The 144179-nt window shown below is 44.5% G+C and overlaps 1 protein-coding gene across 1 annotated transcript; it reads left to right on the forward strand.

Moving 5' to 3' along the window:
- Positions 1-123394: 123394 nt before the first annotated feature.
- On the forward strand, positions 123395-126247 carry LOC309569095 (vomeronasal type-2 receptor 1-like; the record flags this gene model as incomplete). The annotated part of the gene is made up of 2 exons (XM_082274859.1): positions 123395-124141; positions 126200-126247. The coding sequence occupies 2 exons, from the start codon at positions 123395-123397 to the stop codon at positions 126245-126247; spliced, it is 795 nt and encodes a 264-aa protein (XP_082130985.1).
- Positions 126248-144179: the final 17932 nt, after the last annotated feature.

Here is a 144179-nt window from a genome sequence, read left to right on the forward strand (position 1 = left end):
CAGACTATCCCCCAATTTAACTGATCCCCAAAGGTTTTTGATTAAATAGCGGAATAGAAAATATGATCCCAAAAAAGTGTATGTATATCACACGTACACAACCACACTAGGCCCCAATTACTATTGTTTGTACCCCTAAAAGGCTAGATGAGGAGTAGGGGGAGTATGGAACAGGCAGCACCCTCAAACCTTCAGTATGAGATTGTGTTCACTGTACCCCACAAAGATTGTGTTCACTGCACCCCACAAAGATTGTGTTCACTGCACCTCACAAAGATTGTGTTCACTGTACCCCCCAAAGATTGTGTTCACTGCACCCCACAAAGATTCTGTTCACTGTACCCCACAAAGATTGTGTTCACTGCACCCCAAAAAGATTGTGTTCACTGCACCCCAAAAAGGATGTTGTTCACTGCACCCCAAAAAGGATGTTGTTCACTCCACCCCAAAAAGATTGTGTTCACTGCACCCCACAAAGATTGTGTTCACTGCACCCCAAAAAGATTGTGTTCACTGCACCCCAAAAAGATTGTGTTCACTGCACCCCAAAAATGATTTTGTTCACTGCACCCCAAAAAGGATTTTGTTCACTGCACCCCAAAAAGGATGTTGTTCACTCCACCCCAAAAAGATTGTGTTCACTGCACCCCAAAAAGATTGTGTTCACTGCACCCCACAAAGGATTTTGTTCACTGCACCCCAAAAAGATTGTGTTCACTGCACCCCAAAAAGGATGTTGTTCACTGCACCCCAAAAAGGATTTTGTTCACTGCACCCCAAAAAGATTGTGTTCACTGCACCCCACAAAGGATTTTGTTCACTGCACCCCACAAAGATTGTGTTCACTGCACACCAAAAAGGATTGTGTTCACTGCACCCCAAAAAGATTTTGTTCACTGCACCCCAAAAAGATTGTGTTCACTGCAGCCCAAAAAGATTGTGTTCACTGCAGCCCAAAAAGATTGTGTTCACTGCAGCCCAAAAAGATTGTGTTCACTGCAGCCCAAAAAGATTGTGTTCACTGCAGCCCAAAAAGATTGTGTTCACTGCAGCTCACACACAGAAAAATGGATGTGGATCACTGACACCTGCCTATCTCCAATCCCACACCACACAGCAATATCGATTGTAGTTTGTAGAACACAGTTTCCCTAAAATTCAGCAGACTCTGTCCCTAACAGGATTGAGAAGAGATCGTAGATCAGGATTGAGTGCAGACCCCACCCCCCACACAGCAATATCGATTGTAGTTTGTAGAAGACACTGACCCTATATAATTCAGCAGACTCTATCCCTAAAATGCCTACAACTCGCCCTGCCTAAACACTCCGACCTGTCCCTCAATTCTATCCGGACACAAATGGTTTTTTCCTGCCTATCTTTCCCTAATCAGCAGCCAGCACGTTGATGTGTGCTCTGTCCCTGAATCTAAGCAGCATAATGACGCCGCTGCGGCTGCCTCGAACTTATAAAGACTTGGTCACATGCTTCAGACGGCCAATCACAGCTACTGAGACATTTGCAGGCATGGCTGGGATGGCTTAAGGCACACCAGTTAAACGATTGTTGATTGGCTGTTGAAAGCCCGCCATGAAAAGAGCGCCAAAGCATGCAAAACCCGGAAATAAAACGACCGAACACGGATTTTTACCCGAACATACAGTAAAGTGTCCGTGTCCGTGTTCGGGTACAAAAAATCCAATTATTCGGTACGAACACGAATAATACAGTCCGTGTTCGCTCAACACTAATAGAAATCTCCATACTTTGTTGTGTTGTTCCATCTGAGTAAAACGCTCCTCCAAAGATTTAGTAGCAGTATCGACCAAAACATAAAAAAATTCAATCTTAAATTTCTCAATGGGATCTGTTAAAGGTTCATCTTGGCTTTCATATTCAAACAAGGCTTTTTTTCTGTGAATACGAGAAGGCTTAAAAACAGGCTCCACATTCACTTTTTCTGCTAGTTCCTTTGCAATTTGAAAGGACCTTTCAAATCCAGACTCTCTGAAATTTATTAAAAAATTGTGACATTTGTGGATTAGGTCTGATACTAAAATTATATCAGCAGCCTCATTCTGCATAGCCTTGCTCACAATATTAACTTGGTACAATATCTCATACCAAAAACACAATGACATTATGAATTTGAACTCCACGATTTGCTGAGCTAGTGTGTTAGCCTCATGACTAATGTTTGGTTCAGTGTGGGTTTCCTCAGACAAAACAATCAATGCTTCTTGTATTTCGCCTAGACTATGTCTTAGTGGTTTAAGACAATTTATACGGCATTCCCACCGCGTGGTGCACAAAGGTTTTAAAGTGAGGCCAGAAACATGGTCAGACAAAATTTTCCATCTCTTTACTGATCCTGAGAATAGAACATAAAGGCGCTGAATGATACCAAATAGTTGCATAGATTCCTTGCATGAGCGTACTGCATCTCCAATTACAAGATTAAGACAATGACAGCCACATGGTACAAATACTGCTCTTGGGTTTATGTTTACAATTTTGGCTTGAACTCCGTTGTTTTTTCCTGCCATATTGGCTCCATTGTCATAACCTTGTCCACGACAATTATCAATATCCAAATTTTTTACTGAAAGAAATTCAAGGAGGAAATCACTTAATCCTTTTCCAGTTGTATCCTCTACTTTATTGAAACCGAGGAAATGTTCCTTTACTTGAAAATTTCCAGAAACTTCTTCCAAAAAGTGAATAGTAAAAGACATTTGCTCCTTATGGCTAATATCTGGAGTGCAGTCAAGAATAATTGAGAAATATTTTGCATTTCTGCAGCATTGTAAAATGTCCTCAATTACCTGTTTCGCCATAAGATTTATTATTTCGTTTTGAATTGTTTTTCCACAGTAGTGGTCTGCAGTTTTTTTTTATACCACCCTGTGTAAGTGTTCTGCCATCACACTGTCATATTTTCCTAATAGTTCTACGAGACCTAAAAAATGTCCATTATTGGATGTAAAAAGTCGATCTGAAGATCCTCTGAAGGCCATATTACGTTCTGCTAAAAACTGGACAATGCTTAACAGCCTCTCCATCACAGATCTCCAGTGTTGCCTTTCACGGTTCATGAGATTTTGGTAGTTTTGATCAATCGCATGTTTTAATTTCAGCCTCAGTTGTGTTTCATGCCACATCTGCTGGGCTGTAAAATGACCACTGGAGGTTTCATGTGATTTCAAAATACCTGACATATGTGTCCAGTCATCTGATCCTCCAAGGGCAAGCAATGTTTTAGGATTCTTATCAAATAGTTTACAAGAGAAACAGAATACTTTATTGGCAGATGAGGAGTATACCAACCATCGTCGTTTTTGCTCTTCACCACTGTCTAATTTCCTTTTGTAGAATGCTGAAGAAAAATGCCTATTATAGGCATCTTTTTTAAAATCAACATCTTGCACCTGTACAGGACCAACCTCTAAAATACTATCAATGTTCTTAGAAATCAATTTTGGCCACAAAGCAGGATCTGTGAAGCTTGATTTTTCACATGTGCTTATTGTTTCATCAAAAGACACTGGGCCAGATGATGTATTAGCATCCTCTTCTTCCAAAGATGTTCTTGATGTTGAAGGCCCACTGAGCTGAACATGCACATCACTTTGGCTACTGCAGCTTTCTTCATCTTTTCTTTCTTTAGTGATTTCATCAAAAGTCACAGGGCCAGAAGGTGTATTAGCATCCTCTTCTTCCAGAGATGTTCTTGATGTTGAAGGCCCACTGAGCTGAACATGCACATTACTTTGGCTACTGCAGCTTTCTTCATCTTTTTCTTCTGTGGTTTGTAAACCACTAGCTGCTGGTGTTACAAAATATTTCTTTATCGCTCCAGCACTCTTTTGGTCCTCCAAATCCATAAGGGCCCTCCATTTTCTATTCTGAGCACCTGACAATTTTTTAGGACCCATAATGCTGCTGCAACACAATACAATAAAAAATACATATGTATGTAAAAGATAGGCCATTAAAGTATGGAGGATACAAGCAAATTATCTGTTTGCAGCGGTCCATGCAAGATTAGCAGCATCAGCATACAGATAATATGAATTAAATAAATGTAGTACACCAACATTTGCGCCAAATAAAGTATACATAAACAAATGACCAAATATCAGAGCTTCACTAAATACCACCACCTAGCGATCAACTGAATAATACATACAAACCCTGTACTGCAGGTATAGATTAACTGTATAACCAGCAGGGCTTTTTTTCAGCGGGAACTGAATGTATGTAATGGCAAGGGGTGCTGGGGTGTGCTATCTATTGATACTGGGTGCTGGGGAATCTATTGTTGCTGGAGGCTACCTATATTTGTGGAGGAAGGAGGTCTATTGTTTCTGGGAAGGTCTTCTGTTGCTCGTGTGGGATCTATTGTTGCCAGGGTGGGATTTTTGTTGCTGGGGGGTCAGTTGTTGCTTGGGGGGATTTAGTGTTGAGGGAGCAGTCTTTGTTGCGGGCTGTTGAGGGATCTATTGTTGCTGGAGTGGATCTGGTTTTGCAGGGGGTTTGTTGCTGGGGAGGTCTATTGTTATTGGTGGGTGATCTATTGTTGTTGGTGGTGGGTCTTATGTTGCAGGGGGTCAATTGTTGCTGAAAGGGATCTACTATTGAGGAAGGGGTCTGATGTTGCTGGCTGCTGAAGGGTCTATTGATGCTGACTATTGGGAGTCTATTGTTGCTGGGCTGGAACTATTGTCACTGGGGTGTCCATTGTTATTAGAGCTATTTTACTGCCTTTCTTATTATCATGAACAAATTCCATACAAAATACTTAGCACCACACTGTATTTGTGCAGCAATTTTTCTAACACTTTTTTTTTTGGGAAAAAAAACGTTTTATGAATAAGAAAAAAATAAACACACTAAATTTAGCCCAATTTTTTTGTATAATGTGAAAGATGATGTTACACCGAGAAAATAGATACCTAACATGTCACGCTTTAAAATTGCGCATACTCGTGGAATGGCGCCAAACTTCGTTACTTAAAAATCTCCATTGGCAACACTTTAACATTTTTTACAGGTTACCAGTTTAGAGCTACAGAGGACGTCTTGGGCTAGAATTGTTGCTCTCACTTTAAAGTTTGTGGCGATACCTCACATGTATAGATTTAACGCCGTTTACATATGCCGCCGCGACATTTGCATGCATTGGCTGGTAAGATTATAAATATATAAGTTTTATTACAGAGTATATCCAATATTCAGGTTGGTTGGTGATTCACTCGAATTAATCCTCCTCAAAAAGGCAGGGACTTTATGAGGTGCATGTAAAACAGGCCAAAATGAATAAATAATGCAGCGCCAAAGTGAAAATAATGATTACAGTGTACAAACGGTTACATACATTACATTACATACATCACTCACATTACATACATACATACATACATAACATACATACATACACACAGTACATTACATACATGCATACATTACATACATAACATTACACGCATACATTACATACATACATTACATGCATACATTACATACATACATTACATGATGCATACATTACATACATGTATACATTATATAACATTACATACATGTATACATTACATAACATTACATACATGTATACATTACATACATTACATTACATGCATACATTACATACATTACATTACAGATGCATACATTACATACATGTATACATTACATAACATTACATTACATGTATACATTACATACATTACATTACATGATCCATACATTACATACATTACATTACATGAAATGCATACATTACATACATATACATTACATACATGCATTACATACATGTATGTAACTGTGCCATTACCGATGCAATTATGTAGAAAAATAATATTGTATTATTTTCTTGTATTTTAATTCTTTTTTTTTTTTCCTTATGTTGAGACAAGTCCCTTATCCTCCCCCTTCAATAAAATAGTATTTAGGCTAATTTAAATAGGATAACGGCACAGGCAGCCAGGCGGCAGCAGCAGCAGCCAGTGACATTGTGTCTTACCTGTTCTGCAGAAGGTGGCTACTCGCTTTGCATTTAAAAATGGCGCCTCCCGAGTCCCGGCGCTTAGACGCCACTGCGCCTGCGCCGTCTACCCGAGTATACCCAAGAGTGTTCCGAGACCCGAGCAGAGCAGCGGCGCCTGCGCAGTGTGTGCCTTTCGGGAGCTGTCAGCAGACATTTTTTTTTTCAGGTGCCGAGGCAGCCGATCCCGATCCGAAGCTGAGTCTTAGCTCTTCACCCAGTCACAGGGCAGGGGGACCTGCAGCGCCTGCTGCTACTACTCATTCAGACTCGTGAGTAAACAGTCTGCGAGCTGTGATGGCCGCACGGCGCCCCTGTTGCCCATGACGCCCCGTGCAGCCGCACAGCCCGCACACCCCAAAGGCCGGCCCTGAGGAAGAGGAGGATGAGGATTTCAACAGCATGGATGTAGAGGAAGAGGATAGCATACAGCAGTCTTCAAGGGATGGTTCTGATTCCCCAGAAACCCCAGGAGTTGTACGTGGTTGGGGAGAGGTTGCTCCTGCTGACAATGTCATCCTTAGTGACCCAGAGGACTCAGAAGCTCATGACTCCTCCTACTTACATTGCATGGGCTCCCTGATTCTGCAAAGCCTGTGAAAGGACCTGAGGATTTGTGCTACCAAGGAGAGGGATAATTACTGGTTGGCAACCCTTCTTGATCCACGTTACAAGGGTAAAGTTGCAGAGCTCATCCTGCTTTCGCAGAGGGAGCAGAGGATGAAACATCTTGAGGAGGCCTTGAAAAAAAAATGTGTACCGCCTTTCCAGACACTGGGAGGTCAACATTCTCTGGACGTGTTTCTGAGGCATTGTTCAGCCAAAGCATTAGCGGTGGAGAAGGCAGATGGCTGACCGATGCCTTTAAACAGTTCTTTTGTCCACAGCAGCACCAAGGGTTATTAGGTTTAAGCAACCATTGGCAGCATCTCCATCATATGGTGCATGATTATCTAGGCGCAAGAACAGACTTGGAGACCTTTCCAGCTGAGCATCCACTGGCTTACTGGGTCTTGAGGATTGACCACTGGCCATAACTTGCTCAATATGCAATGGAGCTACTGGCCTGTCCTGCTTCCAGCATGCTTTCCGAACGGACGTTCGGTGCTGCTGGAGGTTTTGTGATGGACAAAAGAGTGAGTCGGTCAACAGATTCTGTTGACCAGTTGACTTTTATCAAGATGAACCAGTCCTGGATCAACAAGAGCTACCAGGCCCTTGATGTTGATGTAACTGATTGAATTTGCTAGGGGTCTGCCATCACTTGAAGACTGAATATGCTGCCTATCCTATTTCTCTACCTTTTTTCTGCCTTCCAACAATATTTTTGGTTTAGGTCACTACCAACCCCCAAGGCCTAATTTTTCTGCACTTGTATGACAGGTGCATACAATTGAAATATTGTATGTAATTTTTAACAGCAGACCCTGTGTCCTGCTAACTGTGAGGGGGTTACGGTGTTTAGGCACCACCAACACCAAAGGCCCAATTTTTGGCACCTGTATAGTACATGCAATTTCAAATGTGTATGGGATTCTTACCAGCAGGTCCCATTCCTGCACCCAGAAAGAGTAACTGTGAGGGCTTGGTTAAGGTGTTTAAACACCTACTACAGCAAAGGCCCAATTTTTGGCACCTGTATGACAAGTACATGTGATTTCAAATTTGTTTGGATTTTTTAGCATCAGGGCCTGTTACTGCGCCCAGCAAGAATAACTGTGAGGGGTTACGGTGTTCAGGCACCACCAACAAACAATGCCCAATTTTTCTGCACCCGTATGACAAGTACAGTACATGCGATTTGAAATTTGTATGGATATTTGTATATGACATTTTTTGCTTTAGAAATGTCAATATTGCTGCAGCAGGCTACATACATCGTAGAGATGCACTACTTTACAGGCACATTCAGGGGCTCCCCAGGCATGATACTTGAAGGAATTTTTCATTTTTATAGTTTCACTTTTTTTCATTGCTACATGTTCCCCAGGTCAGGGCCCGGACCCCCATACACTTTTTTGGGACAATAACTTGCATTTAAGCCTTCAAAATGAGGCCGTTTGATTTTCGAGGTTCAAGTCCCTTAGACTTCAATGGGGTTAGTTTGTTTGAACAAACTTTTCCTCTGTTCGCGGTGTTCTGGTGTGAACCGAACCGGAGGGTGTTCAGCTCATCACTATTTGAGACTAGCTTAGTGATGTAGCTGGAAGCCAAGTTGTGGCTGAATTTGTAACTTATTGTTAGTATCTTGAATTTAATTTGTTGGGTGAGTGGAAGCCAGTGGAGGGATTGGCAGAGAGGGGTAGCAGATGCTGAGCGGTGGATGAGCCTTGCAGCAGCATTCATGATGGACTGAAGGGGGATAACCTATTTAAGTTCTGGTTCACACATATGCAATGTCAGACATTGCATGCGATTTGCAGCGCACTGCTCTGAAAATCACATGTGATGTCTGTGCGTTGTGAATTCAGCTATACAGACTGTATGGCTTAATATGCATCACATTCAGACCAAATTCACACAGGACCCTTTTTGGTCCGCACCAGAATCAGATCGCATAGGTGTTCACAGCTATGTGATTCGATTTATGTCCGAACTGACAGTTCGCACTGCAATTTGCGAACTAATCTGGGGGTGTGAACTGCCTGCGAGTTGAGTGTGATTCGCAGGGTTCCCGCATTGCATATGTGTGAACCAGCCCTAAAAGTAAGCCAAGGAGAAGGAAGTTGCAGCAATCAAGGCAAGGGATGACCAGGGAGTGAATTGGAAGCTTTGTGGTGTCATTGGTTAGGAAGGGGCATATCTTGGATATGTTGAAGAGTTTGCTACGGACAGTGATTGGATGTTGGGTCGAAAGGAGAGTTCAGAGTCCAGGACCTACACCTAGGACCTTGGCATGGGGGGATGGGTTGATAGGTGAGCCACTTATTTTGACAGAGAAATCAAGGAAAGGGGCACAAAGGGAAAGGAATATTATGAGCTTGGTTTTGGAAAGATTGAGTATGAGGAAGTGGTGTGACATCCAGGCTGATACGTCTGTAAGTAAGTTGGTGATATGTAAGAAGACTGATGGAGTGGGGTGAGGGATAGGCAATCAACTGACCTAGGGAGGAGGTGAATATTGAGAATAGGAGAGGTCCAAGAACATTCACCCCCTCTATAGTATATATAGGCAATTGTTTTCTTTCAACCTTTTCTGTTCAAGCATGACTGTGCCCCTGAGTACAAACCCAGCTCCATAAAGACTTGGATTGGCCAGGTTGGGTTGGAGGAGCTTAAATGTCATGAACACAGTTCTGACCTCAGCCTGATTGTGAGTCAGGTCTTCTCATCCAACATCAGTACCTGGCCTCACTAAGGTTGTTTCAGTTGAATAGGCACACATGACTAGGGGATTAAAGATTATTTGTCTCCATTCTGCTTTAACCATCACTCTCCTCTTCCATTATAAATAACCACATGACCACAGGTTGGAGTTAAATGGCTATAGCAGTCTTTTATTAACAAACTGTATATATAACAGATAAATAACACATTAAACCCATTTTTTTTATGGGAGCCTCAAGTTCCCGGTAGGCATCAAAGAAGGAAGTACCTGTGTCCAACTTAATTAGGCCTCTAGCCGCCACAGCACCGGCTCGGAGACAACCAGTCGCAGGTACCAACATTCCAACTATTGGGAGCCGTACCTCAGACGGGTCCCTACCAAGTATACGTTTTCACCATCAGGGAGCCGTACCTCAGACGGTTCCCTAACGAGTATAAGTTTGTACCATCTGGGAGCCGTACCTCAGATGGGTCCCTACCAAGTATAAGTTTGCACCATACTAACCTACCAGGACCTTGTACCCTGCTTGCTGCCATGACAAAGAACCACCCAAAAAGAAGAAAGCCTCTGTTAAAACAAAAAACAAACAAAAACAAGGACGGGGGACCGCAAAACCAAAAGTCAGAAATAACAAGAAAATACAAGAAAATGGGAGGGAGGGTGGGAAATATTCTCCAGTGCAGCTTTCCTCCAACAGAAGACTTCCTGAGGCCCCTAGCTTGACCTCTCCCTGTAGCTCCACCCTTTCCTGGCCACAACACCAATTGAAAGTCCCACCGCTTATATTTTCTATCATACTGGGCTGAAAATCCTCCTTGTCCCAAACCCCTTTAACCCCTGTCATGCCGGCCCTCCATTCATGTCTCTTCTCTCCTTTACTCCGGCCTCTCTTTCCCACAAATATTGTATAAAATCTTGTAAACAGTCTTCCCAGAAAAGTAGAGACAGTTATATGCACGAAGGTGTGTGTGTGTGTGTGTGTGTGTGTGGGGGGGGTCAACTCCAAATTATTGATCATAATTTTGAAATGAGATGCCCAACCAGCCCATATAGGTGTGATGATCAGGTGACTACAAATGTTTGGTCACATAGCATACTGTATGTGTGGAATGCAATCTCCTGATAAACTTAATTTCTTAATATTGTTTATGTAAACATTTCTACTTATATCTCATTATGCTGCCTGATTCCTTCCTTGTCTCTTTTACAAAGTTACATTCATCATTTCTCAATGTTGAACAGTATGACAGGTGGCCCATACCTGTGAAGATGAATAACACCGTTCAGGCCAGTCAGCGTCCACAGTCCAAGGTGGTTGCTGAACCACGGCTCGCCACCGGGAGAAGCGTGTAAGAAGAAACTGGTCACACACCACCAAAGGATCCAATGAATAATTGATAAAAGGTACAGCAGTGTAGGAAAGTAGACGCTTTTCACACAATGCTTGTTCACTACAAAATGTGTAATGGGAGGCCAACATTTAACATTCAATGGTTTTTATTAGGTTTCAGAGACAAACAAAGAACAACAATAAAAGTGCAATGGTAAGATACAATAATAGGCATCCACAGTTAAGAGATCAAAACTCCAAATAAACATCAGGAAGTCCATAAATTAGTTCCGGGAAGAAAAATTTCAAAAACAGAGGTAGAACTATGAGTACTTCCCCCTCCTCAAAATGGGGGTAGGGTGACATGGAGTGAGGACCCGCATATCTCCAAGTGAGGAGAGGTGAGGGCGATATTGGAGGGTTAATATAGGGACCTCGCCCGACTGGGAACCAGGGCCAGACACCGAGACCCCAAAGAATTGGCAAAACATCCGGGTCTAGGCCAGGCTCCCTGTGGAGATGCCCCAGAGGAACCAGCATCAAAGGAGGAGTACAGGAAGTAAGAAGGGAAGAGATACGAAAGAAGAGAATGAAGAGCATGAGCATGAAAGGCGTCAACTGGGAAGTTAAGTCCCAATTAATAAAGGCAGATTAGAGACCATGAAGAAGATAAAATAGTGGGAAAACAGAGCGAAGAGACGGACAATCTAGTTCTAGATGTTAAATAGTAACTTGTACATAAGCAACCCAAGGCTCCCAGACCAATTCAAACTGAGCTACCCTGTCAGCAACGATGCCGGATATTTTTTCCTGGGACATAATCCATGAAATCTTTAATTTAGTTTCCCTAATGGAAACCTTTGGCTTCTTCCAAGCCCTAGCTATGGTGAGCTTAGCCCCCAACAGTATAAAATGGAGAAGCTTCTGAGAACGTTTAGAGATACCAGGAACCTTGCCATTTAGTAGAGCAGTTTGGGGAGATTGGGGAATGGGATGATTGATGACCTTCCTGGCAATACGCAATAAATGATTCCAGTAGGAACGGATCCTGGGGCAGAACCACCAAATGTGGAGAAAGTCACCATTCAACTCGCAGTCCCTGAAACAAAGAGGAGAAGCATTTGGGTACATAAAGGCTAGGCGGGAGGGAACTAGATACCATCAAGTAAACAGTTTGACATTGGCTTCAATCAAGGAGACATTTAAAATACCTTTAAGGGAACGGTGGAAGCATGAGCCCCATTCGTCCAAGTCCATCTCAAGGTCCCTCTCCCAGGACAGAGCGTATTTGGGTTTGTCTGTAGTGTCAGAAAGAGCACAGTAGATAATAGATATTCCTCCCCTGGGGTCCCTGGCCTCCGAACACCATCGCTCATAAGGCGTAATTTGGGGGGCTTCAGGTTTATTGAGCCATATGGAGTGGAGGTAGTGAGAAATTTGGGAATGGCGATACCTCTCCGTCAAGGGCATTTTAAGTGAGCTGACGCAGTCAGGGAACGACAATGGCCCCATAGAATTAAAAAAGTGTCTTATACGGAATAATCCCTTGCTCAACCACCAACCAAACGCTCATATTTAGTCCGGGAGGAAACTCCGGGTTATGAAAAAGAAGTGTTAATGGTTTCAGAGCGGATATCAATTTAGTATTTTTTTTATCAAGGAATCGTGGAGACAAAAGGAATGTGAAAGGGTAGGAGAAAGGATCGGAGGTCTAGATTTGGGGGGGAACACCAGGCCAGAAAATTGAGCGTGTGTTGAGGGGTAGCTTGTCATTCTATATGAACCCAATCAGGTTTTGAGCCTCGTCTATAAATAGATGAGAATTGAGCCAGTTGGGCAGCTTGATAGTACCAACGTAGATTCGGTAGGGCCAGACCCCCACTGTGCCGGGAATGATACAGTATCCTTTTGCAAATCTATGGCCTTTAGTACCCCAGAAAAATTGGATAATAGCGGCCTGAAGTTCCTCCAAATGTGCAGTCTTGACAGGAATAGGGAGGGAACGAAATAAGTTAAGAATTGGGGGAGTAGGGTCATTTTAATGGAGTGGATTCTTGGAGTGGGAACCCCAAGCGGAGAGGTCCGCTTTTAGTTTTTTAATGAGGGGTGGTTAGTTAGCAGAATATAGGGAACCTATAGAGGGGGTCAAATTGGTACCCAGATACGGTATCAAGGTAGAGCTCCAGGAGAAGGGAAAATTGGACTGTAAAGTGGAGAGTTGAGATGACTCCATAGAGATATTCATCGCCCAGGATTTTGCCACTTTTACAACCAGTCCAGAAGCTTTGCTGATAGCTTCAAGTTGTTTGAATATATTAGGAATAGATACCAATGGGTTGGTAACAAAGAGTAAGAGATCATCAGCAAACAATGCACATTTATGTTCCATATCACCACATCGGACCCCAGCTGTGTCCGGATCATGGCGTAAGGCAATTGCAAGTGACACGATTGCAATGGTGAAAAGCAATGGCGAAAGAGCGCACCCCTGGCGCGTTCCCCTGGTGATGGGAAAGGGATCCGAGTAGCAGCCATGGAGGCACACGTGAGCTGAAGGGAGGGAATATAGTGCGTGTAATATGCCCGTAAAGGGAGGGCCAAATCCCCACTTCTCGAGCACAGTAAAAATATACAGCCAGGAGACTGTGTCAAAGGCCTTTTGGATATCGAGGGAGAGAAGAAGACCCTGCTGGAGTGGGCCCCCATCCCATGCCTAACCCAAGATAGAGATAAGGTCCACTGCACAAAGGATTTGATCCGTTCCTTGTCTGCTCGGGATAAAACCTGATTTGGTCCTTATGAACATAAAGAGCAATGAAGGAGTTCAATCTGTTAGTAAGAAGTTTTGTGAGGATTTTGATATCATTATTAATGAGGGAAATGGGTCTATAGTTGGAGACTTTGTTAGAGTCCTTATTAGGTTTGGGGATGACGGTCAGTAGAGCTGAATTAAGATCCTTTTGCAAGGGTTCTCCTGATTTGAACAAATTCAAGAATTTCACTAGGTAAGGGGCAAGGGAGTCAGAGAAAGTCTTATAGTATAGTGACGGAAAACCGTCCGGGCCCGGAGCCGAAGCTGTTTTCAGATTTTTAATCACTGCCAGTATTTCTGATTCCGAGATCGGTGCTTCTAAACATTCCCGGTGCAAGGCCGAGAGCTTGGGTAGTGGGATCGCGTCCAGAAAATCCTTCACACGTGAAGGGGAGTTCAGCTGCGATCTGTACAATTTAGCGAATAAATCATGAAACGCGGCCATGACTGAAAGGGGATTTTGAGATAAAGCCCCTGAGGGGAGTCTAATCCTGGGGAAGGCATGGGACCGAGGTTTAGGGGATAGTTTAGAAGCTAAACGCATGCCTATTCTATCTTGTTTCCGAGTAAAATCTAGCATTCGTCCAGCGTATATGCTTCTCAGCCACATTGGTGAGAGCCAAGTTCAGGGCAATTCTGGCTGCATCAAGCTGCCATAACGAGTCTGAAGTAGGGTTCCGTTTATGTCATTTACGAAGCGATTGAAAGGAACATTCAAATTTGGTGACATCAGCTTGTCTCTCGCATTTAAGCTTCGAGGCAAGCTGAATAATATGCCCTCGGGTTACTGCCTTATGGGCCGCCCAGAGAGAAACCGGGGAGATATCATCCACATCATTTAGTTGAAAAAAATATCTAATTCCTTTATCAATAATGGTACAATATATGGGGTTTGATAATAGGGCTTCGTTAAGTCTCCATAAAGTTGGACCCGGAGGATGAGAATGTATGAGAAGAGATAGGGAGACAATGGCATGATCAGACAAAGGGGTATCATTTGTTCCCGATTTCAGGGCATTGGGGATAAAAGATGAAGGGACAAAAATGTGGTCAATGCAAGTGTATGTAAGGTGGGGGGCAGAGTAATGCGTGTAATCTCTAGCGTTAGGATGATGTTCCCGCCAGATGTCCACGAGATCCAGAGAGGATATTGTTTTGGCCACCTGGAGACTCAGCCTAGATTTATGCACGCTGAGGTCAAAAGCCAAATTAGAGTCCCCACCCATAATTAGTGTTCCCACGGCATGCAGTGAGATATGGTTAGCAAGTTCAGTGAAGAATTTAGATTGTCCCTTATTGGGAGTGTAGTATGAGAGGAGAGTGAAAAGCTGCCCATCAATGTCCCCTATCAGGAAGAGGAATTGGCCTTCAGGTCCCTCACTATCTTAGAATGGGAAAACATAACTTTTCTAGAAAGGAAAATAGCCACACCCTTTGTCTTGGTGTCAGAATTCGCCATTTAGAACAATGGATATTTAGAGTGGATAAAGGAGGGGTTATATGTAGCTGGGAAGTGGGTTTCCTGCAAAAACAGGATATCATAATGTAAGGTATGGTAATATTGAAACAACTTACGCCTTTTGAGTGGAGAGTTTAGGCCCTGGACATTATGTGAGGCTAGGCACAGCGTTGGCGGTCGGAGATCAGAGGTAGCCATGGAGGTAAGGAACAGAGAGCTAAATGGAAAGTTCTGCCAGATCAGCCAGGGAGAGGGAGCCTGGAGGCAGACCAGAGGGAACCAGACTGTCGGTGAAAGATGGTCAGCTGTGAAGAAAGACGCTAAGAGAAAAGAGGGAGAGAGAAGGAGAGGAGGGAGAACAGAAGTGAGACAGAGTAGATGAGGAAGGAGTAAATTGGTTAGTAACATGATAACAGTATACCATGCAGTATAAATATAATCAGCAGAAAAAAATAGTGGTTACAAACAGTCACACCTGGGAATACCATGGGGAAGGAAAGTCCCCAAAGTAGACCAGGAAGAACATACCGGGACCCTAAAAACAGATCCCGGAGGTGCTCCAGCGGGGCACAAGACAACCATCTCGTGAGAACACAGGAGCAGGTGGAGGAGCATAACAGCCACTCCGGCAAATGCTCGGGGAAATATGAGGACAGCACAGGAGAAGGAAAGAGCCCCCTGCTGAGCTGTCACATCAAACAGTAAGGCACAATATCTAAATAAGCAACAAATAACAAAAAGACCCCCGACTCTCCTAGTAGGGGGCGGGAGATTACTACCGGATGACCTCGTGGGTCACCGAATTCACCTGAGGAACACCCCCAAAAAAGGAAAAGGGGGAAAAAATGGGGACAAGGAAGGGACTACAAATTGGTCACTTGAAAATATAAAAAAGGGGAGAGGAACAAGTCCAAACAAGAGTACAAAAATCCAGATGATACTGGTGGTTGAGCTAACCAAAAAGGGGATAGCAAAAAGGAGGTATAACCCCCCCGGGAGGGGGAGAAACTGGAGACTCAAGGTGGCCTGGATTTCTTAGAGTGCTTGTGTTGCTCCTTTTGCCACAAAGGGACCAAAGGACTTGTGGGTGTAGGGCGCTTGGCTGATGACGGGCGTTGAGAGTATGCGAGCGGAGAATCTTGACTGATGAGGCCTAGCTGGAGGAGCAGTCTTTCACCGTCCGCTAAAGAGGAGAAGCCATAGGTTTTCTGTTGAAATGCGAAACAGAAGGGAAAGGACCACCAATATTTGACATTCTTCTGTGTGAGGACCAAAAGGAGGGGTTTGAGGGAGCGTCTCCGCTAAATGGTGGCAAGTGAGATATCGGCAAAGATTTGGATGGTATGACCCATCAAGGAGGGTTGAGGTGTAGATCTAGAATGTCTCCTTTACCGAATAGTAATGGGGTTTTACCACTATATCTCTGGGTAAGCCATCTTTCCGTGGAGGTTGGAGAGATCTGTAGGCCCTGTCCAATTCAAGACGGTGAGCAGGAATATCAGGGATGACACCCGAGATAAAAGATTGAACCGCAGCTTTAATATCTGTTATGGATTCCGGAAGACCCCGGATTCTGAAATTGTAGCGCCTGGACCTATTCTCCAGGTCATCTATTTTAGATAGCGCTGTTTCAAGTCTTGAATATCTTGGATTCTAAGGGTATTCTGGTTCATCCTAGCAATGGTGTGATCAGTTTTTTGTTCAATGACTTCAATACGAGCTCCCAGCTTTTGTAAATCACCTTGTATAGTGGATGTGATTTGAGTGGCAGTATGAGACAGTCCCCTGGCCAACATCTTGGAGAACATGGCCAGCATTCCCTGCATATTAGAGGGATTAGTGAGGGCATCATGGTGCAGCTCTGGAGTGAGGCCTGGGCTGCTAGTGAGGTCTTCCATAGGGGATAATAGGAGATCTTCTAGGGTCCTACCAATAAATGATTCAGTGGAGGCAGGGAAACAGGGGAGTGCAGGAGAGGTGCTCACAGGATGGCCGAGGGGGGTCCGAGGCTGAATTGGGATGCCTGGGGGGCCAAGATGTCCTCTGGCTCTATTCTCCCGCCGTGGCCTCTGGCGGGGGGGGGGGGCCGCCGCCATCTGGGAGTAGGTAGGCCTCTGTGATTCTGAGGCTAAAGTCCACGTGAGGTCCCGTCGTGCGGTGGTGCCGGGCATAGGATTGTGCCCTGGGGTGTCCGGATGCAGGAGGGATCGGTGGTGGAGCAGTGAGTGCCTTCAGCTCAGCTGTAGGAGCAGAAAGATGCCAGAGCGGTGGGGAGCTCTGCTAGTGTGCGTCCATACAGAGCCGCCGTGCATGCGCACTCCGGGAGGCCAACATTTATATGTTCACCCTAGGGCGAACACCCCTGTCCAATTAGCCTCCTAATTACTCCAACACTGACGCATGCCTGTTTGCATAAAAATAATAAAACTTTACAAAAAGTGAATATCAATTGAATGATTGAACAAAATTACACATACTGTATATATATATATATATATATATATATATATATATATATATATATATATATATATGTGCATAAAATATGCTAAATATGGAAAAAGAAAAAAAAAGAAACGCATATATGTATATATATATATATATATATATATATATATATATATATATATATATATATATATATATATATATATATATACATATATCCACGCTTATGTGCACATATAAACATGCACGTACACAGTGCAAAAATACGTGTACACATATCCCTCAACACAAAAGCAACCCAGCAAAAAAAAATGCTCCTAGATTGCAGAGATGTTGAAAGAGGAATGCAACACAGAAATATATAATGTGAACATTTGTAACGTTGTGTTGCAAAAAAGTGATAAGAAACAAAGATTTCCCTTACCAATTCTATCACCTGGAATAATCAACATGATATAAATATATCCTTGTGCAGACAAGTATTTATATCATGTTGATTATTCCAGGTGATAGAATTGGTACGGGATATCTTTGTTTCGTAACACTTTTTTGCAACACAACGTTACAAATGTTCACATTATATATTTCTGTGTTGCATTCCTCTTTCAATATCTCTGCAATCTAGGAGCACTTTTTTTGCTGGGTTGCTTTTGTGTTGAGGGATATGTGTACACGTATTTTTGCACTGTGTACGTGCATGTTTATATATATATATATATATATAAATATATATGCTTTTGTTTTTTTATTTATTTTTCCTTATTAAGCATATTTTATGCACATATATATGTGTAATTTTGTTCATCCATTCAATCTATATTAACTTTTTGTAAAGTTAATTGTTTTTAAGCAAACAGACATGTGTTAGTGTTGGAGTATTTAGGAGGCTAATTGGACAGGGGTGTTCATCCTAGGGTGAACATATAAATGTTGGCCTTCCATTACACATTTTGTAGTAAACAAGCATGTAGGATTCGTGTGAAACGTGTATACTTTCCTACCCTGCTGTACCTTGTACCAATTATGTGAATAAAGGAACACTTTCTTCATTGGATCCTTTGGTGGTGTGCAACCAGTTTCTTCTTACACACAGGTGGCCCATAACTGCTTAAGTCTAGAGTATTTTCAGAAAAGCTCCTAGTCATCTCTGTAGGTGCAGACACTGTGGAGTAATTAGTCCTTAAATTTTCCAGCAGAAGTACTTTCATTCTGAGCCACCTTATAGGAGTTCGTTGGCAGCCTGCCAGACATCTAATCTCTAATGTAACCATAGATCCGGTACACAGGAAGAGAAGGGAACAGAGTGCTGAGCCCCAAATAATTGATGCAGTCAAGAATTTGAGGATGAATTGCTCCATGGTGCCTTCAGCTACAGAAGTCAGAGAGAAATTGGTTTAACCCTTTCTCTTACACCAACATAAAGCTTATATTAGTGACAGCAGTGACCTGTAAACAGACCATTATATTACCTGGGAGTTTGGTTACATTTTCTAGTCAACTTTCATGTGGAAGTGATTTGAGTGGCTGTCCGGCTGTCCAATCATTTCCACACATAGTGTAAAATGCTTCCCTCCTCCTCTGCCCCCCCCCCCACCTCTGTGTCTAGGAATTACCAGTCCCACCTGGATGCCAAGGTGAGTGTCAGGTTGGAGATCACCTGGGGATGAAGGAACATTCTCCTCATCTTCCTGTGAAGAATGGACCCAGAAGTGATGTGCTCTGATCCCTTCTGGGTTCAGTGTTGTCATTCCTCGGCCTCCATTGCCAGGAATTAAGCTATTTGAGCATGATTTTGCTTTGTTCCTACAGAGTGCAGAGGTCACAAAAAGAGTCTGAAAGACCCCAATGTCTCCTTAAAGAAGTTTCTAGAATTCTTTCAACCGTTTTTCACTCTTATACAGAATATCTTATTCATTCTTATACATAATCTCTTATGCATTCTTATACGGAATCTCTCATTCACTCTTATACAGAATCTCTTATTCATTCTTATATAGAATCTCTTATTCATTCTTATACAGAATCTCTTATTCACTCTTATACAGAATCTCTTATTCATTCTTATATGGAATCTCTTATTCACTCTAATACAAAATCTCTTATTCACTCTTATACAGAATCTCTTATTCACTCAAGGTCTTCTGTACATAACTAGAGTTGAGCGGACACCTGGATGTCCATGTTCGGCGGGTTCGGCCGAACTTTAAAAAAAAGTTCGGGTCCGTGTCCCGGACTTTTTCCGAACTTTACCCGGACACCGAACCCCATTGAAGTCAATGGGGACCCGAACTTTCAGGCACTAAAATGACTCTAAAACACCAATGGAAAGGGCTAGAGTGCTTCAAATGGCAGCAAAACGTAGTTAAGAGCATGGCGAGTGCTCTGCAAACAAATGTGGATAGGGAAATAACTAATCACCTAGGGCACATTAGCATTATCGCTCTGTTTGCCAGTGAGGAGATGGGAAAGATCTTCCTCGGACCTGCTCTGCCATAAGAGAAGTGCCACACACTTCTATTTCACTTTGCCAGCAGGGAGAGTAATGTATCGGGGCCATGTACATGTAGGCAAACACATGCATGTGTATTTAAACTTTGGGGTGCACACCCTAATGCAATAGGCTGCACAAACCTATGGGCGGTGTAGGTGGAAGCGGCGGTGGAGGAGGACGAGGTAGCCAACACTGCTTTTTTTCAGTCATTTTAAATGAGGGTACACCCCAAAAGAGTGAGAAAGAGCAAAAATAGAACACTGGCTGGGTAAGGTCGGTATCCATCTCTATTCTGCACAAGGTACGGAAAAGTCCTGTGGGATCCATGCCTGGTTCATTTTAATGAACGTAAGCTTGTCCACATTGTCTCTGGACAGGCGGCTGCGCTTGTCTGTGATAACGCCCCCAGCGGTGCTAAATACACGTTCAGATAATACACTGGCTGCAGGGCACGCCAGCACCTCCAAGGCGTAAAGGGCAAGCTCAGGCCATGTGCCCAACTTGGAGACCCAGAAGTTGAAGGGGGCGGACCCCTCATTCAGTACGTCTAGGCGTGTGCACACATACTGCTCCACCATGTTGGTGAAATGCTGCCTCCTGCTAAGACGTTCCATATGAGCTGCTGGTGCTGCTGTTTGTTGTGGTGTGCTGACAAAGCTTTTCCACATTTCGGCCATGCTAACCCTGCCTTCTGAGGTGCTGGCGGTGCCCTGGTTGCGTACGCGACCTCTTCCTCCACCTCCTCCTCTGCCTTGGCCTTGTGCTTCCACTGTGGCCCCGCTGTCAGGTGGGAATGCCAGCAGCATCGTGTCTAACTGCGTGCGCTTGTACTCGCACATCTTGCGATCGCGCTCCAGTGAGTGAATTAAGGACGGTACGTTGTCCTTGTAACGGGGATCCAGCAGCGTGGCCACCCAGTAATCAGCACAAGTTAGAATGTGGGCAACTCGGCGGTCGTTGTGGAGACACTGCAGCATGTAATCTCTCATGTGTGCCAGGCTGCCCAGAGGCAACGAAAGGCTGTCCTCTGTGGGAGGTGTATCATCTGCGTCCTCTGTATCCCCCCAGCCACGCACCAGTGATGGCCATGAGCTGGCCTGGGTGCCACCCTGCTGTGAACATGGTTCCATCTCCTCCTCCACCTCCTTTTTTGAAGGAGGCATAGAAGTGGGATAGTTAAGCTGACAACGGCGTCATCGGCACTGGCCATGTTGGTGGAGTACTCAAAACACTGCAAAAAGGCACACAGGTCTCGCATGGAGGCCCAGTTATTGGTGGTGAAGTGGTGCTGTTCCGCAGAGCGACTCACGCGTGCGTGCTGCAGCTGAAACTCCACTATGGCCTGCTGCTGCTCGCACAGTCTTTCCAGCATGTGCAAGGTGGAGTTCCACCTTGTGGGCACGTCACATATGAGGCGGTGAGCGGGAAGGCCGAAGTTACGCTGCAGCGCTGACAGGCGAGCAGCAGCAGGGTGAGAACGCCGAAAGTGCGCACAGACGGCCCACACTTTCTGCAGCAGCTCTGACATATCGGGGTAATTTTTAAGGAACCTCTGCACCACCAAATTCAGCACATGCGCCAGGCAAGGGATGTGCGTCAAACCGGCTAGGCCCAGAGCTGCTATGAGATTTCACCCGTTATCGCACACCACCAGGCCGGGCTTGAGGCTCGCTGGCAGCAACCACTCATTTGTCTGCTGTTCCATGCTCCTCCACAACTCCTGCGCGGTGTGTGGTTTTTCCCCCAAACAGGCAAGTTTTAAAACTGCCTGCTGTCGTTTACCCCTGGCCGTGCTGAAGTTGGTGGTGAAGGTGTTACGCTGACCGGATGAGAAGGCGGTAGAGGATGAGGAAGTGGAGTAGGAGGAGTTAGGAACAGGAGGCAAACTGAAGCGCCCTGCAATCCTCGGTGGTGGAAGGACATGCACCAAATTGCTATCCGCCTCAGGCCCATCCGCAACTGCATTTACCCAGTATGCCGTTAGGGAGATATAACGCCCCTGACCGTGCTTACTGGTCCACGTATCGGTAGTTAGGTGGACCTTGGCACAGATGGCGTTGCGCAGTGCACACCTGATTTTTTCCCCCACTTGGTTGTGCAGGGAAGGGATGGCTTGCCTGGAAAAGTAGTGGCGGCAGGGCACGACGTACTGTGGGACAGCCACCGACATAAGGCTTTTAAAACTGTGCGTCTCCACCAGACGGAATGACAGCATTTCAAAGGCCAAGAATTTTGAAATACTGGCATTCAGGGCCAGGGATCGCGGGTGGGTAGGGGGGTACTTCCTCTTCCTCTGAAGTGTTTGGGAGATGGAAATCTGAACGCTTCCACGGGACATTGTGGAGATGGTTGGTGACCCAGGTGGTGGTGTTGCTGACAGATCGTCTGTTTGCGGGGTGGCAGGTGCCGGTATCACTACAGATGTGGATGGAGAGGCCGAGACTGCAGCAGAAGAGGAAGCAGGAGGAGCCAGAGACATTTCTTGGTTTTGAAGGTGTCTACTCCACTGCAGCTCGTGCTTTGCACTTAGATGCCTGATCATGCAGATTGTGCTCAGGTTGAGAAGGTTTATGCCTCGCTTCAGGCTCTGATTGCACAGGGTGCAAATCACTTGTGTCCTGTCATCAGCACATTTTCTGAAGAACTTCCACGCTAGAGAACTCCTTTGAGCTGGCTTTGGTGCGCTCGGTCCCTTGCTGCGTTGGGCAGTAGCAGGCGTAGTGTCTAGTGCACAGCCGCTCCGCTTCTGCACCCTGCTCCCTCTTCTGCTGTGCTGGTGGCTCTGTGCGACCACCGCCTCTTCCTCCAAACTACTCAGGTCACCTGCATGACCTTCATTCCATGTGGGGTCGAGGACCTCATCGTCCTCCACATCATCTTCCACCCAGTCTTCACCCCTGCCCTCCTTGTCGGTCTCCACAATTCTGAATACCGCAGCAGTTGGCACCTGCGTTTCGTCATCATCTGAGACGTGCTGCGATGGTCCTTCCATGTACTCATCTTGAGAAATAAGTGGTTGGGCATCGCTGCACTCAATCTCTCCCACTTCTGGGGCAGGGCTAGGTGGATGGCCCCGGGAAACCCTGCTGACAGAGTCCTCAAAAAGAAGAAGAGACTGCTGTATGACTTGGGGCTCAGACTGCTTGCCTGATTTGCAAGGGGGTGAGGTGAAAGACGGTTGGACATTGGCTGCAGGTGTCAACTTTGACCTTTCTGCAGTAGACTGGGTGGGAGACAATGTCAAGGAACTGGAGGCACTGTCAGCAACCCAATCTACTATCGCCTGTACTTCTTCAGGCCTCATCACTTCTAGAGGCGCATTATGCCCTACCAAATACTGCTGCAGGTTCTGTCGCCTACTCACACTTGAGGAAGGTGTTTCACTTGTGTGTGTAGCTGGCACAGATTGACCACGTCCTCTCCTTTTAACAGGAGCTCTACCAGCAGCACCACGACTCAGGCCACGGCCCCTATTTGACGGTCTCCTCATATTTCTGTAATTTATGATCTTGCCCTAGAAAGGTGTTTATTGAATAGCGGAACAAAACAACAACAGTATCGCACGGGTGTATCTCACAGTCAAATATGCAAACTATGCCGCAATTTAATGTTTTTTACCCCAAAAGGGTGTATATTGAATAGCGGAATAGAAAAAATTTTAAAAAACGGTGTATCTCACACGTACAAACACAGACTAGGCCCTGATTAAAATGTTTTGTACCCTAAAGGGAGGATGAGGAAGAGGAGTAGGAGGAGTTGGGAACAGGAGGCAAACTGAAGCACCCTGCAATTCTTGGCGGTGGAAGGAGATGCGCCAAACAAATTTAAAAGGTGTATCTCACACGTACCGATACAGACTATGCCGTAATTTAATTTTTTACACTCCAAAAGGGTGTATATTGAATAGCGGAATAGGAAAAATTTTATAATACGGTGTATCTCACACGTACAAACACAGACTAGTCCCCGATTAAAATTTTTTGTACCCTAAAGGGAGGATGAGGAAGAGGAGTAGGAGGAGTTCGGAACAGGAGGCAAACTGAAGCGCCCTGCAATCCTTGGCGGTGGAAGGAGATGCGCCAAACAAATTTAAAAGGTGTATCTCACACGTACCGATACAGACTATGCCGTAATTACATTTTTTACACTCAAACAGGGTGTATATTGAATAGCGGAATACAAAAAATTTTACAAAACGGTGGTGTATCTCACACGTACAAACCCAGACTATGCCCCGATTACTATTTTTTGTACCCTAAAGGGAGGATGAGGAAGAGAAGTAGGAGGAGTTCGGAACAGGAGGCAAACTGAAGCGCCCTGCAATCCTTGACGGTGGAAGGAGATGCGCCAAACAAATTTAAAAGGTGTATCTCACACGAACTGATACAGACTATGCCGTAATTTAATTTTTTACACTCAAACAGGGTGTATATTGAATAGCGGAATAGGAAACATTTTACAAAACGGTGGTGTATCTCACATGTTCAAACCCAGACTAGGCCCCGATTACTATTTTTTGTAACCTAAAGGCAGGATGAGGAAGAGGAGTAGGATGAGTTGGGAACAGCAGGCAAACTGAAGCACCCTGTAATCCTCGGCGGTATGAGATGTGCCCCAAAAATTGGAAAGGTGTATCTCACACGTACTGACACAGACTATCCCGCAATTTAATTGTTTTTACTCCAAAGGTGTAGATTGAATAGCGGAATAGAAAATATGATATCAAAAGGTGTATGTATCTCACACGTACAGACCCAGACTAGGCCCAAATTACTATTTTTTGTACCCCCAAAGGCAGGATGAGGAGTAGGAGGGGTTCGGAACAGGCAGGAGGCACACTAAAGCACCCTCAAATCCTCGGTAGTATGAGATGCGCCCCAAAAATTGGAAAGGTGTATCTCACACGTACCGATACAGACTATCCCGCAATTTAATTGTTTTTACCCAAAGGTGTAGATTGAATAGGGGAATAGAAAATATGATATAAAATTGGTGATTTTTCAATAGCACATGTGAACAGCAGTGTCTTATGTCAGTCAGCTCTGCTGCAGGCCATTTAGGGGAAAAAAAAAAGAAAATTCCCCTTTTCAGTTTGTAATTTTTAACTAGATTAGTACAGACTATGCCACAATTAAATTTTTTTAACCCAAGGGTGTATATTGAATAGTGGAATAGAAAAAAGTGTATAACTTTTGAAATCACTCAATAATAGCACATGTGAACACAGCAGTGTATTATCAAAGTCAGCACAGCAGCACTGAAGGAAAAACGCTGCACACAGTGACTGATAAAAAATACTTTTTTCTCCCTCCTCCTCAGCGGGCAAAAAGATTGTGTTCACACCACCCCACACACAGCAAAATCGATGTGGACCACTGACCCTGCCTATCTCCAGACTCTCCCTAAAAGGATCGATAAGATCGGTCACGGCCGGCACTGCAAACCCCCCCCCCTACACACAGCAAAATCGATTGTAGAACACTGACCCTGCCTATCTCCAGCCTCGCCCTAAAATGCCCTAATATCTCGCCCTGCCTGCACTCCGACCTGTCCCTGAATTATTTTCGGACACAATATGATTTTTGCCTGTCTGTCCCTAATCAGCAGCCAGCACGTATGATGTGTGCTCTGTCCCTGAACTACAGCATAATGATGCATCGGCGCTCCGTCTCAAACTTATAAAGACTTGGTCACATGCTTTAGATGGCCAATCACAGCTACTATTTCATTTGTAGGCATGGCTGGGATGGCTTAAGGCACACCAGTTAAACGCTTGTTGATTGGCTGTTGAAAGCCCGCCATTAAAAGCGCGCCAATACATACAAACCCGGAAATAAAATGACCGAACATGGATTTTTACCCGAACATACAGTTAAGTTTTCGGGTCCGTGTTCGGGTAACAAAAATCCAATTATTCGGTACGAACACGAATAATACAGTCCGTGTTCGCTCAACACTATACATAACCAATAAATCAGATTATTATATGTCAGCCTTGGATTCTCATCCCAGGACACTGAATGAGATCAGAGAAATGATTTTAAACCCAAAGCTGAGCACACAGAAAATGATAAATCACAACTGCATTATTACATACAATCATATCACTTTTATTATTCCACATTTATTACACAATAAAAATCGAACCCCCCGAAGACTGGCAGGGCCCGGCACCCTGAATAACAAATTATCCAAAACCCATTTTGTAAGAAATTAATGTCCTCTCCAGAGCACCAATATCTTCTCAGATCTATATTAGGACACACCCATAATCAGAATAAACCAATACTTTGTCTACGTTCTGGAAAGGGGAAATCCACAAACTGCTTACTAAGTAGGCAGCAAAGCAACATCCAACATAGGAGCCAATCAGCATGTATGAATGAGAGCGTAAGATATGATCTTCGATAACACAGCTTTGGGTTTACCATCCAATTACAAGCATTCCTCTGATCCCATGTCTCCTTCACTATGCTATTACATATGGGTGGCTTGGCCTCTTGGTTATAGCAATAAAGTAAAAAAAAAAAAAAAAAAAATGTTTAAAAATTAATATTTAGTAAAACAAATAAAAACAACCAAAATATGTAATGCCCCGCCCCCACATACACGCATGTATGAATTGTGTGTAGGAATGTCTGCGTACAAAACCGAGAATTGTGCCACACATTCTGTATTACATGTTGCTGCGTCTGTTGGAGTGTGAATAAAAATTCTTCCATCATCCTTTTATTATTAGCTCTAAATTGATGAGCTGTAAACGGCGGAAGCATACACGATTGGACAGATTAGCTGTCACTTTAGTTCGGTTGGGGTTAAGAGGCACGTGTGCTGCGCCTAGTGGCCTCTCCCAGATGACGTCCCTTGATGACAAAACGCATCAGTGGCACCAGAGGCTGTGAACACATGCCCCCATCTATGCCGGCTTTGCTACTATTGCGCTGTTCGGGACACGCGGGACGCCGTGATTGGACTGACCGCAACCTTTTAAGTTGAATGTGCCTGTATTCCGCTTGTTTATGTGAGTGTTTTTCTTCAATAAATGTTTCCATTACACCTTGCAGTATCACGCTATGTTCCTATATATATTTTTATATACATGTGATCCCTTATGAACATACTTGCTGTGGAGACCGGAGCTTCCTTTTTCATTGCCTGCTTTCTGTGCTTGGGCTGGAGTGCATCATATTGTTCTAAGTTTGGTGAGGTCATTTCATTAACCACTTGCCGACTGCCTAACGCCGATCTACGTCGGCAGTCAGCCCCTCACAGGCAAAGTGACGTAGGGCTACGTCACTAGCTTGTGAGGGTCTAGGGAGCGAGCGCGCGCCCGCCCCCGGAGGCGCGCTCCCGCTCCCGCGTGGTCACGGACCCCCCCGCGCGTGTGACCGGCGGACCCGATGTCCGCCGGTCACTCGGCGATCGGCGGGGGAGAGGGAGAATGTCAGGCAGCTTGTGTAAACAAGCCACCTGTCATTCTCCTTGCTGTTAGGATACTGATCACTCGGATCTAGTATGTAGATCCGTTGATCAGTGTCCATACAGCTCAAGCCCCAGCCAATCACAGTTAGAATCACGCCCCTAGGGATACACACAGCCCCTCCCTCCCAAATAAAGTTAACCCCTTCACTACCAGTGTATTTTTACAGTAACAGTGCATATATATAGCACTGATTACTGTAGAAATGTCACTGGTAACCCCAAAAGTCTCAAAAATGTCAGTCAAGGGTCCGATCTGTCCGCCCCAATGTCGCAGTACCGCAAAAAAAATCGCAGATCGCCGCCATTACACGTTAAAAAAAAAAACAACAAAAATGACAGAAATCTTTCCCTTTGTTAGTAAACGCGATAACTTTTGCGCAAACCAATCAAAATACGCTTTTTGCGATTTTTTTTACCAAACATAGGTAGCATAAAACAAATTGGCCAAAAAAGTAAAAAAATTTTGATTTTTAAATTTTTTTTGGGGGAATTTCATATAAAAAAATGTGAAAAATATTGCTATTTTTGCAAAATTGACGCTCTTTTTTTGTTTATAGCGCGTGATCAAAAAATCGCACAGGTGATCAAATACCACCAAAAGAAAGCTCTGTTTGTGGGAAAAAAAGGACGCCAAATTCGTTTAGGTACAGCGTCGCACAACCGCGCAATTGTCCGTTAAAGTCACGCAGTGCCGAATCGCAAAATACCCCCTGGTCGGAATGGGGGTAAAATCTTCCGGGGCTTAAGTGGTTAATTTGAGTGACCACAGTGTTCTGGTAAGCTGCTCTCCATTTGCTGCACTGCTGGTGTCCTTCCACTTACACTTCCTTGGTGGCGTTGGATTTGAAGATTTTATTTGGACTATTCACTACTATTTTCTACTCTTATGGTTTTGAACCCTGATCATCACTGTTTGGGACTTTTTGTGGTTTTCACCATTATTCATTATTCATTATTTTGCATGTGTTTTATGCCATGTGATTATTATTTTTTTCACTTGTGGTATTTGTTCATTTATATTACCTCATTTATATGATTAGCGCTACACTTTTTTTGTAGTTTTTAAAGGGTTAAAGCTTGGTTAGTGCTTTTTAGGAATCTGTATATTATTGGATGTTTCTGGCCTGGCTACAGCTCTACATTACGAGGGTAGAAGAGATCTTCCCATTCTCCTGAATGGAAAAATAAAGCAATAGAGAAATCAGCAATCCATTGTTTGGAGGTTTCTGTAATGACTAGGGATGGCCTTGCGGTTCGCCCGGCGGTCGGTTCGCGGAGAACTTTTCTCGTTCGCAGCCCGCAGATTTTGCGAACACATGGCGTTGTTCGCTGCGGCCATATTAGTTTACATTGGGGAGAACTTTGACCCATGACACAGTCATCAGGTGTAACGGGACAGCCAATTGAAACATTGCAGCACATGGACATACCCCCGTACCCTATAAATAGACCTGAGCTGGCGGCCATTTCACATTCTGCTTTTTGTCAGTGTAGGGAGAGGTTTACTGTGTGCACCAGGGACAGATCGTCAGTGACAAATATCGCTCTGTTAAGGTCCACAAAAGTCATTTTAAGGACTGGTATTTGTTATAGGTGTGCAGTGCACTATATAGGGGTGTAATCCACTTATAATATACTTTGTAATATAGAAAGCATATTATAGTGGATTTGTATTGTGCACTGTGCAGCATTGTGACTGGTGTGTTGAGAGTTTCTGCAGCAATACTATAAACAGTGACAAAAGCACTTTTAAAGTATTATAATTGGATCTGAGGCGCATGCGCGGAGCTCCGATATGGCCGCTTAGACCGGGAGCTCCGCACTGATACGGCTGCATCGCGCCCCATCCAGCGGCATCCGCAGCCATCCAGCACTGCCACACAACCCAGCACCCCGCTCTCGTCCAATATCTCCGCCCGGATCGGCCCAGCCAGAACTTTTCATTTTGAGGCCTACCCGCCCAAGATGGCGAGCGCTTCACAGCCCTGCCAGCCATCCTATATACAGAAGGGCTCCCATATAATATTATATATCTCACATATAATGGACCCCCAGCTGTTCCCTACTACCCAGGGACCTCCCAGGGAAACCTTATCCTCACCCCATCTGTCCCCAGCATCCACGGATTCTTTAATGGAAAACACTCTGGATGATCTCCTCCTAACCCCTATGGAGGCCAGAAATCCCCATGGTTCCCTCAGGGATCCTGTCCCCACAGCTTTACTTGATATAGCCACTAGTGATGGACGAACATCGGCCGGGGCGGTTCGCGAACGTCAGCCGCACATTTTCTCAAAAGTCCCCGAACCACAAGTTTGCGGCGGGCCACATTGACTTTAATGGGAGGCAAACTTTAAAAACCTTTAGGTCATGTTTGCAGCCACAAAAGACATACTAGCTGTGCACAAATAGTCCAAGCACATGGAAAAATTGCCCTAAATGTTTTATTTTTTTTACAGCAAAAAATATATATATATTTTTTTTTTTCATAAATCAGCCAGAACTGACAGCAGCCAGTGAATACATGTCTAATACATATAGGGTCCATTCACACATCTGTAAAATGGGTCTGCATCCATTTCACAATTTGGCGGAACCTTTACAGACCCATTGTTTTTCATTTCCAGTCTGAAAAATTAGGCATTCACAGGATAAAGAAGTAAATGTCGGTTATTCCAGGCCCCAAAAATTAGCCCACATGCGTTTACCTGACAGCTAAGAACGTAGTATTCTGTGACTGAAGGTACATTTGGCATTCACACAGGATACAGAAGTAAGTGTCGGCCAGTATAGGCCCCAAAAATTAGCCCACATGGGTTTAACTGACAGCAAAGAACGTAGTATTTGATGGCTGGAGGTACATTAGGCATTCACACAGGATACATAAGTAAGTGTCAGCCTGTATAGGCCCCAAAAATTAACCAGGAATTGCTGTGGGTGGATGGCGGTCTGGCGGATATTTGTGGCCTGGCATGAGGGATTTCAATGAAACATGGTCTACTGGTCACATGTGTTGTATTCCTCAGAGATCCATGCCTCATTCATTTTTATAAATGTGAGGTAGTCTACACTGTCATGAGCTAGGCGAGTGCGCTTATCGGTCACGATCCCCCCTGCTGCGCTGAACGTCCTTTCGGACAGGACACTGGACGGGGGCAAGCCAACATTTCCATTGCAAATTGTGCAAGCTCTGGCCAGAGGTCAAGTCTGCCCACCCAGTAATCCAGGGGTTCATCACTCCTCACAGCGTCCACTTCGGCCGTTAACCCGATGTAGTCGGACACCTGTCGGTCTAGGCGTTCCCTGATGCTGGATCCGGAGTACAGCTGTCGATGGTTCGGCTAAAAGAAGGATCTAATATCTGAAGTGACCAAGACATCTTCAAACCGCCCTCTTCTTGCAGGTGCTGTTGGATTGCTACTCGCAACTGTCTCTCTGTGACTGGAAATTCCTCTGCCAGCGCACGCAAAAGCAGAATGCAGCATTTCCCGCAGCAAGGCCTGGAAGCGCTGCATTCTGACCTCCCTCTGTGATTGTGGTAACATTTCCGCCATTTTATTTTTGTACCGGGGGTCTAAGTATGTTGCCACCCAGTACTGGTCCTTGGCCTTTATGCATTTTATACGGGGGTCCCCCTTAAAACACTGGAGCATGAAGGCCCCCATTCGCACTAAACTGGAAGCGGTGTAGTGGCCTGCTTCCAGCTCATCACCCAGGATAATGTCATCCTCGTTCTCCTCCCCCCATCCACGGATAACACCAGGGATCCCAGAAAGGTTTAAAGCATGCTCTTCTTGCTCCTCCTCCCCCCCCCCCAGCACCATCCTCCTCTGACTCCTCTTCAGACTCCTGCTGTTGATTTGTCTCAGATGGAGTAGCACCCACTGGGAATTCATCCAATATTGCGACTTCCTCATCTTCCTGCTCCTCAGCGGTTTGATCAATGACACGACGCAATGCATGCTCCAGAAAGAAGGCGTAAGGTATGATGTCACTTATGGCTCCCTGGCCGTGACTGACCAGTTTGGTGATCTCATTGAATGGCAGCAGAAGTCTGCATGCGTCCCGGATGAGCAGCCACTGGTGGGGTGAAAAAAACCCAAGCTCCCCAGAACCTGTCCTCCTGCAGAGTTTGTACAGGTAGATGTTAACTGCACGTTTCTGCTGGAGCAGCCTATCTAGCATATGCAACATTGAGTTCCATCGCATCAGGCAGTCACAAATGAGATGCCTGACTGGCAGGTTTTGTCGCAGCTGAATGTCAGCAAGGCGAGCCATGGCTGTGTAAGATCTTCTGAAATGGTCCAAGATTTTCCTGGCCTCCCGCAAGACGTCCTGGTCCTGGACCCCATGGTATTTGGCAATGAATCGCTGCACCACCAAGTTCAGGACGTGTGCCATGCATGGCACATGTGTTATTTTGCCCTGTTTCAGCATGCTTAGCAGATTGGTACCGTTGTGGCACACCACTTTACCAACTGTCAAATTCAGCTGTGTCAGCCACTGATCTGCCTGTGAACGCAAAGCTGAAAGGAGTGCAGGACCAGTGTCGCTCTTGGCTTCCAGGCACAACAGACAAAGCATAGCATGGCAACGTCTCACCTGGCATGTGGAATAGGTTCTGGGGATCTTGGGCGGTGCAGAGGAAGAGACGGTAGCAGTGGGAGAGGAGGAGTCAGCCGAGGAGGAGAGGGAGGATGGAGGAGGATGAGGAGGAGAAGAAGAGGCAGGCCTGCATGCAATCCATGGCGGTACAACCAAATCTACACGGGTGCCACGGGTTACATGCTTGAAAGCCATCAGAAAGTTCACCCAGCGGGCAGTAAAAGTGATATACCTTCCCTGCCCGTGTTTGCTAGACCATGTGTCTGTGGTCAGATGTATCTTGGCACCAACACTGTGTGCCAGAGATATATTCACTTGCCGCTGAACATGGCCATACAGCTCTGGAATGCCCTTCTGCGAGAAATATTTCCTGCCTGCCTGCCCCTTCCATTGTAGTGTTCCAATGGCCACAAATTTATGAAAGGCCTCCGAGTCCACCAGTTGATATGGCAGTAGTTGGCGGGCTATCAGTTCCGACAAGCCAGCAGTCAAACGTTGGGCAAGAGGGTTATCCGGCGTCATCATTTTTTTCCGCTCCAACATTTGGACCACAGCAGCCTGCCTTTTTCCAGAACAATGTGACAATGGCATCATGGAAGATGGAGTGGAGGACAAATGTAAGGAGAGATGAGAAGGAGAAGGAGAAGAGGCTGGACAGTGAGAGCCTGGAGTGTGGCTTTGTGGGTTCTGACGGTGTTGCTCCCACTGGGCTCAGTGATGGGAGTTCAGGTGCATTCTTAAGGCGGTCAACCCTAGGTGAGTGTTGGGCTTACCGTGACTTATGCGTTGACTGGAAAGGCTGCAGATGGCAACACTGTTGTCAGCAACGGACACATTCAAAAAAGACCACACTGCGGAGCCATGTGCCGGCGTCCTGGGAGCGCCAGATGAGACTGTACATGGTTGATGGCTCGCTCCTGATACATTTGCAGTCTGCTTTGTACCTCTTGTGCAATGCAAGTTCTGCCTGCTTCTCCTCCCTATCTGCCGGTCCGTCTCTTCCTCTGAACTCCCCTCCTCTTCCTTTCTTGTGGCCACCCACGTGACGTCCATAGACACGTCGTCATCATCCACGTCACCTTCCCCACCACTAACATTCGAGATCTCGGAGTAGGCAGCAACAGTGGGGACCAACCTCCTTGGGCTGATCTGGGTACTGTCGTCAGACTGCTGAGTGGCAGCTGTTGCTACCTCCTCTTCCTGATCTGATGCCAACAATGGCTGTGCATTGCAAATGTCTTGTGATGGATCAGAAAATAATTCCAGAGACTCAAGCAGGGGGCAAGTGGTGGTGGTGTTTGTGGTGGTGTCTTTGGGGGTGCACACAGCAGAGAATGAAGAGGGTGCATATAGAGAGGATGAGGAGGGTGCAGAAGAGGAAGGCAGAGTGAGCCACTCAACACAGTCTGGTGCGTCCTTTGACGTAATCGAACGCGCCTTCTGAAACTTCAAAATTGGCTCTGGCCTACTGCTCCTGCCCTACCCCTACCACCCCTGTGTAAGTGTCTGCCTCTTCCTCTGCCTGTCATGTTTTTAAATTACCCTGTGACAAAAGTCTCTAGAGAATCGCAGTATATCTGGAAAAAGGTAGATAACACCCTGCTTCAATCTGTGGTATTGGGGGGCCACAGGTTTATCACACCAGTTCTACAAATAATTGGCCAGTAACTGTTGTCACTGTGTGTAGCACAGTTAACATAGCAAAAGAGGCAACATTTTTGCAGGACTAAAACACAATCTTAGAAAAGTACCCACTTAAGCCCGGAAGATTTTACCCCCTTCCTGACCAGGGCCTATTTTGCGATTCAGCACTGCGTGACTTTAACGGACAATTGCGCGGTTGTGCGACGCTATACCTAAACAAATTTGACATACTTTTTTTCCCACAAACAGAGCTTTCTTTTGGTGGTATTTGATCACCTGTGCGATTTTTTGATCATGCGCTATAAACAAAAAAAGAGCGTCAATTTTGCAAAAATAACAATATTTTTCACATTTTTTTATATGAAATTCCCCCCCAAAAAAAAGTAAAAATCAAAATTTTTTAACATTTTGAGCCAATTTTTTTTTTTACCATATGTTTGGTAAAAGAAAATCGCAAAAAGCGTATTTTGATTGGTTTGCGCAAAAGTTATTGTGTTTACTAACAAAGGGAAAGATTTTTGTCATTTTTGTTGTGTTTTTTTTAACACGTAATGGCAGCGATTTGCGATTTTTTTTGCGGGACTGCGACATTGCGGCGGACAGATCGGACCCTTGACTGACATTTTTGACACTTTTGGGGTTACCAGTGACATTTCTACAGTAATCAGTGCTATACATATGCACTGTTACTGTAAAATTACACTGGCAGTGAAGGGGTTAACTTTTTTGAGAGGGAGGGGTTATGTGTGTCCCTAGGGGCGTGATTCTTACTGTGATTGGCTGTGGCTAGTTGTGTAAGAACAGTGATCAACGGTCCTACATAGTAGAACCACCATTTTTACACAGGGGAGAATGGGAGAATGACAAGTGGCTTGTTTACATTAGCCGCCTGCCTTTCTCGCGGTGTCACGGACGATCGCGATTGCCCCGGTGGGGGGGTCCGTGACCGAGCGGGAGCGTGCATTCGGCGGCGCGCGCTAGCTCCCCAGAGCCACACAGGCTGCAATATTGTTGCAGGACACAAATACACTTATGAAAGTATGCTTCAATCTGTGGTATTGGGGGGCCACAGGTTGAGTTAACACAGCAACAGAGGCCAAATGTTTGCAAGACTAAAATACAATCTTAGAAAATTATACTGTTAAATAACACCTCACTTCAATATGTGGTATTGGGGGGGCACTGGTCTATCACAACAGTTGTTCAAAAAATTGGCCAGGGAGTTTGGCACTGTGTGTATCAGACTGAATGCAGCAAAAGAGGCAATATTGTTGCAGGACACAAATACACTTGTAAAAGTATACTCAGATAACACCCCACTTCAATATGTGGTATTGGGGGGGGGACACTGGTCTATCACACCAGTTATAATAAATTAAAAGTGCCGTTGTCACTGTTTGTAGTATTGCTGCAGCAACGCTCAGTCACCACACCTGTCACAATGCTGCACAGTGCACAATAATACTACTAACCCACTATAATATAATTTCTACAAAGTATATTATACTGTGGATTACCCCCCCCCCCCCCCCATATAGTGCACTGCACAGCAATACCAAAAAAATTGCAGCCCTTTAAATTACTTTTGTGGACATTAACAGAGCGATTTGTGTGACTGCTGCCGATCTCTAACTGCCCCTAAAGCACCGACGTTATACCTGCCCCTAAACTGAAAAGATACTAGTAGACCTATACCGAAATACCAGCCCTGAAAAGGACTTTTGTGGATCTTAACAGAGCTATTTGTGTCTGGCAATCTCTCCCTAATGCACACAGCAGACCTCTCCCTACGTTGGCAAAAAGCAGAATGTGAAATGGCCGACAGCTCAGGTCTATTTATAGGTTAGGGGGCATGTCTATGTGCTGAAATGTTTTAATTGGCTGTCCTGTTCCACCTGACGGCTGTGTCATGGGTCAAAGTTTTCCCCAATGTAAACTAATATGGCCGCCGCAAACAACGCCATGTGTCTCCAAATTTGACAGGTAGCGGACAAGCAAAATTCTCCGCGAACCGACCGCCGGGTGAACTGCAAGGCCATCTCTAATAGCAACTTTATTTGTGAAATTTTCAGAGCTGCTGGATAGGGCACTCTCTGTCACTGCTGCAAAGATTACAGGAGAGATAAAGGATGATTTGAATACTATAGGATCCAGGATTGAAGCGATTGAATCCAAACTTGATCAAACTAGGACCACCCAAAATACTGATCTCATCCAAACTCTGCATGACCAGCTGGACTCTGCATTATCAAAGATTGATGATCTGGAGAACAGAACACGTCGCTATAACTTTCAGATAAGGGGGATCCCTGAAATATTCACTGATACCACAGAGATAGTGCATTCTCTCATCAAAAACCTGATTCCAGAATTACCTCAGCATAACCTCAAACTAGACAGAGCTCACAGGGCTCTCGGTCCTCCCAAATCTGACGGGTTTCCCAGAGACATAGTGGTCGAACCACATTATTTTTCTGTGAAAGAGGAAGTAATGAAACGAGCCAGAGCCTCATCCAATCTTACATTCCAGGAAAAACCCATTCAAATATTTGCAGACCTCTCATCATATACGATTCAGAAATGCAGAGCTTTGAAACCCTTATTCTCTGTTCTGACCCAGAAAGAAATCAAATACTGGCAGGGCCGGACTGGGGATAAAAACCAGCACTGGAAATAATTTCATACCAGGCCCATAGCATTATTATACCGGCCCAACAGCATAACACCATTGTTTTGTTCATAAAAGGGAAAACCATGCATTTTAAAGCAAATTTAAAGAGTGTATTAAAGATAAGACAGGCATGAAAGCACATTGGGCTTTATTATATATATATATATATATATATATATATATATATATATATATATATATATATAAGAAAATTCCGGTTAAAAGTGGTGAAGGTGGTGCAATCCAGGGGGACCCCAGGAACTCTGGGAATGTGTGTGTGTGTGTGTGTGGGGGGGGGGGTAATGATATAAGGGGAGCCCTTATATTAATTACATCACTGACAACCCCCCTCAGACTTGCCTGGTGGCACTGTCCCTGACCTCCTCTCAGGGCTCAGTTAGTCTGCACCAGCTTGGTGGCTCTGGTTTTATCCTATAGTCTCCTCTCAACAGTCCACATACATCTGACTTCTCCTATGACCCCCATCCCAGCACCACTCCAACTCTTGATTCCTCTCCAGACTCCCCCTCAGAGACTGCAGGCATTATAAAAGACAAGAGATAGTCAGAGACAGTAGACATGATACAGGAGATGGTCAGAGACAGCAGACATGATACAGGAGATGGTCAGAGACAGTAGACATGATACAGGAGATGGTCAGAGACAGCAGACATGATACAGGAGATGGTCAGAGACAGCAGACATGATACAGGAGATGGTCAGAAGACAGCAGACATGATACGGTAGATGGTCAGAGACTGCAGACATGATACAGGAGATGGTCGGAAGACAGCAGACATGATACAAGAGATGGTCAGAGACTGCAGACATGATACAAGAGATGGTCAGAGACTGCAGACATGATACAAGAGATGGTCAGAGACTGCAGTCATGATAAAAGAGATGGTCAGAGACTGCAGACATGATACAAGAGATCAGTGCAGCCTCACCAGTGCCCACCAAATACAGCCTCGTCAGTGCCCACCAAATGCAGCCTAATCAGTGCCCACCAAATGCAGCCTAATGTGTGCCCACCAAATGCAGCCTCATCCATGCCCACCAAATGCAGCCTAATTAGTGCCCACCAAATGCAGCCTCATCAGTGCCCACCAAATGCAGCCTCATCCATTCCCACCAAATGCAGCCTAATCAGTGCCCACCAAATGCAGCCTCATCAGTGCCCACCAAATGCAGCCTCATCCGTGTCCACCAAATGTAGAGTAATCAGTGCCCACCAAATGCAGCCTAATCAGTGCCCACCAAATGCAGCCTCATCAGTGCCCACCAAATGCAGCCTCATCTGTGCCCACCAAATGCAGCCTAATGCGTGCCCACCAAATGCAGCCTAATGCGTGCTCACCAAATGCAGCCTCATCCATGCCCACCAAATGCAGCCTAATGCGTGCCCACCAAATGCAGCCTAATGCGTGCTCACCAAATGCAGCCTCATCCATGCCCACCAAATGCAGACTCATCCGTGCCCACCAAATGCAGCCTCATCTGTGTCCACAAAATGCAGCCTCATCCGTGCCCACCAAATGCAGCCTAATGCGTGCCCACCAAATGCAGCCTAATGCGTGCCCACCAAATGCAGCCTCATCCATGCCCACCAAATGCAGCCTCATCCTTGCCCACCAAATGCAGCCTCATCTGTGCCCACCAAATGCTGCCTCATCTGTGCCCACCAAATGCAGCCTAATCAGTGCCCACCAAATGCAGCCTAATGCGTGCCCACCAAATGCAGCCTCATCCATGCCCACCAAATTCAGCCTCATCCGTGCCCACCAAATGCAGCCTCATCCATGCCCACCAAATGCAGCCTAATCGTTGCCCACCAAATGCAGCCTAATCAGTGCCCACCAAATGCAGAGTAATCAGTGCCCACCAAATGTAGAGTAATCAGTGCCCACCAAATCCAGAGTAATCAGAGCCCACCAAATAAAGCCTACCTGTGCCTGGATCACACACATCAGCAATCTCCTGTGGTGTCTGTCAGGGAGCTTGGATTTGAATTGCCCAGGATGCCATGCCACTGTAAGAAAGTTCCGCCTCCTAGACCGGCTCCTATGATCACGTCACACTGATTCAATTCCACAGCATTGGATCAGTGTACCGTCTATCTCAGGAGTCGGTCTAGGGGGCGGGACTTACATTTCAGACTCAAGCCTTGTGTGTCATACACAAGGAGGGAGGGAGGGAGAAGAGGACTTTGACGCCCCTCCCCTTTGTCTCAGCTCACGGCGCGCCGCACACCCGCTCTTCTGTGCACCCAGCCGACCACCCGCCCGGGATCGGTCCTGGGGACCGCCGTAGCTGCCCACCGCTCCTCCCCTCTGTCCCAGCTCATGGCGCGCCGCAAACCCGCTCTTCTGTGCACCCGGCCGGCCACCTGCCCGGGATCCGTCTTGGGCACCGCCGCAGCTGCCCACAGTCCAAAGCAGCCCCAGGGTAGGCAGCCTACCGGGAAATTTCCCGGTATCCCGGTAGGCCAGTCCGACCCTGAATACTGGTGGCTGTTTCCATTTAAACTGAAATTTCTCTTTAAGAATAAGAACTATTCCTTTGCTACCCTCCCAGAGGGAGAACGGTTACTTCTGTAATTGGGACTCATATCCAGGACCCCCTCCTCTCCACTGCTGGAATCGCCCAATGCGGCAGCGAAGCGCCAGATGCCGACCAGCCCGCTGACACCCCTCTGGCAGAAGCCCAAGACCAAGCGATCCAAGGATTCTTCCCATCCCGGCTGAAAGACCCTCCTTGCACCCGTCACGGTTTCCCACATCCTTTCGGTTTTTGCTGAGACCCAAAGTTGCTTAGATTTCACCTTTTGTTGGTTGGAGGTTTTCCTCCAGACTCTGCCCTGAACTTTGAATTGTATTTTTTCCTTTTTTTTGCCCACTCATTTGCTCTTCCCTTTTTTAGTTTTTGTTTTTGGGCTCCACTAACTACATGATTGCTCCCCACGCTACAACCCTCCCCAGGGTTGTAAACACCCTACCTTCCTCCCCCACCCCTCCTCCCTTCCCTCACCCCTCCTCCCTTCCCTCACCCCTCCTTCCTCCCCCCTTCCCGCCCTTCCCCCCCAATTTTGCCGGTTTTCTTATGACATTGATGGCGGTTGTCATTTCTCAGATTACACATCTGAAATGATGTTTATAATGTTTATAGTCATGGAGCGCTGCATCCGGATTAGCGAGCTGACGCCTTCCCCTACCTCGGAGTCTAGGTTTGTTCCGACTCCCTGGGTGGAACCCCTCCCCTCGCTGGGAGATTTTTTTGGGTACATTCTTCCCTAGTGTGGCAATGGACTCTTCCCCCTTGCCCACCTGGAGGCGGAATTTTTTTTGTTTTCTTTTCTCTCAGTCTTTCATCTCTCTTCTTTTCTCTCATGCCTCTCTTTTTTTTAGTTTTCCTGACAGGTCACAACCACGAGATGCTGCACAAAGCCCCTACTCTCCTGTGGAGCTTCGCTGGATGCTAGACGTTCAGATGTATCAAGAAGGTGACTTGCGGTCGCGTGGGTTCTTCACCCCTCTGCTCCATGGCTAACTCCCCTACACTACCCCCTATCCTGAAGATAGGGACACATAATGTTCAGGGTCTTAACTCTCCAGTAAAACGCAGAAAAGCGTTTCAATATTATCATAGCCAAAAACTTGATGTAATTTTCCTCCAAGAAACTCACTTTCCTAGCTCATACAACCCCAAACTTATACACTCTAAATTCCCCCTGTTCTTTCTGGCCAATGCAGAAGGCAAGACTAAGGGAGTGGCTATCGCCTTCTCCCACAGGTGCAAATTTTCCCCCATAATGGAACACAGAGACCCAGAGGGAAGGTTTATTCTGGTAAAGGGGGCCATTGATGACCACGTCTTCACTTTTATATCATATTATGCTCCTAACAAAGCACAGAGCCCATTTTTCTCTCAGTTTTTCCGCACATTGCAACCTATACTTGAGGGCTCCGTGATTTGGGGGGGGGGGGGACTCCAATGTTGCTTTTGACACAGGCATAGATAAGAAGAGGCCAGTGGGCTCCCAATCGGTTCGTCCCACTAAACGCAGTACTCACATAACCAAGCTCATACATGACCAAGGCTTGATTGACATTTGGCGAGATCTCAACCCCACCCAAAAAGACTACACTTTTTATTCAACACCACATCATTCCTTTTCCAGAATTGATCATATTCTACTCCCTGCACACCTCACGCCTTTGAAATCCTTCATTAGGGACTCCGCATGGTCTGACCAGGCATTGGTCACATTACTTATGCAGAGCCCTCATAACCGTCCACTACACAATAATTGGAAGCTTAACGAATCCCTCCTTAAAGACCCAACCAGAAAAACACAGATTGAAAAAGAGATTAGGGAATACTTCTCCATTAATGACACGGGGGACACATCTCCGGGCATTCTATGGGCGGCCCACAAAGCCAGCGTTAGAGGCGTCATTATCCGCCTTTCATCTCAGATACACAAGGAGAGATGACTCGACCTGACATGCCTAGAATCAGAATTCCTGGCACTCAAACGGCATCATAAATGCAACCCTACCTCAGTTCCCATAGCGGAGCTGAACTCGGCTAGAACTCGACTTGATTTGGCCCTGACGGCTAAAGCTGACAAACACTGTTTGGACGGGAGCACGCTTCTATTTTCATAGAGATAGAATCGGTTCCCGTTTGGCTTCCACCCTCTCACCCAAACCGCGGCTGCAAGCTCCCCCTCTAGTGAAACTCCCGAATGGTACTGGTACACGCAATTCCCAGAGTATAACAAAGGCTTTAAAGACTTTTACACTGACCTTTACAGCAATGCCCCTGACCCGCCCCACTCTTAACTCTACTCGTTTCTAGCCTCTATTCCTCTCCCTAAACTAAATGACGACCATCGGGCACTATTGGATGACCCCATATCGGCGGAAGAAATTGAACTAGTCATTAAAGACATTAGGAGTAGCTCCGCCCCTGGTCCTGATAGCTTTTCGATCCTATACTATAAATCCTTCAGTCCGATCCTGGCCCCCTACCTGGCAAGGCTATTCAATGATCTTCAAAATTGTCCGTGAATAACTAAATTGATTGAAGAGGAGTCTATTCCATCTAGAAAAAAGGTGTTCCCAAACAAATACGTGCTGAACGAACTCTTGTGAAGTGATAGGTGAATTGACCTCTTACCAAACAAAGGTCCAATGGAGCATGATATAGTGCAATAACTGTGTATGGAAGTGACACCCAGTGATATGAATGGACCCTTACCAAATAGGAGAGAAAATGAAGCATATGCTGTGGAACCAGGAAATCCAAACAAAAGGCCACACTAGATGAAAAATCCAGAGGGATGGATGGATGAACGGATGCAGCTTCCCAAGATCTTTATGGGCTTCCACGGGTAGAGTTTCCAGCAGGAGGACAACACATAGGAGAGAAAACGAAGCATATGCTGTGGAACCAGGAAATCCAAACAAACGGCCACACTTGATGAAAAATCCAGAGTGATGGATTGATGAACGGATGCAGCTTCCCAAGATCTTTATGGGCTTCCACGGGTAGAGGTGCCAGCAGGAGGACCACAATAGAAAAAAGGAAGGGACTGATGGTGCATTACCCACGATATTTATTAATAAAATGACAAGAAAACACTTGCAAGCATCCTGTATGTTTACAGCGATATGCCCAAAAAGAGTCGCGGTCGCCTGCAGTGCGATCCGGGACCAATAGCAGCGCGGCTTGCTCCCTCCGACGCGTTTCCACTGAATAGTCGGCTTCTGGGAGTCCCTTATAAATAATGACCTCAAAATACTGACAAAGATATTGGCTAACAGACTTTCACTCTTCATTGCCCAATATATTCATAAAGACCAGGTAGGATTTATCCCGGGCAGACAAGGCCCCGATCAAATTAGAGGCGCTATTGATGTTATCTCATTGTTGCAATCAGGATGGGACGGGGGCCCGTCCCAGGAGGGCATTCTCCCTTCTAACGATCTGCAGAAAGCCTTTGACTCTATTTCTTGGTCGTACTTGTTCTCCATATTGGATACTTGAGGCTTTGGCGCATGGTTTGTTAATATTTTGAAAGCGTTATACTCTAACCCCAACGCTAAAGTCAGATTCCAAGGCTGTTACTCAGAATTTTTACAGATATCAAGAGGTACCCACGAGGGCTGTCCCCTCTCCCCCCCCCTCCTGTTTGCGATCGCAATTGAAACACTAGCCGTAGCCATCAGAAATGACACTAACATTCATGGAGTTCACTGCGCCCAGGGCACTCACAAATGTGCCTTGTGCGCAGATGATTTACTCTTATTTATCACGTCCCTGCTAATTTCCCTTCCCAATGTTTGTAGGCTCTTAACAACTTTCGAAACAATTTCTGGACTACAAGTGAATATGGCCAAATCGATGGCTCTGAACATAAACACCCCCCCCCCCCCCCCAGTGATAGCAAACCTGAAAGATCATTTCCCATTCGGGTGGAGCAAACAGTCTATACCCTACTTGGGGGTCACCCTAACAAAGAAAACAGACCACCTATATAAGACTAACTATCCCCCACTCTACTCTAAACTGGAGTCGGACCTCTGAACCTGGTCATACTTACCTATCTCTTGGATAGGTAGGGTACATGCGGTCAAAATGACCCTGTTACCCCGTATCCTGTATTACTTTAGATCACTCCCTATTCCCGTCAATGGCACTCATCTTCGCAAGTTCCAGTCTCGAATACTCAAGTTCATTTGGGGCTCGAAAGCTTACAGATTTTCTAGGAATATCTTAATCAGAACTAGAGCAAAGGGAGGGCTAGGACTTCCTAACCTCCGTTGGTATTACCAAGCAGCACAGTTGGCGCAGATATCAGTTATATACTCGCGTGGAGTAAAACCAGACTGGGTCAATATGGAACACCAAGCGGTCCCTCTCCATACGCTAGACTACCTAATGTGGTGTCACTCAAAGTATCATCCAGCAATTCTAGCACCTACTCTCTCACACTCGTTCTCTCTCTGGGACAGGCTCCGGGGTAAACCTGAAATCACCTCTCCCATAGGACCTCTGGCTCTCTTGTTCCAAAACCCCAATTTCTCTCCTGGCCAGAATATTACCTAGTTTAAATGGTGGCTAGATAAGAGGTTGTACAGAATAGGACACTTCTTTACAGGGTCGGGCCCGATCTCCCTTTCGTACTGTAAATCTAAACTCAAAATGCCAGCTACTGAACTCTTCCTCTTTCAACAAATCTCCCATTTCCTTTATTCCATCTGGAAATCTAACATCACTCCTCCCAAGGTAACACCCTATGAGGCGTGGTGTGGTAATGTCATGTAGCAGAGGGGTGGCATCACTGCGATCTAAGGGTCACTTGCCGATAACAGTCAGAAACCTAGTTATGCCAGAGCATGGGAGAGCGACCTCTCGCAGGAATGGGAGGAGCAGTCGTGGTTCTCTGCCATGTCTGTGGCTTATAAAGGAGTGCTAAATTTCTCCCTTATTGAGGCAAGTGTCAAAGTCCTCACTAGATGGTATATGGTTCCTGGGAGGATTCATAAATTCTACCCGGCTTCTTCCCAGCTCTGCTTTAGAGGTTGCTCCCTCCTAGGCTCTGTTGTTCATATTTGGTGGGACTGCCCCAAAATAAGGGGCTTCTGAAATCCAGTATTCAATATTATCAGGAAAGTCACGGGTTTATCTATCGTGCAGTCCCCACAGATTGCTCTGCTTAACATGCCTACCCCGGGCGCATCCAAATATCAAAAACGTCTCATTCATTTCATCCTTCTGGGAGCCAAAATGACCGTAGCCAACGCTTGGAAGCGACCCTCAGTTTCCAAATTGCGCGCTAAAATAAAAATTTCCTGGATCATGTCGCAAGAATTGTTAGCTAGCAAACTCCTGGATACTCACCATCTCTTTGAGGTGGTGTGGGAACCATTGGCTGTGTTCACTAAAACCCCATTACATGCTTTGCAGCACTAGTTGGATCTTTATTGTTCTTAGGGACCTGTCAGGAAAACTTCTTCCTCTCACTTTCTCATTCTAAGACCACTCCTCTGTGCTAGTATTGCACCTCCTTTATCATGGACTGTTCCTTCCTCTGCTCTATCCTTTTATATTTCAATTCCTTTACCCCCTTTGTCTCTTCTCTTTCTCTTCTCCATACCATTTTCTCTTGATCATTCCATGCTTGATGAGTAGTTGTTGGGATGCTATTTGCTCCCTGCCTTCACTGTTTTGAAAGCCTTCTCGACTATTAGGGTTGCATATTGATCAATAGCCTTTCAATCCAAATTTGTAACTTTACTGTACTCCTTTATAGGGGTAGATTACTAATACCTCAACTTGATCTACCAGAGCTGAGCTATGGGGGAGCCGGGGATGCCCTATCTCTCCTGAGGGGACAGTCTTAGCCCCCAGTAGGGGTCTCCTTGGGATTGGGCGGGCCTCTCTGGATCTCCATTTCAAGGCGCATAGCATTTACTCTGCGCCCTTCTTATTGTGGAACCCACGGGGTTCACTTGCTTACTTACACTTATAAGTATTTGAGAGTTGTACGATGACTGTTCGGTATGGTTCAATTTGTCAAATATTTGATTTTTGTGCATGCTTGTTATGTATCTGTTCCTTTATATTACAGATACAAATCTTTTGAAAGTAAAGTATTATAACTGGTGTGATAGACCAGTGGCCCCCCAATACCACATATTGAAGTGGGGTGTTGTCTGAGTATATTTGTATAAGTGTATTTGTGTCCTGCAACAATATTGCCTCTTTTGCTGCATTAACTCTGCTACACACAGTGCTAAACTCATTGGCCAATTTTTTGTACAACTGGTGTGATAAACAAGTGCCCCCCCCCCCAATACCACATATTGAAGTGGGGTGTTATTTAACAGTATACTTTTCTAAGAGTGTATTTTAGTCCTGCAAAAATTTGGCCTCTTTTGCTGCGTTAACTGTGCTACACACAGTAACAACAGTTACTGGCCAATTATTTGTAGAACTGGTGTGACAAACCCGTGGCCCCCCCAATACCACATATTGAAGTGGGGTGTTATCTGAGTATACTTGTGAAGTGTGAAGTTTCAGAAGGTGCATTTGATTACGTTAAAGGACGCACAGACTTGGCTGAGTGGCTCACTCAACCTTCCACTTCTGCACCCTCCTCATCCTCTTTATGTGCACCCTCTTCACTCTCTGCTGTGTGCACCCCCAAAGACACCACCACCATCATCATATACCCTCCGCTTGAGTCAATGGAATTGTTTTCTGATCCTTCACAAGACATTTGTGATGCGCAGCCATTGTTGGCATTGGATCAGGAAGAGGAGGTAGCAACAGCCGCCACTCAGCAGTCTGAAGACAGTACCCAGATCAGCCCAAGGAGGTTTGTCCACGCCTACTCCGAGATCTCGAAATGTTAGTGGTGGGGAAGGTGATGTCGATGATGACGTGTCTATGGACGTCACGTGGGTACCCACAAGAGAGGAAGACGAGGGGAGTTCAGAGGGAGAGACGGACCAGCAGATAGGGAGGAGAAGCAGGCAGAACTTGCATTGCACAGGAGGGACAAAGCAGACTGCAAATGTATCAGGAGCGAGCCATCAACCATGTACGGTCACATCTGGCGCTCCCAGGATGCCGGCACATGGCTCCGCAGTGTGGGCTTTTTTTAATGTGTCCGCTGCTGACAACAGTGTTGCCATCTGCAGCCTTTGCAGTCAATGCCTAAGTCGCGGTAAGCCCAACACTCACCTTAGCTGTCAGGTAAACCCATGTGGGCTAATTTTTGGGGCCAATACTGGCCGACACTTACTTCTGTATCCTGTGAATGCCTAATGTACAAACCAGATTCCAAAAAAGTTGGGACACTGTACAAATTGTGAATAAAAACAGAATGCAATGATGTGTGTTCTGCTTCGTGTTATTGAACTGTTGTATAACACTAGTCAGACAGCTTAACAATAATTCAGAAGTCAAGAAACGTGAGACATCAAATCTGTATGTATTCTTTTTTCTGAATAACTTTGTAAAACTACAACATAAGCATAAACAAAACATATGTGTCAGTACATTAAACATTATACAGCAGCCTCACTCCATCAGTGGATGTACTTACAGACAATTCCCTCATTAGTTCTGGAATAGATAGCAGCTTTTCTGAATGCTGTCTGCTGTATCAGGAGGTCAGTTGTGAAATGGTGGAAATACAGTTCCAGGTTAAAGGTTACTGCCCTTCCCTCTGAGGGGAATACCTTTTCCTGTCAAGCTCTAGCAAATACACTTCCAGGTTAAAGATTACAGCCTCTTCCTATGAGGGAAAACATTACTTCCTATAAGCTCTGGCAAATAATAACAACTATAATAACTAACTCTGACCACTAGATGGCAGCAACATCAACAACATTGCAGTATAATCTATAACAGCACTTTAATATGACCAATATGGGCAGAACACTCCCTGTCTGGCATAATTTATTATGTCACTACCCAAACAATTACTGCTATGCAGAAAAAACATAAACAGGTAAATGGAATCCTAGTTAGTCTGAAATCAAAACTATAATGTCAGTTATAGGTCTGAGATAAATTCTGGCAGTCTCATTTTTTACAATCTTGACCTCTACCTTTCTAACCTTGCCATCCCTGCTTGGTAAAACATTGACAACAAGTCCTACGGGCCACTCGTTTCTGCTCTCTTGGCTGTCCTTCAACAGAACAACATCACCCACTTTCTAGATTTGGGCGATCCTTAGTCCATTTCCTACGGCGTTGCAGGTTTGACAGATACTCTCTCTTCCATCTTTTCCAAAAGGTGTCTGCCAAGCATTGTACTTGCTTCCATTGTTTCGCATGGACTTGGGTTGTACTTATGGTTCCAGATGGAGCAGACAAAGAGTTCACCTTTTGAGTCCACAACATTGCTGGGGTAAGGACCATAGGTGTATCTGGGTGCGAGGACACAGGAACTATAGGCCTGGCATTCATAATAGCTGTAACCTCTGCCATAAAGGTGTTTAAAGTCTCATGGGTCAAGTGAGCTACTGCACCTATAACTGTGGTGGATGCGTCTGAAAAGATACATAGTTCCTTCCTGCAAGCTGATGATAGAGATACGGGCACATAGCATCTGTCTATCTTTAGGTGCTCTAACGTTTGCAAGGATTCTGTCCATTGAACCCACTCACTTAGTCTCTCCTGTGGAAGCAATGCATCCCATTCACTTTTCCCAGATGACAGTTCTCGAACTAGGACCTTACCTCTTATTGTCACAGGCGATACAAACCCTAGGGAATCATAGAGGCTATTTACAGTAGATAGAATGCCTCTACGTGTTAAAGGCTTTTCCTCTGAGGAAACTCTGAAAACAAAACTATCTGATTCTAGATCCCAACTTAGGCCTAGGCTTTTCTGCAGGGAAAGAGTGTCTGTACCCAGGCAAAGATCTTTAAGGTCCTTAGCTCTGTCTGCTACAGGGAAGGCTTCCATTACTTCTTGGCTGTTGGAAGCAATTTTATGAAGACACAGGTTGGATTCTGCCAGCATTTGCTTTGCTTTAATGAGGATGGAAATTGCATCTTCAGGTGTGCTAGCAGAAGCGAGTCCATCATCTACATAGAAATGTCTCAATACAAAGTGTTTGGCTTCTTGTCCATAGCGCTCTGCATCTTTCTGGGCAGCTTTTTGCATGCAGTATATAGCGACAGAAGGAGATGGGCTATTGCCAAATACGTGCACTTTCATTCTGTACTCGACAATTTCTTTGTCTATATCATTGTCTTTGTACCAGAGAAAACGTAGAAAGTCTCTGTGGTCTTCTCTGACAAGAAAACAATAAAACATTTGTCGCACATCTGCTGTGAAAGCAACAGGCTCTTTTCTGAAGCGCATGAGGACACCTAGCAAAGTATTGTTTAGGTCAGGGCCACTCAACAGTACGTCATTTAAAGAGACTCCTTTATACTCTGCGCTAGAATCAAAAACTATTCTGATTTGGTTAGGTTTGTGTGGATGGTAGACACCAAACATTGGTAGATACCAGTGTTCCCTGTCTGTCTCAAGTGGTTCTGCAACTTCAGCGTGATCGTTGTCTAGCATCCCTTTAATGAATTCAATGAAATCTCTTTTCACCTCTGGCTTTCTCTGCAGTGTTTTGCTGAGTGAATGCAAACGCTTCATGGCTTGTTCCCTGTTACTAGGCAAAACACGTCTGGATGTGCGAAAGGGGAGAGGGGCCACCCAACTGTGATTGTCATCTTGGTAAGCCTCTCTATCCATAATCTGCAAGAAGGTCTGATCCTCTATAGAGAGGGCCTGTTTGTCATCATCTTTAGTTTTCTGGAACACTGTAATCCCTAGATTGTCTGTTTCAATGTTGGAATTGACTTCTTCTTTACCATATAGTGTAAAAGAGTCACAGTGTTGTGTTGACCTGCCAAAGCTTTTCTTGACAACGAAGCTGTTGTGACAGGGACTGAGAAGGGATGTGCGTCCATTTGTTAACACAGACGTCTTCAGAGTGCTAATGTTGTCAGGCTGGTGCACTGTCCCCAGGAAAACTTCTCCTACAATGACCCACCCCAGGTCCAGTCTCTGTGCATAGGGGGCATTATAAGGTCCATTTATTTGCTGGCGCACCTTGTGTACCTGAAGGATGTCTCTCCCAAGAAGTAGAAGGATAGAAACATCTGGCTCAACAGCTGGGATAAGGTGAGCAATTGAGCGGAGGTGATGGTGGTGATGGGCTACTTTTGGAGAGGGAATCTCAGTTTTGTCGTCAGGTATCATGCCACACTCTATTAGGGTAGGAAGCGGGATCTGCACTTTCTTATTGAAGGATTCAATGGTAAAGTCAGTAGCTCTTCTCCCTGTGGTTTCAATTGTCCCCGCACATGTCCTTAGAGTGTATGGAACTGCACTTGCCTGAAGGTTAAAGATATCAAAGAAATCTGACTTTGCAAGGGATCTGTTGCTCTGTTCATCTAGCACTGCATACATTTTCACTGCTCTTTCTCTCTTGCCAGTGGGATACACAGTCACTAAACAGATTTTTGAGCATGATCGTGCACTCCTGCCTTGTCCACATACTTCAGTGCAATTAGACATTACTGAGGAGAGTGGGGTCTCTTGTTGCTCCCTGCCCTGATCTTTCCTGGGTTCTACAGTCTCTAGTGGAGCAGGAGCAGGGCCAGGGTGTAAAGGTGCAATATGTCTCTCACTGCCACATTCTGTACATTCTACTAGTATTTTGCAGTCTTTGGCAATGTGATAAGTAGACCCGCAGCACTTGAAGCAGATGCCGTTTTGTTTAAGGAAGGACATCCGCTCTGCAATGGGATTGCATCTAAAGCCTTTGCATTTCTTTAGTGGATGTGTTTTTTTGTGTATTGGGCATTGTCTATCAGGGTTTTCTATGGTGTGTACCTTGTGGGTGCTTTGGTAGTCTGTGACTTCTGAAGGTACAGCTGTTTTGTGTGTGGATACAGAGGTCCTACCGTGAGGTCTGTGAGGTCTCTCAGGTCTGTGCGATTGATTGCTGCTGGTGGTGAAGGCGAAACTGGGATCACTTCAGATTTTCGCTTGCTGTCGGACAAACCTAGAAAACACAGAGAAAGGCGACTCCATAATCTTCTTTGAATTTACCTCCCACAGACATCCACTTGTCTTGCAGATTTGAGGGCAGTTTCTCTACTATGGGATTAGTGCCTCTAGCTGTATATATAATAGAAAAATAGTGCAGCGCAATCCTAGTGGTAAAATTATAAAATCATGCAGAGTCCCAGTGTTAATAGGTGTCCATATAAACAGATAAAAGTCTCCAGTGTAAAGTGGTCCTAGGGCAATTCCATAAGGTGCTTGTCTCCACGAGTGCTCATGCAATCCCACCACCTGTTCACACTGCCGCTCACCTTAACAAAGAGACCCTACAGGGTCAACCAGCATTTCATCTCAAAATCAAAGCATCCTCACACTTTCTTCCTTAAGCGTAGTAAATGATTACACCTCCGATGCACTGTCAGCTCCTCAAACAATGTTACCAATATGTGTAGGAGACAAGAAAAAACGATCTAATGCTCTCTGTATGCAATCAAGCACTCTTTAATCCATATAAGAAAACAACTCACATTTTTGAAGAAAATAACAGCGCATATCTGCAGAGTTTGCAAGCAGGCGTGCATCAGGTCCACCAACCCGGAAGAGTGAGAGGCGGCCGCGGGTCACGTGACATCCCTCGTACGCGTTACGTCCGTGAAAATAAGCGGGACTTCTTCAGCAAGGGTCACGTACCATACTGCGGACCCGTCTTTTATGACAATATGATCTGCCCACCTCCTGTCTTCAATTAACTAATCAGTATGATTCCAAATGGAAACAGGAAACAGGAAGTGATGTACACCGGAAGTGATGTACACAGGAAGTGATGTACACAGGAAGTGATGTACACAGGAAGTGATGTACACAGGAAGTGATGTAAACTAAGGGCAGGAAGTAAACACTGCATGACCCTTAAGCCAGGACCAGCCTGTATTCTTATATGCAGTGTGTACGGGCAATTTAAAAACTTTCCACAAGAACCAGCTTGTGGAAATACATTAAATACAATTTAATAAATATACTATGCCCAAATTTAAAATAATACATCTTCCCATAATCCAAAGGATTCAATGGGTGGTAATCGTCATTGTGACTCCGGCTAAATCTCAACTCTCCACTGGATGGCGTATCTGAGCATTGCCTAATCATAAATGTGAACAATAAGTGACATATACACAATAATGCACATAAAATTATTAAAATTACAAAATATAAACCGCAATGTGAATACTATAAAAGACAAAGAACAAAACAATAAATATATTCCCTATAAAATATAAAATATAAGAATATGGGAACATTAAAAAGGCAAAAAATATCTCATCGGTCAGAAATAAAACAGTTGAGATCAAACTCAACATTGAGTCCTAATGGCGTTAAAACTTTACATTCAAAAATCCAATAAGACTCCCGTTGACTCAACTGTCTAATAAAATTCCCACCTCTCCAGTGTGGGTGGACTCTCTCTATTCCCCAGAATTGCAACCCACTGGGATTTTTTTGATGGAATTTTTTAAAATGTCTTGAGACACTATGCGTTTCTAAACCTTTACGGATATTAGTGATATGCTCGCCCACCCTGACGTGTAAAGCACGAGAGGTACGTCCTATGTACTGAAGGCGGCATTCACACTGTAACATGTACACCACCCCTTGCGTTTTACAGGTGATCAGATTTTTGATGTTATATGATTTATTAGTAGCAGTAGCTACAAATTCTTTTCGTTTCTTTAGGTTCTTCTTGCAGCTCTTACAGGTAGCACATTTCCCACATGTATAGGTGCCAGAAAGAAAAGAAAAAATATGATTCTCCCTGATACGAGGTGGGTCAACAACCCCAGGCGCGATTTTATCTCGCAGTGAAGGGGCCTTCCGGTAGATAAACTTAGGGAATTCTGTCAGATGGGGTCCTAGAATTTTGTCCTCTTTAAGGATAGGCCAATACTTTTTAACAATACGTTCTACTTTTTTGTAGTGTATATTGTAATCAAAAATTATTCTGTAACCTGGATCCACTGGATTAATTTTGTCTCCATTCAGGAGAGTATCGCGGTTACTCCTTCCCACATCCTCCAATTCTTTTCTAATGGGGTCCTTTTTGTATCCTTTCTCAAGAAAACGCTTTTCCAAAACCTTTGATTGTACTTGATAGTCACTATCCGAAGCGCAATTGCGTCTTAATCTAGTGAATTGTCCCCTTGGAATGTTGCAAAGCCACATCTGGTGGTGACAACTATCCAAGGGGATAAATGCATTCCTATCAGTAGGTTTGAAAAAATTCCTTGTTCTCAAGGCACCTTCGTGTTTATAAATCTCAAGATCGAGAAAGGCAATCTTTTCCTTCTCCAAATTCCATGTTAAAGTGATATTTTTGGTGTTACTATTCAACCTATCCATAAATGTTTGCAGATCTGCCATGTCTCCTTCCCATACCATAAAAATATCATCAATATAACGTCTGTAACAAATAAGTTCCTGTGGTAGGGTGCCAAATACAGCCTCTTCCTCCCAGTGGGCCATGAAAAGATTGGCCACACTGGGAGCAAACTTGGCCCCCATCGCTACTCCCCTTGTTTGGAGGTAGTAGCGATGGTCGTACCAGAAATAATTCCTGTTTAAACAGAAGTTCAAACTTCTGTATAGGAATCTTTTGTGTTTATTAGTCAGAGTTGAAGTGGCTAGGGACCATTTGACTGCTGCTAAAGCGTCCTCATGTCCAATGATAGTGTATAAAGACCCAACGTCTGCTGTAATTAATACACTATCATTGGAACACGGCAAATCATTCAGGAGTTGGATCATATGCTTAGTGTCTCTCAGAAAGGATCTTGTTTCCCTCACAACTGGCTGTAGATAGTAATCAATATACTGGCCCAATCTTGAAGAAATGGAGTCTATTCCATTCACGATTGGGCGGCCAGGGGGGTTATCTGTACTTTTATGAATCTTAGGGAGACAATAGATAATTGGTCTTCTACAAAAAAGGGGATTAAGATACGAAGCCTCTTTATGACTCAATACCCCTTTTCTTTCTCCTTTTGTCACTAGAGAGTGCAATTCATCCTTAAACTCCAACATGGGATCATGGGGCAGGATCTGATAAGTGCTCCTGTCACCCAGGAGTCTCAGCATTTCCCCTCTGTAATAGGTTCCACTAAGGACTACCAAACCTCCTCCCTTATCGGCAGGCCGAATTACAATGTCACTCCTATTTTCAAGTGACTGAATCCCTCTTTTTATGTACTGGGGATCTGATACTCTTTTCACATTTAATTTCTCTAAGTCCCCACAGACCATGTTGCGGAACACTTCTAAATGTTTTATATCTTGGCCTGGAGGGTTAAAGGTAGATCTATTCCTTAGATTAGACTGATTAATTGTATCAGAAGATGCATTTTTTGTAATCGGATTGGAGAGGAAATATTTCTTAATATTCAACTGTCGTGTAAATTTTTGAATATTAATATACGTCTGAAATTTGTTAAGATTTCTGATGGGGGCGAATTTCAAACCCTTATCCAGAACCCTCATCTCATCTTCTGTGAGTGGGATCCCGCTAAGGTTAAAGACTCCAGCTCCTACCGAGGTCTCTGTTTTTTTGACTTTTCGTCCTCCCCTGCATCCTCTCGATTTTTTCGTTTGCCTGACTGAGGATGGTTCCCTCTCCAGGGGTGTTCCTGTTGCGGGGTTCTGAATGCTCGTGGGGGGAGCTGAGTCTGTGGTCCCCTCCAAGGGGACCCTCCCCCTAAAAAAGAAGAGGAAGAAGCGGTCGGATTGGAGTACCCTTGATTCTCTTGATAATCTCGAAGAGGAGCAAATCTATTACTTGAAAGATCAACTCCTTCTCTCTTCGCTGGGTAAGGGTGATAGTTTCCTCGACCCCTTCCCCTCCCTCTTCCTCTTCCTCTTCCCCTAACCATCTGCCACTGATTGGTATCTCTATGTGGAGGTGGTGGGTCAGAGATTGGGGCATATGTAGAGAACGAGGGGGGGCCATAGTCATGTCCCCTACCCCGTCCTCTCCTATTTTTTCCCTTCTTCCCTCTTTGATGGAAAACCTGGGAACGTTGAGGCAGAGGTGTTACAATTTGATGTATAGACCCCTGGGACCTTTCTACATTTATATTATTAGAAGAAGAGGAGGCTTCCATTTCTTCATTTCCCCCCCCTTCCATATTGGAAGATGAGGGTTCCAAGAAGGACTGTTGCCATTTAAAAATATCATTGGAACCAAAATCGGTCAGATCTCTCTGATATTTACTTTTCTTTTTCTCTTGAATGTCCCTATCCCATTTTTCCATTTTAATTTTCAAATCTTTAGAAAGTCTCTGAAAATCAGAATGATCCTTTTTAAGCTCTAGTTTGTCCTTTATTTCTTTAATTTGTAATTCAACCATATCTTTTTTCTTACGTTTGCGGATTAATAGAAAACTTAAAAGTTCTAAACCTTTGGAAATAAAAAATTCCCCCCATTCTTTGAGGGAAACTTGATCCAACAGACCGTCATTAGGAGGGACATCCCACCTAAGACGTCTGGGAATAATTTTTGCAGATAAATAGTATTCAAATGTTAATATGTCCCACCAGATTTTTATGTTTTTCTCGAACAAATGTCCAAGTTTTTTAAACAAAAAACCTAGATCCTCTGGATCTTTACGGGGTACGGGAACATTAGAGAATACTTCATTCACCTTCACTTCCCTTTGTTCTAAAAACTGAAATATATCCATGTCCTGCAGCTGAATAAAGGAAGATTGTAAACAGAATCAAATAAAAAGAAATATTCAGCGCTGGACTCTTGTACACACCACTAATAAATGGACCAGCAGCTAAGCACTCAAGGGCAATATCTCCAAAACACCTTCTGAATACATAATAGAAAAATAGTGCAGCGCAATCCTAGTGGTAAAATTATAAAATCATGCAGAGTCCCAGTGTTAATAGGTGTCCATATAAACAGATAAAAGTCTCCAGTGTAAAGTGGTCCTAGGGCAATTCCATAAGGTGCTTGTCTCCACGAGTGCTCATGCAATCCCACCACCTGTTCACACTGCCGCTCACCTTAACAAAGAGACCCTACAGGGTCAACCAGCATTTCATCTCAAAATCAAAGCATCCTCACACTTTCTTCCTTAAGCGTAGTAAATGATTACACCTCCGATGCACTGTCAGCTCCTCAAACAATGTTACCAATATGTGTAGGAGACAAGAAAAAACGATCTAATGCTCTCTGTATGCAATCAAGCACTCTTTAATCCATATAAGAAAACAACTCACATTTTTGAAGAAAATAACAGCGCATATCTGCAGAGTTTGCAAGCAGGCGTGCATCAGGTCCACCAACCCGGAAGAGTGAGAGGCGGCCGCGGGTCACGTGACATCCCTCGTACGCGTTACGTCCGTGAAAATAAGCGGGACTTCTTCAGCAAGGGTCACGTACCATACTGCGGACCCGTCTTTTATGACAATATGATCTGCCCACCTCCTGTCTTCAATTAACTAATCAGTATGATTCCAAATGGAAACAGGAAACAGGAAGTGATGTACACCGGAAGTGATGTACACAGGAAGTGATGTACACAGGAAGTGATGTACACAGGAAGTGATGTACACAGGAAGTGATGTAAACTAAGGGCAGGAAGTAAACACTGCATGACCCTTAAGCCAGGACCAGCCTGTATTCTTATATGCAGTGTGTACGGGCAATTTAAAAACTTTCCACAAGAACCAGCTTGTGGAAATACATTAAATACAATTTAATAAATATACTATGCCCAAATTTAAAATAATACATCTTCCCATAATCCAAAGGATTCAATGGGTGGTAATCGTCATTGTGACTCCGGCTAAATCTCAACTCTCCACTGGATGGCGTATCTGAGCATTGCCTAATCATAAATGTGAACAATAAGTGACATATACACAATAATGCACATAAAATTATAAAAAAAAAATCCCAGTGGGTTGCAATTCTGGGGAATAGAGAGAGTCCACCCACACTGGAGAGGTGGGAATTTTATTAGACAGTTGAGTCAACGGGAGTCTTATTGGATTTTTGAATGTAAAGTTTTAACGCCATTAGGACTCAATGTTGAGTTTGATCTCAACTGTTTTATTTCTGACCGATGAGATATTTTTTGCCTTTTTAATGTTCCCATATTCTTATATTTTATATTTTATAGGGAATATATTTATTGTTTTGTTCTTTGTCTTTTATAGTATTCACATTGCGGTTTATATTTTGTAATTTTAATAATTTTATGTGCATTATTGTGTATATGTCACTTATTGTTCACATTTATGATTAGGCAATGCTCAGATACGCCATCCAGTGGAGAGTTGAGATTTAGCCGGAGTCACAATGACGATTACCACCCATTGAATCCTTTGGATTATGGGAAGATGTATTATTTTAAATTTGGGCATAGTATATTTATTAAATTGTATTTAATGTATTTCCACAAGCTGGTTCTTGTGGAAAGTTTTTAAATTGCCCGTACACACTGCATATAAGAATACAGGCTGGTCCTGGCTTAAGGGTCATGCAGTGTTTACTTCCTGCCCTTAGTTTACATCACTTCCTGTGTACATCACTTCCTGTGTACATCACTTCCTGTGTACATCACTTCCTGTGTACATCACTTCCGGTGTACATCACTTCCTGTTTCCTGTTTCCATTTGGAATCATACTGATTAGTTAATTGAAGACAGGAGGTGGGCAGATCATATTGTCATAAAAGACGGGTCCGCAGTATGGTACGTGACCCTTGCTGAAGAAGTCCCGCTTATTTTCACGGACGTAACGCGTACGAGGGATGTCACGTGACCCGCGGCCGCCTCTCACTCTTCCGGGTTGGTGGACCTGATGCACGCCTGCTTGCAAACTCTGCAGATATGCGCTGTTATTTTCTTCAAAAATGTGAGTTGTTTTCTTATATGGATTAAAGAGTGCTTGATTGCATACAGAGAGCATTAGATCGTTTTTTCTTGTCTCCTACACATATTGGTAACATTGTTTGAGGAGCTGACAGTGCATCGGAGGTGTAATCATTTACTACGCTTAAGGAAGAAAGTGTGAGGATGCTTTGATTTTGAGATGAAATGCTGGTTGACCCTGTAGGGTCTCTATGTTAAGGTGAGCGGCAGTGTGAACAGGTGGTGGGATTGCATGAGCACTCGTGGAGACAAGCACCTTATGGAATTGCCCTAGGACCACTTTACACTGGAGACTTTTATCTGTTTATATGGACACCTATTAACACTGGGACTCTGCATGATTTTATAATTTTACCACTAGGATTGCGCTGCACTATTTTTCTATTATGTATTCAGAAGGTGTTTTGGAGATATTGCCCTTGAGTGCTTAGCTGCTGGTCCATTTATTAGTGGTGTGTACAAGAGTCCAGCGCTGAATATTTCTTTTTATTTGATTCTAGCTGTATATAGATATGAAAGTCCTGGCAAGTAGCCATCCTCTTTGGCATATTCTATCTCTAGTAGAAGATCACTTAGTTCTTGTAGCCGCACGTTGTCTCTGTAGCCCACTTTGGGAAAGACTTCAAGTTTTCTCAACAGTGCTCCTTCTATTACCTCTGGGGATCCATACGTTTCTTCTAGTCTTTTCCAGGTCATGGTGAGTTCTGCTTCAGGATTGAACAGGGTTGCTCTTCTCATCCTCTTCGCATGCTCTACTGACTCGGTACCAAGCCATTTTATCATTAAATTAAGAATTTCTGCTGGTGATAAGTTCAGACCTTCAGTGGCATTCAGAAAGGAAGATTTCCATGCCCAATAGTTTTCGGGACAGTCATCGAATTGGAGAAAGCCTGAGCTAACCATTTCTTTGCGGATGAGATATTTGGTGACGTCCACTGCACATTGTTGTTCGTGCATGTAATCTATAGGTTGAGGTGATGGGAACACTTGTTTTTTGTTCTTAGGGGTTTCTGGTGCTTCATTCTTGATTTGCTGGCAGCCGCTGACCTCATGTGGTTGATTTGGCCTGCTCAGGGGGTCTGTGTCTGTTGACCTCGGCCTGACTTCCTTTGCTTCAGGTTTTAAGAGACTGTTCCTTTGTGTGTGCATCAGTAAGGTTCTGGATGTACTCACTTGTACAATCTGCAGAGAATAGAGGTTTTTCTGGAACCTCTGCACCTTTATATGATTTTTCACTTCTTGATCGACTTGTTCCCATGTAGGCTTCGGCCTCTGCTTGAGCAACTGCAACTGCAGCTTGTCGCTGCAGGATGAGCAATTTTGATTCTAATTCCGCATCTTCTTGTGCCATGACAGCTTTCTTTGCAGCTAACTCCTGCATCATCTTGGCTTCTTCTTGTGCTGTGACAGCTTTCTTTGCTGCTAACTCCTGCATCATCTTGGCTTCTTTTTCTGCGTACTGTAGCTGGACATGGGCAGCTTCTGCCTTGGCACGAGCTCTAGCCGCTGAGGAACTTGCTGAGGACATCTTGCTAGCCCGTGAAGATCTGGATGCATGCGATTGTGCATCATCTTGCTGGGCGCCAGGAATGTTCTCCCTGCCTTGCTGTGTCGGCGGTGTCGTGACATCAGCCTTGTACTTTGTTCCTGATCTTAGACTCATGCTGCAGTAATGGCGTCTCAGTTTATTCCAGACCGGACGTGGTCGTCTTTTTACTGTTCTGCTTCGTGTTATTGAACTATTGTATAACACTAGTCAGACAGCTTAACAATAATTCAGAAGTCAAGAAACGTGAGACATCAAATCTGTATGTATTCTTTTTTCTGAATAACTTTGTAAAACTACAACATAAGCATAAACAAAACATATGTGTCAGTACATTAAACATTATACAGCAGCCTCACTCCATCAGTGGGTGTACTTACAGACAATTCCCTCATTAGTTCTGGAATAGATAGCAGCTTTTCTGAATGCTGTCTGCTGTATCAGGAGGTCAGTTGTGAAATGGTGGAAATACAGTTCCAGGTTAAAGGTTACTGCCCTTCCCTCTGAGGGGAATACCTTTTCCTGTCAAGCTCTAGCAAATACACTTCCAGGTTAAAGGTTACAGCCTCTTCCTATGAGGGAAAACATTACTTCCTATAAGCTCTGGCAAATAATAACAACTATAATAACTAACTCTGACCACTAGATGGCAGCAACATCAACAACATTGCAGTATAATCTATAACAGCACTTTAATATGACCAATAAGGGCAGAACAATATGTACAAACCAGATTCCAAAAAAGTTGGGACACTGTACAAATTGTGAATAAAAACAGAATGCAATGATGTGGAAGTTTCAAATTTCAACATTTTATTCAGAATACAACATAGATGACATATCAAATGTTTAAACTGAGAAAATGTATAATTTTAAGGGGAAAATAAAATGATTTAAAATTTTATGGTATCAACACATCTCAAAAAAGTTGGGACAAGGCCATGTTTACCACTGTGTGGCATCCCCTCTTCTTTTTATAACAGTCTGGAAATGTCTGGGGACTGAGGAGACAAGTTGCCCAAGTTTAGGAATAGGAATGTTGTCCCATTCTTGTCTAATACAGGTTTTTAGTTGCTCAACTGTCTTAGGTCTTCTGTGTTGCATCTTCCTCTTTATGATGCGCTACATTTTTCTATGGGTGAAAGATCTGAACTGCAGGTTGGCCATTTCAGTACCTGGATCCGTCTTCTACGCAGCCATGATGTTTTAATTGATGCAATATGTGGCCTGGCATATTCATGTTGGAAAATGCAAGGTCTTCCCTGAAAGAGAAGACGTCTGGATTGGAGCATATGTTGTTTTAGAACTTGGATATACCTTTCAGCATTGATGGTGCCTTTCCAGATGTGTAAGCTGCACATGCCACACGCACTCATGCAACCCATACCACCAGAGATGCAGGCTTCTGAACTGAGCGCTGAGAACAACTTGGGTTGTCCTTGTCCTCTTTAGTCTGGATGACAGTTTTCCAAAAAGAACTTCAAATTTTGATTCGTCTGACCACAGAACAGTTTTCCACTTTGCCACAGTCCATTTTAAATGAGCCTTGGCCCAGAGAAAACTCCTGCACTTCTGGATCATGTTTAGATTTGGCTTCTTTTTTGGCCTATGGCGTTTTAACTGGCAACGGCGAATGGCACGGTGGATTGTGTTGACCAACAATGTTTTCTGGAAGTATTCCTTAGTAAGGTTGAGCGAACCCGGACTGTATTGTTCGTGTTTGTACCGGACTTTTGGGTATTCGGTACCCGGACCCGAACCCGAACATTTCACCGTATGTTCGGGTACTGTCCGTTGTTTGGTAACGTTATTTGATGTTTTGCCGCGGTTTTAATGGCGTGCTTTTAATGGCGTGCTTTTAACAGGTGCAAGGCAGCCATTCAGCAAGTGTTTAACTAGTGTGCCCTAGAAGTCATCACAGCCATGTCTACTAATGGCATGTCTGTGATTGGCCAGTGCAGCATGTGAACCAGAATCTATAAAACATTTAGGGGGATACACCCATTGCATACTGTTGTATTGTGCCTTGCAATAAAAAAAAAACATTTAGGGGCAAAAAAGGTTGATTGCGACCCTGTCCGCATATGTTACAGTGAGATACAGTGAGATACACCCATTGCATACTGTTGTATTGTGCCTTGCAATAAAAAAAAAAAACATTTAGGGGACAAAAAAAGTTGATTGCAGCCCTGTCTGCATATGTTACAGTGAGATACACCCATTGCATACTGTTGTATTGTGCCTTGCAATAAAAAAAAACGATTTAGGGGACAAAAGAGTTTATTGCGGCCCTGCCCACATATGTTACAGTGAGATACACCCATTGCATACTGTTGTATTGTGCCTTGCAATAAAATAAAAAAAACATTTAGGGGCAAAAAAAGTTGATTGCGGCCCTGTCCGCATATGTTACAATGAGATATACCCATTGCATACTGTTTTATTGTGCCTTGCAATAAAAAAAAAAAACATTTAGGGGACAAAAAAAAGTTGATTGCAGCCCTGTCTGCATATGTTACAGTGAGATACACCTATTGCATACTGTTGTATTGCACATTGCAATAAAAAAAAAAAAACATTTAGGGGCAAAAACAGTTGATTGCGGCCCTGTCTTCATATGTTACAGTGAGATACACCCATTGCATACTGTTGTATTGCGCCTTGCAATAAAAAAAAACATTTAGGGGCAAAAAAAAGTTGATTGCGGCCCTATCCGCGTATGTTACAGTGAGATACACCAATTGCATACTGTTGTATTGCGCCTTGCAATAAATAAAAAAAAAAACATTTAGGGGCAAAAGATTGCGGCCCTATCTGCATATATTACAGTGAGATACACCCATTGCATAATGTTGTATTGCGCATTGCAATAAAAAAAAAAACATTTAGGGGACAGAAAGATATTAAATTGCGGCTTAGTCTGTATCTGTATGTGTGAGATACACTCGTTGGATACTGTTGTTCTAGTCCGCTATTCAATAAACACCCCTTTAGGGAAAAAATATAAAATTGCAGCCTAGTCTGTATCTGTACGTGTGAGATACTCTCGTTGGATACTGTTGTTCTATTCCGCTATTCAATAAACACTCCTTTAGGGAAAAAAATATTACGTTGCGGCTTAATCTGCATTTTTTACTGTGAGATACATTCGTTGGATATTGTTGTTCTATTCTGCTATTCAATAAACACCCATTTAGGGAAAAAATATTACATTGCAGCTTAGTCTGCATATTTTACTGTGTGATACGCTCGTTGGATACTGTTGCTCTATTCCTCTCTTCAATAAACACCCATTTATGGAAAAAATATTACATTGAAGCTTAGTCTGCATTTTTTACTGTGAGATACACCCTTTGGACACTGTTGTTCTATTCCGCTATTTAATAAAAACCCATTTAGGGAAAAAATATTACATGCGGCCTAGTCTGCATATGTTACAGCACAACAAGGCACACAAGTCTCGCATGGAGGCCCAGTTACTGGTGGTGAAGTGGTGCTGTTCCACAGAGCGACTCATGCGTGCGTGCTGCAGCTGAAACTCCACTATGGCCTGCTGCTGTTCGCACAGTCTGGCCAGCATGTGCAAGGTGGAGTTCCACCTTGTGGGCACGTCACATATGAGGCGGTGAGCAGGAAGGCCGAAGTTACGCTGCAGCGCTGACAGGCGAGCAGCAGCAGGGTGAGAACGCCGAAAGTGCGCACAGATGGCCCACACTTTCCGCAGCAGCTCTGACATAGCGGGGTAATTTCTAAGGAACCTCTGCACCACCAAATTCAACACATGCACCAGGCAAGGGATGTGTGTCAAACCGGCTAGGCCCAGAGCTGCTACGAGATTTCGCCCATTATCGCACACCACCAGGCCGGGCTTGAGGCTCACTGGCAACAACCACTCATCGGTCTACTGTTCAATGCCCCTCCAATACTCCTGCAAACAGACAAGTTTTAAAACTGCCTGCTGTCGTTTACCCCTGGCTGTGCTGAAGTTGGTGGTGAAGGTGTTACGCTGACTGGATAAGGAGGTGGTAGAGGATGAGCAAGCGGAGTAGGAGGAGTTAGGAACAGGAGGCAAACTGAAGCGCACTGCAATCCTCGGTGGTGGAAGGACATGCACCAAACTGCTATCCGCCTTAGGCCCAGCTGCCACTGCATTTACCCAGTGTGCTGTTAGGGAGATATAATGTCCCTGACCGTGCTTACTGGTCCACGTATCTGAAGTTAGGTGGACCTTGCCACAGATGGCTTTGCGCAGTGCATACCTGATTTTGTCACCCACTTGGTTGTGCAGGGAAATGATGGCTTGCCTGGAAAAGTAGTGGCGGCTGGGCATGACGTACTGTGGGACAGCCACCGCTGTCACAAGGCTTTTAAAACTCTGCGTCTCCATCAGACAGAATGACAGCATTTCAAAGGCCAGGAATTTTGAAATGCTGGCATTCAGGGCCAGGGATCGTGGTTGGGTAGGGGGGGATACTTCCTCTTCTGCTCCTGTGTTTGGAAGATAGAAAGCTGAACGCTTCCACGGGACATTGTGGAGATGGTTGTTGGTGACCCAGGTGGTGGTGTTGCTGGCAGATCCTCTGTTTGCGGGATGGCAGGTTCCACTGTCACTACAGAGGTGGATGAAGAGGCCAAGAAAGAAGCAGTAGAAGAGGAAGCAGGAGGAGCCAGAGACCTTTCTTGGTTTTTAGGTGTCTACTCCACTGCAGCTCCTGCTTTGCACTTAGATGCCTGGTCATGCAGGTTGTGATCAGGTTGAGAAGTTTTATGCCTCGCTTTAGGCTCTGATTGCACAGCGTGCAAACCACTCGTGTCCTGTCATCAGCACATTATCTGAAGAACTGCCATGCTAGGGAACTCCTTTGAGCTGGCTTTGGTGTGCTCGGTCCCTTGATGCGTTGGGCAGTAGCAGGCGTAATGTCTAGGGCACGGCCGCTCCGCTTTTGTACCCTGCTCCCTCTTCTGCTGTGCTGGTGGTTCTGTTCGGCCACCGCCTCTTCCTCAAAAACTACTCAGGTCACCTGCATGACGTTCATTCCATGTGGGGTTGAGGACCTCATCGTCCTCCACATCATCTTCCACGCAGTCTTCACCCCTGCAACCCTTGTCGGTCTCCACAATTCGGAATTCCGCAGCAGTGTGCACCTGTGTTTCATCATTATCTGAGACGTGCTGCGATGGTCCTCCCATGTACTCATCTTGAGACATAAGTGGTTGGGCATCGGTGCACTCAATCTCTTCCACTTCTGGGGCAGGGCTAGGTGGATGGCCCTGGGAAACCATGCTAACAGAGTCATCAAAAAGAAGAAGAGACTGCTGCATGACTTGGGGCTCAGACTGCTTGGCTGATCTGCAAGGGGGTGAGGTGAAAGATTGATGGACATCGGCTGCAGGTGGCAACTCTGACCTTTCAGCAGAAGACTGGGTGGGAGACAATGTGAAGGATCTAGAGGCACTGTCATCAACCCAATCTACTATTGCCTGTACTTGTTCTGGCCTCAACATTTGTGGAGAACCATCAGGCCCTGCCAAATACTGCTGTAAGGTTCTGTCGCCTACTCGCAGCTGAGAAAGGTGTTTCACTTATGCGTGTAGCTGCCACAGATCAACCACGTCCTTTCCTTGCAACAAGAGCTCCACCAGCAGCACCACGACCCAGCACTAACATGGTGGAGCAGTATGTGTGCACACGCCTAGACGTACTGAATGACGGGTCTGCCCCTTCAACATTCTGGCTCTCCAAATTGGGCACATGGCCTGAGCTTGCCCTTTACGCCTTGGAGGTGCTGGTCTGCCCTGCAGCCAGTGTATTTAGCACGGCTGGGGGCGTTATCACAGACAAGCGCAGCCGCCTGTCCATAGCTAATGTGGACAAGCTCACGTTCATTAAAATGAACCAGGCATGGATCCCACAGGATTTGTTTGTACCTTGTGCAGAATAGGCATGTATACTGGCCTAACCCAGCCATTGTTGTATTTTTGATCTTTCTCACTCTTTTTGGGGTGTACCCTCATTTAAAAAGAAATACAATTAAAAACAAAAACCAGTGTTGGCTACCTCGTCCTCCTCCACCGCCGCTTCCACCTACACCGCCACATCCACCGCCACCTCAACCTCCTACTCCATATGAGCCTCGTCCTCCTCCTCCTCCTACTCCTCCACCGCCGTCTCCGCTTCCACCTGCACCGCCATATCCTCCGCCACCTCAACCTCCTACTCCATATGGGCCTCGTCCTCCTCCTACATCATTCAAGATGATTATTTTTTTTATTTTTCTGTTTTTGTAAGTTATTTCCCTATCCACATTTGTTTGCAGAGCACTTGCTGTGCTCTTAAGATGATTTTGATGCCATTTGCAGCCCTCTAGCCCTTTCCATGTTTGTTTTAGAGGCATTTTAGCGCTCAAAAGTTCGGGTCTCCATTGACTTCAATGGGGTTCGGGATCGGGACAAAGTTCGGGTTAAGTCCGGGTCACGAACCCGGACTTTTTTTCAAGTTCGGTAAAACCCGCCGAACCCTTGCATCCAGGTGTTCACTCAACTCTATTCCTGAGCCCATGTTGTGATTTCCATTACAGTAGCATTCCTGTATGTGATGCAGTGCCGTCTAAGGGCCCGAAGATCACGGACATCCAGTGTGGTTTTCCCACCTTGACCCTTACGCACAGAGATTGTTCCAGATTCTCTGAATCTTTGGATGATATTAAGTACTGTAGATGATGATAAGTCCAAACTTTTTCAAATTGTTCTCTGAGAAACTCCTTTCTGATATTGCTCCACTATTTTTCACCGCAGCATTGGGGGAATTGGTGATCCTCTGCCCATCTTGACTTCTGAGAGACACTGCCACTCTGAGAGGCACTTTTTATACCCAATCATGTTGCCAATTGACCTAATAAGTATAATAATGTGCTGGGACTATTTGTGCACAGCTAGTAAGTCTTTTGTGGCTGCAAATAGGACCTAAAGGTTTTTTAAGTTTGCCTCCCATTAAAGTCAATGGGGCACACCGCAAACTTGCAGTTCGCGGACTTTTGAGAAAATTTGTGGCTGGCGTTCGCGAACCGCCCCGGCCGTTGTTCATCCATCACTACTACAGAGGAGTCATTTTCTGAAATACCTCTGATTTTGAGGTTGTTCCTATAGGAATGGTCTTTCAAATGTGCTATTTTAGCAGACATGCGTTGGAGTTTCTCTGATTGGGCTTTATTTGCGTCTACCAATTCATTATAGGCCCCAACATAGGAATGGAGTTGTTTCTCCACAGTATCAGTGCGATCTCCCAGGTCATATATTTAGGATTGCATATGGGATATGGACCTGTGGAGATCCCTCCTGAGATCTTTTTGTAGCGATATTGGCATGTGTTTCAGGGTAGTCTCAGACACTGGATTGTCAGTGGTGTGCAGACCAGCTAGGAAGGCTTCATGTTCTTCATCAGAGTTCGCTTCATGGTCGGAAGCATCAGGGTGTTGAAAGGAGAGATGTTTCTTACTCACCGGTGCTAGCTGTGAAGGTGAGGGAAATGGAGATGTTGCTGCTCTTTTATGGCTGTCCTTGGAGTGATTCCCGGGTGGGGTAGTGCAGTCCATGGACGCTGCTGCAGAGCAGGCAGGGGTATGAGGAGGGGCTCAGTCAGGAGACGGAGGTGCTGTTCTATGTGTTAAGCTGTTGCCATCTTGGAAATCTTGGGGCTGCGAGCCGCCGAAGAACTCTGTTAGTTTGTGGGACCCAGTGGGAGGATTTTGCTTCCTGGACATGTCGGCATTGTTGCCAAGGATCATTGCTCTGCCAGTGGTATTAATACGGTGGCTGGTGTGGGCTGTGAACACTATTTGTTCCCCCGTGGCTGTAGCGAGGAGAGATCACGCGGCCATCTTGGTTTGCGGCCAGACTCTGCCCCGATTTTATTTTTAAAGGGATTGGCGATCTCCTGGGAGTGAGTTAGTGGGTGGAGGCAAGGGGGGACGAGAAGAATAATAATAATGATAATATAATAATAATAATAATAATAATAATAATAATAAATATAGCATTCTTGGCCATCAAACTTCTCATTTTTACTGTTTCATGTACAATATGTCATAATGGTATTTTCATAACCTTCACTTTCTACAGCGCTGACAAAGATGGATTCTGTGTATTTTAGGTTTGGCCTTTTTTTCCTACTCTTTAAGCAGATTCATATTCCAGTCTATCAGTAATAAATAACAGAATTATTCTTTATAAACCCGACACTCTCACAGCCTTCAGCTGAGGCATGAAATCAGTGTCAGGATCCTGTGCTGCTGTCAGTGATAATAAGATGGGAGAAGAACTCTATCAGAGACTCGGCCATGCTGTCTTCAGATATCCTCATAGAATATTGTGGTTGTTGGCTTTGTGTGTGACCCCCTGCACATCTGACACCAAGAACTCTGCTCACCGCTGTGATATGACTATGAGGAATTATACATTTGAGTACAAGTATTCTCAGGATGGAGACATCATTATAGGAGGGATATTCGCTGTACATTCTGTAGTGTCAGAGTGGAATCAGAAGGGAAGTCTTATTAACAATCTCATGTGTTCAGCGTAAGTGAAATATGAAATGTAAAACTTCCAATCTGATCTACAGAGCTGTGTCTTTAGGAGATTTGTGTGATAATCTGCAGGACTCATTCAGTCTGTTACATTGCATTTATATAAAATCAAAGCATATCCTTGAATGTGTTCATGAAAACCACATATGGCCCATTCACATTTAGGTCTTCCATTGCCGGTTGTTAATGGTCACATTCATTCATTATGAATAGCTGCCAATCCACCACAATGGATGAACAATCATGCATGGCCCATTATTAATAAGGCAGCACACCGCAGTGCATGGTATGTGTAGTATGGTGCCTAGAGGTGCGTTGTGTGTTGGGATCTACTGTACAATGCATTGGGGTGCAATTCACAATGAATGACACCGCATTGCACTGCCCATAGAGAAGGAGCTTTGCCATACATTGTTACGTGTTAAGGAGTGCATTTTTACCACAATACACAAGTGTGAATGGGACCTGAAATGACTTTTTCCCTTAATGACTTCAAACTTTTTTTTTTTTTTTCTTAGTTTTGAATAGAGTGGGGAAGGATAAAGAATCCCTGTCAGTCATTTATTTCTGTCTGTATCCCTATTGCAGATTTTTCCTTTCTTCCTGTCTGGTAAATCTGTTATCTGCAGGACAGGAAGTGAGGGAAAATCTCTCTAATGGACCCCCCGGAAAGTGGCTGTCCAAAGAGAAAAGTTTTGGTTGGAAAGGCGCCACAATAACATTATATAGTATTTCTGTTTCTGATGGCCGGCATTGCATTTACCTTTTCACCGGCTGCACAATTTCAGGGCTTTACATTTTGGGTTTCTATTTACTCCGAACAACTTCATATTTTATATTCTACCAAAAAGTTGTTCCAAAGTCGTTTGTGTTCAGTAAGATTACTTTTATTGTATTTTTTACTGAAAGTATTTATTTCATAAACAGCTCCTCTAATATCATAAAACCTTAGAGCTACCATCATTGTATTCTGCAGGGTCTTTACTTTCATAAAATAAATAATATTTGGAGGGTTTAACTAATCAATGGAGATTTTATTATTTCACACAAAAGCGGCTCTGGCAGTGAAAGGATTAAAGACAATGCAGTCACAGAAAAATTCCCATCGATTGGTTCCTGTTGTGGGCTGACAGCACTGCGCTATTTGTGAAATTAAATTGCAAGACAAGGTGTCAGCCCTGCATGGTATCTTTTGCTAAACTATAGAATGTTTCCCCCTTCTCCTCAACTCTACAATATGGGAGGATTGTTTTGTTTTCAAAGATAAAAAACAAAAACCTATGGTGGTGGTGGTTGAGGGGTTGATTGGACTCTTTGAGGTAATATAGACAGAGTGAACAGGAAAAATAACTAACCCTCCTTGGGGGTGCCCTGACCCTTTTAGTGAAGTGGCACATGTGCATGATGTATACAACCAACTACAGCAATATTAACATTTTAATGAAAAAAAATAAGTTTAAATTACAGCTTCAGCCACCGACCAAACAGCTGAGGATTCACCTAATCTATGGCAGACTTTTATCCCAGGTGAGGGTCTGGGATAGGTAATAATGGTGGACCCCACACAAAACATAAAAGTGTATAATTCTGTAACGCTCCTGCGTTTTCTGAAACAAGATGGATTTGCAGCTGCAGAAAAACTCCACTCAGCAGTCATGTAGGGATATGTTGAAATACCAATCCCAACTCCCAAGACTCATCACTGTGGTCTGTCTGATTCAGCATACAAATATACACACTCAATAAGATGTTCCTTGGAGTGATAGATGTATATAGCAGTATAGTGGTGATGAGCTGAAGAGACAGGTATGAACAGTGACAGTAGGTGAACAGCACTTGAGAGAAATGTTCATGAGAGTATAGATGGTAACAAGTAGGATGCAGATAGGTTAGCAATCGTGTATGGTAGTAGGTGGTAGGACAGCAGATGACATACAGGAGAGTCTAACCCAGTGCAAGTGTAGATGTTAGTAGGCTCAAGAGCTAGCAATCTAAACAACAGTGCAGATGATAGTTATAGTCCTTAGTATGCAGAGCTAGATAGTGTAAGCTTTAGTAGAAAGGTTTATGGAGGATTCCCCTGCGGGGTACTTATCACTAATAGCAAGCAGTAGTAGAGAGCTTCGGTATGAGCGAGTGATCCGGTAGCGGGATACAGGGATCAGCAGCGAGGTTCCGACAGCGAGGTACGCTTGCAAGCATATGAGCTTCAAGGCAGGTCAGCATCAAGGCACATTGAACGAACATGTGAGTGAGAACGCCGGCGGTTGAAATAGCCGCTCTGCGGCGCTCAGTGATGACAGCATTGGTCTTAAAGGTGTATGCGCACTTACCAAAAGAGAATGGTGAGACGCATACATTGAGTTAGAAAGTGGAATAAGGGTACCAGAGGTACCAGAACATTACAAATTCCCCCTAAGGATGCATAAATGACCCTTATCCCTGAGATATGAATGTCAAGGGGGACCCCCCTCCAAAGAAAAGGCATATGGCCTCCCCCATAAATATTCATATCAGACCATTTGAGTTTGGTAAGGATTTAATGGTGAAATTCTAGGCAAAAAAAACAAAAAAAAAAGGATAGGTTCCAACCAAAATCCACACCTGACACATTCTGTATATGATCATGCCCCCTGTCAGGACAGGAAAAGGGAAGTAGGAATTCAGCCTCCCCACATGAACAATACCAGGCCACATGCCCTCGACATGGGGGGTACCTTGCCAGGAGGGTCCCACTGGCAAAGCACCAGAATGATGAGGACACACGCCTCTTTCCCACTACATTGGCCTGATGGTTGTGGGGTTCTGCATGCTGGGGGGATTATTGGAAACCCCAGATACAGGCCCTCTCTCCTATGTGAATGAGTAAGCTGTACACAGTACTCCTACACATTCATAGAAAAAGTAAAAAAAATAACTACACTGCAGTTTTTGACATGTCCTTTTTTTATAAGGAAAAAGAAAATCTCAATCAATGTAAATCCATTATCAATCAGTTTGGCCAACATTTCAGATCCATCCCGACAACACAGTTTAGTGACAGAGCGGATTATTTTCGGTTTCCTAATAACCAGCCAGAAGGGAAGCGGTCACATTTATCAGTGGTGGTAATACTGATGCCAAATGTATCTCTTCCAGCCTTGCCGGAGGTCTGACCGGGCCAAACACAAAATTAGTTCAGCTGTTTGCCTATCATCCAAACAAGCAAAAATTTGGTCTGAACCTGCAACCCAACCAGAAGCTCCTCCCTAGTCATTATCCTAGTGAAGAGAGCCAGAAATATAAGGGAATCAATAACCCGGCCAACTCAATGAAAAAAAAGGTTAGCTTACATCAGCCATATTGTTAATGTCCGGGAGGAGAGCTGAAACTACTGTGTAGGGAGAGACACTTTTTTTATTATGGTATTGGTACATGCCCCCCCCCAATTGCAGTGTCTGATTGTCTCCTATGTCATGTCTGCAGGCTCCAACCAGCCCTGTCTCTAACCTTTTAATCTGGTAAATCTGCATTCTCTGACCCTCTTCCGTAGCATTACATCTACTAAATATAATGTGCGGTTACTTGGTGATGTCAGGGGCTGAAGCTGAGGTCCCCTATGCCTCCTAACACAATGCAATACACATGGCCACCAATCCCACCATAGATCTGCAATTAAAATGTGTCATACATTTTGCCATAAAGACTTTCTTTTGCTTAGGCCATTGCTAAACTATCCATTGTCTGCAGGGTTTATGATAGAGAATACAGACATCTCCTGGCTTTTATATTTGCTATTGATGATATAAACAACAATCCAGATATTCTTCCCAACATAACTCTGGGATACCATGTGTATGATTCTTGTGGATATGTGAATAAAGCTATAAAAGATGTTCTACAGATATTGTCTGGACATACAATGGAAGCTCCAAATTATTCCTGTATGGAGCGGGGGGCCCTGGCTGGTTTCATTGGAGATCTCCATTCTGACACCACTCTCCAAATGGCACAGCTGCTGAATTTGTATGGTTACACCCAGGTAAGAAAAGCAGAATTTTCTATTTTACATACGGTTAGGATAGCTATTCGTTTTATGGTGAGGTGGGTCAAAGGGGAACAAAGAGCCCCTGTGGCAAAGCGTCACAAAGTATAACATTGTTCTAAAAAAAGAAGGCAGTGCAGTGAAGGGATGGCCAATGGTTCAGTCCAATTTTTGACTGTTTTGGCATTTGGACAAATGCCTGAACTTTTGCCCATTCAGCCCCCTGTTAATCATATATAGAAGTAGTATTTTAGGAAGCATCAAATTGCCAAAATCGCCAATGTGATTGGCTCACATGGTTGTTAATCCCTGGCCATGGCCATATTTGATCAATGATGTAATTGCAATCCCCATCTCTAACCTGTTATTTGCCCCAAGTCTTTTGGATTTGGAGTTTTGACAAGTTCTCAGGCGGCAGACATCAGAAATAATAATGGCTTTACAATGAGTGACTTTTCTTGGGTTCTTTTCTTTTTTTTTTTTTAAATAAAGGACTTATTTGGGTGTCGCTAACTCTAGGTTACTTTTTTTGTGAATGAATAGGGGTGCTATGTCTTCTTAGTAGCCAAAAGGGAGAAACAGAACCCAAAGTCCCCATTTAAAGAGCTTGGAGTAGGGGGGTAATGGTGTGTCATATAATACACAGAAAAGTAAATATATAAAATGTTACAAAATATATATTAGTGTATAGTGTGTTATAATAGAGATTAGGCAGGTAGTTAGTGGATAGTGTGTTGAGTCAGTTTAGTGCAGTCAGTGTAGTGTACAGGCATACCCCACTTTTAAAATGTATAGATATGTTGTAGTCCTGGGTCCTCTCTCAGTGCTACCCAAATATTGTGTCCCTGTCACTTATAATTCGTGAGCAGTGCCATGCCAAGCGGACCAAGATTTCCAATAGACGCCAATGTTAAATACGGGGGGCAGTACCATGCCAAGCTGTCCAATATTTTCCATAGATGCCAATGTTAAAGCTGGGGAGCAGTGCCATGCCAAGCCAGCCAATATTTCCCATAGATGCCAATGAGCACCGAACGCTGAAAAATGGTCTAGGCAGGAAGGGGGTGAAAGTGCCCTGTATTTAAGTGGTTAAAGGGAACCCTATGATAGAATTGCATAGAAAAACAGCTTGGGGTCCCCTCAAAATCTATAGCAGGCCCTTTTGGTCTGGTATAGATGTTAAGGGTAACTCCACACCAAAATGTAAAAAAAAAAAAAAAACAGCGTGGGGTTCCCCCCAAAATCCATACCAGACTTCAATCTGAGCATACCGCCTGGCTGGCCTCCTAGGAGGGTGCTTTGGGGATGGGGACAAGGGCCTCTTCCCAACAACCCTGGGCTGTGGTTGTGGGGGTCTGCGGGTGGGGGAGCTTATCAGAATCTGGAATCCCCTTTTAACAATGGGGCCCCCAGGTCCCACCCCCCCTATGTGAATGGGTATCGGGTACATTGTACCTCTACCTATTCACCAAAAAAGTGTAAAAAAGTTAAAACCACAGAACAGTTTTTGACAAGCCCTGTATTAAAAAGAAAAAAAAAATAGTGTCCCTCGATGTAAATCCATCATCAATCACTTTGCCTGCCGACCTGAAAAATAAAAAAAAAATAAAAAAAACACTTTGCCTCTTCTGAGGCTACCTGTCGTATGCAGCTCTTCAGCTTTGACAGCTCTTTTATAGGCAAGGGGTGGGACCACCCAGTTACATCACCCGGTGGGACTGCCCCTTCTGACCTCACATGAAATTACCCCCATCCTTGCCTGCCAGGCTGTTTGCTTGGATAAGGGTTTAGTATAGATTGGGAGACCCCACAACGTTCTTTTTTTTGTTTAATTTTGGCATTTTTTTATATGAATTGCCGGGAGCCAACAATACATTATGGCTGCAAGCAAGTTTAAATCACATTTTTTCCTTTAGAAATGTCAGTATTGCTGCAACTGGCTACGTACAGTATCTCATAAATCTGAGTACACCCCTCACACTTCTGTAAACATTTCATTATATCTTTTCATTTGACAACACTGAAGAAATGACACTTTGCTACAATGTAAAGCAGTGAGTGTACAGCTTGTATAACAGTGTAAATTTGCTGTCCCCTCAAAATAACTCAACACACAGCCATTAATGTCTAAACCGCTGGCAACAAAAGTGAGTACACCCAAGAGTGAAAATGTCCAAATTGGGCTCAATTAGCCATTTTCCCTACCCGTTATCATGTGAATCGTTACTGTTACAAGATTTCAGGTGTGAATGGGGAACAGGTGTTCTCACTCTCTCATACTGGTCACTGGAAGTTCCACATGGCACCTCATGGCAAAGAACTCTCTGGGGATCTAAAAAAATAATTGTTGCTCTTCATAAAGATGGCCTAAGCTATAAGAAGTTTGCCAAGACCCTGAAACTGAGCTGCAGCACGGTGGCCAAGACCATACAGCAGTTTAACAGGAGAGGTTCCACTCAGAACAGGCCTCACCATGGTCGACCAAAGAAGTTGAGTGCACGTGCTCAGCGTCATATCTAGAGGTTGTCTTTGGGAAATAGACATATGAGTGCTCTGAGCATTGCTGCAAAGGTTGAAGGGGTGGGGGGTCAGCCTGCCAGTGGTCAGACCATACGCTACACACTGCATCAAATTGGTCTGCATGGCTGTCGTCCCAGAAGGAAGCCTCTTCTAAAGATGAAGCACAAGAAAGCCTGCAAACAGTTTGCTGAAGACAAGCAAACTAAGGACATGGATTACTGGAACTATGTCCTGTGGTCTGATGAGACCAAGATAAACGTATTTGTTTCAGATGGTGTCAAGCACATGTGACGGCAACCAGGTGAGGAGTACAAAGACAAGTGTGTCTTGCCTACAGTCAAGCATGGTGGTGGGAGTGTCATGGTCTGGGGCTGCATGAGTGCCGCCGGCACTGGGAGCTACAGTTCATTGAGGGAACCATGAATGCCAACACGTACTGTGACATACTGAAGCAGGGCATGATCCCTCTCTTCAGAGACTGGGCCGCAGGGCAGTATTCCAATATGGTAACGACCGCAAACACACCTCCAAGATGACCACTGCCTTGCTAAAGAAGCTGAGGGTAAAGGTGATGGACTGGCCAAGCATGTCTCCAGACCTAAACCCTATTGAGCATCTGTGGGACATCTTCAAATTTAAGTTGGAGGAGCGCAAGGTCTCTAACATCCCCCAGCTCTGTGATGTCTTCATGGAGGAGTGAAAGAGGCCTCCAGTGACAACCTGTGAAGCTCTGGTAAACTCCATGCCCAAGAGGGTTATGGCAGTGCTGGAAAATAATGGTGGCCACACAAAATACTGACACTTTGGGCCCAATTTGGACATTTTACCTTAGGGGTGTACTCACTTTTGTTGCCAGCGGCTTAGACATTAATGGCTGTGTGTTGAGTTATTTTGAGGGGACAGCTAATTTACACTGTTATACAAGCTGTACACTCACTACTTTACATTGTAGCAAAGTGTCATTTCTTCAGTGTTGTCTATGGATGGGCTTGATGTTACGTTTGACTTGAACATCAGCTGTTTGTGTGTTCGCTGAACACAGGAAAAAATGGGGCTCTCCACGGGAAGTTTGCACGCCGATGAGCGCCCAATAATGCACTGCGCTGGTGCAGTGAATAATAGGATTTTTCCTACAGCTTACCCGTAGAACCCTTTTATTAGAGTACATCATGGGACACGGAGCCCTAAATCATAACATATATATAGCCACCTTCAGGTGAAGGACACTGGCATCTACTCCTCTGTAGAGATGTATAGAACTGTTCGCCGGCGGACAGTTCCCGGCGAACTTAGCATGTTCGCGTTCGCCGCTGCGGGCGAACATATGCGATGTTCGGTCCGCCCCCCCATAATACATCATTGAGGCAAACTTTGACCTTGAACTTTACAGTCAGCAGGCACATTTCCAGCCAATCAGCATACCTCCCTCCCACACCCTCCCACCTCCTATAAATAAGCAAGGGCAGCATCCATCTTAGATCATTCTGAAGCAGTGTGTGTAGTGAGAGTAGGGAGAGAGCTGCTGCTGCTGCTGTTAAGTTAGGGACAGTTAGTCAGTGTTCCTGGTCTTGCAGTGTTCTTGGTCCACTACTGCTGTAATATCAGCACCCCAAAAAGCCCTTCTAAGGGCTGGTATTTGTGTAATTTTTTTTTTTTTATATATATATATATACCTAGCGTCCCCAAAAGCCCTTTTAAGGGCTGGTAATTGAGTTGTTTCTTCTTATATATATATATCTATATCTATCTAGTGTCCCCAAAAGCCCTTTTAAGGGCTGGTAATTGAGGTTTTTTTTTTATTTATATATATACATATATATATATATATATATATATATATATATATAGTGTCCCCAAAAGCCCTTTTAAGGGCTGGTAAGGTAATAGAGTTTTTTCTTTATATATATATCTATATATATCTATTGTACACTGCAGTTGCCTGCCCGCTGTGTGTGAGAGGCCACAGACCTACCACAGACTGTACTGTGTGCACACCACACTCATTTCGGGTGGCACAGGCACAGTACCTTGCATTTTAAAAAATATATTTTTTTTTCCTCTGTCATAATTGCAGTGAGTGCTGTGTCAGGTCCACAGAGTGCACTGTACCCACTGCAGTGCACTGCCCACCACTGATATATATACGGTGGCACAGCATCTTGTTGCAAATTTAAAAAAAAATATATTTTTTATTATTGCAGTTGCCTGGGCTGCCAGTTACTGTCAGGTCCACAGAGTGTACTGTGCCCACTGCAGTGCCACTGTGTGCCCACCCACCACTGATATATAAGGTGGCACAGCAGCTTGCAAAGTAAAAAAATATATATATTTTTTAAAATTGCAGTTGCCTGGGTGCCAGTGACTGCTGTCAGGTCCACAGAGAGTGTACTGTGCCACTGCCCACCCACCACTGATATATAAGGTGGCACAGCAGCTTGCAAAGTAAAATAAAATATATATTTTTTAAAATTGCAGTTGCCTGGGTGCCAGTGACTGCTGTCAGGTCCACAGAGAGTGTACTGTGCCACTGCCCACCCACCACTGATATATAAAGTGGCACAGCAGCTTGCCAAGTAAAAAAAATATATATATTTTTTAATTGCAGTTGCCTGAGTGCCAGTGACTGTCAGGTCCACAGAGTGTACTGTACCCACTGCCCAACACTCCTATAGGGTGGCACAGCACCTTGTACTCATAGTACACAACACATTAAAAAAGAAAATGACAGGCAGAGGCAGGCCACCCCGCAAGGGCCGTCGTGGTCGTGGTGCTGTGATTTCCTTAGGCCCTAGAATAATGCCCAGTGTTCAGAGGCCACCACAGACCCTGAACTCAAAAAATTCTGAGGCCATAGTTGACTGGCTTACACAAGACACCCAATCGTCTACAGCTTCTGCTCGGAACCTTAATGCACCATCCTCCTCCAGCTCAGCTTCGGGCAACTCTCAATTTACCACTCGCCAGCCCGCCGGCACCACCACCAACACTAGCACCACAGCCGCTTCACTTGATCCGTCAGAGGAGTTATTTTCACATCAGTTGGAAGAAATAAGTGATGCGCAACTATTAGTGCCAGAGGATGTAGATAACGGGGATATGTCTCAGTCAGGCAGCATTATACACATGGACGTACATTGTGATGATGATGATGTTGTACCTGCTGCTGCTGCCTTTGCTGAGTTGTCAAGTGAAGCGGCTGATGATGACGATGTGTCTGTGGATGTCACCTGGGTGCCTGCTCGAAGAGCAGAAGAAGAGGGGGAAAGTTCAGATGGGGAGACAGAGAGGAGGAGGAGACGAGTTGGAAGCAGGGGGAGGAGGTCATCGCAAGGAGCTAGTGGCGCAGTCAGACAGCATGTAGATTCGGCACCCGGGGTCAGCCAGACAGCACGCCAATCAACGCAAGCTGTTGCCACCACCAGAATGCCGTCCTTGCAAAGCTCAGCAGTGTGGCATTTTTTTTGTGTGTCTGCCTCTGATATCAGCGATGCCATTTGTAACCTGTGCCAAAAGAAAGAGTCGTGGGAAGTCCAACACCCACCTAGGTACAACTGCTTTGCGAAGGCACATGATCTCACATCACAAACGCCTATGGGATCAACACATGAGTAAAAGCAGCACACAAACTAAAAGCCACCATCCTCCTCCTGGTCCAGCATCTTCAGCCACGTCAACCACTGCTGTCCTCCATGCCCCCTATCAACAACCCGCCCCTCCGCCTCTCACCTTCAGCAGTTCCTGCTTGTCACCTGCCCACAGTCAGGTGTCTGTCAAGGAAATGTTTGAGCGTAAGAAGCCAATCTCGCAGAGTCACCCCCTTGCCCGGCGTCTGACAGCTGGCTTGTCGGAACTCTTAGCCCGCCAGCTTTTACCATACAAGCTGGTGGAGTCTGAGGCCTTCAAAAAATTTGTCGCTATTGGGACACCGCAGTGGAAGGTACCCGGCCGAAATTATTTTTCACAAAAGGCAATCCCCAACCTGTACTCTATTGTGGAAAAGGAAATCATGTCAGGTCTGGCACACAGTGTTGGGGCAAGGGTCCATCTGACCACTGATAGCTGGTCTGCAAAGCACGGTCAGGGCAGGTATATAACGTACACTGCGCATTGGGTAAACCTGCTGGCGGCTGCCAAGCATGGAATGCGTGGCTCTGCTGCAGAGGAGTTGGTGACACCGCCACGACTTGCAGGCAGGCCTGCTGCCACCTCCTCTACTCCTCCTACTCCATCCTCTTTGCTAACCTCCTCGGCTGAGTCCTCTTCTGCTGTTGCGTCTTGCTCCACACCAACTGCACCCCCCCAGCTCCCCAGGGGCTATTCCACATGCCGGATACAACAGTGTCACGCTGTCTTGGGGTTGACTTGCCTGAAAGCAGAGAGTCACACCGGACCAGCACTACTGTCCGCCCTGAATGCACAGGTGGATCAGTGGCTGACCCCGCACCAACTGGAGATCGGCAAAGTGGTGTGTGACAATGGGAGCAATTTGTTGGCGGCATTGAATTTGGGCAAGTTGACACATGTGCCGTGCATGGCACATGTGTTGAATCTGATTGTGCAACGTTTTGTGCAGAAGTACCCAGGCTTACAGGACGTCCTCAAGCAGGCCAGGAAGGTGTGTGGCCATTTCAGGCGTTCCTACACGGCCATGGCGCACTTTGCAGATATTCAGCGGCGAAACAACATGCCAGTGAGGCGCTTGATTTGCGACAGCCCAACACGTTGGAATTCAACACTGCTAATGTTCGACCGCCTGCTCCAACAAGAAAAAGCGGTCAACGAGTATTTGTATGACTGGGGTGCTAGGACAGCCTCTGCGGAGCTGGGTATTTTTTTGCCACGTTACTGGACGCTCATGCGCAATGCCTGTAGGCTCATGCGTCCTTTTGAGGAGGTGACAAACCTGGTGAGTCGCACCGAAGGCACCATCAGCGACATCATCCCATATGTTTTTTTCCTGGAGCGTGCCCTGCGAAGAGTGCTGGATCAGGCCGTAGATGAGCGTGAAGAGGAAGAGGAAGAGTTGTGGTCACCATCACCACCACCAGAAACAGCCGTACCATTGCTTGCTGGACCTGCGGCAACACTGGAAGAGGAGTGTGAGGAAGAGGAGTCAGAGGAGGAATGTGGCTTTGAGGAGGAGGAACACCAACCACAGCAGGCATCCCAGGGTGCTCGTTGTCACCTATCTGGTACCCGTGGTGTTGTACGTGGCTGGGGGGAAGAACACACCTTCCAAGACATCAGTGAGGACGAGGAATTGGACATGAGTAGCTCGGCATCCAACCTTGTGCAAATGGGGTCTTTCATGCTGTCATGCCTGTTGAGAGACCCTCGTATAAAAAGGCTGAAGGAGAATGACCTGTACTGGGTGGCCACGCTACTAGACCCCCGGTATAAGCAGAAAGTCTCTGATATGTTACCCAATTACCGGCAGTCGCAAAGGATGCAGCAGCTACAAAATAAGTTAAAAACTATGCTTTACACAGCATATAAGGGTGATGTCACAGCACAACGGGAATCCAACAGGGGAAGAGGTGAAAGTAATCCTCCTCCTACCACCACAACCACACCGGCAAGGACAGGACGCTTTACAGACGTCTTGTTGATGGAGGACATGCAGAGCTTTTTTAGTCCTATGCATCGCCACAGCCCTTCGGGGTCCACCCTCAGAGAACGACTCGACCGACAGGTAGCAGACTACCTTGCCTTAACTGCAGATATCGACACTCTGAGGAGCGATGAACCCCTTGACTACTGGGTGTGCAGGCTTGACCTGTTGCCTGAGCTATCCCAATTCGCCATTGAACTTCTGGCCTGCCCCGCTTCAAGTGTGCTGTCAGAAAGGACCTTCAGCGCAGCAGGAGGTATTGTCACTGAGAAGAGAAGTCGCCTAGGTCAAAAAAGTCTTGATTACCTCACGTTTATTAAGATGAATGAGGCATGGATCCCGAAGGGACTGACAGTGGGGGATGCATTTGACTAAAAAAGGCCTGGTGATGACTGAGATGCCTTGGCCTAAAAATGGTCCACACGCTGCTGTATATAATCATCCTCTGCATGCCGGATGACTTACGTGACGTCTCCGCCACCAACTACGGTTCAAGCCGCAATGTTTTAGTGCACTTTCTGCCTTAAAACCTCAATTTTTCAGGCCGCTGCTACAGCAGCGGCTGCAACAATACCTGCTTTTTCATGCATGTGTACATGCCTAATTTTTCTGGCCTCTGGTGCTACACTGTGGCTGCAAAAAAACAAAAAACAAAAAAAAAGGCACATACATGTGTCAATTCCCCTTCGTGATCGTTACCTTGTCGTGGTGAAGGGGCTTGCGTATCACAATGAAGTGATCACCTCTAGGATTGTGTTGGCACACCCCAGATGATAAGGTCGTTGCTTCATTGTGAACAGACCAAAAGCGATCCGCAGGATAATTTTTCATAGAAAAAACATTCATTTTCTTTCATTCTTTCTGCGGAGCTGGGTATTTTTTGGCCGCGTTACTGAATGCTCATGAACAATGGCTGTAGGCTCATGCGTCCTTTTGCGGAGATGACAACCCTGGTGGTCAGTCGAACCCAAGGCAACATCATCGACCTCATCCCATATGCGTTTTTTCTGGAGCGTGCCCTGCGAAGAGTACTGGATCAGGCTGTAGATGAGCATGAAGAGGAAGAGTTGTGGTCCCCATTACCACCAGAAGCAGCCTTGTCGTTGTCAATTGCTGGACCTGTGGCAACGCAGAGAGAGGAGTCTGAAGAAGAGAAGTCAGAGGAGGAAGGTGGCTTTGAGGAGGTGGAATACCAGCCACAGCAGGCGTCCCAGGGGGCTTGTTGTCACCTTTCGGGGACCATTGGTGTTGTATGTGGCTGGGTGGAGGAAGAGACCTTCAATGATGTCAGTGAGGACAAGGAACGGGACATGGCTAGCTTGGTATCCAACCTTGTGCAAATGGGGAGTTTGCGGTTGTGCAAATGGACTGACTGACTGTTAAACGGGGAGTTTGGTCTGTCAGAGTTTGGTCTGTCACTGTGAAGCGGGCGAAGGGCGTAACCCTTACACTACTTGACCGATAAAACATCATACCTGATCGTATTCACACACTGGATGTTTTAGTGCTGGTTTACACTGCCGCTACCACTAAAGTAGCGTCGCTTCCAGTGCGACTTTGGCGCGACTTAGCGCGACTTTGGCGCGACCTCATCGCGAGGCGACTTTTTATTTGGCCAATCACAATATCATGTTTTGTGACCGTCACCTAATTTCCTTTTCCTGTTTTTTGTTTTACATATTTCCCCATGTGTGCAGTGTTGTCTGTGTCATAGCTCAACTGATAGGCATGTTTGCCTTGGCATATCATATTTCAGCTTGCCAGAAAGAAAAAAAGACAGCTGGAAAGACACTGCATTCGTTTTCTACTAAAAATCATAAGAAAAATGCTGTTTTTTTGGGGTTCTGGACATACTACAGAGCTGAAACTTGACAGGTACACTTTTTAGACCCCCCAGACGCTAAATACAAAAAATGACATGCCTGCCTAAAAAAATGCCCGCTAAATGCCTGCAAGAAAAAAAGCCAGCCGCAGAGAAGCCATATTCCTGAAAATATAAGAAAAATGTTGTTTTTTAGGGGTTCTGGACATGCTACAGAGCTGAAACTTGACAGGTACACTTTTTAGACCCCCCAGACACTAAATACAAAAAATGACATGCCTGCCTAAAAAAATGCCCGCTAAATGCCTGCAAGAAAAAAAGCCAGCCGCAGAGAAGCCATATTCCTGAAAATATAAGAAAAATGCTGTTTTTTAGGGGTTCTGGACATGCTACAGAGCTGAAACTTGACAGGTACACTTTTTAGACCCCCCAGACACTAAATACAAAAAATGACATGCCTGCCTAAAAAAATGCCCGCTAAATGCCTGCAAGAGAAAAAGCCAGCCGCAGAGAAGCCGTATTCCTGAAAATATAAGAAAAATGCTGTTTTTTAGGGGTTCTGGACATGCTACAGAGCTGAAACTTGACAGGTACACTTTTTAGACCCCCCAGACACTAAATACAAAAAATGACATGCCTGCCTAAAAAAATGCCCGATAAATGCCTGCAAGAGAAAAAGCCAGCCGCAGAGAAGCCGTATTACTGAAAATATAATAAAAATGCTGTTTTTTAGGGGTTCTGGACATGCTACAGAGCTGAAACTTGACAGGTACACTTTTTAGACCCCCCAGACACTGAATACAAAAAATGACATGCCTGCCTAAAAAAATGCCCGCTAAATGCCTGCAAGAAAAAAAGCCAGCCGCAGAGAAGCCATATTCCTGAAAATATAAGAAAAATGCTGTTTTTTAGGGGTTCTGGACATGCTACAGAGCTGAAACTTGACAGGTACACTTTTTAGACCCCCCAGACACTAAATTCAAAAAATGACATGCCTGCCTAAAAAAATGCCCACTAAATGCCTGCAAGAGAAAAAGCCAGCCGCAGAGAAGCCGTATTCCTGAAAATATAAGAAAAATGCTGTTTTTTAGGGGTTCTGGACATGCTACAGAGCTGAAACTTGACAGGTACACTTTTTAGACCCCCCAGACACTGAATACAAAAAATGACATGCCTGCCTAAAAAAATGCCCGCTAAATGCCTGCAAGAAAAAAAGCCAGCCGCAGAGAAGCCATATTCCTGAAAATATAAGAAAAATGCTGTTTTTTAGGGGTTCTGGACATGCTACAGAGCTGAAACTTGACAGGTACACTTTTTAGACCCCCCAGACACTAAATACAAAAAATGACATGCCTGCCTAAAAAAATGCCCGCTGAATGCCTGCAAGAGAAAAAGCCAGCCGCAGAGAAGCCGTATTCCTGAAAATATAAGAAAAATGCTGTTTTTTAGGGGTTCTGGACATGCTACAGAGCTGAAACTTGACAGGTACACTTTTTAGACCCCCCAGACACTAAATACAAAAAAGTACATGCCTGCCTAAAAAAATGCCCGATAAATGCCTGCAAGAGAAAAAGCCAGCCGCAGAGAAGCCGTATTACTGAAAATATAATAAAAATGCTGTTTTTTAGGGGTTCTGGACATGCTACAGAGCTGAAACTTGACAGGTACACTTTTTAGACCCCCCAGACACTGAATACAAAAAATGACATGCCTGCCTAAAAAAATGCCCGCTAAATGCCTGCAAGAAAAAAAGCCAGCCGCAGAGAAGCCATATTCCTGAAAATATAAGAAAAATGCTGTTTTTTAGGGGTTCTGGACATGCTACAGAGCTGAAACTTGACAGGTACACTTTTTAGACCCCCCAGACACTAAATACAAAAAATGACATGCCTGCCTAAAAAAATGCCCGCTAAATGCCTGCAAGAGAAAAAGCCAGCCGCAGAGAAACCGTATTCCTGAAAATATAAGAAAAATGCTGTTTTTTAGGGGTTCTGGACATGCTACAGAGCTGAAACTTGACAGGTACACTTTTTAGACCCCCCAGACGCTAAATACAAAAAATGACATGCCTGCCTAAAAAAATGCCCGCTAAATGCCTGCAAGAGAAAAAGCCAGCCGCAGAGAAGCCATATTCCTGAAAATATAAGAAAAATGCTGTTTTTTAGGGGTTCTGGACATGCTACAGAGCTGAAACTTCACAGGTACACTTTTTAGACCCCCCAGATGCTAAATCCAAAGAAATTTTTTATTTTTATTTTTTTTTTATTTTTCCAATAATTGTCTCTCTATCAAAAAATTATAATTTTTAAGAACTTTTTTTTGCGTGATCCCTCTCCGGCATGCCACAGTCCAGGTGTTAGTCCCCTTGAAACAACTTTTCCATCACTATTGTGGCCAGAAAGAGTCCCTGTGTGTTTTAAAATTCGCCTGCCTATTGAAGTCTATGGCGGTTCGCCCGGTTCGCCGGTTCGCGAACATTTGCCGATGTTCGCGTTCGCCGTTCGCGAACGGCGAATTTTAGGTTCGCGACATCACTACTCCTCTGGTAGAATGTGCCTTTACAGGAAAAGGTGGAATCTTTCCTACTAAATCATACGCCTGGGTAATAACCTGGCAAATCCAAATGAGAAATTGTAGACATTGAGGCTGCCACCCCCTTCCTGGGCCCTTCTGGCAGCACAAACAAGCTCTCAGTCTTACGAATCCGAGCTGATTTCTCTAAGTAAAACTTAATTGCACGCATTACATTAAGGGAATGCAAAAACGTTTCCTCCTCTGAGTGAGGATCTGGAAAACAGGAAAGTAGTATAATGCCCTGTTTCAAATGAAAAGCGAAAACCACCTTGGGCAAAAAACCTGGGTGTGGACGTAGAATCAGGCAAAAAATGTATCCCAACTGGGATTGGGAAAAAAATAAGGTTTTTGGCTAGATCCTGAATTAGGCAGAGAGACACTATAAATGATTCCAAATATGTATTGATCATATAGTAAAAAATGTATATATATATCAATACATAAACTTGCGAGCATGTGTAAATAACATAATAGAATGCATTGACAACAACATGAAGAAACGAGACAAGACAACATATACATATATAATTGCTGCAACTGGCCGGTGTGTGTTGAATTCTAATGACAGGGGGAATGCAATGTATCCCAGCCAATGCTGTATATATCGATAATTAGAGAATATTCCCCTGAGAAGCTCGGGCTAGAATAGGAAGTCCATATATTGCATATACAGTATATGCGTTTATATGTCAAAAATAGCAAAGAAGCCTGAAACTGAGGCACAATGACCCCCCATAGTGCTGTTCCTGAAGCAATCAATAAATTCCATGTTTGAAAAACAGTCTGTGATTCAGGTAGGTTTGCTGGGTTGGGATATTGCTGACAGGATGCAGTTAAACAGCAATAATTATGTGGAGTTATGTGAGGTGATCAGTGACGCGATATCCTGTGATCTTCAAAGCGGTTAAAGAAAAGACAAATGTATGCTGTATGAAGAACTGGCTACAGTAGTATCTAGTAGGCTGCTCCCTTTGCAACTATGTATCATGAGAAGGTCAGAAGATCAACAGCTTGGATGTACTGAAGCCATGATTAACAAAGGATTGAAAATTAATAGTTAAACTTATTGCTCAGTGCTCTTTACATTTCAGCTGCTTGAAGCTGGTGATCTCCTGGTAATCCCCCAGTTCGTTGTCTTGTGCCAGAGTCCCTTCAGGGAGTGCCCGCTGCTTTAGCCGTCCGCTGCATTAACCGCTAGTGATCACTTAAGGCTTCACTCTAGGCTTTAAAAGCTGTTGTCAGGACTTCTCTATAAGTCCGCCATCCATCAGGGCCTCTTAGTGAGCTGACACCGCCGTTTGGTGACGTCAACGCGTTTCGCTATCTGAATAGTGTAGCTTCGTCTGGACGATAGTAAGCCAGCAGCTGATCCATGTCTCTTCAGCTGCACAAGCAAAAGGTGTGTTTGGCAAGCAGATAAGGGAGCTTCTTATGAATTTTAACTCTTTGATATCACTAACCTATAGTGGATGGTTTACTAAAAGCAAAAAGTTATGTTCCATATTACATAAAATATTAATTAGAGCAAAAAGGTAAAGGAGTAATAGATATAATTATCCTACATTCAGATCAAGGTGAAAAAAACTTTAATCTAATTCCATAGAGGAATTCTTTGTAACATGCAGTGCAAGACATTAAACTTATGTAATGGCCAAAAATCCGCCATTATATCTGAGGTTCTAAAGATTTTAATTATCTTTAGGTTATGTTTAGACTATAATCCAATTTGTACTGTACAGCTTGTTTTCAAACCAAGGTACCTGTTTTAATGAGGAAAGACAGAGATGGGATCAATTAGATTTTATAATTCCTATACGGGTTTTCAGTTGGTGTTTTGTTTTGCCAATGTAGAATTTGTTACAGGGACATGTTATCATATATATATAACTTTGGTTGTTGAACAATTTATTAAGTTCCGAATTTTAAATTCTTTTTCACCCTGTGAGTCATAAAAAGTTTTGGTTCTGTCTACATAAGGCACCATCCACACGGGAACATGCCTACGCTTGGCATTAGCTTATTTTGTGAACTCTGATAGCATTAAAATATCGCAGAGATTTTTGGCCCGACGTGCTACCATGTTAGGCTGTCGACCCACAATGTGCTTCAGGTTTGGGGTGTTAGTAAGAATTCCCCAATGCTTCTGGAGGACCTGGCGGACAGCCTCCCATTGGGTTCCATATTGCGTGATGACCCGTGTTATGTTCTGTGTGACATCGTTGGTCTTTTTTCTTCTAAGGAGGTCTTCTCTTCTGCGTGTGCCTACTTTTTTCTTAGTTTCCTAAGTTTTTTATGTGTATAACCCCTCTCTCTGAAGCGTTTGTAGAGGCGGTTACTTTCTTGTACATAATCTACATGTTTTGTGCAGTTACGTTTAATTCTTAGAAACTGCCCTATTGGTATACTATCCTTCAGCCATTGGGGATGATGGCTGTCAGCTCGCAACAAGGTGTTAGCTGCAGTATCCTTTCTAAAGGTGTTACTCACCAACCGATTGTTTTCAATTTTAATCCAGAGATCCAGAAAGGAAATTCTGGACTGGCTGAACGTGTATGTGAGACGTATGTTACGGATATTTTGATTTAACTGCTCTAATAAAGTATGCAGCCTATTCAAGTCCCCTCTCCATACTACCAAGATATCATCAATGAATCTTAGCCATTTGTGAACATGGTCCTGAAACATACGTGTCACATACACGCTCTCTTCTTCCCATAGCCCTAAATGCAGACATGCATATGAGGGTGCCCACGGGGCTCCCATATATGTCCCCTCTGTCTGCTGATAGTAGCTACTCAAGAATTAGAAGTTAGTTGTTACTTAGGGCGATTGTGAATAACTCCACCAAATTCATTTTGGTGGCCTAATTCTGGAAAATATTTTCCAAAAAAATTTACACTGCCTTAATGCCCCATGTATGGGGGATCGAGGTATACAAGGATTCCACGTCGATCCCAACAAGCCATACCTCCTCATCTATCTGTAAAGTATTGATTTTATCCAGGACATCCCGTGTGTTTTGAACGTAAGATTTAACATCCATTACCATGCTTTTAGCAACGAGTCTAAATATTTTCCTGTCTTTTCGAGTGCGCCAATTATGGCAGAAACAATTGGTCTGCCCGGGGGCTGGTTAGGGACTTATGCACTTTAGGAATTATATAAAATGTTGGAATGTTATATTCATAAACTGATAAGTATTCCGCTTCGCGTTTAGTCAGTAGGCCTGCTTTTTTTGCTGTCTTTATTTTGCCATTTAACTTTTTCACAACTTCAGGGAAGGGGTTTCAATTGCGTTTTTTGTAGGTTTTCTCGTTGCAAAGTTGTCTCCTTGTTTCTTTTTCATATTGGTCCGAGCTCATTAAAACAACATTCCTACTTTGTCACTGTGTTTAATGACCACATTTTTAGCTTGGTTTAATTCCCTGATGGCACAAAGTTTGTCTTTAGTAATGTTGTCATGACCTCTATCTGACCAATTCATTTTTTGTAAATCTACCTGAACTTGGCTTAAGAAAACACCTAACCATTTATTCTTTCCCAATGAGGGCATATTTAATGATTTTATATGCTTGAAAAATCAAGAATGGCTCTTTACAAGAAAGAGCTGCTAGTTGTGATAACCTTCAAGCTGAAGTTATCGCAATCGAAAAGACCAGTTTACTGGTCAAACGAACCAGGTGAACCTGCCCCAAAGGTTTAAAAGGCTGTTTTTGTTAAACTGCCAGCACCAAATTTCCCCAGGACACAATGGTGGCTTTACAGGTGGAAGGTCTGAACCAACGAATGGGAAACGTTCGGTTCTTGGAAGAAAACCGATGTGGTTGAAATTTGCCCTTTAATAGTGCTCAAGGCCAATTTCAATATCGGGAATATCGGACCTTGAGAGAGTAGGTCTGGACACAGAGGAAGAACCCAAGGCCTTGTCGCTGCCAACCTTTGGATTTGTGCATACCAAACCCTCCTCGGCCATGCAGGAGCTACCAGAATTACTGGTTTCCCCTCCAGCTGGATCCTGCACAATAAATGGGGTATCAGCTATACCGGAGGAAAGGCATAAATCAGGGAATACTCCTCCCAAGGAGTCACCAAAGCATCCACTCCGACTGCAAGTGGATGCCTGGTCCTGGACACAAATCTCTTCAACTTGTTGTTGAACCTGGATGCCAACAGATCTTCATCTGGGACCCCTCAGCATAGGCAAATTGATTGAAAAATCTCCGGATGTAACGACCATTTCCCTGAAAACATCTGTTGACGGCTCAAAAAATCTTCCTGCCAGCTCTCCGTTCCTGGAATAAACACTGCTGTCAGGCATGGCACAAACTTCTCTGCCTGGGACAGGATGATATCCACCTCTTTCTGGGCTGACTGACTCCTTGTGCCTCCTTGATGGTTGACATAAGCCACACTGTGGCATTGTTGGATTGCACCCCAAAGTGACTCCGAAGTCTGGGTGTCCAGTATTTCAAAGCTCGACTTCTCAGATTTCCAGAATGTTGATGGGGAAACTTATCTCTACCCAAGACCATTTTCTCTGGACAGTGGCTTCCTTCAGAACCGCTCCCCAGCCAGAGAAACTGGCCTCTGTAGTCACCACTTTCCAGGTCACTGGAAGAAAGGATTTCCCCTTCTCCAGATTTCTGGTCAACAACCACCAATTCAGACTCTGACGTACTCTTGGTACCAGGGACATGGACCAGTCCAGATACTGAACCCTTCTGGTCCATGTAGACAGAATGTTGTTCTGTAAGGGTCTGGCATGGAATTGAGCATAGGGAATTGCCCTGAATGCAGACACCATCTTTCTTAGTAACATCATGCAAAGACGTATTGAAGGAAATCTCAGACTTACTATGGACCAAACCAGATCCTTTATGTCTGATACCTTTTTTGCTGGCAAGAATATATTTGCCTATACCGTGTCCACAAGAAGACCCAGGTATTCCAGACGCTGGGCTGGCTGTAATGCTGACTTTACTAAGTTCAGTATCCAACCCAGACGTTCTAGAAATGGTACTGTCTGGAGGACATTTCGGCTTAGAGCCGAAGTCGATCGATCCTATTAGTATTAGATCATCCAGATATCCTATTACAGATATCCCTCCCAATACTGGAACTAGGATCTTTGCGAACACTCTTGGAGCTGTAGCTAACCCAAAGGGTAGGGCCACAAACTGAAAATGACGGTTTCCTATCGCAAAGTGTAGAAACCTTTGATGGGCCTGGAATATAGGCATGCGAAGCAGGGGCGTAACTACAGGGCTTGCAATTGCAACCAGGCCCCATGCTCTAGTATCTTCCCGACTATAAAAGTTAAACTAACAGTTCTATAGTTACTTGGCAAAGACTTTGATCCCTTTTTAAATATATGCACCACATTGGCCCTACGCCAATCCAGTGGTACTATTCCAGTTCTTAAAAAGTCCCTAAAAATTAGAAACAAAGGCTTTGAAAAATTAGAAACACGCGTTTCGCTGATCAATCAGCTTCGTCAGGGCGTGAAGACCTTTCACACTGACTTCACCCTGTCTCCCTCTGGGACCCCTACCGGTCTAAGTTACCACCGTGAGCTGTCTGAACTTCAAGCCTTCAGTGCCCTCTTACATAGCAGGGGATATGTGAGTAATACAACTGTCTCTCCTTGCTCTTGAATCTGTATGCTGCTGCTAATGGCGATATGAAGAGATTTCTGCTTCTGTGATCACCTTTTCACTGCACTGTTTATCTACATTTGATGTTTCTGTGCATGGCTGTTTCTGGAGCCCCTGGGACTATTCCCCTAATATTATCTGTGGACCACAAGACTGTGTCACTTCATCTACTAATAATCCATGGTGGAACTTAATAAGATTTTGAGACTTTTTGCTCCATTGATCAGTATCTCTTTCCATGCAATCCTATCAACCACAGTGTGATCAGTGTAGTGAGGGCTCCATTCTATCACTCAAGTCATTTGGTTCATTCACATGGGATCACTAACCTATTTCCTTTACAGGTTTATTTGTGGGATTTTTCCAATTCTGTGAAGTGCCATATTTCCTATTGCCCTCTTGGCTGTTTATTGTACTTCACATGTTTTTTTCTCTCCAATTGGCTCTCCAATTGCATACCGGTGAGTCCAGTATGTTTCATGGATACCCATTATTTAGGGCTATCAGTTTGATATGATTGTCCAAGATGATCAGCATTGATTTTTACCAAGCAGGTCTGAGCCCTTGTTTTGATTGATTTGTTAGACTTTTGTGGGCATTATTCCATGACACTACTGCTCTCCACAGGTTTTGCCCTTCTTCCAGTCTGAGCACAGAGCACATGAGGGCGGAAAACAGTTCATCTGTTGTTGCTGTCCCATGGTGTTACTCTGCCCATTAACTGGATTTCAATTTGCTCCTTGTATGCCATACATCTTCATTGGTTCAGGTAATTTATGATGGTGAATTTTTGCAGCAGATGCATGTGGTGTGCATGTTTTTAGCGACTACGTAGTCAATTTTCTATGGTGGTGTGGTGGAAAGTTTTTTGTTTATTTTAGCTCCCTTGTTCTTGGATTCAATAAACTTATATATTTTTTACTTGGAACTCTGTGGGTGCGTTTTTTGGAAAAATTACTCAATCTATACCTCTATACTCTGCAGTATATGGCACTTCTGGGCATTTTCTTTTGTATGTCCTCTCTTTTTCTATATATGCTTCTTTGCCATATGAGTATCACTCTGTTGACTTAATTTAGATTTTACAAGAGTGAGCAGGTATTATCAATCAATATTATTGTGAACACTAGCTTGGCTTTCCAGCAATTCTGTTTTTTCCTTAAATCTCTTACTCTCTAATACGACTTAGTGAACCTTATCTTATCTTCAGAACACTCTCACTAGCATCCCCTTTCAGCTGACATCCGTCCACTGACTATCCTAGGAGCAGGGGTGGACCCCTCGGGTCAGGCCCCTTGACACGAGTTCCTGTACTCACGATACTGCAGAAACAGGACCTCCAGTGTCTCCCCTCTTAGTCAGCTTCCCTGGACCTCTGGATTCAGCTCCTCTCAACCACTCTTCTGGCTCTCAGGATGACCTCCTGCGACTGCATTGCAGAGGAGGAGGCAGCCGCCCCCTCCCACCAGGACTCCGCTCTCCAACAAAAGAGCCCGAGCACATGTGCTCCTGGCTTTTGTACAGTATCCCAGCATGCACCGAGGCGACCTGCCCTGTGCTAATCATCAGGACTGTATCAAAAGCCTATGCACCCATTTGTCAGATTTCCTCCTACTGTCCAACATGCCTCCCTATTGGACCAGCGTGAAACACTCTCTAGACTGAATTAATCACATACTGAGCACAATGAGCAGACCTCACTAACAGATCCTGCTCTCTGGTAGGCAAAGAACAATATAGATTTACCTGCAGCCCCTATGGTAAGCAGACAATGCTCAAAACTATACTCTCTCACTAGCACCTACATAGGAGGGTGCTACACTCATCCCCCGCCAAAATGAGCCATGTCCTCACTGGCTCTGGGCAGCCACCCCTGCAAAATTATTTGTACAAAACTTTTATGGAGTATCCCGCATACCCCATATGTGGCCAGTAAATACAATGAGTTACATGGAAAAATATATGATCTGGTTGTACAAATATTCACACATTTATACACATATCAAGTTCATTTAGATCAATGCACCCCCCCCCCCCAACAAAAATATGCGTGACAGCTAAAGGCATTACCTTATCTACCTAACTAGACACAAAACCAACATTGTATAGAAATTTACTGTACATTGAACAGTGGAGGGCCGATCCATACCCGGAAGTCCCATGCAAGCCTGCAAAGGAAATGAAAGTTAAGCACAAGATGTACATTATTACCTATTCACGGCGAGACTGCCCTACCCTCAGAGGTGACCATCTCACTAACATTATCTCTAACTGTGACATTCCCGTAGAGATTTTTTTCACTGCAGGCCCCCTAAGGGCATGCTTAACTCTACGTTCTGTTGTGTACCTGTAATAGACAACAAACAGATCCTTCCAAGCTGACTATCTAACACTTCGCCATTGATTCCTACCAAGAATCATATTGTTGACTAAATAATAGGCACAGTCCCTCTCAGACACCAGGGCACTGACTCTCTCTCCTATTATAGTCAGACCCACAAGTTCAGAATGAAGAAATGCTGGGTCCACCTGATTGATGTTCACGATGTCCTTTCCTCCTGTAACACAGAGGCAACACATCTTCTTCTGGTGGCAAGCAATTTTGCTGGAGCCTGAGCAAACTTGCCTAACTTGTGAGTCTCTGGAAATCTCTTTAAAGGAACCTTCACTCTGGCATCCCCCCTCTCTGAGGAGACAACGAGCCACTACCTCCTTTTTACCAGGTAGCAACTCACACAAATTCCTCCTAACTGACCCTCAGGCCCTACAGGATCTTCACAAAGTGTTCTTTGAGCAAAGTATCTTTGTAAAGCATCCTCTTCTTCTGTACTTCAACCATCATGGCCTGTTGGCCCAAACTCTTCGCAAAGTGTCTCTAGTAACAGCTAGTGATCCTGGCCCATTGGCCCAAGTGATCTTGGCAAAATGTCAGGTAGACATAGCTTCTTGTAGCAAGCTGTAACACGGAGTTAAAGTACTGGCCAAAGTTCTTTAAACAGGAAGTCTTTGTAGACTAGAGGGTTGGCCCTCTACTGCATGAAAAACTGCACAGTAGTAGTTGTTTCGCTGGATCCCAATTCCTCTTGCAAGGATAGAAGGGAAAGGGAATTTGGAAATAGGGCTTCCAGCCCTAACAACTTATTTATTCTTTTAAACATGGTAAAAACTCTTCAGGCACTCTAGCCCCTTTTCTTCTTACCAACATTACATCACTTGGTGAACATCCAGGCTAACTAGCCTCGTAACACTATAACTCCCCCAGCAGGGATGGGAACTCTACATCCTCAGCAGTAATAGTCAGGATGAGGTATCCGAACAGTCTTCCCTGCAGAGTCCTGAACTAGAACAGCCCAAGCTTGGCCTGTTCCATTTGGGCGATGAACTTCCTCACGATCAATGTGAATGGACCGCCCCAAGTTCTAGTTAGCCTTCACAGAAAAGAAGGTGTCACACAACTCAGGCCTCTTCTGTTGTGGTATGGTTTGGGGATGCAAAGGAAATCCCAAACCGCCTAATCACACCATCCCTCTCTCTTGGCCTCTATCTCCTCCATAATCTCCCGCCCGAGTAGCATAGGGGTAGTCATACCCATATTCCAGGGCCACCTTCTTCTGGATCAGGCACTGGCATCGAGAGAAGCTGGGAAGCCTTTGCCTGTCTCCTCTCCCAGGTGGGGTGTATAGGGTCTCCTCCCTCTTGATGAGACTGGCTATGTTGTCATTATTATCCCAGGCCCGGATGTAGGTGTGAGGTGGGGATAGATGTGGGGCCCTTGTGGCATAGGCCTCACAGAACCCCAAATTCCTGGCACACTGCATACGAACGACAGCCCCCTCGGTCTCATAACTGAGTGAACTAGGACTTGCAGAGCTGCTTCTCCTCTCTGTTCCCCAGTCCCATTCAGTCTCCTCTTCTGACTTACACACATTGATGCCTTCATAAAGGGACCCAAACCGACATTGGAAGTGGGGTGACCTTATGCCAATGGCTCCAGCCTCTTCCTCACTGAATACACTAGTGGCCTTCCTCTCAGGAGCCCATTGATTCCCCTCTGCCACTTTAGATGTGGTGTATTCTGCCTCTGCAGGGATTACTGGCCATCCTTGTGGCCGTGACTCGGCCTACAAAATCTGTGTGCATCTCACCTCTGAGATACGGGTCTCCCTGGCCTGGCATACTGTGGTGTAGGTCTGCGCTTCTGGTCCCGGCCCCAACAGTGCTCTCAACACTCCTCTTCCTCTTCCCGCAGGGATCCCTATCATAGGCACCAGCAACTCCCGAGTGACTATTCTCTCAGCTCACGCTCAGTCTTCTTGGCCGACAATCACTCCGCACCGCCTGGATCAGCATATCACCACAGTGCCCACACTGACTCCATGCCTGCAGCTGCATGGATACATTCAGGCATACTGGATACTGATTCTTCAGGCTCCCCTGTTTACCAACACACAGCTATAAGCAGATACAGATCCAGGATCCCTCCTTGCTTCTGTTGGCTCTTCCTGGAAATAAACAGTCTAGGGGTGTTGTTTTTTTGTTGTTTATTGGTAATTGGGATAGGAGAATGAAATAGTGGGATACTCTAAATGAACTATATACATAGACGAGGACTTCTATCTTCAGAACTTCTTTAGTGATCAGAACCAGCCAGGCTGTTAATCTACACTGCCACAAGTGTGGATGGGGTTAAGTCTCTTACTCTCTAATAGGCCGACTTAGTGAACCTTATCTTCTCTTCAGGACACTTTCACTAGCATCCCCTTTCAGCTGACACCAGTCCACCGACTAAGGGAAAAACAAGGGGTGGCAGTCAACCATCCAGTCCAAGGAGGAACAGGAAGGTTGACCCAACCACTGCCCTGTATAAAAATGGGATTTTAAGGGCTGGGGGGTAGTCTGTAGTAAACATACAAGGTCATTTATATAAAAATAGAAAATGTATTAAGTACATCGACAATACAGGTTAAAAGTATAGTGTGCAAGCATAAAAGATATAATGCATCCCAAATGTATAATGGCAGATAACATGGATAGGAACAGTGTGACTTAATGAGACCATGAGTCATTAAGTCACACTGTTCCTATCCATGTTATGTTATCCATGCATTATATCTTTTATGCTTGCACACTATGCTTTTACCTGTATTGTCAATGTACTTAATAAAGTTTCTATTTTTATATACATTACCTTGTATGTTTAATACAGATTACCCCCCAGCCCTTAAAATCCCATTTTTATACAGGGCGGTGGTTGAGTCAACCTTCCTGTTCTTCCTTGGCCAACATTGTTTAACTCTATCTCTTACCCGTCCACTGACTATCCTAGGAGCAGGGGTGGCCCCTCTCGGGTCAGGCCCCTTGACACGAGTTCCTGTACTCACGATACTGCAGAAACAGGACCTCCAGTGTCTCCCCTTTTAGTCAGCTTCCCTGGACCTCTGGATTCCTCTCAACCACTCCTCTGGCTCTCAGGATGACCTCATGCGACCGTATGGCACCTCTATAGAGGAAGAGGCAGCCACCCCCCTCCAGGACTCTCCAAAGAAAGACCCCCCCGAGCATATGTGCTTCTGGCTTTTATACAGTATCTTAGCATGCACCGAGGCGACCTTCCCTCATCTGCCAATCATCAGGACTGTATCAAAAGCCTATGCACCCATTCCCACTGTCCTTCATGCCTCCCTATTGAACCAGGGTGAAACACTCTCTAGACCAGGGGTGTCAAACTCAATTTCATTGTGGGCCATATCAGCATTATGGTTGCCCTCAAAGGGCCAGTTATATCTGTAGGATTAGATGTCCAGAGCCCCCCACGCCACCTTACACCCATACATGTGATGTCAAAAACCCTCCACCATTAGAAGTCAAGAGTCACCCACCCTTCTTTACATCACAATGCACCCCCTTACCTTGTGCTGCTGCCACAAAGAAGATGCAGGTGGATCTGGGAAGAAGTGCAGGGTCTGAAGGAGAACTGGAGTCAGCGTCCAGAGTCTGCTGAATGCTGAGACCAGGGGAGGCAAAGGCAAGGTAGTTTTGTGGCTGCACAGAGAGGTGCAGGATCATTTTCATTTTTTTTATCTTTATTGCCAGGAGCCGACAATACATTTGTTGTGGAAATTAATAGAGCTTGGAGCATAGAAACCGCAATTAATACGCACCAAACGTCATTAATCCCTTGTACTTAAAAGTACAAATGTACTGCTCTTTTGCATAAGGTTTACCAAGCGCTCGGCAATAAGAAAGGAACCGACAGGCTGGGTCATATTGATGCCTTATGTACATGTACGTATGTGTGTGTGGATGCGTGAGTGTGGGTGAGAGCGAGTGGTTGTGGATGTGTGTGTCTGTGTGTCCTCTGTGTCCTCTGTGTGAAAGTCTCTCTGTGTCTGCATGCGTGAGTGTGTGTGAGTGGTCTGTGTGTCTCAGGGCAGTGCTTGGCTTATTTACAGCAAATTAACAAAAAGTGGGCTACAGGGAGTGGCTTCAAGACCACCAATCACAGAACATGTATACATTCAAAAAGTACAATAGGAACAAAAAGTCAGTGTCTATATAGAGACACAGCCATGTGCAGAGATGAGCAGAAATGGCTGCCATCTTATGGACTTGGCTTAGCTCTTTCACAAACAAGGACTCATTACATGTTAGTGGATCACTTTAAATATAGTTCATATAAGCCTTATTTGATAGTTATCATGCTACTATTCCAGTGGATGGGACATTATTATATCTGCATAAGACAATAGCAGCAGTATTTCAATCATATGGATCAAATATGACTTAAAGATGCCATCCATTATTCTTGGTAAAACTATAAGAGTTCCAAATCACAAACACATCTCCGCAGTAAATAGATGGGGCCCTGGATGGCGGGTATATATTTGTGCGATAGATCTCTCCTTGCGCTGCAATAAATCAGGCTATAAGTATTGTGCAATCCCGTCTAATGGAAGGTTTTCAGTAACAAGTCTTTCCTCAATGCCAGTTAAAGCAATATTCGCTGTGCATAGCGATTACCGGTAAACTGACACTGGGAGACATAATGGCATAATAAATCCTAAAGGAATGTCCACAATAAAATTTCCACAACAGATTACAGCCACGAGCAAGTTTGAATGATACTTTTTCCTTTAGAAATGTCAGTATAGCTGCAGCAGGCTCCATAAATCATACAGATGCACCACTTTACAGGCACATTAGGGGACCTCAGGTACGATATTTAAAGGATTTTTTCATTTTTATTGTTTTACTTTAGGCATTATTAAAATCACTCCTCCTGTAAAAAACAATCATTAAAAAAAAAATGTTTGCATTGATACATGTCCCCAAGGGCAGTACCAGGGTCTCCATACACTTCTTTGGTCCAATAACTTGCATTTAAGCCTTTAAAATGAGGATTTAGATTTTTCATGTTCCTGTCCCATAGACTTTAATAGAGTGCACATGTTCGCTAGAACATTTTCCCTGTTCAAGATGTTCTGGGATGAATCGAACAGGGGGGGGGGGGGGGGTGTTCGGCCCATCACTAGTGTTGTCACATGAAAAGATAGAATAAAATATTTACAAATATGCGAGGGGTGTACTCACTTTTTTGAGATACTGTACATATAAACCTGTATAGTATGTTACTTTGTTATCTGAAGTAATGAGTGTTATGGGTGATAAGACAGACTCATGGTGGAAATGTAAAAGTTGCTCTGCTCCATAAAGGGTATACAGGTTCAGGAGCTGAGCTGGTGATTGTGTTTATACTTGGTTGTCCACCTCCAGCTAAAGCCAAAATCAGTCTTGCAGTGGGGGTGTCTGTCCAACAACTGATGAGCAGGAGACCCCCTAGGTGGGATTACAGGAGGAAGAACTCTTAGAGGAGAATTCATCAAAACTGGAGCAGCCAGAATCTGGGGCAGTTGTTTATGGCAACCAATCAGCTTCTATCTTTTATCTTCAAAGCTTAAATGAACAAGCTGAAGATAGATGCTGATTGGTTGCCATTCAAAGCTGCTCCAGATTCCGGCTGATCCAGTTATGATAAATTCCCCCCCCCCCCCTTAATGTCATATTATCAGCTTTCCCTGATGCCTGTAATCATTTATGTTATAAATGGATTTTAATACAGACTTACCTGTAAAATCAATTTCTTGAAGTACATCATGGGACGAAGAGCCATAAAGCATAACACATGGGTTATATAGCCACCTACAGGTAAAGGTCACTGGCAACCAATCAGAAAGGATGTCTCCCTATATAACCCCTCCCACACAGGAAGTACCTCAGTTTTGTAGCAATAAATAAAGGCCCCATAAAAGAGGGGAGGGACCTCTGTGTCCCGTGATGTACTAAAATAAATGGATTTTACTTGTAAGTATGTATTAAAAATACATTTTTCTTTTCGTACATCATGGGAAACAGAGACATAAATCATAACATATGGGATGTCCCAAAGCAGGGGGGGAGACACCAAAAACACCACCATCAGACCACAAAAAGGACTACACCACTGCCTGCAGAACACTGCGGCCAAATGCAGACTCTACCTGGGTCCCAACATCCACTCTATAGAAATGAGTAAATGTATGCACCGATAACCATGTCGCAGCCTTGCAAATCTGAGCCATAGAGGCTTGATGGCAAAGTGTCCAAGAGGCACCTACTGTGCTTTTACAGGAAAAGGTGGAACCTTCCCTTTTAAACCATACACCTGGGTAATAACCTGGCAAATCCAATAAGAAATCATAGACTCAGCTGTTGCCAACCCTTTCCTGGGCCCCTCTGGCAGCACAAACAAGAGCACAAACATCGCTCTCACGAATCTGAGCTGATCTTTCCAAGTAAATTTTAAGTGCATGTATTACATCAAGAGAATGCAATAACTTTTCCTCTTCTGAGTGAGGATCTGGAAAAAAGGAAGGTAGTATAATCCCCTGATTCAAATGAAAAGCGGAAACCACCTTGGGCAAAAAACCTGGGTGTGGAGGTAGAATCACCCTATCTTGATGAAAAATCAAGAAAGGCTCCATACAGGAAAGAGCTGCTAGTTCCAATAGCCTTCTAGCCAAAGTTACTGCAATCAAAAAAGACAGTTTCCTGGTCAGAGGAACCAGAGGAACTTGTTCCATGGGCTCAAAAGGCTGTTTTTGTAAAACTGCCAGCATCAAATTTAGATCCGAAGGACATAATGGTGGATTCACAGGTGGAAGCATATGTAACATGCCCCGAATGAAGGTTTGCACCAAAGAATGGGAGGCGATCGGTTCTTGGAAGAAAGCAGATAAGGCTGAAATTTGCCCCTTTATAGTGCCCAAGGCTAATTTCATATCTACGCCTGCTTGAAGGAAAGCTAGAATTCTCCCGATTATATATTTGTGGGCATGCAATTTCCTGGCTTCACACCAGGTAATGTAGAATTTACAGACCCTATAATAAATGTTTCTAGAGACTAGTTCCTAGCATTTATCAGGGTAGAAACTGCCAAGCTGTCAAATTTAGAGACTATAAAGCAGGATGGAATATCGGACCTTGAGAGAGTAGGCTCCGGACGCAGTGGAAGGACCCAAGGCCTTGTCACTGCCAACCTCTGGATTTGTGCATACCAAACCCTCCTCGGCCATGCCGGAGCTACCAGAATGGCTTGTTTCTCCTCTAGCTGGATTCTGCGTAACAGACAAAGTATCAGCTGCACCAGAGGAAAGGCATAGAACAGGGAATTCGTCTCCCTAGGAGTCACCAAAGCATCCACCCTGACTGCTAGTGGATTCCTGGTCCTGGACACAAATATCTTCAACTTTTTGTTGAACCTGGATGCCAACAGATCTACATCTGGGACCCCCCCCCCCACCAATGTGTAGGCAGATTGATTGAAAAATCTCGGGATTGTGGATGTGGTGTACCTGGACTTTGCAAAGGCCTTTGACACCGTTCCCCACAAACGCTTACTGTACAAACCATAAGGTGAGCACCTGGATAGAGAACTGGCTCCAGGGGAGAGTCCAGAGGGTGATGATTAATGGTTAGTACTCGGATTGGGCGGGTGTGGAAAGTGGGGTCCCCCAGGGTTCTGTCCTGGGACCAATCCTGTTTAATTTATTCATAAGTGATCCAGAGGAGGGGATATCCAGTACAATCTCAGTATTTGCGGATGATACTAAACTAAGCTTGACAAGATCTTCTATGCAGGATGTGGAAACCTTACAAGCGGACCCGAACAAAATAACGGGGTGGGCAACTACATGGCAGATGAGGTTTAATGTTGAAAAATGTAAAGTAATGCACTTGGGGGCCAGAAACCAGAAAGCAAGCTACTCACTAGGGGGGGAACCTCTGGGTGAGTCAAGGATGGAAAAAGACTTGGGGGTACTGGTAGACAACAGGCTTGGCAGTGGCATGTAATGCCAAGCCGCTGCAAGCAAAGCCAACAGAATACTGGGATGTATAAAAAAGGGGATTCACTCCAGAAATAAAGAGATTATTCTCCCGCTCTACAAGACTCTGGTCCGGCCACATCTGGAGTATGCCATCCAGTTCTGGGCACCGGTCCTCAGGAAGGATGTGCTGGAATTGGAAAGAGTCCAGAGAAGGGCAACAAAAATAATTAGGGGAATGGAGGACATCAGCTATGAGGAAAGACTACAAGCACTGAACCTATTCTCTCTGGAGAAGAGACGATTGAGGGGGATATGATATCAATGTACAAATACTGTACTGGCGACCCTAGCATAAGGAACAAACTATTCAGAGAAAGGAGATACAATAAGACACGTGGCCACTCACTAAAACTAGAGGAAAGGCGGTTTAACCTTAAAATGCATAAGGGGTTCTTCACTGTAAGAGTGGTAAGGATGTGGAATTCTCTTCCACAAGCAGCCATATCAGCAGGGAGCATTGATAGTTTCAAAAAACGATTAGATGGGCACCTTAGAGACCACAACATACAGGGGTATACAATGTACGGTTAAAAGCAAACACACACACACATCATAGGTTGAACTGGATGGACTGATGTCTTTTTTCAACCTCACTAACTATGTAACTATGACCATTCCCCTGGAAACATCTGTTGATGACTCAGAAAAACTGCCTGCCAGTTCTCTATTCCCAGAATAAAAACTGCTGTCAGGCAATGGCACAAACTTCTCTGCCCGGGACAGGATGACATCCACTACTTTCTGGGCTGACTGGCTCTTTGTGCCTCCTTGATGGTTGATATAAGCCACAGCCATGGCATTGTTGGATTGCAATTCTAAAAATAAAAAATAAAGAGGGCGCACCAACCTAGTGCATTATCTTTGCAACAATTTATTTAAATTAAAAGATATACATCATAATCACAAAGGAGAGAAAATAACAGGCGAAATGTAAAAATGTGAGTGCACCAGGAGTCTCCACTTTGGCATAATCTTCTTGGTGAAAACAGTAGTGGGATGAAAACCTCCAAATATAGCTTACACGTTTCAGGGGTGTCCCCACTTCCCTGACAGGGTGACCCTAAAGTCTGGGCGTCCAGTATTTCAAAGCCTGACTGACTCCGATTTCCAGAATGTTGATGGGGAGATCTCTCTCTACCCAAGACAATTTCCCCTGGACAGTGGCTTCCTCCAGAACCTCTCCCCAGCCGGAAAGACTGGCATCTTTAGTCACCACTTTCCAGGTCACGAGGATTTCCCCTTCTCCAAATTTCTAGTCAATGACCACCAACTCTAACTCTGATGTTGTACCAGAGACATGGACCAGTCCAAAGACTGAACCTTTCCAGTCCATGTAGACAGAATGTTGTTCTGCAAGGGTCTGGCATGGAATTGAGCATAGGGAATTGCCTCAAATGCAGACACCATCTTCCCCAATAATTTCATGCACAGATGTACAGAAGGATATCTCAGCCTTACTACGGACCGGACCAGATCCTTCAGGTCTATGACCTTTCTTGTTGGCAAGAATACATTTGACTGTACTGTGTCCACAAGGAATCCCAAATATTCCAGACACTGGACCAGCTGTAATGCTGACTTTGCCAAGTTCAGAATCCAACCCAGGCATTCTAGGAACTGTACTGTCTGGTGTATATTTTGGCTTAGAGCCGAAGCCAATTGATCTATAAATAATAGATGGTCCAGATTAGTGATGGACGAACATTGGCCGGGGCGGTTCGCGAATGTCAGCCGCAAATTTTCTCAAAAGTCCGCGAACCGCGAGTTCGCGGCGGGCCCCTTTGACTTAAATAGGAGGCGAAATTTGAAAAACCTTTAGGTCATATGTGCAGCCACAAAAGACTTACTAGCTGTGCACCAATAGTCCCAGCACATGGACAATGTCATAACAGAAGTATTGCAATTGAAAAAGTTGCCCTAAATTTTTTTAGTTTTTTTTTTACAGCAAAAAATATATATATTTTTTACATAAATCAGCCAGAACTGACAGCAGCTGGTAAATACATTGTCTAATACATATAGGGTCCATTCACACATCTGTAAAATGGGTCCACATCCATTCCACAATTTGGCGGAACCTTTACAGACCCATTGTTTTTCATTTCCAGTCTGAAAAATTAGGCATTCACAGGATAAAGAAGTAAGTGTCGGCCATTCCAGGCCCTAAAGATTAGCCCACATGCGTTTACCTGACAGCTAAGAACGTAGTATTCTGTGGCTGAAGGTACATTAGGCATTCACAGGATACAGAAGTAAGTGTCGGCTAGTATTGGCCCCAAAAAGTAGACCACATGGGTTTACCTGACAGCTAAGAACATAGTATTCTGTGGCTGAAGGTACATTAGGCATTCACAGGATACAGAAGTAAGTGTCGGCCAGTATTGGCCCCAAAAAGTAGCCCACATGGGTTTACCTGACAGCTAAGAATGTAGGATTCTGTGGCTGAAGGCACATTAGGCATTCACACAGTATACAGAAGTAAGTGTCGGCCTGTATAGGCTGCATAAATTAGCCCACATGGGTTTACCTGACAGCTAAGTATGTAGTATTCTGTGGCTGAAGGCACATTAGGCATTCACACAGTATACAGAAGTAAGTGTCGGCCTGTATAGGCTGCATAAATTAGCCCACATGGGTTTACCTGACAGCTAAGTACGTAGTATTCTGTGGCTGAAGGTACATTAGGCATTCACACAGTATAGAGAAGCAAGTGTCGGACTGTATAGGCTGCAAAAATTAGCCCACATGGGTTTAACTGACAGCAAAGAATGTAACCGAACAGTATGTTGTTTACCGGGCGCCCGCGTTCGGCACATCGCAGATCTGACAGACAGATTATTGTGCGGGGCTGGGGATGACCCAGCGGTCATGGTGCATGTGGGCACTAATGACAAAGTAAAAGGAAGGTGGAGGATCCTAAAGAACGATTTCAGGGACTTAGGTAAGACATTGAGGAATAGGACCTCCAAGGTGGTTTTCTCTGAAATACTGCCTGTACCTCGAGCCACACAGGAGAGGCAGAAGGAGCTTAGGGAACTTAACAAGTGGCTGAGGAATTGGTGTAGGAAGGAGGGGTTTGGGTTCCTGGAGAACTGGGCTGACTTCTCAGTCGGCTACCGGCTCTTTAGTAAGGATGGGCTGCACCTTAATGGGGACGGTACAGCTCTTTTGGGGAGAAAGATGGCCACCAAGTTGGAGGGGCTTTTAAACTAGGAGACGGGGGGGAGGGCTCAGAACTAGAATCAGTCAGGAGGGAGAAAAGGACTGAAGGCAAAGGTAGGGTCAGCAGCGACAGTAGGTTTACAACGTCAATTGGCAGATCTGTGCGGGAAAACCTCAGACCAAACAGGAATAGACAAAACCGCCAATCACGTTTAACTTCCGTGAAACTAAGATTGGTATATGCTAATGCCAGGAGCCTAGCTAATAAAATGGATGAATTGGAAATGTTAGTACATGAGGATGACATAGACCTTGTGGGAATAACAGAGACTTGGTTCGACCCCTCACATGACTGGCTGGCCAAAATCCAAGGGTATTCGGTGTACCGGAAGGACAGGGTAGGAAAAAGAGGGGGAGGGGTATGTCTCTATGTCAAGAACAATATAAAGGTGATAGAAAGGAGTGACATTACGGATGGGATGAGCATGGATTTAGAATCTGTGTGGGTAGAACTCCATAGGGAAGGAGAAAAGGGAAAAGAAGTTGTGGGGGTTTGCTATAGGCCACCTAATCAATGGAAAGAGGAGGTAGAGCTGGAATTTTTAGCACTTTTGGGTAAAGTGGCAAGATTGGGATCAGTCATCATATTGGGGGACTTCAATTATCCCGACATTGACTGGGATGAGGGGACTGCACACTCACAGAAGGCCCGTCAATATAACAAGGCAAGTGGGGAACATAAGAACCATAAACTTCAGAAGGGCAAACTTTCCAAAATTGTACTCATTGATGGAAAGGGTAAACTGGGACCAAACCCTGGGATCACTGACCACAGAGGAAAAATGGGAATGCTTTAGGAACATATTAAGCAAATGCATCTTGCAGTGCATTCCTATGGGAAATAAATTTAGAAGAGACAAAGCTAAACCTGGCTGGCTAAACCGTAACGTTAAAAAACTTATTAGGGAAAAGAAATTGGCCTTCAAGAAATATAAATCAGAGGGCACAGTATCGGCTTTCGAGCAATACAAGGAGGCAAATAAGAAAAGTAAACAAGAAATCAAGATGGCTAAAATCAACTTTGAGAGACAAGTAGCGGAGGATAGTAAAAAAAAACCCAAAGAAATTCTTTAAATATATCAACAGCAAAAAACTAGGGCAGAGCATATTGCACACATCATTAACGATGATGGGAGGATAGTTACAGAGGACACTGAAAAAGCAACCGTGCTGAATGCTTTTTTCTCGTCAGTCTTTACACAGGAAAAGGAGGGGTACACTGACCATGACTGTATGGTTAGTAGTAATACACAGGACTTGCCACTATGGCTAACAGAGGGTGAAATCAGGGAAAGGCTGGATAAACTTAACACAAACAAATCACCAGGCGCGGATGGCGTACATCCGAGAGTACTCAAGGAACTCTAGACCACTGTTCCTGATCTTTGCTGACAGTATTAGGACAGGAGATGTACCAGGGGATTGGAGGAAAGCTAACGTGATTCTGATATTCAAAAAGGGCCAGAGGCATATCCCGGGAAATTATAGGCCTGTCAGTTTGACATTGATAGTATGTAAACTTCTGGAGGGGATGATAAGGGACTATATCGTAGAGTTTGCTAAAGACAACAACATCATCAGCAGTAATCAGCACAGGTTTACAAACGGGCGTTCTTGTCAAACCAATCTCTTAGCATTCTACGAGGAGGTGAGCTGTGAGCTAGATAGGGTCAGACCAGTGGAGGTGGTTTACTTGGATTTCGCTAAGGCATTTGATACAGTTCCCCACAAGTGCTTAAATTATAAAATAAGGTCTGCAGGTATCGACAGCAGGGTTTGCTCTTGGATACGAAACTGGCTAAAAGGGCGTGTCCAAAGGGTGGTAATAAACAGCGCTTACTCAGACTGGTCTGAGGTAGTAAGAGGGGTGCCCCAGGGCTCAGTCCTGGGACCAACCTTGTTCAATTTATTCATAAACAACATTGAGGACGGGATCAGTAGTTCGTTATCAGTTTTTGCAGATGACACAAAATTGGCCAGGGCAATAACTACACAGCATGAAGCAGATATCCTACAGAATGACCTGGACAAAATAACGGAGTGGGCAACGACATGGCAAATGTTTAACGTGGCAAGGTTTTGCACTTGGGGACTAAAAACATAAAAACACAATACACGTTAGGAGGGGAACCCTTGGGGGAATCAAAAATGGAGAAAGATCTGGGAATCTTGGTTGATGATAGATTAGGCAACAGCATGCAATGTCAAGCGGCAGCTGCCAAAGCCAGCAGATTATTAGCATGCATAAAGAAAGGGATGTATTCCAGAGATAAGACTATAATCCTTCCACTTTATAAAACTCTGGTCCAACCGCATCTGGAGTATTCTGTTCAGTTCTGGTCGCCAGTCCTCAGGAGGGATGTGTTGGAACTGGAGAGAGTCCAGAGAAGGGCAACTAAACTGATTAGGGGGTTGGAGGACCTTAACTATGAAGAGCGGCTGCAATCGCTCGATTTATTCTCCCTGGAGAAGAGACGTCTGAGGGGGGACATGATAGCAATTTATAAATATCTTAATGGGGATCTCAGCTTAGAAAAAAACTGTTCATTCGAAGGAATTGCATGAGGACACGAGGACATACAATGCGATTAGAGGAGAAGCGTTTTAACCTCAGGCAACGAGGAGGGTTCTTTACTGTTAGGGCTACAAGATTGTGGAATTGTCTTCCACAAGAGGTAGTTTCTGCGGGTAGTATGGTGGCTTTCAAAAGACTCTTAGACTTACATCTCAAGGATCAGAACATTCAGGGCTATGTGAGATGATTACAGCCACACACACCTACACAGGTTGAACTGGATGGACTATTGTCTTTATTCAACCTCACCTACTATGTAACTATGTAACTATGTATTTGATGGCTGGAGGTACAGTAGGCATTCACACAGTATACAGAAGTAAGTGTCGGCCTGTATAGGCTGCAAAAATTAGTTCACATGGGTTGAACTGACAGCAAAGAATGTAGTATTTGATGGCTGGAGGTACAGTAGGCATTCACACAGTATACAGAAGTTAGTGTCGGCCTGTATAGGCTGCAAAAATTAGTTCACATGGGTTGAACTGACAGCGAAGAACGTAGCATTTGATGGCTGGAGGTACAGTAGGCATTAAAAGTATACAGAAGAAAGTGTCGGCCTGTATAGGCTGCAAAAATTAGCTCACATGGGTTGAACTGACAGCAAAGAATGTAGTATTTGATGGCTAGAGGTACATAAGGCGTTAACAGGATACAGAAGTTTCGGCCTGTATAGGCCCCAAAAATTAGCTCACATGGGTTGAATTTACAGCAAAGACCGTAGTATTTGATGGCTAGAGGTACATAAGGCGTTAACAGGATACAGAAGTTTCGGCCTGCATAGGCCCCAAAGATTAGCTCACATGGGTTTAGCTGACATCAACGAATGTAGCATTTGATGGCTGGAGGTACAGTAGGCATTCACAGTATACAGAAGTAAGTGTCGGCCTGTATAGGCTGCAAAAATTAGCTCACATGGGTTGAACTGACAGCAAAGAATGTAGTTTTTGATGGCTAGAGGTACAGTAGGCGTTCACAGGATACAGAAGTGTCGGCCTGTATAGGCCCCGAAAATTAGCTCACATGGGTTTAACTGAAAGCAAAGAACATAGTTTATTTGACGGCTGGAGGTACAGTAGGCGTTCACAGGATACAGAAGTGTCGGCCTGTATAGGCCCCAAAAATTAGCTCACATGGGTTTAACTGAGAGCAAAGAACGTAGTACTTGGTTGCTGGAGGTACAGTAGGCATTCATAGTATACAGAAGTAATTGTCGGCCTGTATAGGCCCCAAAAATTAGCTCAAATGGGTTTAACTGAAAGCAAAGAACTAAGTATTTGATGGCTAGAGGTACAGTATGTGTTAACAGGATACAGAAGTAACTGTCGGCCTGTATAGGCCCCAAAAAGTATCCCACATGGGTTTAACTGACAGCAAAGAATGTAGTATTTGATGGCTGGAGGTACAGTAGGCGTTCACAGTATACAGAAGTAAGTGTCGGCCTATATAGGCTGGAAAAATTAGCTCACATGGGTTGAACTGACAGCAAAGAACGTAGTATTTGATGGCTAGAGGTACAGTAGGCGTTCACAGGATACAGAAGTGTCGGCCTGTATAGGCCCCATAAATTAGCTCACATGGGTTTAACTGACGGCAAAGAACGTAGTACTTGGTGGCTGGAGGTACAGTAGGCATTCATAGTATACAGAAGTAATTGTCAGCCTATATAGGCCCCAAAAATTAGCCCACATGGGTTTAACTGACAGCAAAGAAGGTAGTATTTGATGCCTGGAGGTACAGTAGCTGTTCACAGTATACTGAAGTAAGTGTCGGCCTGTATAAGCTGCAAAAATTAGCTCACGTGTGTTGAACTGAAAGCAAAGAACGTAGTATTTGATGGCTAGAGGTACAGTAGGCTTTTACAGGATACAGAAGTGTTGGCCTGTATAGGCCCCAAAAATTAGCTCACATGGGTTTAACAAACAGCAAAGAACGTAGTATTTGGTGGCTGGAGGTACAGTAGGCATTCACAAAATAGAGAAGTAAGTGTTGGCCTGTATAGGCTGCAAAATTTAACTCAAATGGGTTGAACTGACAACCAAGAACTTAGTATTTGATGGCTATAGGTACAGTAGGCGTTCATAGGACACAGAAGTGTCAGCCTGTATAGGCCCCAAAAATTAGCTCACATGGGTTTACCTCACAGCAAAGAACATAGTATTTGCTGGCTGGGGGTACAGTAGGCATTCACAGTATACAGAAGTAAGTGTCGGCCTGTATAGGCTGCAAAAATTAGCTCACATGGTTTGAACTGACAGCAAATTATTTGATGGCTAGAGGTACAGTAGGCGTTCACAGGATACGGAAGTGTCGGCCTGTATAGGCCACAAAAATTAGCTCACATGGGTTGAACTGAGAGCAAAGAACGTAGTATTTGATGGCTAGAGGTACATTAGGCATTCACAGGATACAGAAGTAAGTGTCGGCTTTATAGGCCCCAAAAATGAGCTCACATGGGTTGAACTGACAGCAAAGAACTAAGTATTTGATGGCTAGAGGTACATTAGGCGTTCACTGGATACAGAAGTAAGTGTCGGCCTGTATAGGCCCCAAAAATTAGCCCACATGGGTTTAACTGACAGCAAAGAACGTAGTATTTGATGCCTGGAGGTACAGTAGCTGTTCACAGGATACCGAAGAAAGTGCCGGCCTGTATAGGCTGCAAAAATTTGCTCACATGTGTTGAACTGAAAGCAAAGAACGTAGTATTTGATGGCTAGAGGTACAGTAGGCGTTCACAGGATACAGAAGTGTTGGCCTGTATAGGCCCCAAAAATCAGCTCACATGGGTTTAACTGACAGCAAAGAACGTAGTATTTGATGGCTAGAGGTACATTAGGCATTCACACAGTATACAGAAGTAAGTTTCGGCCTGTATAGGCTTCAAAAATTATTTCACATGGGTTTAACTGAGAGCAAAGAACGTAGTAATTGATGGCTGGAGGTACAGTAGGCATTCACAGTATACAGAAGTAAGTGTCGGCCTGTATAGGCTGCAAAAATTAGCTCACATGGGTTGAACTGACAGCAAAGAATGTAGTATTTGATGGCTAGAGGTACAGTAGACGTTCGTAGGATACAGAAGTGTTGGCCTGTATAGACCCCATTAATTAGCTCACATGGGTTTAACTGACAGCAAAGAACGTAGTATGTGATAGCTAGAGGTACAGTATGCGTTCACAGGATACAGAAGTAACTGTCGGCCTGTATAGGCCCCAAAAATGATCCCACATGGGTTTAACTGACAGCAAAGAATGTAGTATTTGATGGCTGGAGGTACAGTTGGCATTCTTAGTATACAGAAGTAAGTGTCGGCCTATATAGGCTGGAAAAATTTGCTCACATGGGTTGAACTGACAGCAAAGAATGTAGTATTTGATGGCTAGAGGTACATTAGGCATTCACACAGTATACAGAAGTAAGTTTCGGCCTGTATAGGCTTCAAAAATTATTTCACATGGGTTTAACTGAGAGCAAAGAACGTAGTAATTGATGGCTGGAGGTACAGTAGGCATTCACTGTATACAGAAGTAAGTGTCGGCCTATATAGGCTGGAAAAATTAGCTCACATGGGTTGAACTGACAGCAAAGGACGTAGTATTTGATGGCTAGAGGTACAGTAGACGTTCACAGGATACAGAAGTGTCGGCCTGTATAGGCCCCATAAATTAGCTCACATGGGTTTAACTGACGGCAAAGAACGTAGTACTTGGTGGCTGGAGGTACAGTAGGCATTCATAGTATACAGAAGTAATTGTCAGCCTATATAGGCCCCAAAAATTAGCCCACATGGGTTTAACTGACAGCAAAGAACGTAGTATTTGATGCCTGGAGGTACAGTAGCTGTTCACAGTATACAGAAGTAAGTGTCGGCCTGTATAAGCTGCAAAAATTAGCTCACGTGTGTTGAACTGACAGCAAAGAACGTAGTATTTGATGGCTAGAGGTACAGTAGGCGTTCACAGGATACAGAAGTGTTGGCCTGTATAAGCCCCAAAAATTAGCTCACATGGGTTTAACCAACAGCAAAGAACGTAGTTTTTGGTGGCTGGAGGTTCAGTAGGCATTCACAAAATAGAGAAGTAAGTGTTGGCCTGTATAGGCTGCAAAATTTAGCTCAAATGGGTTGAACTGACAGCCAAGAACTTAGTATTTGATGGCTATAGGTACAGTAGGCGTTCATAGGACACAGAAGTTTCGGCCTGTATAGGCCCCAAAAATTAGCTCACATGGGTTTACCGGAAAGCAAAGAACATAGTATTTGCTGGCTGGGGGTACAGTAGGCATTCACAGTATACAGAAGTAAGTGTCGGCCTGTATAGGCTGCAAAAATTAGCTCACATGGGTTGAACTGACAGCAAAGTATTTGATGGCTAGAGGTACAGTAGGCGTTCAATGGATACAGAAGTGTCGGCCTGTATAGGCCACAAAAATTAGCTCACATGGGTTGAACTGAGAGCAAAGAACGTAGTATTTGATGGCTAGAGCTACATTAGGCATTCACAGGATACAGAAGTAAGTGTCGGCCCTTATAGGCCCCAAAAATGAGCTCACATGGGTTGAACTGACAGCAAAGAACGTAGTATTTGATGCCTGGAGGTATAGTAGCTGTTCACCGGATACCGAAGAAAGTGTTGGCCTGTATAGGCTGCAAAAATTTGCTCACATGTGTTGAACTGACAGCAAAGAACGTAGTATTTGATGGCTAGAGGTACATTAGGCATTCACACAGTATACAGAAGTAAGTTTCGGCCTGTATAGGCTTCAAAAATTATTTCACATGGGTTTAACTGAGAGCAAAGAACGTAGTAATTGATGGCTGGAGGTACAGTAGGCATTCACAGTATACAGAAGTAAGTGTCGGCCTGTATAGGCTGCAAAAATTAGCTCACATGGGTTGAACTGACAGCAAAGAATGTAGTATTTGATGGCTAGAGGTGCATTAGGCGTTCACAGGATACAGAAGTAAGTGTCGGCCTGTATAGGCCCCAAAAATGATCCCACATGGGTTTAACTGACAGCAAAGAATGTAGTATTTGATGGCTGGAGGTACAGTAGGCGTTCACAGTATACAGAAGTAAGTGTCGGCCTATATAGGCTGGAAAAATTAGCTCACATGGGTTGAACTGACAGCAAAGAACGTAGTATTTGATGGCTAGAGGTACAGTAGGCGTTCACAGGTTACAGGAGTATTGGCCTGTATAGGCCCCAAAAATTAGCTCACATGGGTTTAACTGACGGCAAAGAATGTAGTACTTGGTGGCTGGAGGTACAGTAGGCATTCATAGTATACAGAAGTAATTGTCGGCCTATATATGCCCCAAAAATTAGCCCACATGGGTTTAACTGACAGCAAAGAACGTAGTATTTGATCCCTGGAGGTACAGTAGCTGTTCATAGTATACCGAAGTAAGTGTCGGCCTGTATAAGCTGCAAAAATTAGCTCACGTGTGTTGAACTGACAGCAAAGAACGTAGTATTTGATGGCTAGAGGTACAGTAGGCGTTCACAGGATACAGAAGTGTTGGCCTGTATAGGCCCCAAAAATTAGCTCACATGGGTTTAACCGACAGCAAAGAACGTAGTATTTGGTGGCTGGAGGTACAGTAGGCATTCACAAAATAATAAAATTCACAAAAAAGTGTTGGCCTGTATAGGCTGCAAAATGTAACTCAAATGGGTTGAACTGACAGCCAAGAACTTAGTATTTGATGGCTATAGGTTCAGTAGGCGTTCATAGGACACAGAAGTTTCGGCCTCTATAGGCCCAAAAATTAGCTCACATGGGTTTACCTGACAGCAAAGAACATAGTATATGCTGGCTGGGGGTACAGTAGGCATTCACAGTATATAGAAGTAAGTGTCGGCCTGTATAGGCTGCATAAATTAGCTCACATGGGTTGAACTGACAGGAAGTATTTGATGGCTAGAGGTACAGTAGGCGTTCACAGGATACAGAAGTGTCGGCCTGTATAGGCCACAAAAATTAGCTCACATGGGTTGAACTGAGAGCAAAGAACGTAGTATTTGATGGCTAGAGGTACATTAGGCATCCACAGGATACAGAAGTAAGTGTCGGCCTTTATAGGCCCCAAAAATGAGCTCACATGGGTTGAACTGACAGCAAAGGACTAAGTATTTTGGGGCTAAGTACTTTGGGGCTTCTTCCAATCTGTCCCTTTAGGAGGAGGAGCGGAAGCCTTTGCCTTTGCCGGAAGCCAGAAGCTGCGGGGTGATCGGTGCACAGCGAGGGAGCTGTGTGTGTGAGAGGTGGAGGAGGAGTAGCGGAGGAGGAGCCGCGAGCCACACGTGTGGGGGAAGCCGCACCAGGGAGCCGGAGGCGGGGGAAGGAGCCTCGGAAGTGTCCGACCGACAGGGAGACAGAGCGGGGACGGAGCAGCGGCGACAGGGGTGACCGAGAGCGTGCGACAGGGAAACAGAGCGGCGGCAAGGACAAGGACCTGACAGGACTTGACCGGGGACGTAAGGTAAGAACTGATCAGCTGGTAGGGGGGTGGGGCTGGTGGGGGGACTAAAAGTACAACACTACAAGCAGACAAAACAGGTTACTAAGGGGCTACTATAGACTGAGAGGGGTAGCTGTGGTACGATCTGCACTGAGCTGATCTATCTGCTTAAAACTACTCTGCGACTGCTCTGCGACTGACTGATTGACTGCTCTGCGACTGACTGACTGACTGCTCTGCGACTGACTGACTGGGCCGCGACTGACCGATTGGGCCACGACTGACTGACAGTGCTCTGTGACCGACCGACTGGTGAGTATCTTTGCGACTGGAGAGTATCTTTTGCGATTGGTGAGTATCTTGCGACTGGTGAGTATCCTTGCGACGGGTGAGTTCCCTGCGACTGGTGAGTATCCTTGCGACTGGTGAGTATCCTTGCGACTGGTAAGTATCTTTGCGACTGGTGAGTATCTTGCGACTGGTGAGTATCCCTGCGACTGGTGAGTATCCTTGCGACTGGTGAGTATCCTTGCGACTGGTGAGTATCTTTGCGACTGGTGAGTATCTTGCGACTGGTGAGAATCTTGCGACTGGTGAGTATCCTTGCGACTGGTGAGTTTCCTTGCAACTGGTGAGTATCTTTGCGACTGGTGAGTATCTTTGCGACTGGTGAGTATCCTTGCGACTAGTGAGTTCCCTTGCGACTGGTGAGTATCCTTGCGACTGGTGAGTATCCTTGCGACGGGTGAGTTCCCTTGCGACTGGTGAGTATCTTTGCGACTGGTGAGTATCTTTGCGACTGGTGAGTATCTTAGTGACTGGTTAGTATCTTAGCGACTGGTGGGTACCCCAGGTTTGGTACCAGGGGAGACAGAGGTAGTGTAGGTATGGAAGAGCAGGTCGTTAACATTATCCCCATAGAGTAGTGTGTAATAATGTCCGACAGGATTGGGGATGCCACTCAGTGCACTTCTTGCTGCATGTATGCGTTCCTTGATGAACGAATCGAGGGCGAATACTGCTGTGCAAGATGTGAGCGACTTGTTGCTTTGGAAGACCAGATCCTGGATCTAGAGAACACAGTGGCAAGACTGCGTGGCATCTACAACCTGGAAAGGAGCTTGGACTTTACCCATCAGGCACTGGCAGGGGCCAGCATAGAGGAGGAAGGAGTGGAGGAGACGCAGACATCAGAGGTACGCAGTTGGGTGACCGTTAGGAAGCCTAGTGGGAAGAGTGTCAGGGAGGCCAGTCCTGAGTTTGTACACCCTAACATGTTTGCCGAGTTGCAGGTTGAGCGGGATATCAACTCAGGGGTGGCAGAGCTGGAGCATGCGCCCTCTCCAGCTGCCAGGGAAGGGGCGGCTCCAGGAAGAAGGGGGGCCGTAACTCAGGAAAGGTTAGACAGGTTGTGGTAGTGGGCGACTCAATTATCAAGAGGACAGAGAGGGCAATCTGTCAAAAAGATCTCGGTAACCGAACAGTTTGTTGTTTACCGGGCGCCCGCGTTCGGCACATCGTAGATCTGGCAGACAGATTATTGGTCGGGGCTGGGGATGACCCAGTGGTCATGGTGCATGTGGGCACTAATGACAAAGTAAAAGGTAGGTGGAGGATCCTAAAGAACGATTTCAGGGACTTAGGTAAGAAATTGAGGAAAAGGACCTCCAAGGTGGTTTTCACTGAAATACTGCCTGTACCTCGAGCCACACAGGAGAGGCAGAAGGAGATTAGGGAACTTAACAAGTGGCTGAGGAATTGGTGTAGGAAGGAGGGGTTTGGGTTCCTGGAGAAATGGGCTGACTTCTCAGTCGGCTACCGGCTCTTTAGCAAGGATGGGCTGCACCTTAATGGGGATGGTACAGCTCTTTTGAGGAGAAAGATGGCCACCAAGTTGGAGGGGCTTTTAAACTAGGAGACGGGGGGGAGGGCTCAGAACTAGAATCAGTCAGGAGGGAGCAAAGGACTGTAGGCAAAGGTAGGGTCAGCAGCGACAGTAGGTCCACAACGTCAATTGGCAGGTCTGTGCGGGAAAACCTCGGACCAAACAGGAATAAACATAACCGCCAATCACGTTTAACTTCTGTGAAACTAAGAGAGGTATATGCTAATGCCAGGAGCCTAGCTAATAAAATGGATGAATTGGAATTGTTAGTACATGAGGATGACATAGACCTTGTGGGAATAACAGAGACTTGGTTCGACCCCTCACATGACTGGCTGGCCAATATCCAAGGGTATTCGGTGTACCGGAAGGACAGGGTAGGAAAAAGAGGGGGAGGGGTATGTCTCTACGTCAAGAACAATATAAAGGTGATAGAAAGGAGTGACATTACGGATGGGATGAGCATGGATTTAGAATCCGTGTGGGTAGAACTCCATAGGGAAGGAGAAAAGGGAAAAGTAGTTGTGGGGGTTTGCTATAGGCCACCTAATCAAGGGGAGGAGGTAGAGCTCGAATTTTTAGCACTTTTAGGTAAAGTGGCAAGATTGGGATCAGTCATCATATTGGGGGACTTCAATTATCCCGACATTGACTGGGATGAGGGGACTGCACACTCACAGAAGGCCCGTCTATTCACGGAAACCTTACAGGACAACTACATGTCACAGTTGGTGGATTCCCCTACCAGAGAAAACGCAGTCCTGGATCTATTGATCACTAATGACCCAGACATAATCTCGGAGGTAGGAGTCCAGGACAACCTGGGCTCTAGCGATCACAGGATGATCACATTTAGCGTAAATAACAATATAACAAGGCAAGTAGGGAACATAAGAACCCTAAACTTCAGAAGGGCAAACTTTCCAAAATTGTACTCATTGATGGAAAGGGTAAACTGGGACCAAACTCTAGGATCCCTGACCACTGAGGAAAAATGGGAATGCTTTAGGAACATATTAAGCAAATGCATCTTGCAGTGCATTCCTATGGGAAATAAACTTAGAAGAGACAAAGCCAAACCTGGCTGGCTAAACCGTAGCGTTAAAAAAACTTATTAGGGAAAAAAAATTGGCCTTCAAGAAATATAAATCAGAGGGCACAGTATCGGCTTTCGAGCAATACAAGGAGGCAAATAAGAAAAGTAAACAAGAAATCAAGATGGCTAAAATCAACTTTGAGAGACAAATAGTGGAGTATAGTAAAAAAAAAAACCAAAGAAATTCTTTAAATATATCAACAGCAAAAAAACTAAGGCAGAGCATATTGCACACATAATTAACGATGATGGGAGGATGGTTACAGAGGACACTGAAAAGGCAACCGTGCTGAATGCTTTTTTCTCGTCAGTCTTTACACAGGAAAAGGAGGGGTACACTGACCATGACTGTATGGTTAGTAGTAATACACAGGACTTGCCACTATGGCTAACAGAGGGTGAAATCAGGGAAAGGCTGGATAAACTTAACACAAACAAATCACCAGGCCCGGATGGCGTACATCCGAGAGTACTCAAGGAACTCAGTAAGGTTATATCTAGATCACTGTTCCTGATCTTTGCTGACAGTATTAGGACAGGAGAAGTACCAAGGGATTGGAGGAAAGCTAACGTGATTCTGATATTCAAAAAGGGGCAGAGGCATATCCCGGGAAATTATAGGCCTGTCAGTCTGACATCAATAGTATGTAAACTTCTGGAGGGGATGATAAGGGACTATATCGTAGAGTTTGCTAAAGACAACAACATCATCAGCAGTAATCAGCACAGGTTTACAAACGGGCGTTCTTGTCAAACAAATCTCTTAGCATTCTACGAGGAGGTGAGCTGTGAGCTAGATAGGGGGAGACCAGTGGACGTGGTTTACTTGGATTTCGCTAAGGCGTTTGATACAGTTCCCCACAAGCGCTTAAATTATAAAATAAGGTCTGCAGGTATCGACAGCAGGGTTTGCTCTTTGATACGAAACTGGCTAAAAGGGCGTGTCCAAAGGGTGGTAATAAACAGCGCTTACTCAGGCTGGTCTGAGGTAGTAAGCGGGGTGCCCCAGGGCTCAGTCCTGGGACCAACCTTGTTCAATTTATTCATAAACAACATTGAGGACGGGATCAGTAGTTCGTTATCAGTTTTTGCAGATGACACAAAATTGGCCAGGGCAATAACTACACAGCATGAGGCAGATATCCTACAGAATGACCTGGACAAAAAAACGGAGTGGGCAACGGCATGGCAAATGAGGTTTAACGTGGAGAAGTGTAAGGTTTTGCACTTGGGGACTAAAAACATAAAAACACAATACACGTTAGGAGGGGAACCCTTGGGGGAATCAAAAATGGAGAAGGATCTGGGAGTCTTTGTTGATGATAGCTTAGGCAACAGCATGCAATGTCAAGCGGCAGCTGCCAAAGCCAGCAGATTATTAGCATGCATAAAGAAAGGGATGTATTCCAGAGATAAGACTATAATCCTTCCACTTTATAAAACTCTGGTCCGACCGCATCTGGAGTATTCTGTCCAGTTCTGGTCGCCAGTCCTCAGGAGGGATGTGTTGGAACTGGAGAGAGTCCAGAGAAGGGTAACTAAACTGATTAGGGGGTTGGAGGACCTTAACTATGAAGAGCGGCTGCAATCGCTCGATTTATTCTCCCTGGAGAAGAGACGTCTGAGGGGGGACATGATAGCAATTTATAAATATCTTAATGGGGATCTTAGCTTAGAAAAAAAACTGTTCATTCGAAGGAATTGCATGAGGACTCGAGGACATAAAATGCGATTAGAGGAGAAGCGTTTTAACCTCAGGCAACGAGGAGGGTTCTTTACTGTTAGGGCTACAAGATTGTGGAATTGTCTACCACAAGAGATAGTTTCTGCGGGTAGTATGGTGGCTTTCAAAAAACTCTTAGACTTACATCTCAAGGATCAGAACATTCAGGGCTATGTGAGATGATTACAGCCACACACACCTACACAGGTTGAACTGGATGGACTATTGTCTTTATTCAACCTAACCTACTATGTAACTATGTAACTATGTATTTGATGGCTAGAGGTACATTAGGCGTTCACTGGATACAGAAGTTAGTGTCGGCCTGTATAGGCCCCAACAATTAGCCCACATGGGTTTAACTGACAGCAAAGAACGTAGTATTTGATGGCTGGAGGTACAGTAGCTGTTCACAGCATACCGAAGTAAGTGTCGGCCTGTATAGGCTGCAAAAAGTAGCTCACATGGGTTTAACTGACAGCAAAGAACGTAGTATTTGGTGGCTGGAGGTACAGTAGGCATTCACAATATAGAGAAGTAAGTGTTGGCCTGTACAGGCTGCAAAATTTAGCTCAAATGGGTTGAACTGACAGCCAAGAACTTAGTATTTCATGGCTAGAGGTACAGTAGGCGTTCATAGGACACAGAAGTTTCGGCCTGTATAGGCCCCAAAAATTAGCTCACATGGGTTTAACTGACAGCAAAGAAAATAGTATTTGCTGGTTGGAGGTACAGTAGGCATTCAAAGTACACAGAAGTAAGTGTCGGCCTGTATAGGCTGCAAAAATTAGCTCACATGGGTTGAACTGACAGCAAAGTATTTGATGGCTAGAGGTACAATAGGCGTTCACAGGATACAGAAGTGTTGGCCTGTATAGGCCCCAAAAATTAGCTCACATGGGTTTAACTGACAGCAAAGAACTTAGTATTTGATGGCTAGAAGTACATTAGGCGTTCACACAATATACAGAAGTAAGTGTCGGCCTGTATAGGCCCCAAAAATTAGCCCACATGGGTTTAACTGACAGCAAAGAACGTAGTACTTGGTGGCTGGAGGTACAGTAGGCATTCATAGTATACATAAGTAATTGTCGGCCTGTATAGGCCCCAAAAATTAGCCCACATGGGTTTAACTGACAGCAAAGAACGTAGTATTTGATGGCTGGAGGTACAGTAGCTGTTCACAGTATACCGAAGTAAGTGTCGGCCTGTATAGGCTGCAAAAAGTAGCTCAAATGTGTTGAACTGACAGCAAAGAACGTAGTATTTAATGGCTAGAGGTACAGTAGGCGTTCAATGGATACAGAAGTGTCGGCCTGTATAGGCCCCAAAAGTTAGCTCACATTGGTTTAACTGACAGCAAAGAACGTAGTATTTGGTTTCCGGAGATACAGTAGGCATTCACAGTATAGAGAAGTAAGTGTTGGCCTGTATAGGCTGCAAAATTTAGCTCAAATGGGTTGAACTGACAGCCAAGAACTTAGTATTTGATGGCTAGAGGTACAGTAGGTAGTCATAGGACACAGAGGTTTCGGCCTGTATAGGCCCCAAAAATTAGCTCACATGGGTTTAACTGACAGCAAATAACGTAGTATTTGCTGGCTGGAGATACAGTTGGCAATCACAGTATACAGAAGTAAGTGTCGGCCTGTATAGGCTGAAAAAATTAGCTCACATGGGTTGAACTGACAGCAAAGTATTTGATGGCTAGAGGTACAGTAGGCGTTCACAGGATACAGAAGTGTCGGCCTGTATAGGCCCCAAAAATTAGCTCACATGGGTTTAACTGAAAGCAAAGAACGTAGTATTTGGTGGCTGGAGGTACAGTAGGCATTCACAATATACAGAAGTAAGTGTCGGCCTGTATAGGCTGCAAAAATTAGATCACATGGGTTGAACTGACAGCAAATAACGTAGTGTATTTGACGGCTGGAGGTACATTAGGCGTTCACAGGATACAGGAGTAAGTGTTGGCCTATATAGGCCCCAAAAATTAGCCCACATGGGTTTAACTGACAGCAAAGAACATAGTGTATTTGAGGGCTGGAGGTACAGGAGGCGTTCACAGGATACAGAAGTGTCAGCCTGTATAGGTCCCAAAAGTTAGCTCGCATGGGTTGAACTGAAAGCAAAAAACATAGTATTTGATGGCTAGAGGTACATTAGGCATTCACACAGTATACAGAAGTTAGTTTCGGCCTGTATAGCCTTCAAAAATTAGCTCACATGGGTTTAACTGACAGCAAAGAACGTAGTATTTGGTGGCTGGAGGTACAGTAGGCATTCACAATATAGAGAAGTAAGTGTTGGCCTGTATAGGCTGCAAAATTTAGCTCAAATGGGTTGAACTGACAGCCAAGAACTTAGTATTTGATGGCTAGAGGTACAGTAGGCGTTCATAGGACACAGAAGTGTCGGCCTGTATAGGCCCCAAAAATTAGCTTGCATGGGTTTAACTGACAGCAATGAACATAGTATTTGCTGGCTGGAGGTAAATTAGGCATTCACAGTATACAGAAGTAAGTGTCGGCCTGTATAGGCTGCAAAAATGAGCTCACATGGGTTGAACTGACAGCAAAGTATTTGATGGCTAGAGGTATAGTAGGCGTTCCCAGGATACAGAAGTGTCGGTCTGTATAGGCCCCAAAAATTAGCTCACATGGGTTGAACTGACAGCAAAGAACTTAGTATTTGATGGTTAGAGGTATATTAGACATTCACAGGATACAGAAGTAAGTGTCGGCCTTTATAGGCCCCAAAAATGAGCTCACATGGGTTGAACTGACAGCAAAGAACGTAGTATTTGATGGCTGGAGGTAAAGCAGGCATTCAGAGGATACAGAAGTGTCGGCCTGTATAAACCCCAAAAATTTGCTCACATGGGTTTACCTGACAGCATAGAACGTAGTATTTGATGGCTGGAGGTACAGTAGGCGTTCACAGTATACCGAAGTAAGTGTCGCCCTGTATAGGCTGCAAAAAGTAGCTCAAATGTGTTGAACTGACAGCAAAGAACGTAGTATTTAATAGCTAGAGGTACAGTAGGCGTTCAATGAAAACAGAAGTGTCGGCCTGTATAGGCCCCAAAAATGAGCTCACATGGGTTTAACTGATAGCAAAGAACTTAGTATTTGATGGCTAGAGGTACAGTAGGTATTCATAGGACACAGAAGTTTCGGCTTGTATAGGCCCTAAAAATTAGCTCACATTGGTTTAACTGACAGCAAATAACGTAGTATTTGCTGGCTGGAGATACAGTAGGCAATCACAGTATACAGAAGTAAGTGTCGGCCTGTATAGGCTGAAAAAATTAGCTCACATGGGTTGAACTGACAGCAAAGTATTTGATGGCTAGAGGTACAGTAGGTGTTCAGAGGATACAGAAGTGTCGGCCTGTATAGGCCCCAAAAATTAGCTCACATGGGTTTAACTGACAGCAAATAACGTAGTGTATTTGACGGCTGGAGGTACTTTAGGCGTTCACAGGATACAGGAGTAAGTGTTGGCCTGTATAGGCCCCAAAAATTAGCCCACATGGGTTTAACTGACAGCAAAGAACATAGTGTATTTGAGGGCTGGAGGTACAGAAGGCATTCACAGGATACAGAAGTGTCAGCCTGTATAGGTCCCAAAAGGTAGCTCGCATGGGTTGAACTGACAGCAAAGAACATAGTATTTGATGGCTAGAGGTACATTAGGCATTCACACAGTATACAGAAGTTAGTTTCGGCCTGTATAGCCTTCAAAAATTAGCTCACATGGGTTTAACTGACAGCAAAGAACGTAGTATTTGGTGGCTGGAGGTACAGTAGGCATTCACAATATTGAGAAGTAATTGTTGGCCTGTATAGGCTGCAAAATTTAGCTCAAATGGGTTGAACTGACAGCCAAGAACTTAGTATTTGATGGCTAAAGGTACAGTAGGCATTCATAGGACACAGAAGTGTCGGCCTGTATAGGCCCCAAAAATTAGCTCACATGGGTTTAACTGATAGCAATGAACATAGTATTTGCTGGCTGGAGGTACATTAGGCATTCACAGTATACAGAAGTAAGTGTCGGCCTGTATAGGCTGCAAAAATTAGCTCACATGGGTTGAACTGACAGCAAAGTATTTGATGGCTAGAGGTACAGTAGGCGTTCACAGGATACAGAAGTGTCGGCCTGTATAGGTCCCAAAAGTTAGCTCGCATGGGTTGAACTGACAGCAAAGAACATAATATTTGATGGCTAGAGGTACATTAGGCATTCACACAGTATACAGAAGTTAGTTTCGGCCTGTATAGCCTTCAAAAATTAGCTCACATGGGTTTAACTGACAGCAAAGAACGTAGTGTATTTGAGGGCTGGAGGTACAGAAGGCGTTCACAGGATACAGAAGTGTCAGCCTGTATAGGTCCCAAAAGTTAGCTCGCATGGGTTGAACTGACAGCAAAGAACATAGTATTTGATGGCTAGAGGTACATTAGGCATTCACACAGTATACAGAAGTTAGTTTCGGCCTGTATAGCCTTCAAAAATTAGCTCACATGGGTTTAACTGACAGCAAAGAACGTAGTATTTGGTGGCTGGAGGTACAGTAGGCATTCACAATATAGAGAAGTAAGTGTTGGCCTGTATAGGCTGCAAAATTTAGCTCAAATGGGTTGAACTGACAGCCAAGAACTTAGTATTTGATGGCTAAAGGTACAGTAGGCGTTCATAGGACACAGAAGTGTCGGCCTGTATAGGCCCCAAAAATTAGCTCACATGGGTTTAACTGACAGCAATGAACGTAGTATTTGCTGGCTGGAGGTACATTAGGCATTCACAGTATACAGAAGTAAGTGTCGGCCTGTATAGGCTGCAAAAATTAGCTCACATGGGTTGAACTGACAGCAAAGTATTTGATGGCTAGAGGTACAGTAGGCCTTCATAGGATACAGAAGTGTCGGCCTGTATAGGCCCCAAAAATTAGCTCACATGGGTTGAACTGACAGCAAAGAACTTAGTATTTGATGGTTAGAGATACATTAGGCATTCACAGGATACAGAAGTAAGTGTCGGCCTTTATAGGCCCCAAAAATGAGCTCACATGGGTTGAACTGACAGCAAAGAACTTAGTATTTGATGGCTAGAGGTACATTAGGCGTTCACAGGATACAGAAGTAAGTGTCGGCCTATATAGGCCCCAAAAAGTAGCCCACATGGGTTTAACTGACAGCAAAGAACGTAGTATTTGGTGGCTGGAGGTACAGTAGGCGTTCATAGTATACCGAAGTAAGTGTCGGCCTGTGTAGGCTGCAAAAATTAGCTCACATGGGTTGAACTGACAGCAAAGAATGTCGTATTTGATGGCTAGAGGTAAAGTAGGCATTCAGAGGATACAGAAGTGTTGGCCTGTATAAACCCCAAAAATTTGCTCACATGGGTTTAACTGACAGCAAAGAACGTAGTATTTGGTGGCTGGAGGTACAGTAGGCATTCACAATATAAAGAAGTAAGTGTTGGCCTGTATAGGCTGCAAAATTTAGCTCAAATGGGTTGAACTGACAGCCAAGAACTTAGTATTTGATGGCTAGAGGTACAGTAGGCGTTCACAGGATACAGAAGTAAGTGTCGGCCTGTATAGGCTGCAAAAATTTGCTCATGTGGGTTGAACTGATAGCAAAGAACGTAGTATTTGATGGCTAGATTTACAGTAGGCGTTCACCTTTCAGGTGATCAGTACAGGGTGAAAACAGTGTGTCAAACAAAGAAATAATGTTTAACAAGATGTATTTTGCATAGCTTAACATCCACAGTTTTATGTACACATTGGTTTGTCACAGCTGATACCTTTCAGGTGATCAGTACAGGGTGAAAACAGGGTGTCAAACAAACAAGCACAGAAATAATGCTTAACAAGATGTATTTTGCCTAGGCTTAACATCCATTGTCTCATGCAGAGACCCACATGGCACTTGGTTTCTGTTATCTCTTAAAGTGAACAGTTCATAAAATATTTAAATCTGCTGTATGTGTAAATATTTTATTAAATATTAAATTGGACTTACCAGTCCTGCCTCAGGATTCTGTTTGAAACAGGAATCCAATCCATTTTTGCTGACCTTCAAGGACTGGGTCTCTTTGTTTTTAGAGGGGCCAAGGCCTTGGACCTGTAGAGTACCCTGCACAGAGCGCCTTTCAGGTTTGGTATTACAAAGGGTCCAGTTCCCAGGTCCCAGCACCTAAAAAGGACAACATTACAGGAAAAACCTTGTATCTGCTTTCCCAAGGCTCAGGTTCCATCTTTTTCTGACTTTTTTAGATGGATCTGATAGCTAACCCCTTAGATTCAGTGATCTTTGATTGGGGTATGTAGCATATCGTCTTTCTTCTTTAAAGAATATGTGGAGAGACTCTCCACTGTGACCATCACCTAACTAGACACTGGCAAAAAAATCTGAGGTACTTCCTATGTGGGAGGGATTATATAGGGGGACATCCTTTCTGATTGGTGACCAGTGTCCTTCACCTGTTGGTGGTTATATAACCCATATGTATAAAGATTTTTGGCTCTGTGTCCATTGATGTATGAAAATAAATTACATTTACTCTTGCATCTTCATCTGGTTGGTCCGGTAAAATAAAAGCACCACTACAATCTTCTTATAGATCTATTATAGACAGCTCAGGTGACAACTTCTGTTTGTTGCTTTCTAAAAAAAATCAAAACATTTTCTAAGGTTTTCTTCTGTTTATTTAGATGGTAAAAGTTCCACATTATTTATACAGTCTGATTTCTTTCTTCCTAGATTAGTTATGGAGCCAGAGACACTTTACTGAGTGATAGAAAGATGTATCCAAACTTTTTCCGGACAGTTCCGGATGATGAGATGCAATATGTGGCCATAGCAAAGTTACTGGAAAGGATGAAGTGGAACTGGGTCGGGATCCTTACATCTGATGATGAATACGGAGAGAGGGAGATCCGACAACTCAGCAAACATTTATCTAATCATGGAATTTGTATTGAATTCAAGATTCTGGTGTCTATAGAGAATTATGATAAAGTTCCACCAGAGCTGCAAACCTCAACTACGGAAGTTCTTATTATTTGTGGCTCAGTTAGTCTGACTTATTACAAGTTTTTGTTGAGTAAAGTCACTTATTACACGGAGAAAACATTTATTCTACCTAATTCTTGGTCAATAAGTGTAAATTTTTTTTTTTATTTCAATAACTGCAGCTTGGTGTTCACATACTTCTATTTCTACATAACAGGATTGCTGGAATATTTTAATAGTTTTAATCCATTCAGCCACTTAAATGACCCCCTGATGGAGGATATTCTCATAACTCAATATAGATGCTTTTCAAAAAACCAAATGAAAAATTTCCTTATTCCACTCACAATTAGACGTCCTCTTAGGCACTGCAATTTGGAGACAATTCCACTGAGTTTATATTTTCCTGATGAGAAAACATCCTATAGAGTGTTTATCTCAGTCTACATTTTGGCTCAAGCATTACATGACATGGATTTCTCTTATAAAATAAATAGCAAAAAATCTGAAATAAATCCACACACAATAAAGTATAAGGTGAGAGGGTTCAATAAAAGTTTACTCGTATCTTCTTATACTCGGTCAGTTTAGTATTGGAACACAATGTGCCCAGACACGTCTTTCCACCACAAACATCACCCCCAATTTAGGTTCATGTTTAGTTTAGAGGTGTTTAACCCTTTCACTGTTGGAACTTTTTATTTTATTTTTTTCATGTTTAAAAAATAATTTTAGGCCTGAAGATTATGTAAAACCTCCAAACAGTATATTTTATGAAAGCAGAGACCCTGGAGGAACAATGCTTGCTGTATCATCTTTTTTTGTGACATGATGATAGTTCAATGGTTTACCAAATGCTATCTTTGGTTTTTAGTAAAAGATGCAATTTTAGGACATTCATATGTAATAGATTACCCCCTTATTTGGTAAAATATAAAATATGAGGTTGCACTGAGTAGATAGATCCCCAGTATGTCAAGCCTTTAAATGACCTGCACCTGCACCTGTCTGCCATCACAGAGTTGTAGTATCAATGGACTGTGATTGTGCTGATCAGTACACTCGTAGTCCATTCACAAGTTCTCCAGCTTTCTAACAAAAATCCTGTACAGATGTATGGGCAGAAAGCTGAAGGACTTGTCTGCAGGAGCCTGACATTGCACCACAATCCACTCATACCAGATAACTTGTTCCCCCTCCAGCATGGGTGCTTATATAGAACATATGTAGCACAATTACAGCTTTTGTGTGCAGGCACCCCCGCCATCTGTGTTTTTTTTTTTTTTTTCCCAAAAAGTTTTTTTGAGGAAAATATAAGCATACACAGAGGGCATACAGTCTCTTGAGAATGTTTAACAGTACAACCAAAATTAAGCAACACAGCTTGTTTAAAGGGTGGTACATATTACAAGTCAATAACTGAACTGAAACGCATGGAGAACAGTAACCGAAAATACTGGTGTTAACCAAATAGCACTTATCGAAGTAACTAGGAAAAGTGTATCCCATAAGACAGCATTTAAAACACTTATGACAAAAGAAAAAAGGGTAACATTAATGAGCCTAAAGCAAGGGGCATATTGAATAGAAAAGCCCATTGAAACGTGTATGACCCAGGCTCAGTGTTATCTAAAAAACGTAGAGTAACTGTCTGAATAACAGGCGGAATTATATGTGTTATGTGGTTCTCGGATGTGAAACTTGGGAAGTGTTGCAAACAAGAAAGAGGGGTGGCAAAACAAAAAAAAAAGTAAGGAAGGTGGCTTGTTGAAATATCAAGTCAGGGTGCGAATATCAGTGACTGTATGTGTGGATAATTATTCAAGGAGGGGAGTGATGTCTCCAAAAAGGGGAGAGACCACTTCCCTGGCAGAGTGGAAGGTGAAGGAAGAGGCTAGGGAAAGGAAAGGGAGAAAAAAAAAAAATAATAAAAAAAAAAAAAAGGGGGGGGAAGAAGGGTGAGGGGGGGGGAACCACGGCCTCTGCCCCCCGATTAATAAGTGAGGGTGAGATGAGACCGACCATTTAGGAGAAATGTCATTAGAGGAGATAGCATATAAGGTTTGGGAGTATGTACTGAGGCCGACTCCCACTCTCAGCCTTTGTTTAGGGGTGGGAGGGGCCTGCAGTTTAATGTTAGGTGTCAATACTTGGACAGAGGTATCATGGGATCTTAGGGTGTGATAGGTGTGGAGTGAGCAGAGGAATATATTGAGGAAAAGAGATTTTACACAATGTTTGATAGGGATTCGTTTTCAGGGGAGGGTATGTTAGGTGGAGGATTGTTAAGTCTAGATTCAAGATAGGTTTTCCAAGGGGCCCAAATGTGGGCAGGAGAGTTTGTCCTGTCACGGGCAATAGCTATCAATTCTTCCATATTGGCAATTTTATACATTTTATTAAGCCATTCCTTCTTTGAGGGAATTTTGTCTGAATTCCAGTAAATTGGAATGCATGCTTTAGCTGCGTTAAGCAAGTGCGGGATAAGTGATTTACAGTATCTATGTGGTGGTGTGTTAGTAAAGTGTAACAAGTATTGAGCGGGAGAGTAATCGATAACTATATTAAGATCATTTGTGATGGTGTCATGTATAGATTGCCAAAACGGTTGCAGACGAGGACATGTCCAATAAATGTGGGTGAGGGTTCCTTTGTCAGATTGGCACCTCCAACAAGTGTCAGGCATGTCTGGATAAAATTTGTGCAAGAGTGATGGGGTCCTATACCATCTGGTTAGTAGTTTGTAGCAGTTTTCTTGTGTGGAAACGTTTAGGGAACTTTTATGCGCTATGTGGCACAGATTTTCCCATTCTTTGTCTGAGAAGGAAAGGTCGAGGTCTGCTTCCCATTTGGATTTAGCTTTATTGGTAGACCCGAGAGTGTCCGTTATCAAGAGATTATACATTACTGAGATGAGGTGGCGTTTGGGAGTCGCGTTTGTACAAAGTTTCTCGAATGGGGTAAGGTCTCTGGAAAGGCTGCCGGATCGATTAAGGGAATTGAGGACGTTTCTAATTTGAAAGTACGTCCAATTAGGGATAAGGGTGGGTGAGGTAGAAGATTTGAGCTGGAGGCGATCCAAAAGGGAGCCTTTGTCATAGAAGCGGAGAGCTTCAATTGAATCAACATTCCAGAAATCTCGTAGGAAGGAAGGTGACATTCCGGGGGGGAAGTCGGGATTATGTTTAATTGGAGTCAGTGGTCCTGGAGTTGAGGAAACCGAAGCATGTTTGCAGGTTTCTCTAAAGACATTTAAGGTGGCGCTCAGTAGGGGATGTTTTTTAAGGGATATGGGGGTATGATCGTTAGCAGACCAAAGTATTGTACTAAAAGGGAGTGAACAGAAGGCTTTTTCAAGCGGAATCCAATCCTTATTGGGTTCGTGTAGAAACCAGTCAAGGATTTCCGTCAGTTGACAGGCCCAATAATATTTTTGTAGGTCTGGTAGACCTATGCCTCCTCCCATTTTAGATTTAGACAGTAAGGCAAACGAAAGCCTAGGTTTTTTTTGAAACCATAGAAATTTGTTGCATTAGGGCTTGAAGGAATTGAAGAAGGATTTAGGGATTTTGATGGGGATTGCTTGTAGAAGATAGAGCATACGAGGGAGGAAATTCATTTTGATAATCGCTGCTCGCCCAAACCATGAGAAATGTGGCTTAGACCATTTCTTAATGTCGTTTTTAATTGCCTGTAATACCGGGAGAAAGTTGGTTTTAAACAAGTCATTTAGGTTGTTTGTGAGGTAAATACCCAAGTATTTTATGGAAGATTGGGCCCATTGAAACGGGAAGTTGGACTTGCATTGATCCACCAATTTTTTAGGCAGGGATATGTTGAGAGCGTTAGATTTTGAAAAGTTTATTTTGAAATTGGATATTTCCTGAAAGAGTTTAAATTCCCGTAATAGGGAAGGGATGGAAAGGAGGGGGTCGCTCAGAAACAATAAAATGTCATCAGCAAAAGCCGCTATTTTATAGGGACGGTGAGAGATGGTTATCCCCGAAATGTTAGGATTTAGTGTTAAAGTGCGCAGGAATGGTTCTAAGGTGAGAACAAACAAGATTGGGGACAGGGGGCATCCCTGTCTCGTCCCATTTCCTATAGAGAAGGCGCTCGACAGGCTCCCATTGACTCTGACACACGCTGAGGGAGAGGAGTAAAGAGACAGGATGAGAGTGAGTAGATGGTCGGGAATACCGATATATCTTAAAACCCCCTCCATATAAGTCCAGTCGAGCCTGTCGAAACGCCTTCTCAGCGTCGAGAGATAGCATAAATCCTTTCGTGTTGTGTGAGGTCATCCAGTGGTGGATGTTAATGGCCTTGATGGTGTTGTCACGAGCTTCACGGCCCGGTACAAAGCCAACTTGATCTTTTTCGATCAGTTGAGGGATAAGGGGGAGTAATCTATTTGCGATGATTTTAGCGAAAAGTTTGATATCCACGTTTAATAGAGAAATGGGTCTATAATTAGTTACGGAGGTAGGATCTTTGTTTTCCTTTGGTATCACTGATATATGGGCCTCTGTGGTGGGGATAAGGGGGGGAAGCCAGGGAGTTGAAAGCTTTTAATAGCGGGGTTGAGATAAGATCTACGAAGGTCTTGTAGTAAGGAGCAGTGAAACCGTCAGGACCTGGGCTTTTACCTGCTTTTAGCTGAGATATTGCCAATTTAAGTTCCCCTTCTGTCAGGGGGTTATCTAGGTTCCGAATTTGAGGATGTGTTAGGGTTTTAGAGCAAGATTTTTGTAAAAAGTCCTGAATGAGGGTTTTCTGTGTTTGTTTTGAAACCGTGGGATTCAAATTATACAGCTGAGAGTAATATTTCTCAAATTGAGATGCGATATCGGGTGTCTTGACAAAGGCATTTCCTTGGTCATCTTTGATTAAGTGTATAGAGGACTTGGCTCTTTTCTCTTGTAGGGCTTTGGCTAGAAATCTACTACTTTTATTTCCAAATTTGTAGAATAATTTCTGCTGAAGAATGAATTTGCGCTTAAATTTGATGTGCAAGTTATCTAGTAAGAGTTGTCTATTATGTACAAGTTCTTGATACGTGTGTAGTGCTCTGGTGCTTTTGTGCGCCTTTTCCAGTTCTTGGATTTTATTAATAATCGCTTGTGTGTGTGCTTGATGGGCTTTTTTCTTGGAGGACTTGAGAGAGATAAGTATACCTCTCAGTGCACATTTGTGCGCTTCCCAAATTGTGAGTGGCGAGATCTCCCCGGTATCATTTTCTGAGAAGTATTCAAAAATCTTGCTGCGTAGGTATTGAATGTCAGGATCATGGGTGAGGAGAGTTGCATCCAATCTCCAGAATTTATTGTACGAGGAATCTTTGGGAATTGCGACTGTCAGAGAGACAGGGTGATGATCGGAGGTCATCATTGGCTCTATTGCTGCTTTCTTGATTAAGGGTAAATCTTTTTGCGACAAAAACAGGTAGTCTAATCTTGAATATCTCTGGTGGGGTGGGGAGAAAAAGGTAAAATCTTTGGACGAAGGGTAAAGAGTTCGCCAAGTATCATGTAGGAGTAAATCTTGGAGGGATTGTCCGATTTGTTTGAGGGCTTTGTATGGGAGGGACGAGGTACCTGAGGAAGAGTCTAGGATTGGATATAAGGCTACATTAAAGTCGCCCCCTAGAATCGAGATACCGTGCTGGAATTCAGCAAGTAAGGATGAGATCTTCCTAAAAAATGGGACTTGTGCGGAGTTGGGAGAATATATGTTAGCCAAGGTGATCGTTTTCTGTGACAGGGATCCCTTCAATAGAATATATCTCCCATTTGGATCAATAATGGAATCAGTGCACTTCCAGTCAAGGTTTTTGGAGATGAGGATTGCTACACCCTTTGTTTTCCCCAAAGGGTTAGTAGCAAGAAAAGTTGTGGGATATTGGTGATTGCTAAGTTTTGGAGTATTTTGAGAATGGAAGTGCATTTCTTGAAGGAAGATAATATCGGCTTTCAGCTTGCGCATAATTTCGAGGACTTGGCTACGTTTCTCTGGTAAATTTAATCCGTTGACGTTTAGAGAAACAATTTTAAGTAGAGAGATATTGGTGGGAATTGGGGGTGAAGGCATCGTGTGGGTGAGAATGTACTTACAAGGTGAGTAAAGCTAAAGAAATGGTCGTATAGATCGGGTCGGGCCGGATCGGGAGGCAGAAGCCGAGGGGCGGGGGAAGGAACAATTGGATATATGTGGTTGGGTATTGGAGGGAGGGTGAGGAGAGGGGAGGGTCAAGGGAACAGGTAAGGGGGGTAATGGGAGGAAAACCGAAGTTTAGAGTGTGAAAAAATATCACACCCTAACTGAATATACAACTATCGGAGATATTGACAGGAGAGATGTATAAGTACACTCTACCTGTCTTGTGGGGTGAATGGATGGAACTAGATCGAGAAAGGAAATAAAATAAGGCATGAAGCCAGCCAGCATGTGAGGAATAAAAAGTAGAGGAATAAGGATCTTCCAGTCAATCTAAAGTAGAGGTCTGGAGAATGGGGATATAGGTTTCAGATGTTATGCGAAGGGGAAGAGAAAGTTTGGGAGGGAGGAAATGGACTCAAAGGGGTCCATGTAGGGAGAACAAGACAGTACATATCTTACTGACGTGTAGGTATTGGAAGTAAGAAACTCTGTATAATGCAAAGTCCAGTGAGTGAATAAAGTTCTGGCGAGCTGAGACAGTGTTTCTGGAGCATTACCACGACCATGACAATACACTGGGATAACAATATAAAAGTAAAAATGTTTGCATGAGAGACAGAGTATCAGCGAATACATATACTGTATATTACTTGTTGAGCTAGCCGACGGCCCAAGCCCCCCCACTCAAGGCAATTTGCCACGTACCTAGAATATTAGGGTGGTTGAGTGGCTAATTTAGAATTCTGATGAGAGAGAAAGGGAGGGCGGGACATAATCCCCTCCCCTCTTCCTTCACCCTCCCCTCCCACCCCCACCTCCCTGCACGACCAATTGACAAAATGGGTGGAGTAGTAATGGGGGGAGTCTCGGGCAATCCACCAACGCAAACGTCTATTCCCCCACCCCCTCCCCATCGCCCTCTGAGCATACTTCCAATCCCATCGGAACAATGAAGAAAGGGTGAGGTTCAGTACAAATGAGAATTAATTAAGCAGGAGAGCAAAACGGATAACAGTTTAGATGCAAAACATGTATAATCAGTACATATATATCAAGGTGTAGGAATGCAACAGATATGCTACTGTAACGCCTTTCCTCCCTCCCCCCAAAGGGGGGAGGGAGGAAAGGGCCACATGTAGGTAAGTTGAATGAGGTCATGGCAGTCTCTGTGGGGCATGTCTGGATGTAGGGGGTATTGCAATAAACAAAGAAAATTATGGGGTAGTTTGTGTGGTGTATGGTACTTTACCCGTCCCAAGGATCAAGGAATCAGCGGAGGGGGATGAGAAAGCTGGATAGTTCTGTGAGAGTTTGTCTACCTCGCCTTCAGTTGGAGCCTGTGGTGCAGGTATCTTGAAGATCACTCCTTGGTAAGGGTCGTCTGGTGCAAAGGTGGGATCATAACTCAGTGTAGATTAGAGTCTGTAGGATAAAACACAGGAGGACAAAAGGGGAGTGGGGATGTGGGAAGACAGGGCGAGAAAGCGAAAAAGTAAGAGAAAAGGTGGGAGGAAGAGCATGTGGTGACTGAGGAGTTAGGTATTCCTGCTTATGAAGCTTCATTCTTGTATCGGACGACGGTGAACCGGAGAAGCCGTGGGGCTTGGAAAGCCTTGCATCCCTGGACGGGTGGCCGAGTTGGTACCAGGAGAAGATGATCTGGGGCGCCTGAGATGGAAGTCGTCTCTCTCTGGAATAGCATCCATCGAAGTTGCTCTGCGTAGGCTTTGGGAGTTGAGGGGTCTATACCAATCTGGTAGTTCCACATAAGGGATGTTCAGCGTGTTGCAGAAATTAGCCGTTTCTTCTGGGACCCGTAGGTTAGCAGTGCGGCCATTTGCTGAGGCGGAGAGGCAAAATGGAAATTTCCACCGGTATTGGATGTTTCTAGATCTCAAAGAATCTAATAATGGTCGCAGATCGCGTCTTCGCTGAAGGTTTATCGGAGACAGGTCTTGGAAAATCTTTATCTCTGCTCCCTGATATAAAAGATTACGGCGATCTCTTGTCCGCTTCAGGACATCTTCCTTCAATCTAAAGTTAACCACGCAGCAGACAATGTCCCTCGGGGGGTCTGTGTCTCTCGGTTTGGGTCGTAAGGCCCTGTGGATGCGTTCAAGCTCAATAGGGGTCTCGGGCGGGCGTCCCAGGGCATCGTTGAAAATAGAGATGGTGGCACTCCTGATTTGCGCCTGGTCTACTGATTCTGGGAGACCTCTCACTCTCAGGTTATGGCGTCTCCCCCTATTATCGAGGTCCTCGAGGTGCCTCTGGATGTACCTGAATTGAGTGTCATGGGACTGCACGGCTTGCGTCAGGGATTGAATTGATTCGACTTGAGAGATAACTTTTTCTTCCACGTCACCCATTCTCATGCTAATGGAATTAAAGTCTCTCTTGAGCTCAGTTACCGCCATTGCGAGTGAGGCCTTCAGCTCGTCTGCAATTGAGCGTAGGTCTGAGAGGGTGACAGGGATCGGCTGGGGAGTACCTTGTGGAGGTGTCAGAGTGTATATCGCAGCGCTGGAGTCTCCTTGGCTAGTGGAGGGGTGATGATCTCCTGGAGTGTGTGGAGCGGAGGCTCCCCGTACTACCTCCGAGTAGGCCTTAGTTGTAGACGGGGCCTCGCGTACTTGCTGGGGCTGCCGGAAGAGGTCCGGGATGCTACGGGTGCTGCCGGTCGCCGGATCCCGCGGAGATCGGGATCTCGAGGGAGAAGAGTGGGCGCTTGACTTCCATATCCTCTTTGGGGATGTTTCAAGAGGAAGATAGGGCTGATTAATGGCTTTTTCCTCGCTAGCTGGCCGGGAGCTGTGAGTTTAGGCGTCCATCAACGATCAGCGCCAGGCCACGCCCCTGTGTTTATTTTTTTGTATGCGTGTGTATGTGGGGGGGGGCATTTTTTTTTTTTTTTTGGGGGGGGTTAAGTGCTTGGATGTACTGTAACTTTATTCTCTTACACTGTCATTGTTATCACATGAGGACAAAAAGTCTCCTTTGTGATGCTTTTTTTGGACAGGTTTCCTTTAACCACTTGACCTCCAGAGGATTTACTCCTTCATGACCGGGCCATTTTGTTGCTTTTTGGCACTGCATTATTTTAACTGACAATTGCGCAGTCATGCAACTCTGTACCCAAATTACATTTATATAATGTTTTCCGCACAAATAGAGCTTATTTTTGGTGGTCTTTGAATATTTTTCCCTGTTCATTTTGTTGGTAAAAACTCCCAATAAGCGTATATTGATTGGTTTATGCAAAAATTATAAAAATGATGGTATAAATACTGGAATTTTTAATTTTCTTTATACTAGGAATGGGATCAGCGACTTATAGCGGACCTGTGATAGTATGGCGGGCAGTCTTACACTAACTGACACTTTGTGGGATCCTGTGACACTAATACTGTGATCAGTGCTAAAAATTTACACTGTCTTTCTTTTTTAGGAATTTTATTGGGATTTACAAAGAGATAAAATAAAACAACATAACATGTGTAACCAAGTACATAGCTTCCAATACTGAGTAGGAACATCGCATGAAATAGGTAACTTATCATGTCTTAAGTCTTGTTTCTATCTGTGTTATAGGCAAAGAAAGTAGCTGACTTAGAGGAGTACGGGGACACAGAGAATGATACACACGTTGTCCATCAACAATATCTATGAGTAACTTGGAGTTCTTCCTAATTAGCCATGTCTTATTATGGGAGTAGCTTGTTATTACCGCATCCCAAGGCAGTGTTCGATACGTAGATGGCTATATGAGGTTTAGAAGCTAAATAGCTATGAAAATAATAGGGGAGAGGGTTAGGGGGGAATGTGAAGAGATATGGAGAAGGTAAAGAGTGTGTAAGAGAGGTCCACTCCAGAGACTGTAGGGTAGGGGATGAGCATGTTAAACTAGGCAAGCTAAGGCGTGTTAACATATAGAAGGGGGAGGACAGAGTGCCACATCGTTTCCGTCTGCTTTGCGGTCAAGACAGGTCATGAGTTTGAGTTGTTGGTGGTTGGGTGTCCAGGTGTTGTTTGTGATGTAGTTTTCAGAGAATCCTGGAAATGGATCCAGCATGCCCATGTACGGGTAAATTTAGATGGGTTATTGCGAGCAACACTTATCAGTTCTTCCATTTCGGCTGTTTGTCTGACATGTTAGTACCAATCATGTATTGTAGGGGGAGTGGTGGTGCCCCATTTAGTGAGGATACACCATCTGGCCACGTTGACTAAACAGAGAGCTAATGATTTGTAGCAAATTGATTTTGGGGGAGGGGTATGATGAAGCTAGTACTGAGCTGGAGTTAAGTCAAGTGTAAAGGTGGTTATCTTGGATACGTCATCATGCACCGGTCCAGAATGCCTGCAGTTCTGACCAGGACCACCAGATGTATAGCAAAGTACGGGGTTCGGATCTGCATCTGAAACATAAGGGGGAATGTCAAGCGTGAAACTTTATGGAGAGGCATGGGTGTCACTGATCCCTTGAGTGTATGAGTGAGAACGCTATCCCACTCGCCAATAGTGAGATTATGTCTAGCTGTCTTTCCCAGGTCTAGAACATTTTGTTGGCTTTAGAGAAAATAACTTAAAATGATGTGTGTGGGTGATACCAGCCAGGGGGAGGTCTTGGGTGGTTAAAAAAGTATCTTAGTTGGCCCGAAGTCCAGAAAGGGAAGGTGGAGTTACTCTTAGCCTGTAGTGCCTCATAGGATAGAAAAGAGTCCCTGTGGAAAAAGTGTTCTGCGGAAACCTGTTTATAAAGGCCAAATGTCCCTTAGGAATAGGTTGGACATACCCGGAGAGAAGTATGGGTTATGTCGAAGAGTGGTAGGCGGGACTGGGTGAGAAGAGAAATTGTATGGTTTACAAGCTGCTTGAAAGTATTTCAAAGAAGGCCCTACCATCAGGTGGTCTTTGTATTCTGTAGGTGTATGTTTTATGGGAAACCAAGGGATCATTTGTATTGGTATCACAGAGTTTGGCTGCTCTAGCTGGACCCATGCTTTAACGTTTCGATGGGAGTACCAGTCTACAATCCTTGCTAAATAGCATGCCATGTAATATTTGTGGATGTCAGGCAATCCTATGTCCCCCTTCATTTTTGGGAGAGTAAGCGTATCACAGAGTCTAGGGCATTACGCCCCCAGATGAAAAGAGTGCAAGCTCTGCGATACAATGTGAAGAAAGCTTTAGGTAAGTGGATAGGTACCATTTGTACCAAATATAGGAGGCAGGGGAGTACATTCCTTTTTATAATGACAGACCTTCCAAACCAAGAGAAGAGTCCTTTATGCCATTTCTACTGAGTTAAGAAAGGAACCTCCCCTTGTGATCTGTAAGAACATCTGTAATGGAAACAGGAGAGCATTTGGCGATGAGGATGGACACCCCCATGGTTTTTGCTAGACTGTTGGTGGCATGATGAACTACTGGAAAATGATGGTTAGTCAATTTTGGATCTTGGACTGAAAGTGAGTTTCTTGAATAGTCGGCTGTCAGGTTGTTGCTATTGGACCTTATACAGATTACCGTTTCTTGGGACAAACTCAGGCTAGCATAGCAAGTACATCTTTGGGACCCTCTCAGTCATAGGCGGGAATACCTACCTTTCCTATATACTGATCTTCCTCGTATACATCCCCCCAACAGAGGACTATTCTACTTTGCAATTGATTCTCTATATAGACATTCCAAGCATTGCTCCAACTTTTACAACTATGAATCAGATTGTTATCTGAGCTGCCTGGCCCTGTTAGAACTTACAAGAATAGATTACAAAAGAAAATAGGCCTCTGAAGAAGTGAAACATGTCAAGCTTAATTCACTGTATATTCTAACAACAGCAGGTTCTTCTCCCCATCATTCTAATTAGTGATGAGCCGAACAACCCCCGGTTCGGTTCGCGCCAGAACACCGCGAACAGAGGAAAAGTTGTTTAAATAAACAAACCCCATTGAAGTCTATGGGAGTCGAACCTTGAAAATCAAATGACCTAATTTTGAAGGCTTAACCACTTATGCCACGGAGGATTTGGCTGCTCAAAAACCAGGCTCTATTTTGCGATTCGGCACTGTGTGACTTTAACGGACAATTGCGCGGTCGTGCAACGCTGTACCTAAATTAAATTGACGTCCTTTTTTTCCCCACAAACAGAGCTTTCTTTTGGTGGTATTTGATCACCTGTGCAATTTTTATTTTTTGCGCTATGAACAAAAAAAGAGCGACAATTTTGCAAAAATAACAATATTTTTCACATTTTTTTATATGAAATTCCCCAGAAAAAAAATCTAAAAATCTAAATTTTTTAACATTTTAGGCCAATTTTTTTTTTTACCATATGTTTGGTTAAGAAAAATTGCAAAAAGTGTATTTTGGTTGGTTTGCGCAAAAGTTATTGTGTTTACTAAATAAGGGAAATATTTTTGTCATTTATATTGTTTTTTTTTAATGAGTAATGGCGGCGATCTGCGATTTTTTTTTTGCGGGACTGCAACATTGTGGCGAACAGATCGGACCTTTGACTGACATTTTTTACACTTTTGGGGGTACCAGTGACATTACTAGAGTAATCAGTGCTATACATATTCACTGTTGCTGTAAAAATTACACTGGCGGTGAAGGAGTTAACTTTATTTGAGAGGGAGGGGTTAAGTGTGTCCCTAGGGGCATGATTATTACTGTGATTGGATGTGGCTGTGTGTAACAGCAAAGATCTACGGTCCTACATAGCAGTATCGTATGATCTGTGCTGTTACACAGGGGAGAATGACAGGCGGCTTTGTTTACACTAGCCGCCTGCCTTTCTCCCGCTGTACCGAAGGATCACGAGTGAGTGGTGGACATCGGGTCTGCCGCTCACTCGCGCGGGGGGTCTGTGAGCGAGCGGGTGCGTGGCTCCGGCGGCGCGAGCTCGCTCCCTAGAGCCTCACAGGCTAGTGACGTACCCATACGTCACTTTGCCTGTGAGGTGCTGACTGCCGCCATATATATAGTCTGGCGTCAGTCGGCAAGTGGTTAAACAAGAGGTAGGTACCCATATCACCTTGCGCTGTCTGCGACAGGGCCAACGACCCAGCACAGAGGCACCGTCCCAGGAGAGCCAAGGGACCCAAGAGGGCCAAAAAGGAGAGCTGCACAATCAGGACCAGAAAACAGAAAAAACATTGCAATGTTACAAACATAAAGAGAAAAACATAGAAATAAAACAAAAAGAACCAACAGTCCACAAAAAACGTGTGAAAAAACTGAGGCATCATGGCACCTCAGAGTGCCGGATGAAAAACCCCGGGCACAGTATGGCAACATGGGAGCTCCCGGAGGGGGACCTCAAATAGAAACCAAAAAAGGAAAAATGAGAGGGAGCACCCGCCGACACTCCAGCAGATGAAAACAGAAAAAACAAAAAGAAAAGGAACAGAAACCCCATGGGGGGGTTCAGGGCTACCTAGGGACAGGTAGCAAAAAACCTTTCGGAAAGGCCACAAGAAGATACAACTCCAGGAGGAGGGAGAGATGAACCAACAAGCAGTCCCACAGTCACTGTTCAGGTGGGGGGCCTGGAAGGCCTGGAACGCTGAGGAGTGAAAGATGACCCACAACGTGGCCCCTTGGCAGGTGTCCACATGCGATTCGGTGTCACTGGCAAAGGACAGAAAGAAGGCAAGTGTTGTGGCATCTCTTCATCCAGGACGGGAGGGATACCCAGACCATTAATGAAAGCCTCACTCTCGCACAGATCCTGCATACTGTGTTGTATTCCATCTTTGGAAACTGTAAGACGGAAGGGGGAAGCCCCAGTAATAGAGGACACGGTGTCGCTGTAGGTGTGCAGTCACAGGTCGGAGATTCCGTCTCTTGCCAAGAGTGATTGGGGAGAGATCATTGAAAATCTGGATTCTGGTCCCCTGATACTCCACTTGAGATCTCATGCAGGTGGCCAAAGTCAAAGCTTCCTTGCTATCATAATAGTGAAAACTTACAATGACGTCTCATGGTCTTGCACCAGCCGGTGGTTTAGGGCGCAGGGACCTGTGTGCCCAATCCAATCGCCAGTCAATATCCACTATGTTAGGCGCCAGGTTGTTAAATAAGCCAAGAAGATGGGCACGAAGGTTATTATCCCCCACTGTTTCAGGGATACCCCTTAATCTGAGATTCTGGCATCTCTCCCTGTTCTCCAAGTCCTCTTGTTGTAACTGGAGCTGCGTGACTGAGTTTTTCAAAGCCACATTTTCTTCCTCCAAACCTTGAACATATTGCACCACTTCATCTACTTTTGTCTCCAGGGCATGAGTGCGTTCCCCAATTTGGGAAATTTTCCCCTTGAGTTCTTGAGAAAGCTTGCACACTTCAGCGGAGATAGTCCGTGTGATTTGGAGCAGCAGGGCCTGGAGCTTATCATCCATCATGGCCGGGGTGAGCACTGTTTGAGAAGCAAGGGGTGAGTGGTGCAATAAGGCAGGAGTACCGATGGAGGGGTCCGCAACCACGCCATTGTCCGCTCCGCCGTCCGTGGCCGAAAACAGATCTGGCTGAGAAATCGAGGCCGGGGATTGAGGCCTAGTCAGGAACCGATCCATGGCGGCCTGTGAGCGTAGCTTCTGTGACCCGGAATAGGCCTGTTTTTGCTGGCCAATTTATCCCATGGGGTGCCCCAGATATTCAGGACCAGTTAGAGCTTATCCCCGATGCTAAAGGTGCGGATAGAAGGGATTATGGAGCGTCGGCGGGTTCCGGAGCTCAGGAGTTATCCACCATGTCGAAGAGACGCGCATGCGCGCCCCCTCCTCACTTCAGGCTCGTGTCCTGTCATCATCACATTGTCTGAAGAACTTCCACGCTAGGGAACTCCTTTGAGCTGGCTTTGGTGTGCTCTGTCCCTTGCTGCGTTGGGCAGTAGCAGGCATAGTGTCTAGGGGAATGGCCACTCCGCTTTTGCACCCTGCTCCCTCTTCTGCTGTGCTGGTGGCTCTGTGCGACCACCGCCTATTCCTCCAAACTACTCAAGTCACCTGCATGACATTCATTCCATGTGGGGTCGAGGACCTCATCGTCCTCCACATCGTCTTCCTCCCAGTCTTCACCCCTGCAACCCTTGTCGGTCTCCACAATTCTGAATTCCGCAGCTGTTGGCACCTGTGTTTCGTCATCATCTGAGACGTGCTGCGATGGTCCTCCTATGTACTCATCTGGAGACATAAGTGGTTGGGCATCGGTGCACTCAATCTCTTCCACTTCTGGGGCAGGGCTAGGTGGATGGCCCTGGGAAACCATGCTAACAGAGTCATCAAAAAGAAGAAGAGAATTCTGCATGACATGGGGCTCAGACTGCTTGGCTGGTTTGCAAGGGGGTGAGGTAAAAGATTGATGGACATCGGCTGCAGGTGCCAACTCTGACCTTTCAGCAGAAGACTGGGTGGGAGACAAGATAAGAACATATAACAGGTGCTTAGCCACATATTATAACATGAGTCCATATATTGTCCAATACATGTGGGTAAATGGGTAAAATAATTTAGGATGGAGGGGGAGGGGGGCACTAAAACAAGTCCAACAGTTAGGGCAGCCGTCCAGAACCAGTAAGCAAAAGGTTCTCCAAACTGTATGCAAAAAAAGAAAAGAAAGAGGCGCCTCTAAGTGCAGACTAAAACAAACAAATTTATTCCATAAAATATGCACTCACATTGTGCGTATGCAGAAAAACATATGTAGGAAATCCTCCTGGGGAACTCCAAGATGGATCCGGTTTAAAGAGTCATCCGGTCCGTGCTGCCAGCTGGGGAGCCGATCTCCTCTTCGCCGCAGCCTGCAGTAAGCGGCGAAGCTGGAGCGGAAGCGTCCGTGTGTTGAAAGCGAGGCTTGGTCAGCAGGGACAGCAGGAACATGTGGATGACGTCACTGGATTGCGACGCATTTCCGAGCGTGCGTGCTGCCGTCGGGCGGGCAGCCGCGCTCCTTCATCAATGTTCTTATCCTGAACTCAGGTGCAAACAGGGTGTCATAGGTAGGGTTGTATTGTATTTCCTTAACATGTGGGTCAAGATGGACTCCGACATCAACAGTTTCCTTCACTGCCACCTCAGGCGCTGAGTTCACCACCATCAGGGGCGGGGACGCTGATGGTACAGATCGACCACGTCCTCTCCTTGCAACAGGAGCTCCACCAGCAACACCACGACCCAGGCCACTTCCCTTATTTGACCTTCTCCTCATGTTTATTGAATTTTGGATCTTCCCCTAAATGGGTTTTTATTGATAAGCGGAATACAACAGTATGCAATGGGTGTATCTCACTGTAACATATGCAGACTAGGCCGCAATTATTTTTTTTTCCCCCTAAATGGGTTTTTATTGCAATGCGCAATACAACAGTATGCAATGGTAGTTTCTCACTGTAACATATGCAGACTAGGCCGCAATTAACTTTTTTTCCCCAAAATGGGTTTTTATTGCAGTGCGCAATACAACAGTATGCAATGGGTGTATCTCACTGTAACATATGCAGACTAGGCCGCAATTAACTTTGTTTTCCCCTAAATGGGTTTTTATTGCAAAGCCGAATACAACAGTATGCAATGAGTGTATCTCACTGTAACATATGCAGACTAAGCCGCCATTAACTTTTTTTCCCCTAAATGGGTTTTTATTGCAAAGCGGAATACAACAACAGTATGCAATGGGTGTATCTTGTGGTAACGTATGAATGAAAATCTGAAAAATAATTGTCCCCTTAATTGGTGCTTGTTGAATAGCAGATTTGAAATGCAGTGCCTGTCTAAACGCTGTAAGTCACAGTAAAATATGAAGGAAAAAAGTTTTTTTCTTTTTTAAATGCAGATTAAGCAGACACATATGCACTCAGCTTGCATGAAATGGCCGCTACACACCACATGCCTAACAGGTTGGATATTGTTGTTGTTCTATTCCGCTATTGAATTAAAAAAAAAAAAAAAAAACATTTGAATGAAAAACTGAAAAATATTTTTTTTTTCCCTTACATTGGTGCTTTTTGAAGAGCAGATTAAAAAAAAACAGTGGCTGTCTAAACACTGTATGTCAAAGTAAAATATGAAGGACAAAAGTTTTTTTCTTTTTTAAATGCAGATTAAGAAGACACATATGCACTGAGATGGCATTAAATGTGCAGCACCGCACGCCGCCCACCTAACAGAGTTATAAAAGTTTTTTTTTTCTCCTTTTTCCTCACTGGGCTCAGGTCAGGGCATGAACATTGTGCACTGCACCCCCACACAATACAATCAATGTAGATTGCTGCCTGATTAAAGAAGATTCTTCTTATTCTTTCCCTCAAAGCAATCTCCATCCTGACCCTACAGTAATCTCCTATCTCTCCCTCAGCAAAAGCAGCAGAAACCTCTTCTTAGTATAGTTTGAACAGAGTGACGCATGGCGCTATGTGACTTTAGCTTATATAGACTCTGGGTCACATGCTGCACTGGCCAATCACAGCAAAGCCATTAGTATGCATGGCTGTGATGGCTTTTAAGGGCACACTAGTTAAACGCTTGCTGATTGGCTGCCTTGCACCTGTTGAAACCGCGCCATTAAAACCGCGCCAAAACATCAAATAACATTACCAAACAACGGACAGTACCCAAACATACAGTGAAATGTTCGGCTCCATGTCCGGGTACCAAATACCCAAAAGTCCGGTACGAACCCGAACAATACAGTCCGGGTTTGCTCAACCCTAGCCTTTGCTGTTGGTGGCACCTGAACACCGTGACCAAGCCCTTGCAGATACTCTTGCTGGGTGCAGGAACGGGACCTGCTGGTAAGAATGCCATACAAATTTGAAATTGCATGAGCTATACAGGTGCCAAAAATTGGGCCTTTGCTGTTGGTGGTGCCTGAACACCGTAATCCCTCACAGTTAGCAGGGCACAGGGACAGGGCCTGCTGTTAAAAATGACATACGACATTTAAATTGTATGCACCTGTCATACAAGTGCAGAAAAATTAGGCCTTGGGGGTTGGTAGTGACCTAAACCAAAAACATTTTGATAAAAGTCAGCTGGTCAACAGAGTCTGTGGACAGACGCACTCTTATGTCCGTCACAAAACCTCCAGCAGCACTGAACATACCTCTTTCAGGTGCTGTTGTCAGGTCGTCATATGCCTAGACAAGCATGTAGTGCCCAAGCAGCTGGTGTTCTGGCCACGCTTTATCCACTTTAGACAGATGTTGCAAACAGCAACACTGCGGTCTACTGTACAGGTGCTGAAAAAGCCCACACTATTGAACTTTTGTGAGTCTGCGGGGAGTTTGCAGCACCCTGCACCTGTGGAGCTCTGTGCTGTGACGCAATAGGTTTGCTACTGCGATAGGCCCCCTGTTCTGACCTAAAGATAGTGAAATCCCATATAACATACCTTGGCATCAAGGTAGGCAGACACCCTTCTTCTCTATACAGATTGAATTTCACTCCCACCCTGGACAAAATAGTTGCCCAATTACAGAACTGGCAGAAACTCCCCATCTCCTTTAAAGGCAGATGTCACCTATTCAAATTGTTGAGCTTCCCCAAACTTCTTTAACCTCTTCAAACAACCCCCCTCCTACTGAAACATAAAGACATCCATCATCTTAATAAGGCTCTGACAACATTCATATGGCATTGCTCTGCGTAAATCATACCTCCCCAAGCTAGCAGGAGGGATGGGCTTCCCTGACATACGGATGTATAATTTATCCTGTCTTCTCCTGGGTGGGTTGGATTGGATAACACAAAAGTCCAGATACATTAACTTTAAACTTGAGTCTAAAATGGTCCATGCTTTTGACTTGGTGGCCTTGCTGCACTTCGGGAGCAGAGAACTCTCCCCTGACCTCAGAAATAATACCTTAATTAGAGATACGGTTTCCTCATGGAAGGAAAGAGAAAAAAATTGGGGGTCCCCCAGCGGGTCTCAAGATACTTGCCTATTCGTCATCACCCTTTGTTCCCCCAGGGGCAGCAGGGCCACATAGCTACCACATGGGCACAACATGGTTTAACAACCTTTTACCAATTGTATGACCCTCTCACGGGTCGACCTTCAGAGGTCTCTACACTAAAATCCACATATGGGATATCCTCTCATCAATTATACATCCAACAATGTATCTGCTTTATTCAATCTCTAAATGTACAGAAATCTGTGTGGTTTCAACATTCAATAATGGACATATGGGTGACGAGAGACATGCACAAGATCTCTCACATATACTCCTCTCTAGGCTAGGTGCTTTACGAGTCCACTGCTGCACAAGTTGCAAAACGATGGAATACAGCACTTTCCTCCCCAACGCCACATACCCGAGCTCTGAAAGGATACAACGACACCTGCTCATACGTCCAGAATAAATTTGGAGAGAACAGCAGTTCAATATAATCCATGGGGCATACCTTCCTTGCTTAAAATGGTCAACCAAACCCGCTCAAACCGGTTGATCATTATGTGCCCACAATCAACCATCCCTGCTACATAAATTTTGGTCATGCTCAAAAATCTCAGTGTTCTGGGACAAACTTCTCAGATTCATAGCACACTCTACAGGTCTCCTACTCCCTAAAGATATTTATGCTCTTCTGTTCGGAGAACTACACACCATATCTTCCCCCCTACCCAAGCCCCAAAAGAAACTACTCCTACTCCACAAGCCTTGGCTCTTGAACTGTCTCATGATCGTTAGGAGAGCCATTTTAAAACAATGGACAGCAATGTCTCCTCCCACCCTGTTGGAATTCACCAGCGAACTACAGCTCTTACTATGCAGGGATTGGATGGACCTTCAACAAAACAAGTACTCTCGACCTGACTTGTTTCTTAGGAAATGGAATACCTTCTTCAACGTTCCTGATTCCTCCCTTTCACACCATAGGAATATTGTCACCTCTTCCTGCCATCCGGATACTGCCTGAGAAATACCTACTGCTCTCCATGCTATCCTGTTTCAACCATTTACTGTTTTTTTTCTAGATGTAAGTTACTTGATTTGCATATCCCTCTGATCTAAGCCTCCCCCCCCCCCTATTACAGCTCAACCTACCAGGTACTCTGTAAATTTATACATCACCGTCATAGGCTACATCAGCTTCTCTTACCAAGCATCCTCCCTCCCCTCCCTTCACTCCCTCCACCCCCCTACTTCCCCTCCCCCCTTCCCCCCCTTTCTGTGTCTCTCTCCCCCTACCCCCTCTATCTCAACTCTATGATACTTTGATGTACACATCACATATACTTATATTTAGAAGTTTGACGCCACCCTAACTGTATTGACCTGGATGATTTCTTTGTCATGCCTTTTACCCTGCTACCATACTGTTCCATGTTTCTTTGCATCTGTATACACTTGTTAAACTTCAACAAAATGTAATTTAAAAAAAAAAAAAATTAGACTCATCCACCAGGT

This window comes from Pelophylax lessonae, assembly GCF_965119305.1.
Source record: "Pelophylax lessonae genome assembly, chromosome: 1".
In the NCBI taxonomy this organism is placed as follows: Eukaryota; Metazoa; Chordata; class Amphibia; order Anura; family Ranidae; genus Pelophylax; species Pelophylax lessonae.